The sequence below is a fragment of the Heteronotia binoei genome, chromosome 8, assembly GCF_032191835.1.
Source record: "Heteronotia binoei isolate CCM8104 ecotype False Entrance Well chromosome 8, APGP_CSIRO_Hbin_v1, whole genome shotgun sequence".
In the NCBI taxonomy this organism is placed as follows: Eukaryota; Metazoa; Chordata; class Lepidosauria; order Squamata; family Gekkonidae; genus Heteronotia; species Heteronotia binoei.
The window spans coordinates 32,014,455-32,158,633 of record NC_083230.1 but is presented as its reverse complement, the minus strand read 5'-3'; the positions used below and the strand labels follow the sequence as shown (position 1 = coordinate 32,158,633).

Below are 144,179 nucleotides of genomic sequence, written 5' to 3'. Positions count from 1 at the left end.
CCCAGAGAGACCTCAAGACCCCCCCTTACTCTGAAGCAGAGATGTGAATCACCTAGCCACAAAGTGCCCAGAGAGACCTCAAGACCCCCCCCCCCTTACTCTGAAGCCCAGCGCTCCCAAAACCAAGAAACCGGAGAGATGTCCGAAAGAATCAGCCAAAGGCAACAGAGCCACTGCGGCACCTCGGGACGAGGAGATTATCCTTGTGACTGAATCCAGAGAGGAGTCCTGGGAAGAGCAGCTGGTGGGAAATGAGGACAACCTGCACTGAGTGGCACCGAGCAGCAGGTCATGGAACTAACGGTGCCACTAAGGGTGAGAATAACTGGGACTTTGTTTTTCATCCCATTGACTTTAATGAACCCTACCCTAAAACAATTTATTCACGAAAGAGCATTACTGTACTCAGGTTGTACCAGAGACATAATTACCCCAAAGTTAGTAGATGCACTAGGGCTCCCTATAACTCCACTGCACCACCCCATCCAATTTGAACAAATGGATGGAACAATAGTGAAGGTGAAGCCTTGCATAGAAAAAACCCACGGGGTACCAGTCAGCATAGATGATCACTGGGATACTGAAATTTTTGTGATAGTCCCCTCCTCCTCTTTTGATTAAGCCTTAGGAGTAGGGTAGCTGGCTAAGCATAAATCTAACATTAGGTGGGGAGACCATATTATAGATTTTAAAGACCCGGTGTGTAATGCACACTTGTGGAAAAGGGGTTGAGACCCAGAACCCCCTTCCCTGAACAAAAACTATGTCCGACCATACCGAGATCTTAAGGCAGTCTTCAGCAAAGAAGAAGCAAATGAATTCCCCCACCCCACAACATAGAGACTGACTGTGCGATAGAATTGTTCCCGGGGCAGAGCCTACCCTAGGCGAAAATATACTCTATGGGCTGGGCAGAGAAAGCTGAACTGCGTACGTTTCTAGACAAGAACCTGGTGCATGGGTTCATCTGCCTGGCTATGCCCCCCCCCAATGCTGCCCCAGTATTATTTTGCAAGAAAAAAGATGGGGAGTTGAGACTTTGCACGGATTTTCGAGGGATTAATGCTATCTTGGTATCAAACGCCTACCCGATACCCCTTATAAAAGACTTGTTGAGCACGGTATCCCACGGGAAAATATTTACAAAATTGGATCTAAGGGACGCATGTTTTAGAGTCCACATCAAAGAAGGGGATGAATGGAAAACGAAATTCAACACTCCGATGGGGAAGTTTGAGTACCTAGTCATGCTGTTTGGACTACAAGGGGCCCCAGGGGTCTTCATGAACTTGATAAATGAAGTGCTCAGGAAATACCTATACCAGGGGGTGGTGGTGTACCTAGATGACAACATTATATACTCTAAGGACCTGCCTTCACACGTAAAATTGTTGAGGGAAGTATCAAAAACTCTGTATCCAAGGTTTGCTAAACTATCCAAGTGCAAATTCCACAAAGCGGAACTTGATTACCTGGGTTACCAAGTGTCAGGGAAGGGATTAGTGATGAACCCAGCAAAAATACAAGCGGTGCTATTATAGCATTGGAGAAAGTCCAGAAAAGGGCAACTAGAATGATTAAAGGGCTGAAACACTTTCCCTATGAAGAAAGGTTGAAACGCTTGGGGCTCTTTAGCTTGGAGAAATGTCGACTGCGGGGTGACATGATAGAGGTTTACAAGATAATGCATGGGATGGAGAAAGTAGAGAAAGAAGTACTTTTGGGTGAAGAAGTACTTCCTTTTATCCGTTGTAACCCAACTGCTATGCAATTTCATTGAGTGTCCATGAGTTTTCATATTGTGAGAAAAGTACTTCTTTCTCTACCTTCTCTATCCCATGAATAATCTCGTAGACATCTATCATGTCACCCCTCAGTTGAAGTTTCTCCAAACTAAAGAGCCCCGAGCATTTTAACCTTTCTTTATATGGAAAGTGTTCCAACCCTTTAATCATTCTAGTTGCCTTTTTCTGCACTTTTCCCAATGCTATATCTTTTTTGAGGTGTTGTGACTAGAACTGTACACAGTATTCCAAATGAGGCTGCACCATCGATTTATACATGGGCATTATGATACTGCTGATTTATCTTCAATTCCCTTCCTAATAATTCCCAGCATCGCATTGGCCTTTTTTATTGCAATCACACACTGTCTTGACATTTTCAGTAAGTTATCTACCATGACTCCAAGATCTCTCTTTTGGTCAGTGTCTGCCAGTTCACACCCCATCAACATGTATTTGTAGCTGGGATTCTTGGCCCCAATGTGCATTACTTTGCACTTCACCACACTGAACATCATCTGCCATGTTGACGCCCACTCACCCAGCCTCAACAGATCCCTTTGGAGTGCCTCAAAATCCTCTCTAGTTTTCACCACCCTGAACAATGTAGTGTCATCTGCAAACTTGGTCACTTCACTGCTTACTCCCAACTCCAAATCATTAATGAACAAGCTAAAGAGCATGGGACCCAGTACTGAGCCCTGTGGCACCCCACTGCTTACCATCTTCCACTGCGAAGATTGCCCATTTATAGTCACTCTCTGTTTCCTATTAATTAGTCAGTTTTTGATCCACAAGAGGACTTGTCCTTTTACTCAATGACTCTCGAGCTTACTAAGGAGCCTTTGATGAGGAACTTATCAAAAGCTTTCTGGAAGTCAAGGTAAACATAATCTATTGGGTCCCCTTTGTCCACATGTTTGTTCACCGCCCTCAAAGAACTCTAACAGGTTAGTGAGGCAAGATCTTCCCTTACAGAACCCATGCTGAGTCTTCCTCAATAGCTTGTGTTCATCGATATGCCTACTCATTCTGTCTTTGATAATGGTTTCCACCAACTTTCCCAGTATTGAAGTCAGACTGACTGGCCTGTAATTTCCCAGATCTCCTCTGGAACCCTTTTTAAAGATGGGGGTGACATTTTCTACCTTCCTGTCCTCAGGAACAGAGGCAGATTTCAATAAAAGATTACATATTTTTGTCAGGAGATCCACAAGTTCACCTTTGAGTTCTTTCAGAACTCTTGGATGTATGTCATCCGGACCTGGTGACTTATTAGTTTTTAATTTGTCTATCAGTTGTAGGACCTCCTCTCTTGTCACCTCAATCTGACTCAGGTCTTTCAACACCCCTTCCAAAATCAGTGGTTCTGGAGTGAGCAAACACTTCTCTTCCACATTGAAGATGGAGGCAAAAAATGCATTCAGCTTCTTCAGCCATCTCCCTATCCTCCTTCAGTAATCCTTTTACCCCTTGGTCATCCAAGGGCCCCACTGCCTCCCTGGCTGGTTTCCTGCTTCTAATATATTTGAAGATTTTTTTACTGTTGGTCTTTATGCTTTTTGCAATATGCTCCTCATAGTCCCTTTTTGTCTGCCTGATCACAGTCTTGCATTTGATTTGCCACAGCCTCTGTTCCCTTTTATTAATCTCACTTGGACTAGCTTTCCACAATTTAAAGTGGGTAAGTCCGGCTATACTGCAAGTGATTCATGATGGTTGTAGTATGCAAGCAACAGAAACGGACTCAGGACTCCAACTGCTGCAGAAATTAGGAATCCAAACTCCAATGGAAACAAGCAAAAAGAACACTAAGTGCAAACTTCATTATGGCACCTCACCTCCTAAAGGAAAGACTAGCAGAATCCCTGTTATTTCTTCACCAAAACCCACAGGATAAAAAGAACTATGCTTTTAATTACAAATGAAATATTATGATTCATTTAATGCTATGCTATATGTTGGTGTTGGAGGATATTATACATTGGCAAAACTTTAATTTTATTTTTACTCCCATTACTGTAGAATCCCAAGTTTGGAAGTAAAAAATTGTTTTACTCACTCATAATTGGTACAAGAGCCTCTGGGATTTTAAAGGAAGTTTTTTACTAAAGTAGTTAAGTTCACTTCATTTATTGTAATTAGCTATTGGCTGTTACAAATCTACAAAAATCTCAAGAAAAAGGAAAGTAAACTAGAAGTTAAAACATACAAAGTATCATGTAATGTATAACAAGGGTATAACAATGGATGCAATACAATGGCAATAACAATAAAGATGTAGACATGAATCTAAAAGTTATCCCTTCGCCTTGCCACCTTGGCATGTATTTTCTTTGCTGCAAGAGCAAAGACTGAAACTTTCTGGGAGATATAAGCATCAATATCAGAGAAAAGAAATACAATTTTTTCTTCAATTGAATAAGCACTTAGGCCTGACAGAATTCCATCTAAAAATGTAGCCCTTGGACTGGAATAGAGTGAATAGAAAAGTAAATAGTAAGGTAAATCCTCAATTGCATGAGACCAGCATATGCATAAACATTGGGCCACTGGAGTTTGGTTAAAACGACCTTCCATGACTGCTGTTGGTATTGACTGGAATCGTAAGGAAGTAAAGTTCGCTCTAAGAACATGATTAGAAATGTTAACTAAGTATGAAGATCTTGTGTGTTCCAGTTTAATTAATTTGTACCATGGTGCTGTTTTTGAATTTAATATTAAGGTATGATCTAGACAGGCATTAGAGTCAAATATCCATTTTCTAAGATGGGATTTATTAGTTGTGGGACCCAAGAGGTCATCAGGGATAAGGTATCTTGAGCGTATGCTATTAATAAACTCAATGCGCTGAGGATTCTTAGCTAACAGAAGATTGAAAGACTGATGACTAAGGGAATTAGATCTTGAGTTTTCAATGCTTTCCCAATATCTAATGATTATTAAGTGCACCCAAGCCATAAGGGAAGAAATACCAGTTTCAGATCTCATCAAAGCAGCAGGAGACCCCTTGAAAAGTGCTAACATATGCTGTAAAAATTGATTCCGAGCTACTTCAAGGCTAGCTAAATTGGTATTATTCCATCCCCACACTAAAGTAAGTGTGACTAGAAAATAGTTAAATAAATCTGCTATATATTTTTAAAGTAATCTGAGACGTTGTCCAAAATAAATAATAATAATAAATAAATGTTCAAAAATAATAATGTTATTGCATAGCTAAGGTATAATATTTTTGAAACAAGTATTTCTAGGAAATCTGTATCATACAATAAGTAAGATATATTGATTAGTAATTAGTTAGATAGTTGGTAAAATGAGTACCCGGCTTGCTGGGGGGAAAGTGTAAAAGACTGGGGAAGGCAATGTCAAACCACCCTGTAAAAAGTCTGCCATGAAAACGTTGTGAAAGCAACGTCAACCCAGAGTCGGAAACGACTGGTGCTTGCACAGGGGACCTTTCCTTTTTTTTAAAAAATTAGTTTTAGGATAAGTATAGTTTGTTCAGAGAGTAATTTTATTACATTGAATAATTTTTTATAATAAATATATACAATTAATTCAATAAATTTACTTAGGAGGTTAAGTATATTATAAGGTATTTTAGATAGACATTCATTAGTTATAAGTAGAAATTTTTATATCCATATAATTAATTAGATAACCTCTTTAGGAATATAAGTATTTGAAAATTTTGATATTGTGCATTAATAGTGTGTCAAATGAATTCATAGATATAAGGAAGAGATAGAGTTAAGAATATATTTACACTGCATTCTGTGAGCCTCTCTGAGACTCTTCGGAGTGGAGGGCGGGATATAAATCCAATATCTTCTTCTTCATCTTCTTCTAATGATATTAAGACTGTTGGTGTCTTTTTGAGGGCTGTAGAATGCAAAGCATGAAATAACTTGTGCGTGTTATCAATTAAGTCTCTCCCAGACATGAAGCCCACTTGGTCTGGGCTTGTATAATTAGTTACAAAGGTGTTAAGTCTTTTTGCTAAAATAGAAAAAAAAGATTTTAAAATCAACATTAAGAAGTGAGATGGGGCGATAAGCTTGCAGAGGGGTGATATCCTTGTTGGGTTTAGGAAGTATCACTATATGCACTTGCGTCCATGATGGGGGTAATTGCCCAGTTAATAATATTTGATTGCATGTTTTGAGTAGAGGGTCTGATAGTACTGGAGCAAAGGATTTATAGAATTCCACAGTGTAACCATCAGGTCCAGGGACCTTGTTTGCTTTAAAGTTTTTTATAGACTCAATAATCTCTTGCCTAGTAAATGGTTTTTTCCATCATATCCTTATGTTCTTCTTTAATTTTCATAACAGGGTATTTTTGAAAAAAGAAATCGATTAACTTATTTGCCTGAATATTTTTAGATGCATATAGATTTTTGTAGTACTCCAAAAAAATTGTGATAATGTCATGGTTTTTGGAGTGCAATTTCCCATGCCTGTCCTTATTAGAGCAATATATCTAGCTAGTTTTTTTTTGCTTTTGCCCTTTTTGCTAATATTTTTAGTATTTTTGTTGAACTGTTCCATGTTTCTTGTTTGAAAAACAATGCTTGCTTTTGAAAAGAAGCTATTTCAATAAGCTCTAATTTGTGTCTTTCTGCCAATAGTTTTTTATATTTTTTTCTGCATGTTAGTTTGTGTCTCTCTTCCAGATGTTGTATGGATTGTAGCAACATCTGTCTTTGGTATGATTTTTGTTTTTTCAAATATGAGGCTTTTGATATTAAGATTCCCCTTAGAGTGGGTTTCATAGCATCCCATATTATTTTAGGATCCATTCCTGGTGATGTGTTTTCCTTAAAGTAATTTATAATACTTTGTTCAATTTCTTATTTTATTTCATTAGTTATTAGCTCTCTATTAAAAGTCCAATTATAAGCTTGTTTGTTATGGTCAGTTTTTGTCAAAAGGCATTGGACCCAGTTGTGATCTTATCAAAGTTTATATCCTATTTTGGATGAGATTGCTCTTTCCACCATGTCTTTTGAGATCAGAATATAATCTATGTGAGTATGTACTGAGTGCCAAGAAGAGAAATAAGTAAAATCTCTCTCCAATTGATTTTGATGTCTCCATATATCTATAAGATTGTGTCTATTTAGAATATGATGTCTCCATATATCTATATCATATATCCTTCCTCCCGCACAACAGACACCTGTGAGGTGGGTGGGGCTGGAGAGGGCTCTCACAGCAGCTGCCCTTTCAAGGACAACCTCTGCTAGAGCTATGGCTGACCCAAGGCCATGCTAGCAGGTGCAAGTGGAGGAGTGGGGAATCAAACCCGGTTCTCCCAGATAAGAGTCCGCACACTTAACCATTACACCAAACTGGCTTTCTAAGGATAAGGTTGGCTGGCAGTTTTCCCTATTTGGATAGGTACTGTTTGGTAAGATTCCCAACATTTCACAGTGTCCTCTCCAAGTGGATGAGTGGGGAATCAAACCCGGTTCTTCCAGATAAGAGTCTGCACACTTAACCACTACACCAAACTGGCTCTCCATTAGACATTGAGAAGGTCTTTGATTCCATAGAAATACCCTACATGAAATCACTATTACAAAGTATGGGTTTCAGGGGAAGTTTTTTTTATCAGCAATTATGGCAATTTACAAAACACCACAAGCCTCATTAAAAATAAATGGGCAGATTTCCTCCCCTTTTACTTTGGCTAGAGGCATCAGGCAGGGGTGCCCTCTGTCACCACTGTTCTTTGTAATATCAATAGAACCACTAGCAAATATGATAAGAGCATCTGAAAGTATACATGGTATAACATTAAATGAACATGAGTATAAACTTACCTTGTTTGCTGATGACTTACTGCTTCTTCTTACACGCCCCTCAGAATCCCTGAGAAATATTCAAACGGTGCTACATCACTTTAGTGAGGTCTCAGGCCTACAAATAAACCACACAAAATCACAAATGTTAAAACTGTATTTAGATAAATAACAGCAGATTATATTGATTCTACATACAACTTCCAAAATGTGAAAGAATACTTATCATATTTAGGAATCAATATCCCAACTGATCTATCTAGAACTATAAAATGTAATCATGTAAAAATGTTTTATGATATAGAGAAAAATTTACAGCAGTGGAATTCCAAAACGTATTCTTGGAAGGAGAGATACTATTTGATTAAATCCTTTATTTTGCCCAAATTTATATTCCTTTTTCGTACTATTCCCATTAAGATTCCTGCTAAACAACTAATAACATGGCAAAAAAAAATACTGAATTTCTTCTGGATGTATAAACATCACAGAATACAGATATCCACTCTATACTGTACCCATACAACTGGAGATATAAATTTCCCACACATTATAGATTATTATAAGGCAATACATATCTCAAAAGTAATAATAATTTTAAGGGAATATCCAGACTGGGTCAAAATGCTTAATGAATATACATCACCTTATAATGCCAAAGAACATAAGAACACAAGAGAAGCCATGTTGGATCAGGTCAATGGCCCATCCAGTCCAACACTCTGTGTCACACAGTGGCCAAACCCCCCCCCCCCAAGTGCCATCAGGAGGTTCACAAGTGGGGCTAGAAGCCCTTCCACTTTGCCCCCCCCCCCCCCCAAGCACCAAGAATACAGATTATCACTGCCCCAGACAGTTCCAACAATATGCTGTGGCTTTGGATGAAGAAGTATTTCTTTGTATCCGTTCTAACCTGACTGCTCAGCAATTTCATTGAATGCACACAAGTTCTTGTATTGTGAGAAAGAGAAAAAAGTACTTCTTTCTCTACTTTCTCCATCCCATACATAATCTTGTAAACCTCTAAAATGTAACCCTGCAGTCGACGTTTCTCCAAGCTAAAGAGCCCCAAGCGTTTTAACCTTTCTTCATAGAGAAAGTGTTCCAAACCTTTAATCATTCTAGATGCCCTTTTCTGGACTTTCCCCAATGCTATAATATCCTTTTTAAGGTGCAGTGACCAGAATTGTACACAGTATTCCAAATGAGACCGCACCATCGATTTATACAGCGGCATTATGATACTGCCTGATTTATTTTCAATTCCCTTCCTAATAATTCCCAGCATGGCGTTGGCCTTTTTAATTGCAATCACACACTGTCTTGACATTTTCAGTGATTTATCTACCACAACCCCAAGAACTCTCTCTTGGTCAGTCTCTGCCAATTCACAACCCATCAACTTCTATTTGTAGCTGGGATTCTTGGTCCCAATGTGCATTACTTTGCACTTGGCCACATTGAACCTCATCTGCCACGTTGACGCCCACTCACCCAGCCTCAACAGATCCCTTTGGAGTGCCTCACAATCCTCTCTGGTTCTTACCACACTGAACAATTTAGTGTCATCTGCAAACTTGACCACTTCACTGCTTACGCCCAACTCCAAACCATTAATAAACAAGTTAAAGAGCATGGGACCCAGTACCGAGCCCTGAGGCACCCCACTGCTTACCGTCTTCCACTGCGAAGATTGCCCATTTATATTCACTGTTTCCTGTTAATTAGCCAGCATCACCAGTGGTCTGACCTAGCCTCAGATCGCAAAGCATGGAGGCACACCATCCACCAGGCTGTCTCTTCCTTTGAGAACGCACGCATAGCTGGTCTTGAGGACAAAAGGAGATTGAGGAAGAATCGCACTGCTACAGGACCAACCCTAAATCAGACTTTTCCCTGCAGCCGCTGTGGCCGGACCTGCCTGTCCCGCATTGGTCTTGTCAGCCACCAGCGAGCCTGCAGCAAACGTGGACTATTGCACCCTTCTTGGGTCTTCGTTCGCGAAGCCAAGCCGAGATCCACAAGAGGACTTGTCCTGTTACTCAATGATTCTCGAGCTTACTAAGGAGCCTTTGATGAGGAACTTATCAAAAGCTTTCTGGAAGTCAAGGTAAACAACATCTATTGGGTCCCCTTTGTCCACATGTTTGTTCACCCCCTCAAAGAACTCTAACAGGTTAGTGATGCAAGATCTTTCCTTACAGAACCCATGCTGAGTCTTCCTCAATAGCTTGTCTTCATCAATGTGCCTACTCATTCTGTCTTTGATAATGGTTTCTACCAACTTTGAAGTCAAATTGACTGGCCTGTAATTTCCCGGATCTCCTCTGGAACCCTTTTTAAAGATGGGGGTGACATTTGCTACCTTCCTGTCCTCAGGAACAGAGGCAGATTTCAATGAAAGATTACATATTTTTGTCAGGAGATCCACAAGTTCACCTTTGAGTTCTTTCAGAACTCTTGGATGTTTGTCATCCGAACCTGGTGACTTATTAGTTTTTAATTTGTCTATCAGTTGTAGGACCTCCTCTCTTGTCACCTCAATCTGACTCAGGTCTTTCAACACTCCTTCCAAAATTAGCGGTTCTGGAGTGAGCAAACACTTCCCATCTTCCACAGTGAAGATGAAGGCAAAAAATGCATTCAGCTTCTCAGCCATCTCCCTATTCTCCTTCAGTAATCCTTTTACCCCTTGGTCATCCAAGGGCCCCACTGCCTCCCTGGCTGGTTTCCTGCTTCTAATATATTTGAAGAAATTTTTATTGTTGGTCTTTATGTTTTTTGCAATGTGCTCCTCATAATCCCTTTTTGCCTGCCTGATCACAGTCTTGCATTTGATTTGCCACAGCCTGTGTTCCATATTATTAATCTCACTTGGACTAACTTTCCACCGCTTAAAGGAATCCATCTAACCTTTTACAGCTTCCATTACTTTGTTAACCGTGCAGGCTTTTTCTTATACCTGTTTGTGCCTTTCCTAACTTGTGATATATATTTTATTTGAACTTCTAGGATTTTAGTTTTAAATAGCCTCCTTTCAGTTTCCTCTTGACATGCCTCCTCATCTCAGAGAATTTATTCCTTTTAAAGTTAAAAGTGGTTGTGCTGGTCTTTTGCGGCAACTCCCTATTTATACAAATAGTGAAATCAATAACGTTATGGTCACTGCTCCCAAGCGGCGCAATCACTTTTACATCTCTCATCAAGACTTGGGCATTACTTAGGACCAAATCCAGGATCGCCCCACCCCTGGTATGTTCTGTGACCATCTGCTCCATAGCACAGTCATTGAGAGCATCTAGAAACTCAATCTCTTTCTCTCAACCTGAACACATATTGACCCAATCAATCTGTGGGTAGTTAAAATCACCTATTTCAACACAGTTTTTACGTTTAGCCGCTATCTTTAATCCTTCCATCATATTATAATCATCCTCTATCTTTTGATTTGGTGGGTGATAACAAATTCCCATAGTTAAATTTCCTTTTGGGCCCTCTATTTCGACCCAAAGCATTTCTAGAAGGGAATCTAATTCTTTGACCTCAGTCTTACTGGACCGTATACCCTCTCTGACATACAGAGCCACCCCACCTCCAACCCTTCCCTCCCTATCCTTCCGATATAACTTATATCCAGGAATCACCATGTCCCACTGATTCTCCTCATTCTACCAAGTTTCTGAAATTCCCACAATGTCTATGTTTTTCCCCAACACTACACATTCCAACTCACCAATTTTACTTCGAACACTTCTAGCATTTGTATACAAATATCTATAATTTCCCAGGCAAGTTAGGCCTGCAACCTTTCTCCTGCTGCCTTGAGACTTTGGCAGACACTCCATACTGTTTGTCATTATCTCAGTGGACAACTCTGTTCCATTACCCAGTAGAAAAGTAATAGCTAACCCTTCATCTCTTTGAGATGAGTCCTCCGGAACCAGAGACATTTCATCTCCTGTCGGCTTTCCCCCAAGATTTAGTTTAAAAACTGCTCTGCCACCTTTTTGATTTTAAGCGCCAGCAGCTTGGTTCCATCTGGGGACAAGTGGAGACTGTCTCTTTTTTACAGCTCCTGCTTGTTCCAGAAAGCATCCCAGTGCCTAACAAACTTAAACCCATCCTCCCTACACCATCGTCTCATCCATACATTGAGACTTCTAATTTGTGCCTGTCTCTCCAGGTAGCATGTGGAACAGGTAGCACTACTACACGCATAATGTCCGCTACCTTCACACCAGGCAGGCAAGTCACCATACGGTCAGTACACAGTTTTGCCACCCAGCTGTCTACTTGCCTAATTATGAATCACCAACTACCAAGACCCCCTCTCCCTCCCTGCCCAGGGATGGTATCTTGGTGTGAAAGGATACCTGCTCACCAACTGAAGAAGAGGTCCCTTCTGAGGGCGCATTCCCCTTATCCTCAGCACAGTGCCCTGTTCCCTCTCGACCCTCATGCTCCCTGGCAGCAATGGGGCTGCCATGTTCAGAGTGGGGCACATCTTTGGTTTCAAACAATTTTTTAGGTTTTGTATATTGTATTAGTGTAATATCCTTTGTTCCCCATGAGGATTTATTTTGATTCTTCTGATCTATACTCTGGAGGTTATCATTTCAGTTTCTCCAAAAGTTTTGTTCTACAGAAGTGATACTGTACTATTGTTTTATTATGGTTCTGATTACTTTTTATTACTTTTATTTATTATTATTATCATCAGTATCATTATTGTTAAAACTATCTTTATCAATTCTGTATTTATTTCTGATGTGTGTCAAGAATTTCAATAAAGATAATTGTTATCTCTTAAAAAAGCAAAAAACCTTGAGGGAAATTAGGGTGCTTTGCTGCACAGCAGCATTGGTAGCCCATGGTGATTTTCACCTGCTTTTGACCATGTTAGCTGTGCCATATGTAGCTTGATAAGAACTGGCTATAGTTAAATCTGGTTAGGAGACTGCTGTTTAAAAGAAAATGCAACCATTAGTTGGAAAGCATTTTCAAGTGAGGCAGGATGGTTCCAAAGGCAAACTCCCACGTATTTTGTTGTGAATCTTGATCTCTTTTCTTTGGCTTTGTCAAGGTAAGTCAATATCTTTTTAATTGTGTGTCCTTTTTGGACTTTCTAAAGTTTTAACATTAAGAAAATTCACCTCTTTCAGCATGAAGAATGGGTACAAAGTAACCTTTTCTTTCTCTTTAATAATAATATTGCTTCAAGAGGTATTCTGAAGATTCTGCATCATATTGTTATGTGTGTGTGTTTTTGTGGCATACGTAAACAGAGAAGAAGCTGGCTGCCCTGTGTATTAATGGAACAACTTGACTTACAACCCAATGGAACAACCTAATGTGCTGCTTCCCTAACAAGGCAAAACAAACTTCTAAATAGTATTGCGTGGCCATGGGGCAAATGTGGTCTGACGTGCTTTTGGAGATAACTATCCATAGCATTTTATTTCTTTATTATTTACTTATTACGTTAATTTCTATCCCGCCCTCTCCACAAGTGGACTCAGGGCGACTAACAATCAGTACTATAATACAATTTAAAAACGAATAAAATACAATTTAAAACATTTTGTGGTGCTATTCAACTTTAGTATGGCAGGATCTTTCTTTTTATGCTGTTAGTAATCCTATAATGTTTGTAAGTTCTCAGTGATGTGATGTGGCAGTTCTCTCCCGGTTAGGTGTTGAAGGCCTGTTTGAACAATTCGGTTTTGCAGGCCCTGAAGAACTGAGAAAGATCCTTCCGGGGTCTTATGGTCTCCGGGAGGGCATTCCACATTTCTGGAGCTGCCACCGAGAAGGCCCTAGCCTGTGTGGAACGCAGCCTGGCTTCCTTTGAGCTGGGGATGGACACTAGGTTTTGAGTCCCTGAATGCAGTGCTCTCTGGGGAACATGAGGAGAAAGGCAGCCCCATAGACAGGCAGACCCATGACCATAAAAGGCTTTAAAGGTCAAAACCAGCACCTTGAAATGGACTCAGAACACGATAGGCAGCCAGTGCATTTCTTTCAGCGCTGGCCAAATGTGCTACCATCTAGGGACCCCCATTAACAGCTGCACTGCAGTGTTCTGCACTAGCAGTAGTCTCCGAGTCAGGGCCAAGGGTAGCCTCATGTAGAGAGCATTAGAGTGATCTATTCTTGAGGTGACCATAGCATGGATCACTATAGCTAAGTCATCAGATTCCAGAAAAGGGGCCAACTGCCGTACCCACCAAAGATGGAAAAAGGCAGATTTGGTAGTGGCTGTTACCTGGACTTCCATTGTCAGAGAGGACTCCAGGAGCACTCCCAAGCTCTTGACCTTAGGGGCTGATATCAGTGACATCATCTCAAGAGCCAGCAAAGGGATTTCCCTTCCCGGGCCACCCCAGCTCAGATAGAGAACCTCCATCTTCGTTGAACTCAGATTCATACAAAGTTTTTTATCATCATTTTTTATGTTCTGATTGACAAGGTTTTTTTGTGAATATCTAGAATCTGAGCTTGTTTGTTTTAAAATGGACTGCCTGACAGAGCCTGCCAAGGAGCTGCTCCTGTGGGGAGAACTCTCCCTGCAGGCTCTGATGTGTCTCTCTTCAGCAGTTCAGTCCAACAGCCAAAAAAAAAATCCCAGCTGAGCCGGCAGAGACTGCAAAAGAAAGTCCACCAGCTCACATGGGGCTTTTTTGGGTTGTTGGACTGAAAATCCTGGTTTCAATACTTTAATCAGAATCCGTTTTTTTCCCCAAGACCCCCCTCCCTTTTTGGGGGGGTCCAATGGACTTGAACCAAAAAATACCAAGGAAAGAAAACTGTACACTCCTACTTGTACCTCAAGTTAAAAGGACCAGGCTGTGGTTTATGAGAAAGACCTCAACCTGAGACACTGGAGAGCCACTGCCAGTCTGAGTAGAGCTGGGGTAGGGGAGCTTGCAATGCCCAGCCCCTTCATATTTTCCCCTAGGGCCTAGACTCACAGCATTGGCAGTGGAAGGGGGTTGGGGAAAGGGTTTGCTTCCCCCTTCTGGGCAGCATGGTGACATCTGTCCTGTGCTGCACCTCTGACTTTCCAGCCTGCCCATGCAGGTTTTCCTCTGCACCTGGGGTGTTGCTATGACGACACACCAACTTTGTGCTTATCAGCTGCTGGAGGCTCCTGGCTCTCAATCTGGCTGGCCAATTTTGAATGACCTTGTGCCAGCTGGAAGGGAGTGGTGTGGGCTATTGGACCTGGTAGAGGGATGCTTCCCTCTGGTCTGCCACCTATGGTTGGGGATTTCTTCCTTCTGTTTCCCAGTGAACTCCCCCTTCCCTTCCAAGCAATTGGAAAGGGCAGCTTTCCTCAGAAGATAACACATCATGTGCAATTAAACTAAGGAGAAAGTACTATTATAGTTAAATTCAAAGAGCCTGGTTGCTATGACTTTGTATGAACCGTTTAAAAAAAAATCATCCTTTCTTTTGCAACATTGCCATTGCACGTGTGTGGTTTTAAAAGACATCGGCAATCATGACATTATTCAAGAAGTCTGTGAAACATAACAGAAAACAAACTTGCCTGATTTGTTCGCAGAAAATATCTGTTCCTAAAGAGTACAACATTTGGCAGCACTATGAAACTAATCATGCTGGGAAGTATGATAAATGCGTTGGAAAAGTATGAGAGGAAAAAGTTTCTAAATTGGAACAGTCATTGAAAAACAGCGATCGCTTTTCAAAAAGCCGCATCAAGTGTGTGAAGCTGCAGTTAAGGCAAGTTGTATGATCTTGCACAAACTAGCTGTGTCATCAAACCCGTTTTCGGGAGAGTTTGTTAAAGAGTGTATGGTCATGGCTGCAGAAGCGCTCTCTTCCAGATCAGCAGAAGGCTTTTGCAAATATAAGTCTCTCATGGTTGCAGAGAGAATTTGTGATTTTTCTGAGAATCCTATTAGGCAATTTACAGAAAAAGTGAAGCCCTTTATTACATTTTAAATTGCAATAGATGAAAACACACGTTACTGAATAGCACAGCTCGCAATCTTTGTGGTGTTGATTGAAAGATGCATGTTACAGAAAAATTTGTAGAAATCAATCCTATGAAATACACAACCACGGGTGATAACATCTATAAGAACTTGGTAGAAGTTCTGCTTAAAATTGGTGCCAACTGCACAAAAGTGGTTGTTGGGCAAAGATGGTGGGGGCGGGGAAGCTGCAGTTGCTACAAAATGCAAAGAAAAACTGGCAGCTAAAAACCCACAATATCAGTTTTTCACTATTTCTGCATGAAGCCTACTGGGTGACCTTGGGCCATTCCAACCTACCTCATAAGATGCCTGCTTCTTAGAAAGAGGAAGGGGATGTGATTGTAAACAGCAATGCTTATGAACCACATTTTTGCAGTTCAGTTCATGGTTTGTGGCTGAACCATGAACCAAGCTATCGACCTACATGAACCAAACCAGTTTGTATAGGTTTGTGAGCCATTCAAAGTTTAAACCCCTGCTTTCTGCTCCCCATAAGTAGCATGGAGCAGAAAGCAGGGGTTTAAATTGTTCCAACCTCCAGTTCTGCTGTCTGGCTTTGCTGTCCACTACTTCAAAATGGAAGGGGGGGGGGGCAAAATCAGAGGGTTAAATATGGGGGTGAAATGCCTACCAAGGGGGATTTCACTTCCTCCTTTCTTCTGGCTGCAGTTTCCCTAGCCAGTAGAAAGGAAGGGGTAAAGTGCCTCCCTGGGAGCACTTTACATGCTCCTGTCTTCTGGCTGCAGCTCTCCCTTGGGGAGAGCCATAGCCAGTGGAAGGAAAGGGGTGAAATGCCCCCTGGAAGACACGTCACCCCTTCCTTTCTGCTGGCTGAAGCTCTCTCCACTTAGGAGAAAGGGGAGAGAAATGCCCCCTGGGAGGAATTTCATCTCTTTCTTTCTGCTAGCTGTGACTCTCCCCGGCTAGCAGTGAGGAAGGGATGAAATGCTCCCTGAGAGGCACATCACCCCCCTTTCTGATTGCCACAGCTCTCCTCAGCCAGCAGAAAGGAGGAGGTGAAATGCCCCCTAGGAGGTGGGCTGGTGGAAAGGCTTCTCTCCATGAGCTTGTCTCCATTGGGCTCCCTTGCACAGCCCATTTAAATGGGGCAGCACAGGAGAGCTGAAGCTGGACTTCTTTCTGCAGGCTTAGCTCCAGGTCTTTTTTAATAGCAGGAATTCCTTTGCATATGAGGCCACGCACCCCTGATGTAGCCAATCCTCCTGGAGCTTACAGTAAGCCCTGTACTAGGAACCCTGTAAGCTCTTGGAGGATTGGCTACATCAAGGGTGTGTGGACTAATATGCAAAGAAGTTCCTGCTACAAAAAAAGCCCTACTAGCTCTATTGGGCTCACTTGTGCAACGCCATTGAATGGGGCTGAACAAGAGAGCCTGAAGCTCGGTTGGAATGGGGGGACATGTCTCTCCTTAGTTTCAGCTCAATTGGATCCATTGCACAGCCCTTTTAAATGGGGTTGTACGAGACAGCTCAAAGCTAGGCTAGTGGGGAGGCTTCTCTGCACAGGCTCAGCTCAGCTGGGCTCCTTTGCACAGCCTCTTTAAACAAGGCCACACAGGAGAGACAGAAGCTGGCTGATGGGGAGGCTTCTCCCTGCCTCTCAGCTCGTAGCTTAAATGGCTCAGAGCCATTTAGACCAGGGGTGGCCAACGGTAGCTCTCCAGATGTTTTTTACCTACCACTCCCATCAGCCCCAGCCAGCATAGCCAATGGCTGGGGCTGATGGGAGTTGTAGGCAAAAAAACATCTGGAGAGCTACCGTTGGCCACCCCTGATTTAGATCTTGCTTTCTGTTCTCTATGAAAAGCCACATAGAGCTAAAAGCCAGGTTTAAATGACTCTCAGCTGCTCTTCATGAACCACCACAAGCCACCACAAATTGTACTAAAATTCATGAAAGTTCATCATGATTCATCAGTTCATGAACTTTAGTTCAGGAGCCACAATAGCCCAAATCTGTGATGAACTTTAGTTCGTTAGCTGGTTTGTGCCCCTGAATTCGCGAACTGAAAACCAGTTTGAGGCTCCTTAAGTAGAGAAAAGTGGGGTAAAAAACCCTACTCTTCTTCTCTAACCTTTACTCTGTCGTTAATCGGATAAACTGAAATAAAATTGCATCCATCCTGTTGCTTTGTTAACCATACATAACAATTTATACATTAACACGTTTCAGTCAAGGTACTTCATTTCTATTCTGCTATCTCCTCGAGACTGAAAAAAGTTAGCATTTTCTGAGAAGTATCTTATCTAAACTTTCCTGAATGAAATCAGTATGAAGTTTCAGCAAATTGCTGCATCATAAAAGTATTTAGATATTTTGCAAAATTGAAAATACTCTTCTTTCTCTTTGTTTGTGAAATCTCCTTCTGGGTTGTTGATTCAAAGGCACTACCATGCATGTGCCTGGAATATTCTAATAATAAACAGCTTCTGCAATTATCAAATGCCTGAACTGTACTTCACCATTTAATCACCCTCAGACACCATAAATTGCCTCACATTTCTCCACCATAAACATTACCCTTTAATTAAATGGGATTAATAAGTTTTAGAGATATTACACATATATATACGAACGTGAGAATGATGAAGATGAAGCAGTGGCAATGTAAACAACTGTATGAGTTATTTATTTTAAAAGTGGCCTATCTTATCCTAAAAACAAAAAGCAACAACATTTGTAAAAAAATGTTTTTAAAATAATCAGTCTCTGAGTTGGATGACACCAGTTTTTCTAGAGTTGGAAAAGGGAGAAGAGGCTCCTCTTTGACTACCAAAATGGCTATGCTAGACAAGAAGAAATGAGGTCTCCCCCCCCCGCCTTGGAGGTTGAAATGAGTAAAACTTTCATCTTGTGTTTGAAAAAAGTTTTCTTTCTGGGCATGGAGAAGGAAGCCAGTCAATGGCTTTCCAGGCTCACCTCAACTACCTCTTAGGAAATGTTTATAGGTTTAGCTAGAAAAAAATAGAAGGGTACAGTCTCCCCTCCTTCTTCAAACAGGGAACAGAGATTTGGAGGCGTTAAATAGTAGAGAGACTGTCCGGGGTCTGGTGCTGTGCTAAAAGTATACTTGTGAACATTTTCTTTTTAATAAGTATTTCATAATGTTTGATTCTGGTAGTGCTTCTCCATGACACATAGACCTCCACTGTCATGGATATGCTATTTCAAAAGGAGCATTGGAAGGAAAAGGAAAGCAGTCAGTTGGCAAGTGGCTATTCCTCAAGGGGCATACAAGGCAGTAAATGGTCCTGTCAGGTTTAAAAGACCTTGAAGTTCATTTGTATGAATAAACACAGTTACTCAGCAAAATAAATCTGGACACAAGCTTTTTTTAAAAGACTGTCATGTTTAATTCAATAAAATCACTCAAATTTCAAGGAATGCATGCAAAGCAGAAAACATCACAAGCAAGGGCCAAAAAAAAATTACTTACCTGGCAACAACAAAAGGCCAGGAGACTTGTTGTTGTCGTTCAGCCGCACAGTTGAGTCCGGCCCCATGGACAATGTCATGCCAGGCCCTTCTGTCTTCCACCATCCTCCGAAGTCTGCTCAGATTTGTGTTTGTTACATCAGTAACGCGGTTCAGCCATCTCATCTTTTGCTGTCCCCTTCTTCTTTTGCCTTCTGTCTTTCCCAGCATCAGGATCTTCTCCAGGGAGTGCTCCCTTCTCATTTGGTGGCCAAAGTATTTGAGCTTCAGCTTCAGCATCTGACCTTCCAGGGAACAGTCAGGGTTGATTTCCCTTAGGACTGACTGATTTGATCTTCTTGCACTCCAAGGGACTCTCAAGATTCTTCTCCAGCACCATAGCTCGAAAGCATCTATTCTTCTGCGCTCGGCCTTCCTTATGGTCCAGCTCTCACAGCCATACATTACTACTGGGAACACCATCACTTTGACTATACGGACTTTTGTTGGCAGGGTGATGTCTCTACTTTTTATTACACTGCCCAGGTTCGCCATAGCTGTCCTCCCAAGGAGCAAATTTCATGGCTATAGTCACCGTCTGCAGTGATCTTGGATTCCAGAAATGTGAAGTCTGTCACTACTTCCATGTCTTCCCCTTCTATTTGCCACGGTGTGATGGGGCCGGATGTCATGATTTTATTGAATGCTAAGTTTATTCTGGTGTGCTGATTCATGCATATGAGGATTGGGTCCAATTGCAATAACATTCTTATTTGCTTTACAATTGTTAAGTGAGTTCAATTTTACCATATTTTAAATGCACTTGTTCTTCAATAAACTGTAAAAGAAAAAAGCTACTGGTGTCAGGTGGTACATCATATATTTTTTTAATTGTCAAAATGGTGAGTATAACTTTACATAACTTTGCTTCTCCTGCTTCATAACATCAGATAATGTTAAGTAAAATTATACTTTAAAATTACAATTTTTAGAACATTTAAACTAATATTTTAAAATGGTAGGAATAAAATATATTGAAAGTAGACAAGAAGAGAAATGAGAAAATTTGTACAATGTAATAACCATATCCACTAAACTATAATGGTAACAATTTCTTTTGTAAAGTGAGAATGCTATAAGTTCAATGATTTCTTCCTCTTCTATTATGGTTACATAGTGACTCCAGCAAAATGATGATTCTGTAGGGCAGGATTACCTCTCATTAGGTGCCTGAGTCTAGTTACTATATTATCATCTTCTAATGTTCCAGACAGTGAAGTGTATTTACTTACAGGTTTATAAACGTTTGATTCTGGAGGATTTTGGCATGTTGCCATTAATTACATGAGTTCATTTTAGAATGCATTTCATCTAGTGCCTCTGAAGTGATATCAAGATTATTAAATGCTTTCAGATGAAGTACTTTTCACTATTCACAAAGCACAATTCCTCCTTTTTTCCCTAGCTCGTTTCAGAGCTCAGAGTGGCTTTAGACATGATAGTGTCATGGTCTGAACAGGAAGAACAAGTGCCCAGACAAAAGTTTAATTTTGGATGTGATAATATTACAGAGGAACAGAAAGAACAAGGTACTTGAAGTCTTTGGGGGGGGGGGGGGGGTTGGTGATATTGTCATGTCCAAAACTGCTTGAGTCACGCCATGCTCCATTGAAACAGTTATTCCCAGTTTACGCATCTGGAATGTTACAATTTCTAACACTGGGAAAACAAATGCTGTCCTCATTCTCTGATTACCTGATAGATCCAGGTGGGCAGCCGTGTTGGTCTGAAGCAGTAGAACAAAACAGAAATCAAGTAGCACCTTTAAAACCAACAAACTTTTATTCAGAACTAGGAGTAAGGCCTGTTGTGAAAAAAAAAAATACAACGGGTTCTAGAAGAAGGCTCTGGGCAACCGCCTGCCACCCTTGCTGTCTTCCCACCCACCCAAGTGAAGGCATTAACTTCCCCCCACTTCAAGGGGAGCTTATCTCTGCTATCTACAGAGCAGTTGTAAATCTGAGTGGTCTCCAGCAGTTCCCTAGGAGGAAATGGCATTGTACCTCAAACCCCACTCTTAAATATCCAGGAATTTCCTAACCTGGAGTTCAGAACAAGGCCATGTATATTCCCTTCAGAATTCTTTCCCTCATTTTCTTAGGCAAGTGCACCACTGTAGGGCCCATTAGTACCCTCTTAAGCAGTCTGACCATTCTCTGTGACATTGCTAATAGTCTCATCAGGCTTCTAACTCCATTGGAATTATCCTTTGGAGCTGGCTTGCATCTCAGCACTGAACTGCCCAGATTAGGACCTTGGTATATGGGCTCTGATTTTACAGTAAGCTCTTACTGGGGGACCTCCCTTCAAATTGACCTCATCACTTAGTGTTAGAGTTGCCAGGACCCCCCAGTGCACGGGGATCCCCCAGTTTCCAGTGCACTCCTCTGGCACCAGCCAGCTGGCCAATGAGGAAGAATGACCACCCCAAATGTGATGTGCTCACCTCACCTGAAAGTGATGTAGGCACATTGGTGATGTCAGGGGATGATGCTGTGGTTTTGGGGTAAAATTCATTGGTAGAATAAGCATTAAACAATAGAGTTTTGCTAAAAACCCAGAGCATTACCCCAGACATCACTGACATGAATATAACACTTCTGGGTGAGGTGGGCATGTTGCATTTGGGGCAGTCGCTCTCCTGGAGCATCCCAGTAAGTCCCCCGTTGGCTTGTTCTTTGGGCTTGGCAACCCTACTTAGTGTTTGTTAAATCCATAGAAGATTGGTCTTTGCAGCCAGATTGTGTTTATCTGGGGTGGCCACTTTTCCTTTCTCTGAGTGCTTTTTGTGATACAGCCTTCTGATATAGAATGATTATGATTGCTGGAACATTTAGGCTTTGCTGAGAAATTCACACCAGACTCCTAGGCTGTTTTCCCACTTACCTTACCCCGGAGCGACGTCCCTCTTCACCGCGCTGCGTCTGCGCGGATTTTGCACAAACTGCTGCGCAGCACCAGGAAGAGCCGCATAGTCCTGGGGCTTTTGCGTCGCAAATGTAAACTGCTTTTTGGCGGTTTACATTTGTGACGCAAAAGCCCCGGGACTACGCGGCTCTTCCTGGTACTGCGCAGCAGTTTGTGCGAAATCCACGCAGACGCAGCGCGGTGAAGAGGGACGTCGCTCCGGGGTAAGGTAAGTGGGAAAACGGCCCTAGTCATTATTTGTCCTCTGCTTAAAAAACAACAACCTCAGTTTCATCTTGCAATCCATGGATTTCCACAACACGACCATGTGATCCTACTTGATCATAGTGTGTTTTCGTGGCTACTCATCCTTGGCCTTTGGCAATACAATACACTTAAATAAGAGGTTCAGAATGGCTCCTTCAACATTCAGCTACTGGTACAGAGACACAAGACATGTCCCTTATCTTTATTTTGTTTTCTAAAAGAAAAAACAGTATATATCAGATATCATTTGGGAAGCAAGCGATACATTTATGCCTAGCCAAGGGAAATGCCAAAAAAATTGGTTTTTCCATTTAAGTTGAATTATATCAGTTTGTTTTTCTTGGAGAGGGGACAGTATGTAAGCCACATGAACAAATTAAGTTGCCTTATTTGGAATCAATCCATTGGCCCATCAACATCAATATTATGTACTAAGACAGGCAGTGGCTCTTTAGGATTCCAAGTAGATACCTTTCACATCGCCTAATACCTGATCCTTTTAACTGGTGATGCCAGAGATTGTATCTGGGACCTTCTGCGTGTCAAACAGATGTTCTACCATTGAGTTTTGGCCTTTTAGACTGCAATGCCTGCTCCTCCAGCTTCAACAGGTACCATAGCTGACAGCCTGTACAAACCCTGAAGGATGGCAGTCTGTAATATACTACCCACTAGCTTTTTTCAAAGGATGAGTGAGGCAAGAATAAAAAGAAATGTAAACCACCTTGTGATAGCTTCTACATGCTCCCAAACATGATGCTGAATTATTCCTTTGTCTGGATTGTTCCCCTAGTCATTCATTATCTACCGTCACCTAAAGTGGGATACAGCTCTTGATTGTTTCTAACATTTCAGCACAACAAAGCACTGCCCTGGCAGAAATGAATGCATTCCTGCTGCTGAAATCCCATCCCAATGGAGAGGTCTCTGCAGCCAGCCAATAGCACTATCACCAATGTTATAGTATCCAATCTATTATTTGTTTGCTTCATTTATAATCTGCCTTTCTCTCTACTGGGGACAAAACCAGCTTCAAGCATTGTCCTTGCCTCTACTTTATCCTCATAATAACCCTGGAAGGTAGGCTGGACTGCCTACCTTTACCTTACAGATTGTTGTGTGACCATAGGGCCCACCCAATGGCACATTGACTTCTACTGAAATAGCACCCATGACAAGAGCCATAAAAAGTTGACAACAATGGACCACACTACTGGAATAGAATTCATAAAGTCAGAATTTTGGCTTCTCCTTCCTGCTACAATGGGCAGGTAAAAATAATTTCCATTTCTTCCTCACTTCCATGATTTCCCCACTTCTTTCCCTTATGGTACTGATGCCATTCTTCTAGATCCATAGTGATAATTCTTTTTCCTCACAAAACCAGGAGAAAACAAGTGACCAGAATGCCCACCCAAACCAACCCTGCATAATGTAAACAAGGGATGGTGGCTACCATTGGCTTTACAGGAAGCACTACAGCTAGTTCAAAAGGCTGAGCATTACTATCTTGAATTGGACATATCCTGCAACTCTTCTGCCTGGGACAAATCAGTTGGAAAATCTTCCAACTAAATTCCTAAGTTAATGTTATTTTGGAATCCAGCTTTGGAAACCATCCCTCAAAATATTGTACATTATCAAAGAATATATGAGTGAGGCAGATGATGCTTAAAAATACCTCGCAAAGAAAATAATGGCCCATTGAATTCTCAAAATGGGTGGCCTAGTTTTTACCTTTTGAATTGTTCAGGCAGTAGAAAACTGAAACCCACAAAATATATAAGGTGAAGCATGAGTGAACAGCTTCTGTATGTATATATTATAACCACCTTTTTGAAAGAAAAAGATTTTACTGTGGATTCAATATTATGGACTCATAATATGCAAATGCTTTCTGCTTTTAATACAAATTCACAGCATACATGTTAATAGTTCCAAAGGAGCTGTTACCAGATATGCTTTGAATATGTATTAGGAACTGTACACAATGTGTAACTAAGAACATTTTGTATTATGAATCCATAATGCAGAATGTGTAATACACTATAATAGCTTAAAAGGAACTATCATGATGTATGTTATGAATATCTAATAAAACAACATATACAAAAACCTTGACTAAATTTTATAGGTCCATTTATTTGATCTCCTAACCAATGTAACAGGATAATATTATTAATGATAAACATTAGAGAACTATTTTAGATACACTTTTTTACATTTTAGTGAGGGCTGGCTATTCTTTTGTATTGTCATCATATCTATAGAGGTTTGTCTAGCCCTTTTTATTGACAACTTATTTTGATGCTGTTGGGTGAATGCAGTATAATTTTATGAGTGCTTACAACACTGTACAAATACATGTAAAATATAGATTTCAGGTGACACTGGGCTGAAATGCTGCTTGTGCACCAAAATGAAAGAAATACCATAATCTGGAAAATTTCATTTCCCCCATTTCCAGTAGTATTTTACCTATTACATGTACAAATAACATCTAAAATTACTGTAATTGCAATACACTAGTGTGATAAAATTGTTTCCATTTATTCAGTTTGTTTATTCTGTGCATCTGATAGCACTTTTTGTACTGCTGATATTACTATTTGCTGATGGTGATTGGTACTTTCTCATACACTTCCTCCTCCATTAGCAATTTCATGCTGTTGCCATTCAATCTACTTTGCTGGAAAGCTGCTTATAAATAAAGGTTATTTAGAAAGTCTCAGAACATGTTTCTAAAGGCTTTAAAATTAGTATGCAATATTTGATGGCATTGTTTAGAGAGCTGAGCATTATTCATACTTAGAATTCATATTATAATTTTCTTTGAGATTTTTTATCATGCCTTGTAAAGTTTGGTTCCAAGAAGATATTGCGGTACAGTTAAATTTATTTAGCATCATTGCATTTTCAAATACATTGGCGAGAGTATAATGAGTTACTAGTTGATGTTTTGTTCTGATGACACATGCATTTGCTATTTCATCTCACAATCCTTTTATGAACCTAAACAAAAAAAGATGGGAACCTCCCACTGCATCAACTTAATGGGATTTACTTCCTTGTATGTTGCAGGGAAAAGGACAGAATTCCAGAGGATCTAGTTCCCCTACATTTAGCTTTTTAATTGATGGGCAGGGAAAAGGGAAGTATGCCATTGGACCAGTCAATATTTCTCATCTTAACATACCTCACAGAGTTGTTTTGAACAGAAAATGGAGGGGAAGCTCTGCTCATTGTCCTGCGCTCCTTGAGGGATATACATTTGAGGAATAAAATGGGGAAAGTATAATGCACATAGAAATCATTATTAGCCTGCTCATGCTAATACCAGGGCACATGATTCCCTCCCCCACCCCATGATAGTTGGTTGATTCTAGGTTGCCTGATAGAAGCCCCACAAGAAATCTTTACTTAGGGACCTATAGTGGTTCTCAGTAGATCCAGAAAATATTCTTTTATTCTTAAATTTTATGAGTGATGCAGAAGATGGAATTTAGGCAGCTTGCCACCTTTTCAAAGTGATTTTTTTTCTTTTTAGTGTCACTCTGCACAAAGAGTAAGTGATGTTTAAAATACTAGAAACAATTGTTTGAGTGATTCTTCTTCAGCCTCTTAAGTTCTGCAAAATATATATATATATATATCTGTCTGTTGCTTTTCTAGGTGATGGTTCTTAACCCAAAAATGTCAGGTTGGTCTGGATCTAGTCATATTCTCAGGCTGCTAGCTGACCATTCCTTTGTTTTGCAAATAGCCCAGAAAGTTTAATAAATTAGATGCAACAAGTGGTGGGCCCACAAGGACTTTTTTTTGGGGGGGGGGGTCTTATTTTCCCCTCCATCACTATTTCCTCTTTCCCTTCCCTGAAAGCCTCCGTTTTTTTGTCTCCTTTCCACCCACCAGCCAACCTAACTTTATATCTCCTACATCTTTATCTCTCCTACATCCTAGCTTTATCTCTCCTACATCTCCTACATCCTAGCTTTATCTCTCCTACATCCTGCCTTCCTGAACCCTTGCAAGGACCCCAACTCCTCCTGCAGCTGAGACCCTGGGGTCCCCCTCTTATTTTGGACTTAGTTGTTTTAATAGATACCCACTTTTAGAGCCTAAGTGCCAAGAGGATCTAAAACTTGAGGAGACTCATAAAGGCATGTGGGTTCAACCATGACATTGGGAAATCCCCAGAGAGGAAGGGTATGCTGGAATTGTGCAAAGTTCCTCAGCTCAGGGTTCTCAATAGCAATAAGACTTAACTTCATTTTCAGCAACAAAAGACTTTTCAACACTGGAATATCCTAGCATAGAGGTGTCTGTCAGGGGCGTAGACTTTCCAATTTCCTGGGAGGGGGCCTGTGGCTAGGCCAGAGGCATTGCTATGCTGGATCCTTAAAAGAACCGGAGGGCAGTGACACCACAGGGAGGAGCCAGTGACATCATAGGGAGGGACCTCCATTGTCCCTATCTATGGAGATTTAGGGAGGGGCTCCTCAGAAGTTTTGGAGGACCTGAGAACTCTTGGGAACCCCCATCCGCACCCCAGCAATGCCTGGGTCAAAACCCTGGACTGAGCCAAACCCAGGAAAAGTGGTTACAGTGGTATCTCAGCAGTCTCCTGCTGTTTCCTGTTTTTGAAATTCACTTTTGGAATAGTCACTTTAAGACCTGCATATATACATACTATGTGCATATGACAAACTAATGGTCACATATCTGACAGTAAGAAAGGTAAAACAGAAAAGCCTGTAGAGAAAAACTGTTACAGTTTTCCTGGACATTCATTTACAGGAATCTTGTTTCTACCTTATCTATCAGGGTAACTTTGTACTGAAATTTACTAAAATATGGCATCACAGATGCCTTCTGTCAGAGATCCAGCTCTAACACTATAGGTGCGGATAGAAAAAGATTTACACACAGGAAGACATCTGGAAAAGTTTCAAAAGGTGCACCGGGGGTTTGCGCAAGGAATCAGCAGAGACTAACTCCTCCTGCCGCCCCGGTTGCTTTTATTAACAACATGACCTCACAACATTCCACCTGTACCAGCCAATTAAGCGTCGTACTTATTCTATCTCTGCGCATGCTTACATCAATTACCCATCATGTTTTCTCTGATAACACTAACAAGTTTGCATGCAAAACACTTTGTGATGCAGTTTCATCTCTCTGCTCTTAAACTGAATCCCCACACCTTCGTTTGGTAAATGCATGGCTGGAGTCAATTTCTGAGCAATGTACAGAGCTCAGAGTAGAGCAATCTTCTCGTCCCTTCAAACTCATATTCTGTAAGTGAGTACAAGTACGTTTTGAAGCAATTCAGAACAGTCCCCATAGCCATGATCCCAAAGAAAACTCAGTTATGCCACCTAGGATTTTATATATCTTGCCTTCTTAGAACACTGCTTGTGCCATATTACAGGTCCCTCCAGCTGCTCCTAACTCTTTTCTCTGTCTAGAAATGGGTCAAGTGCGGACTGAGGCGAGGATTCTGTTGGCAACCACTTCCCAATGGCTTAAGATACATATTAATCCAAGAAAACTTCTTCCCCTCATAACACAAGATCCTTGCCAACCGAGCTGGCTCCACAGGGCTGAGGTTTGAAAGAATGGGCCTTTCACCTGGTGCCCTTTTGTCACAGACCACTGAGCATGCCAAATTCACAATTAGGCAAAGGATTTGCGACATGGAACGCCAGCAAGATTTAATGATGTCTCCTGGCTTCAGGGCTCCTGAGAAGGCCCAATATTTAAAACTCTAGATTTCCCCCCTTACAGAAAGGTTTTTACATTGGCCAGATGTGATGCCATGCTGCGCTCTAGCAGAGGTAGAAAATGGGACTTTTTCCCTGCTGCCCCCTTTATAAACAAATTTGAGATAATTCTTTCCCTTGTAGACAGGCCTGTGGTAGGGGCGGACCAGATAATCTTAGATAAATTATTAACAGATCAAATCTCAGCTATAGCTAAGCTCACTGCTAGATTCTGTGCTCAGGCAATCAAAGTGTGCAATAAATTTCAGCCCTGCCCTGTTGAGCCCTGATTCAGGTTCTTCAGGAGGTATAATATGTAGTTCCTTTCTTTTTTTTCCCTCCAGATTTCGAGGTTTAAATTTTAAAATAGTTATCAGCAGGTATTTTCTATAGACAAAGAGTTGCTAGAGCTCATTAGCGTAACTCATTTGCATATACCACACACCCCTGACATCACTGGAAGTGCATCAGAAGGCAACGACCACAACTCAGGTTCCATCCCAAAAATCTCCAGACCTCTCCGCACGGGATCAGCTGTTCTACAGGCTCTGCTGCACTGTCCAGTTAAAACTGGGCAACCCAGCAGACCCCCAGCTGAGCTCGAGGGGAGAGGTCTTCTTGATCTTTCTTTGCTTCCCCAGCCAGGGCTGTCCGGGAAAGGGAGGACAGATTGGGGAGATATCTCTCCATTCTGTCCTATGGGCCCATAGGATAGAATGGAAAGATTGGGTCATGGCTGATTCAGAGTTTCCAGAACGCTGCTCCAGTGAGCTCTGCTCCCCAACTGAGGCCTGGTTATATGTGCTGTTACTTATGTATTTTTTATGTTATTTTCTCTAGACAATTTTATGTAGTTTTCGATACATTTTATTGTTACATTTTAACTGGAACTCCTAACTGGTATACTTGTTATACCTCATAATGTTTTGTTTTATCAGTTGGATCAGCTCGTGGACTGTAATAAAACTGAATCTGAACACTACTTAGAAACTCTGCCTTAAGCGATTGCACCACTTAGGAACAGTGACCATAATGTTATTGATTTCACCATTTGTATAAATAGGGAGTTGCCCCAAAAGACCAACACAACCACTTTTAACTTTAAAAGGGGTAAATTCTCTGACATGAGGAGGCATGTGAAGAGGAAACTGAAAGGAAAGGTAAATAGAGTCAAAACGCTTGGGGAAACTTGGAGGCTATTTAAAACTACAATCCTACAGGCTCAGATAAAATATATACCACACGTTAGGAAAGGCACAAATAGGCAAGCCTCAGATTCAGTGGGAGCTCACAGGAGCACAGCTCCTGAACCTTCCTGAGAGTTCCACCTCCTCCTTCTGAAAGTTCCAGCTCCTTGTCCATTGAATAGTATATGCAGCTGCATAACAATCCCTAGATGAGCTCCCCAACATATTTTTCTACAAAAGGACCCCTGCAAATAGATATAAGAAAAAGCCTGCATGGTTAACAAACAAAGTAATGGAAGCTGCAAAAGGTAAGAAGGATTCCTTTAAGTGGTGGAAATCTAGTCCAAGTTAGGTTAATAAAAGGGAACACAGGCTGTGGCAAATCAAATGCAAGACTGTGATCAGGCAGGTAAAAAGGGACTATGAGGAGCATATTGCAAAAAACATAAAGACCAACAATAAAAATTTCTTCAAATGTATTAGAAGCAGAAAACCAGCCAGGGAGACAGAGGAGCCCTTGGATGACCAAGGGGTAAAGGGATTACTGAAGGAGGATAGGTTAAAACTGGGCAACCCTGAAAAGCTTAATGCATTTTTTGCCTCTGTCTTCACTGTGGAAGATGAGAAGTGTTTGCTCACTCCAGAACTGCTAATTTTGGAAGGGGTGTTGAAGGACCTGAGTCAGATTGAAGTGATGAGAGAGGAGGTCCTACAACTGATAGACAAATTAAAAACTAATAAATCACCAGGCATATGTCCAGATGGCATATATCCAAGAGTTCTGAAAGAACTCAAAGGTGAACTTGTGGATCTCCTGACAAAAATATGTAATCTTTCATTGAAATCTGCCTCCGTTCCTGAGGACTGGAAGGTAGCAAATGTCACCCCCATCTTTAGAAAGGGTTCCAGAGGAGATCCAGGAAATTATAGGCCAGTCAGTCTGACTTCAATACTGGGAAAGTTGGTGGGAACCATTATCAAACAGAGAATGAGTAGGCACATTGATGAACAGAAGTTATTGAGGAAGACTCAGCAAGGATCTCACTAACCTGTTAGAGTTCTTTGAGGGGGTGAACAAACATGTGGACAAAGGGGACACAATAGATGTTGTTTACCTTGGCTTCCAGAAAGCTTTTGATAAAGTTCCTCATCAAAGGCTCCTTAGTAAGCTCGAGAGTCATGGAGTAAAAGGACAAGTCCTCTTGTGGATCAAAAACTGGCTAATTAATAGGAAGCAGAGAGTGAATATAAATGGGCAATTTTCACAGTGGAAGATAGTAAGCAGTGGGGTGCCGCGGGGCTCAGTACTGGGTCTGATGCTTTTTAACTCCTTTATTAATGATTTGAAGTTGGGAGTAAGCAGTGACAGTGACTAATTGTTGAGGGTGGTGAAAACCAGAGAGGATTGTGAGGCACTCCAAAGGGATCTGTCGAGGCTGGGCGAGTGGGCGTCAATGTGGCAAATGAGGTTCAACATGGCCAAGTGCAAGGTAATGCACATTGGAGCTGAAAACCCTAACTATAAATACGAGTTGATGGGGTGTGAACTAGAGGAGACTGACCAAGAGAGAGATCTTGGAGTCATGGTAGATAACTCACTGAAAATGTCGAGACAGTGTGCAATTGCCATAAAAAAGGCCAACATCATGCTGGGAATTATTAGGAGGGTAATTGAAAACAAATCAGGTAGTATCATAATGCCCCTGTATAAATCGATGGTGTGGCCTCATTTGGAGTACTGTATACAATTCTCATCACCACACCTCAAAAATAATATTATAGCACTGGAAAAAGTGCAGAAAAGGGCAAGTAGAATGATTAAAGGTTTGGAACACTTTCTCTATGAAGAAAGGTTAAAATGCTTGGGGCTCTTTAGCTTGGAGAAATGTCGACTGCGGGGTGACATGATAGAAGTTTACAAGATGATGCATGGGATAGAAAAGGTAGAGAAAGAAGTACCGTAATTTTCTCCCTTTCTCACAATACAAGAACTCGTGGTGCTCCTATCCTTCATTATTTCTTATGGAAGGAAGGCATTTAAAAAGGTGTGCTGTCCCATCAAATGTGATGGCCAGAACTACCTTGGAGTTCAATAATGCTTGTCACACCCTTGCTTCTGGCTCTGCCCCAATGTCTCCTGGCTCCACCCCCAAAGTCTCCGGATATTTCTTGAATTGGACTTGGCAACCCTATCATATGGACATCCACCATCTTGGGCATGGTATTTCAAAAGGAGCAGTAGGAGGAAGAGGAGGGCAGTCAGTTGGCAAGTGGCTATTCTCCCAGGGCACACAAGGCAGTAAGCTGTCCCCATGGCCACCAAGTAACAGAAGACAAAGAGGCAAGGCCTCAGAACTTGGAAAGGAAGCTAGGAGTCCTGACCCTACCAGCGGACAATTCCTACAAAGGTCAGGTGGTGGCTGAACAGAGAAAGAGAAAAGCCTCTACTGGTGTTGGGAAAACTTTGGAGGACAGGGTGGAACAGGGTCTGCAGGTCAAAGTAGGACAACATAACACAAGTAACTGCGATAAATCTTATTTCTAATTTTTTGCATACGTTTTAAACATTTGGCCTCAACTTTAGTCACAGTGAAATGCATGCAAATCCTGTTGATAGCAGTGGGACATGTGTATAGTTTTAGGGCTGTGGCTACTGTTCCTTATGTTGGCCCTTCAGCTGTAGATGAGCAAACTCAGCCCATCCCATTGAAGGAGATAATCATAGTGCCATTACATTCATGAAGTGTGCCATTTGCAGATAAGACTTTTGAAGCTTGACTTCCTATACGGTACGAGCCTTTTGCAGTTCACATTATGCTTTTAACTGGTGTTCAATGTTAATCTGAGTCAAATGCTAGTCTTCTAACTTATGATGTGTTAGATGATGGGTTTAGGTAAAAGTTCCACATATTTTATTAAAGATTGTTTCAAATGCCAGATTTAAAACAGATTTCTTGCAGATTTAAAACAGTGAAGCAATAAATTAATTTAGCTATGCTCTACGTATGGGTACAGGGTAGGGTAGCATTTTTTTAATTTTTGGAAAGAAAAGTGATTGAATTCTTCCCAGCACATGCATGCACTAAAGACATTAGCATGATTGTGATGATGTCATATGGCAATCTATACTCAGGCTGGATGCTAATATTTACGTCCAAGCATACAAATTTTGTTAGCAAAACCTATGGTATATACAGATGTCACATTTACATTTTTTTTCATGGAGGCTATGGATTGGATATGACCTGATCAGGATAGCCCAATCTCATCAGATCTTGAAAGCTAAGTAGGGTTGGCCCTGGCTAGTATTTGGATAGGAGACCTCCAAGAAATACCAGGGTCATGACGAGGAGGTAGGTAATGGCAAACCACTTCTGAACATCTCTTGCCTTGGTGACCCTACGGGGTCACCATTAATCAGCTGTAACTTGACAGCCCTTTCCAACACCACCACAGAATAGATGGATCCCATGAAAGATGTACACATGTACAATCAACCTTGCGAAGGTGCTGATTGTTTGCATTTAGGCAAAGCGACTGTATCTTCATTATCTTTTCCATGTGCAAAAAAAAATAGCAAATTAAATAAAATCATGTGGACTTGTCTAATGTATTCCATCGTTCTTGATACAACTTGCTATTTCTTCAGAGTTTATATTTAAATGCTGCGTTGTTGCAACCCTTGCACAATCAAGTATGCTAAATGCATTTTCCTTTCCTCTTAAAGATACACCAGGCATCACTAGATCCAGCTCAGCAGATACTCAAACAACCCACCTATACCTACCCCCAGTACAATCGTAGATGGTACCCTAAACTCGTTAAAATCTACTGGAATTCCCTTTTTTTTAAGACTTGCACTGGCTATTATGTAGTCAAAGGGGGGGGGGTGGAGGCTGCATTTAGCAGTGGGGGCTTTTAGCTGCTCTGGCTGGCTTGACAGTTAGCAAAAGGGGCCCTGAAGACAGTCTCTACCAACGCTTCACTTGTGCCAGACTTTACTTGATTTTTTAGCCAGCGAGCCCCGTTGAAATCAAAACAGAAAGAAAAGCCCTTTCCCTCACATTTGTTCTTAGGGGACACAGGCCGTGCAAGGCAGGGTCACGTGCCCATGCAAAATTCGGTTTAAATTTATGATTATTTTTTTTTAGCTGTCTTTTTATGCTGCTTTTCCCTCCCGTTTCAAGAGGCTAACTAGGGCTCAGCCTCAAGAACCCCCGGTTTTCAGGATGCGGAAACGGTGAGGAGGAGGGAAGCGAAGCGAAGCGAGAGCGAGCAGAAGACCCAAATTCAGGGGAGGGCCGTGCGATGGAAGTTGAAGGGAGTTTCCCGCGCGGAAGGCTGGGTCTGGGCTAGGGCAAGAGGCTGCGGTGGTGCCGCTGCAGATAGCAGGAGGGGAAGAAGCGAGCAGCGGGACTGGAGTGCGGGTGATGCTGGGGAACCGGCTGGACTGCTAGGGGCCTCTCGGAAAGTTTTCTCCTCCGCGGAGAGGCGAGAATTTCCGAGCTGGAAGGAAATGCCAAGGTAGGGACGCCTAAGTTTTGCTTTCGGGAAGGAAGGCTGTAATGTCTCGTCTGCTCCTTCAGACCGGAGGCTTTGGGTTCCTTGGCTAGATATACGTGCTCGCTTTTTTCACCCTTGCCTGCGTGCGTGCTTGTTTTGCTTTTAAGGCACATTTTTTTTCACGGTGGGAGGAGAAAGCGGCGCTGGCTGCAGAGTTGCAACAGTTGGTGGCGCATCTCTTTTTTTTTTTTCCCCCAAGTCTCCTTTTTCTTGTACATTAAAAAAAACCCCAAAAAACCTTTTGAAAGCCTTTTTTCCCCTTCCCATTTATTTGCTCCTTCAGGATCGTGCGTTAAAGCTTGTCAAAATGGAGGGAGTCAGGGCTTTATTACTCAGAGGAGAGAGCTGGCAGATGTCCCAAGTGAGAGACCCTCTTCCTCCAGGGCCTGAAGGGCCAGCGCATGCAGCTCCGGTTGAAAACAGCTTTTTGATCTCACTTCCCCGAGGTAAGTTACCCGAAATCGTTTTGTTGACGCTGTGATTTAGCCTGGGCGGCCGCGGGGGAGGAAAAGGGGGAGATAGATGGCTCTTGAGCAAAAAACCCTGCAGGACTTTACTACTCCCCCCCCCCCCCCACTCCCGGTTTTCACTTCAGCATTTCACATGTTTTCAGAAAGAGATGGCTGCGGCTTGTTACTGCTTTCCTGGCCGTGTGCTTATTGTTCCTTTTCTAAAATGTGTTTGCTCAACGCCTCCCAGATTCCTAAGCAAGGCTGAGGCATGTAGAATCTCTCTATAGCTCCCCCTCGTTTCTTTTCGTAGGTCAGCTGTGGTGCTTAGAAGCTCTCAGAAGGGTTAGATATTCCAGACTTTTCTACTCCCACCAAAGTACATATATAAGACTCCTTCTAACATGTGCGATTTCTTTAACTTCTCCTACCGTGTTAACTACCAATGCGATCTGCCAGAAGTTTTGAAGGGTCGGTCACGTGATGAAGGTTGTGTTAATGTGAAAGGCTCTGTGTTCTCCAGACGCAGAAAAGTTGGGTTTCCGGTACCCTGTAATGTAAATACAATGAGGGGAGTTTAGACTCTTATGCATTTGAAGATAACATACAAGGACTCTGGTTGCTTCTTGATTTTATGCTTTGCATTGGGGGTTTAAAGGGTACTAAGTGGTATTTTTAGAGAAATCTACAGATGTGATAACATAGTTCCATTACTAGGCTTTGGAGTTGTTGCTGAACCATAAACTCCAAAAGCTGGAATTTGTTAAGCACTTCTGCATCACAGAAGATTGGTAAATTGATTACATTTTGTTGTGTTGTTCTGATTCCAGTTTTTTAAGAGCATGTGGGAAAAATAGCCAAGTTCTGACCGATTCCCCACTAGGCTTGTTCCTGTGTCAGAGCTCTCTCCCCCCCCCCCCCCCCAGCACTTCCGTCAGATTTTGCATAAGCTGCCGCAGGGCTGTGACTTGCCCCGCCTCTTACCCACAGCAAGCAAGATCTTTTGAAAACCAGTTTCTGCTTGCTGCAGGAAAAAGGCAAGGCAAGTCACAGGCCTGCAGCAGATTGTGCAAAATTGGATGGAAGCGCCAGAGGAAAAAGGGCTTCGACACCGGAACAAGCCTAGTGGAGAATCAGTCTCTGTGTTTGCTTCTTGAGATGGAAATCCCATAAAGTTCACTGAGGCTTAACAAAATCCTGTAAATGTTTATTTTGAAGTAAACCCCACTGTGTGTTCAGGAATATGTAAATGTGTATAGGATTGCAGCATACAATAGTAGTTACTACAGCTATTCTCGTGTGAATGATCTGCTTACATGAATATATGATGCGGGAGTAGGAAACTCACATTTTATTAATTTTTTTAAAATTACGTTATTTATAGTTTACATTTCTCACAAGGACTCAAGGCGGATTACACATAGTGAGCTGGTACAGTCACAAAAATGGGACATTCAGTAACCAATGCATTAGGATTTTAGAAGTCTGGAACCATCAGAAAAAAACTGAAGCACAGCATAAATATTCACATAACTCTGAAATTATATAAATAGTATCCTTTTTACAATAAGCAACACAGCATAGACCACAGTCCTTAATCATTTATCCAAGTTAGTTTGTAAAACCATTTTGTGCAGTACAGTCCTCTTACCTGCTCAGAAAAGCTGTCTTAAATAGTTCAGTTTTGCATAGTTGTCAGAAGATCAGGAGAGTGGAAGCTTTCCTAGCTTCCATGGATAGGCCATGTCACCTTTTCAGTAATGTGGGAAGAGCTGTGGTCTTCTGTGGGTCCGGCCTTCCACATAAGAACATAAGAGAAGCCATGTTGGATCAGGCCAGTGGCCCATCCAGTCCAACACTCTGTGTCACACAGTGGGCAAAATATATATATATACACATCTGCACTGCTCAGCTCTTGTGCTAGTTTGGTGTAGCGGTTAAGTGCAGCAGGCTCTAATCTGGATCCCCCACTTCTCCACATGAAGCCAGCTGGGTGACTTTGGGTCAGTCACAGTGCTCTCAGCTCCACCTACCTCACAGGGTGTCTGTCAAGAAGGATGCAAAGAATAAATGGACATAAATCTGACATTAGAAACCACAACATTCAGTCACTGATCGAAGAGTAGCAGTGCTTTTGCAAAGGAATTTCAAAGGGAGATTAGAAAGAGACTGCTAAATTGCAATTGATAATAAGGCTCAAGACCAGGGGTCATTTTGTAGAAAAATAGGTGGCAGAGCTCATTAGCATATGCTACCACCACCCCAGCCAAAAACAACCCAATGCAAGAAAGGTGAGCAAGGCCTGCTTGGGCTGGCTAGAGATCCAGCCAGCCCAAGCAAGCTTCACTCGCCTCAGGCTCTCCTGGGCTGCCCCTCTCCCGGTCAAAAGGCCAACAAGCCACCCGCTGCCCAAAATCACATAAGAAGTGGAGAAAGGGTGTTGTGGGCTTCTCCAGGGGTTAATGAGGGCTGCTGAGGGTGTAGCAAAGCCCCTGGTGGCTGTTCGCTTTCCTAATCCAGGGATTGTTATGCAGCTGCACCTACTATTCAATGGACAGTGGGGTGGAAGAGGGGGAACCATCAGAAAGGTTTAGGAGCTGCGCTCCTGTGAGCTCCTGCTGAATCTGAGGCCCACTCAAGACAATGCATCCTCCAGGATTGAATTGAGAGCTAGTTTTCCTGTCTCATTACTAATGTGTGCTATTATAATTTGACATCAGAAGTCACTTCACTCCCCAAAATATGAGGACTAATCCAAGTGTTCTGATTTTTAATCAGGGTCTTTTTGAAAAGGAATAAATACAGATAGGAACAGAGAAATCCATTTTTTAAAAGTTAGCCTTTTAGAATAAGCCAAAGTAAATTTCTCAGTGTACATTGTACTTGTCAGAAGAATACATCCTTTCACCCACCCACCCTGCCTCCCTCCAAAGAAGAAGTGTGTTTATACCTGGAATAAAACGTTGTTGGTCTAAAATCTGCCATGGGAGTGTGGCATTATTTTCTCTCTCTCTTTCCTCCCCTTTCGTCCCCAAAAGAGGAGAAGCTGAAGGGTGTGTGTGGGAGAGAGAGAGGCAGAGAGAGAGGAAGAAGAAAATATGAGATTGGATTTATACTCCACTCTTTACTACCTGAAGGAGTCTTAGAATGGTTTACAATCTTCTTTCCCCTCCCTACCTCAGATGCCCTGTAAGGTAGTGGAGCTGAGAGAGCTCTTACAGAGCTGCTCTTGGGCACAACAGCTCGGTGAGAACTTGTGACTGACTCAAGGTCACATCAGCAGGTGCATGTGGAGTAGTGGGGAATCAAATCTGGTTCTCCCAGATAAGAGTCTGCACACTTAACTACTGCACCAAACTGGCTGTCTTACTAAAAGGACATGGGGGGGGGGGGGCACAAAGGCAGGCTTGTCTTTGTATCTCTCCTGCACAAAGCATCCACAGAGTCCTTCATGTGCCTGTGTGAGTGAGGGTGGGGGAAGAGAGGCAAAAGGCAGGAAGTGAGGAGCCTCTGAGTGAGCTAGGAACAAAGCGAGGTAAAGCATGGCTGCAGTAGTAGTCCTGGAAAGAAAGCAGGCGAGGAGATTGCTTGGAGACTGAATTTGAGCCCTGCATGGACTGAATGTGGCCTGTGGGCCAGATGTTTGACACCCCTACTTTAGGGATTTTTGAAGCTAATATTACCTTTTAACAAAAATCTGCGTTGTCTAAGTTTACAGCAGTATTATGAACCCTTTCTTATGCAATTCCTCAGGGCCTGCAAGGCAGAGATACTCCACCAGGCTTTTGATTGAGAACAGCAATGGCTGGTACCTTTCTTTTCTTCTTTTTTGTCCACCCCCCTCTAGAAATTTTTCCTCCCCTCCCCGCTCTGATAGTCTGGAAGGAGAACTCAATTAGCAGGACACTATTGTTGTTGTTTTTTTTTTTTAAATTTGATTGTTTTAACTTGAATTGTTATGTCATTTTAACTTTTGTATTGTTTTATCTGATATACATTACCCAGAGCCTGGCCTAGGCTGGGATTGGGTGATTAAACAAATCAAATAAATAATAATAATAATTTAACTTGTTTACCCATATTTTTCTCATGCGATGCTGGTGGGTATAACCACAAGGGAGTGTATGGGGTAGGATTCACAGTGTACCAGGCTTAAGCCTGCTTGAGCATTGTTTGTCATTAAGGGGAGAAGAAGCAACAGTAAAGATTCAGTGCTGAAGAGGTTAAGAAACAGAGCATGTGGGAATGAGTTTGATTAGTCTTGGGATAGGAACCATCTCTAGGGCCATTTTTTTTGTTTTCCTTCAATCATCATTGAGAGTCAGTTGGTTGGAATTTGCCATATGCTGGCCATTATCATTCTGCTGTATGCTAATTTGCTATTCAGTGAACTATTACCTTCCATTTCAATGTATCTGAGGAAGCATATGTGCACAAAAGCTCATACCATGAATAAAACTTTGTTGGTCTTAAAGTTGCCACAGAACTCAAACTTTGTTCTACTGTTTCAGAATTACATGGCTACCCACCTGGTGTGTGAACTGTATGCTTCAGGCAGATAATGTTGAGTTGAATGCTTAACAACTTTGCCTTTCTCTTTAGCTGTGCTGTGGTAGTATTTCAATATTGATATCACTGAAACCTCAAGTTTTGCAATTCTGCTCATTTTCTCAGGACGCTTTACTGGCAATGATTTAATGTTATGAGTAATGGGTAAGTTTTTTTTTCAGCTGTTGAGTAAGTTGCTAATGTTTCTTGGTCTTATTAATACTACAGTTGAGTAATGAGTATTATTTTGTCATTTGGTTGTCTCTTGTTTGTCTTATGTTATATGGTTCACTTGATTATAATGTAGTCCTGATTTTAACAAAATGCAGTGTTTTCGACAGAGCTTTGGCATTCGATTTCACAGTGGCATACTTCAGCATTCAGTTTCATGTGTGTAATTTCAGTTAAGATGATTACATACAAGTGATATACATACAAACCTTCTCAAGAAAAATCTAAACCATCTTGGAATTTACGTTTATATCTGGTCATCTTGAAGGGTCACTTAGTTGAAGCTTCTGATCTTAGATTATTTTTTCAACCAGAATTCACAACTGACTGGAGTAAGTGGGAGCAGAGCTATGGTTCCTTTGATGTTCCTGCTTCAGTCATTCAGTGCTGAAAAGGCAAACCGTTTCCCATTCCAAAAATACAGCTTGCCTCTTAAAATAATTTGACTGTTTGCAGAAGAACTGTCAAATTTCTGACTGAACTCACCTTTCTTGTTTGCACTCACTTGGTGGCAGTGAGTTGCAGCCAAAATTTAAAAACAAACTGTTCAAATTTGAGAAATATCTTGATATACAATCAAAGTCTGATGTTTATGCAAATAATGCTTTTTGGACTTGTTAACTGTAGATCTTGACACTTAGGATTTGTAGTTTTTTAAAAATAGCCCTTAAAAAGTTGAAAGTTAACTTGTAAAGTTACCTGTCATTTTAAACTAAATGCCATGATACTTTTGAAACTATATTGCATATAGTTATGGGAATGTAATGATACATATGAATGTAATATATTATGTATTTACTTGGTAAAACACTCACTGATTTGAGTTAGAATGTTTTGAGTATCAGATTGATGAACTGATTATGATCTATTTAGGAGCTCAAAATGACATTTGTCCCTGGGATGTGCCAATAATGTTGATTTGGGGCCTGTGGTATGCTGCATGTGTTCCCTAGAAGCATGTTTGTGTAAATATGTCACTTTTGAATTTCAGTCCAAATTTACTCTAAAACTTCCCCAAGTATGAGTAAGAAATCTTCCTTCCCCTGCCTTTCAAATTGTTCCTGTGGAGCTGCTGGTTTAGATTCTACATCTGACCGGAAATCTCCACAGTGATTCACACACTAGTAATAATCTGTATGACTAAGTTAATGATGTGCCATCCCAAGTTTTGAAGGAGAACTGAGTCTGAAGTAGAGTGAAATAAAGAAAGATGGGTAGTGGACTGGGAAATTAGCAGGTTTCAAGCAATCAAAATAATACATTCATTGTTAATATCAAATAATGAAAGCTCCCAGAAAACCAGTTGCTCCAGGCACTGACGTAGGGATGCCAGTCCCCAGATGCTGGTAAGGGCTCTCCCAGTTTTTAGGGCTCCTCCCCTGATGCCAGCCCCACCCTCAACAGTAATCTGAGGCCCTAGTTGAAAAGAGCGAGTGCCGCCGACTCTTGCAAGGTGGGAGCTGGTGGCACCCACTTGGAAAGAGTGGGTGCCGTGTGCTGCTGCCCTGCAAGAAGCATAATTGCCTCTTGTAAGGTGGGAGTGTGCGGTGCTTGCTCTTTCCAAACAAGTGCCACCAGGTCCCACCTTGCAAGAGGCAATTTTGCCTCTTGCAGTGTGGGAGGTAGCAGCCCCCGCTCCCCCCCCCGCCAGTTAAAGAAAAATTTCCCTTTAAAAGGTTGGAGAAAAGTGTGTGTGGGGGGGTAGAGTGAGAGCTGTGTCTGGGATGCAATAACATCACTCTGCATGATGTCATCATGTCAATGATGGCCATGCATCTCCTGGAATGCCCCCCAAATCACCCCCTGTGGGGACAAAATTAAACCTGGCAACCCTACACACTGAAGTGGTATACAAGTTACACCTCTCAAGCCAGAAGGTAATAGGGCAGTGAAAAGGATGAGGGCAAGAGAATTAACTGACAAGGAACACTGTAGCTACTGAAAATTTGTTCAGGAATTTGATCCAATGTGGGTTTTAAGCATCTAGACATAGATTTTTCTAGGGAAACATGCCAAAACAGAGTTCCAGAACCTCTTCATGGAAACAAAATTCTAATAAAATGTCTAAAAGTTCATGAGGGGCAGCAGGGGAGCATGACAGTGTATGATCCAACAAAGTATGTTAAAACACAGTTGCTTCAAGGGCATCATTCAGCACCAAAAGCAAGACACAAAAAAGAACTGAGGAAATTGGTGGCATCTCTGAAGTTTGGAAACTGCTTTAAAGTAGAGGTAATGCATGAAAATAATATTGTTTCAAAGAATGCTGTGTGTTTTTCCTTCATTTCCCTGATGATGATTTCTTGGCACATTTTTTTCTAGCCACTAAATGTTACCAAAAGGGAAAAGAACAGGTACTTAATGTAACCCAGGAGTTGGAAATACGGGCAAGTTCAAGGCCTCCTTTCTTAAAGCCCCCTTACGTAGGCTTAAGCAAAGTAAACTGTTTATTACAACAGAGAAAATACAGTTTTGCACTCAGGGTATGGGACTCCCCACCCTCAAACTACTTTCCCTGACCAAACCAAATGTCCAGTAGTCAGTGTCCCAGAAGTGCTGTTTTCTTGTTGAAGCTGGTCTAGCCACAGTCCCTCAGAAGCAGGCCTCTAGTGGAGAGGAAAGTCCTCACGGCTTCTCTCCTCACCAGCCAAGAGAAGAAATCAGCTTCAGTTCAAAGACAGATGGTCTTGGGGTTAACCTCCTCCAGAAGAAGGGATTTCTATAACAGGAGGGCCCATACTCAGCACTCCAGACCTTAGAGAAACAAATGACTAGGCCTCTTGCTCCATAACCTACTTCCTCTTCTTTTTCCTCCAGTCATTCCTATACATACTCCTCCCAATATGCAAATTCATTCGTTTCATTGCTCCACCCAACAGCATGCATCCCAAAGCCATACACGTATTCTTTGTCTATAGGTGTTCTGCAGCTGCATAAATACGAATTTGGAGGTAGCTGGAAGTGCACACTTCAGAGCAGGTTCCGAGCCAATTATAGAGACTCAAAAAGGGAGAGCAGAGAGGCCAGGAATTATAAGTGGATGCTGATCAGTCAAAGGGGAAGGAGGGGGTATCCTGGGAATAATTCCACATAAGATAAACGAGGGGGCAATTCCAGGAGAGGAGAGGGCAAGTTATGGAGGAGATTCCATTTGAATTGCCTGTATTTTTCTTTAGAAGAGCCATGGTGCCTTTTAAAATAAATATATTATTTTCATCTTTGTTTTTCTTACCAGTAATTTCGCATTCATTGTTCATTTATATATTCTTTTTGTGCATCCAGAAGCAAATAATCGTACCCAGATTGTAGCAACCATACCAACTCTCCCTCACACTTGCATTCAAGTGCTGTCTCCAGCCTTACAGCTTATTTTATTGCCTATAGTAGCCAACCTCATGTGGTAGCATGTCCTGCTTCCTGTGATTCCTGCCTTTCAGTTAAACCACCGAAGAAGACTGTCATCACTATTTCCATAATCAAAGACTTATCTGAAAACTTATGTTCTTCTGTTTCTTGATTTATCTGTTACAAAGCTGTTTCCCTTTAAGGGATCAAGTAGTCTTAATTTCCTTAATACAGCAAAACGATAGGTGAATTGTTCATCCAGCCAAGCAGTAAACTTGCTGTGGGATTGCTGTATTGGTCAACAGTTTGATTTATGTACTTAAAGGTTTGTTTTTCCTTCTCCTAGGTATGCGTGGGGGAAGAAAAATCTTTCTGCAAAAGTCTTTCAAATAGGAAGGCAGAGCTCACAATTCATTTTAAATATATGATGCCTTCTTTGATGATTATACCTCCCCTCCCCCCCCCCCCCCAAAAAAGGCTTCATAAAATACCTCAGTGAATCTATAAACCATTGCTATATGTAGACTGGGGTAGTGTTAAACTTGGTTAATTTGTACAACAGTGAAAATCTTTCATTCCTGTCAACAAAAGATTCCAAGTATAATCCCAGTATTTATCTCTATAATAATAAAAATGTAGTGGTGTTGGCTAAATGGAGCTCTCCCGTTGGTTATGGGTGAGCTCCATCAACCTTTGGCCCATCAGACCCTCAGTCAACTGCTCTTGCATGGCATTGGCTGACCCCACTCTCCCCCGTTCACAGTTAGCCTGGCCATGTTCGAACCAACAGCCAAAACACCTGTCTCACCTCACTGAGGGGACAACATGGCATTACGTGTGGGACTGCGGCGAGCCTGCCAGCTGTTTGACACAGCCCAGCTGTCCACAACACCTGCTGGAGGGTGCTCCCCCTGATACCTCCGACAACCTCTAAAAGAGCCTGGGTGCTGCCAGCACTGCTGCTCTCCTGCTACCTCCCAAGCCTGCTGAAATAGCCTACCTGCTGCCACCCCCCACTTTCTCAAGGCCTCCAAGTGGCCCTGGGAGCTGCTGCTGTCCCAGGGTCTCTGCTGCACCCTCCCAAGTGCTCCCCAAGGCCCTGGGAGCTGCTTGCATCCCTGCACCCTCCCTGGGTACTGCAGGCAACTCAGAAGGCTGCAGGATATGACCAGTGGCAGCGGTGCTTCACACTCCCTTGTGGAGGCCTTGAGAGCCTGTAGAAAGGACCCAGTGGTAGTGGTGGCTCCCAGATAAGCAGCAGTATGTGGGGGGAGCATTCCAAGCGATGGACAATAAGTAGGGGGAAAGCAAGGCTGATAAACTTCATGCAAAGTGCCGGGAGTAAGTGGGAGGAGACCGAGGTTTGGGGGGGGGGAATCCATGCCAATGGGTGGGTGGAAAGATGGCAAGGTGTGGGGGGTTAAATGCCAATAGTAGGGGGGTTGAAAAACAGCAACAGAAGGGGGGTGACTAATTGCAGAGGTTGAGATGGGTGGGTGGGAAGACAGCAAGGGGTGGGGGGCTAATGCTAATTGTTGGTGGGAGAAGATAGCAAGGAAGGGGGGAATGAATGCCTATTGTTTGGGGGGGGGGCGGGAAACCAGTAATGGAGGGTTAATGTCAAGGCTTCGAGGGACTGGGAAGACAGTGATGTTAGTGAGGGAAAACCAAATGCCAAGGCTGGGAGGGGTGGGAATACGGCGAGGGTCGGAGGGTTAATGACAACTTATGGAAGGTGGGGTGGGAAGACAGCCAGGAATGGGGGGGGGCAATGCAAAGGGTTGGGGGTGGCAAATCAGAAAGGATGGGGGAATACATGACAAGGGTTGGGGGGGGCAGAAATGGAGGTGAATGCCAAGGCTTGGGGGGTAAAGACACCAAGTGGGGGGAAACAAAATGCCAAGGCTGGGAGGCGACTGGGAAGATGGACACTCACACCCATGCTCTTTCTAGCTCCCATTGTATTTTTTGGGCACAACAGACCTTCCTCCTAATAGATCCATAAGTCTGTTTTCAATTGTAGGGAAGGGTTGGACTACTATACAGGCCTCAGATTCAGTGGGAGCTCACAGGAGCTCAGCTCCTGAACCTTTCTGAGAGTTCCACCTCCTCCTTCTGAGAGTGCCACCTCCTTGTCCGTTGAATAGTATGTGCAGCTGCTTAACAATCCCCGGATGAGCTCCACCACCTATTTTTCCTACAAAACAACCCCTGTTACTATATGTTGTCATTCCCATGGCAAGTCTGTGAGGACTATTCTTGCCTTACAGCAACTTCCATTAAGATTTGGATGGATCTTCTGAATTATGTGGAAAGCTCTACACAGTAACATGGCTCCAGGAACATCCAGTGCTGATAAGGAAACTTTCCATCTTCTTCTGTCTAACTGGCAAGCTTCACTAGATTTTGGGATGAGAGATGAGGAATGTTGCCGTATGGAAGCCATTTGTTGTGGGGACAAAACAATATTGTCTTGTTGCTTTCAGTATCATTTGCTTTGAATGCAGAAGTACTCAGAGTCAAACCTTGAGAGGTCTCTTTTTGTGGCTGGACATCCCTGTTCATGTATGGGTTAATACACAAAGGAGGACAAACTATTTTTTAAAATTGTAAATTAATCTTTTAAAAAACCAAATGTGATTAATTTGCTATGGTGGTATCTTAGGTGTCCTTAAGGTGCCCATTCAAACCATTTAACCACAAACAAATCTATATGAGAATCCTGTGGGAAATCCCCATTGATAAAGTAGCTTGTAAAGGAAGAGTGAAGTATTTGAATCAGTGGGTATAGTTTTATCCTTTGTTCTTGTTTAGAAAAATCTGGAAACAGAATGGCTGTGGGGGAGAGAGAGATGCCAGAGCCTTCAAGTAATCAGTGCATACAAACAAATACACAAGGCCAGTCGATCTGGGGAAATAATGCTGGCGATGACCTTGTCAGAAGTAAGTATTACCAGAACAAATTGCTGCTCTTTAGACTTTCTATAGTGCAATCTGTGTACTGACCATGTCAGTTAAATCTGTCAATTACAGTTAGTGTAAACTGCAATATGTGTTTGTGGAATTTCTGTGCAGGGATGATTTCTGTATCTGGAAGAGTAGAAACTAAGATATAAATATGCTGTTTCCTTATTTGTGTGCTATACCGTAACAGGAGGGCCATTTTAATGTATATTTTAAATTAGCACACTGTTCCATAGATTCAGCATTGAGCCTATCTTAATAAATGTCAACCTCATTTTCTGTATTCCTGTTTCTCTCACAAATACAGTATGTCATAGAAGTGAGTACACCCCCTTACATTTTGTAAATATTTAAGTATATCTTTTCATGTGACAACACTGAAGAAATGACACTTGGCTACAATGTAAAGTAGTGAGTCTACAGCTTGTATAACAGTGTAAATGTGCTGTCCCCTCAAAATTACGCAACACGCAGCCATTAATGTCTAAACTGCTGGCAACAAAAGCGAGTACACCCCTAAGTGATAATGTCCAAATGGGGCCCAAAATGTCAATATTTTGTGTGGTCGCCCTTATTTTCCAGCACTGCCTTAACCCTCTTGGGTCACTCAGGTAAACCATTGCTTTTTGTCTCACTGAAGTCTGTTGCAAAGTTAATGATCAGTTTCCTTAATAACTCTCTTGCTTACTTCCCTTCTGAATCCTCCCACTCCCTTCCCCCATTCAGAGCACGAGTGCTGTGTAGTTCTCTACTACTCCTGTTCTAGGCTGGTTTAGAACTGGTTAGGAGCTGAGCGCAAATATTGCAATATTTTGGTGGAAGTTCTCAGATGTATTGATTCATATAGTGTATGCTTTTAATGGATTATCCGTAATAATTCATTAAACTGCATTGAAATACTCTAATAGACACAAATACTATGGAATAGAAAGATGAATTAGTTGAATGTAAATGGGTTTGGTTTGGTGCATATCGAGCAGTTTTTCTTTGAAAAAAGCCTTTATATAAGTAATTCATTAAGGAGTCTGATAGTGTTAAATGTAACAAAATAAGAACTGATTTAATTACTCAAAATTTCTTTTGTTCCAGTTTGCCCCCAACTACATGTTTTTAGTTTTGCTCCTTTTGTTAACACTTTTTATCTTTCATTTATAAATGTTTTCAGATGTTTGTTTTTCACTTTTAAGCATTCAAGAAACATACTTAGGTTCATTTTATTGGTGACCTTTCTTTCAACAATTTAGTATTAAAAATGTTTTTGCTATATTTACCTTTGCTTTCAGGCATCAGATATCACAATCACATAGTCATTTTGCTGTGAATGTGTTGCAGTGAGAATAAAGTTGGGTCTCAATCTTAGTAACTGTTAGTGGTAATACTGGCATACAAAATGTGAGCAGCTTGAGCGAGATAACAGCATTGCAGATAGTTAGGGTTTCTGACAGGCTGGGGAGAAATGTTTTGTCTCTTTAACAGAAGTTTAATGGGGTATTATTTAGCAGGAAGCGTTATTTACCTTCATGCCATTAAAAGCTTCAGCTTCCCATTTCCACATATTAAGTCTCTATTAAACATTCAGAACATTTTTCTCCAGGACTGCTGGCAGCCATACAGATAGTTTTATTGAAGTCACTAGCCTGAAAACATATTTATTAGCCTATCCTTTTCTGATAGCCAGGCTAACACAATCTTGTGAGGTCTAAGAAGCTAAACCGCTCAGGGCGGCTTACAAGACATGATACATATACCATGATATAACAATAAAATACAATTAATACAATAAAATACAGTTAAATACAAATTTGTAAGTTTAAGTTAAATAAATAATTTAAAACCGATATAAATTAATGGTGCTACAGTTTCAGTACATATATAAAGATGGCTGGATATCATTGCCAAAATTCCACCTTAGAAGGCAAGTTGGAAGAGGACGGTTTTACAAGCCCTACGGAACTGATTAAGATCCTGCAGGGCCCGCACCTCCTCTGGCAGCTGGTTCCACCATTGGGGAGCCATTATCGAAAAGGCCTGCTCCCTTGTTGTTTTTAGCTTGGCCTCCCTTGGCCCAGGGATTTTCAGAAGATTTTGCGAACCAGATCTCAGTGCTCTCTGGGGAACATATGGAGAGAGATGGTCCCTTAGGTAGGCAGGTCCTTGGCCATATAGGGCTTTAAAGGTAATAACCAGCACCTTATAACGAACTCGGTACACAATTGGTAGCCAGTGCAGTTCCCGCAGCCTAGGCCGCACATGTTCCGACTAGCAGTCTGGCTGCTGCATTCTGCACTAACTGCAGTTTCCGAGTTCTGTACAGGGGCAGCCCCATGTAGAGGGCATTGCAGTAATCCAACCTTGAGGTGACCATTGCATGGATCACTGTTGCCAGGTCGCCACACTCCAGGAAGGGGGCCAACTGCCTCGCCCTCCTAAGATGGAAAAAGGCGGATTTAGCAGTGGCTTCTGTCTGGGCCTCCATTGTCAAGGAAGGCTCCAGTAGCACTCTCAGGCTCTTGACCCTACGTACTGGTATCAGTGATGCACCGTTAAAGGCTGGTAGGGGGATCCCCTCTCCCAGTCCGCCGCGACCTAAGCAAAAGACCTCTGTCTTCGCTGGATTCAGCTTCAGCCCACTCAACTTAAGCCAACCTGCCACGGCTTGCAACGCCCGGTCCAGATTTATAGGGACATCGTCAGTCCGGCCGTCCATCAATAGATAGAGCTGGGTGTCATCTGCGTACTGGTGGCAACCCAGCGCATACCTCCGGGCAATTTGGGCAAGGGGGCGCATGTAGATGTTAAACAACATCGGGGAGAGAACTGCCCCCTGAGGCACCCCACAATTAAGTAGGTGTCTCTGGGACAGCTCTCCCCCAATCGCCACCCTTTGTCCCCGACCCTCAAGGAAGGAGGAAAGCCACTGTAAGGCTAGCCCCCGAATTTCTGCGTCGGCTTAGCCTTCTGACATATTCATTGTTGAATTTGGGCACTTGAAGGATTTTATGATGAAGAGAGCTTGTTCTTAGCATGTGAACCTTTCTGCTTCTGTTGTCATTGCTCGCATATGAACATTTACTCTTGTCACATTTTTTTTTTGCCATGTTTTAGTAATATATTTGTTTTTGTGGTTCAGTTATGCTTTTATCAGTGAAGCAACATCTACAAAATGAATTTTATTAGAACTTGATTCTGCACAACTTGTTGGATATAAAAGTTCCAGGAACAGTGGGTATAGGAAATTCTAATGTCTTTAGACTTGTTCAGATTTAATCTTCCTGTTGCTCAAACAGGACTTCAGCGTTGTGATATTTAAGAAAACAAGAAGCATCTCCCATATATTCAAACTGTCATGAATAATTGATTAATAATAATCCAGTCCTCAAGATTAAATAGCCTATTATATGCTGAAGTTTTACAGATAGAAAGGTCACTGCCATCCATCATTTGAGCTTCAAATTTATCCTCTTCTTCACTAAACATCCCCCTGGTAATTTCTAGAAAGGGATATTTTCATCCAGATGGAGAAGATAAACTTGTGTTGGATGTGCTGTACTGCCTTATAAACCTTTGGCAAAAATAGGAATTTCTTTATTGTGAAAGGTTTAAAATGGCTATACATTTTAAGATTATATGTAGTGTGCTAGTAAAAATTCCTCCATATTGCTTGAGTGACTACAGAGTCTATATTTGTAATATTGCGATTTATGCATATTAGAAAACAGTGGTTTGGCAATTTATTGTTCAAGGAGATTAAGATTAGTTCTCTGCTGCTCAGTGATTGCAAATACAATGCTTGGTTGCTTGTATGAAATCCCTATTGGGCATTAGCCCTTGATAATATTCTGTATCAGGATAGATTTCATCTGCTGAAAGTCAGAAAAGTAACTATCACTTATACCAAAGCTATTTACATGATCATATAGAAATTATCAAATGGGACATTCACTAATTGATCACTACTACGATGCTTTCAGGACAATACTGGTTCTTGGGTTCTGCTTCTCAAATGGAGATTCTCGCTGTTGAACTAGCTTTAATGGCAATTCTTGCAAATAAGGGCACTGAACCGTATCTTACTGATGTGCTTTGTATCATTGGTTGATCTAGTTAAAGAAGTGCCTGTACACAGTAATCTTAAATCTGAGAATGACTGTCGCTCTCCTACTATAATATAGTGGGTTCTTAGGCATTGAAGAGGCGAGGTGGTAGTGATAACAAGTTCTTTATTGAGTACAGCATGGTGGTGGCTGCACTAACTGAACTGAGAAACGGGGCCTGCTGGGCCAACTATATACAACACTGGGTTCCCGTACTAGCACGCTGTTGGGTCATTCAAACCTGCAGGGGGCCTAATAACTAAGTTGTATAACCATATGATATCAATAAATGGTTAAAACACGAAACCTGCAGGGGGCCTGTGATTGGAGCAGGGCAGTTGAGATTTGGATCCTACTACCCATTGTTCTGAAGTCCCCAAGCTCAGTCCTTCAGGCTCCAATGAGCCAGGCAGGAACACCATTTGGTACACCTAGATTCATATACATAACACCTACAAAAGTATTAGTCCCATTCACATGAGTGATTCTGAAGTAGATTGGACTTGCAGGCGGTATAAGTATGGATGAAAGTGCTCAGTCTACTGTTGAGAAAGGATAATTTTGCTTTCTTGGTTAAGATTATTATTTTCAGTTTTTTTCTTTTTGTTGAGTGTATTAATCAATTTTAAAACTTTTGGAATAATGACATTCTCCCCTTTCAAACTCTTAGCATGATAAAGTCCCAGTTGTGTAACAGCCCTCCTTTTGTTTTTGTTCTCTGAATATGTATAGAAGATTATTTAGAAATGATCAAGTCTCTGAATTTTTGATGCTTTCCAAATAAAGTACAGAATGCCATAATTAAGTGTAAACCAAATGCTTAGTAGATCAGTCTTATTTTCCAGTTGTAATGCCTCCTGATAGCAATAATGCAGCAAATTATGCTGTTTTCTGTGGTAGTTTGTTAATTCAGAGTACTTTTACCTGGTTTAGTAATGCACAGAATACAAGAATTAAGAGCCTAATCACGATTTTCCTGTTATAATATTGTGGATCAAGATAACTAGATGTGGTAATCTACCATTTTCTACTGTAGTGTTACTAGAAGTGTTTCTACTGTAGTGTTACTAGAAGAGACTGTTAAAGCCATCAAGCAACTGAAAAGTGGCAAGGCAGCAGGAGTTGATGGAATTCCACCAGAGATCTGGAAGCATGGGGGCACAGTACTACATAGCTCACTTCACAAAGTACTTGTCACCTGCTGGGAACAAGGCAAATTACCACAGGACTTTCGCGATGCAATCATCATCACCCTATACAAGAACAAAGGGGAAAAGTCAGGCAGCTCCAAGAGAAATGCAGGGAACAAAACAAGGCTCTGTATGTGACTTTTGTCGACCTTACCAAAGCTTTCGATACCGTTAGCAGGAAAGGCCTGTGGCAAATCTTGGAACGTTTAGGATGTCCCCCAAGGTTCCTCAGCATGATCATCCAGCTACACGAAGACCAACGAGGCCAAGTCAGACACTGCAACGACCTCTCGGAGACTTTCCCAATAGGCACAGGTGTAAAGCAAGGCTGCGTTCTCGCACCAACTCTCTTTACGATCTTCTTTAGCATGATGCTTCAAAGAGCCGCAGTAGATCTAGATGATGACGATGGTGTCTACATCCGCTATCGCACCGATGGCAGCCTGTTCAACCTGAGGCGACTAAAGGCCCACTCCAAGACAATGGAAAAACTCATCCGAGAGCTACTGTTTGCTGATGCTGCTGCACTCGTCTCCCACTCGGTATCAGCTCTGCAGCATATGACGTCCTGCTTTGCAGAGGCTGCCAAGCTATTCGGCCTAGAAGTTAGTCTGAAGAAGACAGAAGTTCTCCACCAGCCTGCACCCCAGGAAGATTATCACCCTCCCTGCATCACTGTGGGTGAATCAGTTCTGAAGACAGTCCAGCAGTTCAGCTACCTGGGGTGCATCATCTCCTCAGATGCTAAGATCGACAAGGAGATCGACAACAGGCTGGCAAAGGCAAACCGTGCCTTTGGCCGACTGCACAAAAGAGTGTGGAGCAACAAGCATCTGAAAAAAGGCACAAAGATCAATGTTTACAAAGCGGTTGTGATGACAACCCTCATCTACGGCTCCGAATCGTGGATTTTATACCGTCATCACCTGCGACTCCTCGAGCGCTTTCATCAGCGCTGCCTTCGCACCATCCTCAACATCCACTGGAGTGACTTTGTGACCAACACTGAAGTTCTCAAGCGGGCGGAGGTTACCAGCATCGAGGCACTGCTGTTGAAGACGCAGCTGCGCTGGGCAGGGCATATTTCTAGGATGGAAAACCACCGCCTTCCCAAGATTGCCCTGTATGGCGAACTCTCCACCGGCCATCGAAATAGAGGGGCACCAAAGAAGAGGTACAAGGACTCCTTGAAGAAATCCCTTGGCACCTGTCGCATCAACCATCACCAATGGTCTGACCTAGCCTCAGATCGCAAAGCATGGAGGCACACCATCCACCAGGCTGTCTCTTCTTTTGAGAACGCACGCATAGCTGGTCTTGAGGACAAAAGGAGATTGAGGAAGAATCGCACTGCTACAGCACCAACCCTAAATCAGACTTTTCCCTGCAGCCACTGTGGCCAGACCTGCCTGTCCCGCATTGGTCTTGTCAGCCACCAGCGAGCCTGCAGCAGATGTGGACTATTGCACCCTTCTTAAATCTTCGTTCGCGAAGCCAAGCCGAGAGAGAGAGAACTGTAGTGATATATTCAATTAACCATATTTAGCATTTGAAACAACAAATTATATACTTTCCCAAAACTGCTAGTCATAGTATGTATCCTTACTACTTTTTGGCTAAGAAGTCCTAAATTTTAACTATCTCCAAAATAATTAGTACTTCAAGAAAACAAACTGTTTAAAATAAATATGTGGTAATTTGGTTGCATGTGCACAACTCCGTTTACTATTCTTTCCATCCAGGTACATGTGTGGCATGTTATCTGTATGAAATAAATGCAGTAGAAATTTGTATCTGAGTATTTCTGTAAAATGTGTTCTGTATTTTACAGCAGGTTGAGAAAATGCACCAGTTCACTTTTCTATGTATGTTTGTGTTTCCATGTCCATTTAAATTGGCAGTGCAGCAAACTGCTTGCCTCAAACCAGTTGTTGCATGGCTGACTTAAATCTATCTTTGGATCTAAAGCAGAAGTGGAAGCTAGCATGACAAGGAGAGATGAACTCTACAGGTAAAAGATGAACTCTACAGGTATAGGTGTCCCCCACCTATATGCCCTGTTTATACACATGTTTTGTAGAGGGCAAAGCCAGGCTGCACTGCAGCATGAGTACTCCTCAGTAATACTTGGTACCTATGACTCTATGATACTCTGGATATCCTGTGTCAGACTTGGCACACAAAAAGGAGTTCGGCAGCACTTTGGACAACCTGTCCCAGCTCCAAACATGCTGTGACCCCAAGGCTCAGCACATAACAAGCCTTAAGCAATGCAGATAAGTATGCCTCCATCTCTTTGTCTCTGGCTAAGGTGTGGTCTCCGGGCTCAGGAGCAAGCAGACACCTAGCTAATCTCATCCTCCAGGAAATGCATAGGCTAAAAAAAGTCTCTCCACTTGAATTTTTGTCCTCTCATCAAACCTTTTGCCTCTGTCAGTATCACTTCCCGTTGTGTCAATAACCTACTAATATTTCCTATCGAAATCTCAATTTCTGATTCCCTATGCCTTCATCCCAGAAACTTCCTGCCTCCACCCAGCTAATCTAATCATCCTGCCCATCCTCCATTCTTCTCCATTACCTTTCTGGAAACAGGTTATGAGTACCTAGTAGTCACACCCAAACCCATCACCCTGGCTTCCTGAGACCCTTTGTTTCAGTAACACCCGTCTGCTCATCTTTGCACATTCATTGTCCCATCACTCCATAATCCAATCTTACATTGTTCCAAGGAACATCCTGACCACCTATGCGCAGGATATGTTTTTGCCCATTTAAGGAGGCATTCTGGACATGCTCAGTGTGTGTTCCTGGATCCAGCTACACATCCAAGATGCTGGTCATTTTGCCCTTCTCCATGGACGTCAGCTCTCAGGACAGGTAGCTATTAAAGACTTCCCCACAAACCTCATCCTTTATCTGCTCCACTAGTTCCAGATTTCTGGTGTTCTTATTTGTGTGTGTTAGCTTAATTCTGTATGTGTGAATTTTTTATTATATTATTCTTTCAATTTAAAAAATTCTCTTTTCAAAATTAAATTGGTTTGGTCAGGGCTCTTTTTCTATCCTCTGCATATTAGGCCATGCCCACCTGCTATAGCCCATCCTGGAGCTTACAGTAGGCCCTGTACTAGGAGCCCTGTAAGCTCTTGGAGGATTGGCTACATCAGGGGGGCGTGGCCTAATATGCAGAGGAGCTCCTGCTAGAAAAAGAACCCTGGGTTTGGTCATTTAAAATTATTACTAACTCTCTCTCAAGTTATTACTGGTATACACTTGATAGAGATTCCGCTCCATAAGAGCTCTACATCTGCCTCTTCTAAATTCCTTCATAAAAAGAGGAGACCCCCAGCATTTCTGGTAACATTGGAACCACGTTGAGCAGACTTGTTGCACAAGAATGCAATCTGGATGCTTTTACCCAAAAAGCCAGTTTGGTGTAGTAGTTAAGTGTGCAGACTCTTATCTGGGAGAACTGGGTTTGAGTCCCCACTTCTTCACTTGCAGTTGCTGGAATGGCCTTGGGTCAGCCCTAGCTCTTGCAGAAGTTGTACTTGAAAGGGCAGCTTCTGTGAGAACTTTCTCAGCCCTGTCTATCTCACAGGGTGTCTGTTGTGTGTGTGTGTGTGTGTGTGGGTGGAAGGTAAAGGAGATTGTGGCCGCTCTGAGACTCTGAGATTCAGAGTATAGGGTGGGATATAAATTCAGTGTCGTCTTCTTCTTCTTCTATAAAAGGACATCTAGTGAAGTCCATTGGGGGAGGAAGAAAAGAAAATTTATTGAGCAATAAAGACAGTGTGCGGAAGTAAGCTGCAGCTTGCATATCAAGCTGCTTCGCCCTCTGAAAGAGATCAGAGTCTTTTGTACCCTGGATGATACTGTGGCACATGTTGGCATAAGGACAGGATAATTGGTTACATAGTTCATAATAATGACAGTCACAAGAAGCATCTGTATGACGTAAATTTCTGTTGGCTAAGGCACACTGGCAGTATATCATTGGATGAAAGCTGTGGTGCAACATAACATTCGGGGGTGTCCAGTGCACCTGTGAAAACTTATGACCAGTCAGAACTGGCTGGTGGGGGAATGGAAAGTCTTCTCTTCTCACACCAAGCTACTATCTCTCACTGATAAGGCTGGAATGCATCTCACCATCCCATCCCAGGTGCCTTTGTCACTAGATGGGCTGTCTAATATCATCAGTCAGACATCCTTCCCAGACTGGCTAAAAAGCAAACCATTAGGCCTGTGTCTCACATACTGGATACTTGATGAAATCTGGCAGAGGTCAGACATGGATTCAGAGATGTCAGAAACATTGTAGGCTTATGGTCTTTAAACTTTCCTGACATGAGACACATCTTTAACTCCCTGGGAGCAGTGTGGGACCCATTAAGTAGCAGGCGTGTGATAGGAAACTTTGGAACATCTTCATTGTCCCTGTGGCCATCTGAGGTTAGATGAGTGGCAACCTGAATAGGTTTTGATGTCATTGTGGCACCTAAAATTTGGAATTACCTACCCAAGGAAATTTATCTGTCTCTATATATAGTTGTTTTCCACACTAACAGGTGAAGACCTTTTTGTTTCGTTTACTGTTTCCTTATTAACTTGTATGGTCCTCCTCCCGGTTTGTATGATTATATTTTAAAAAAATTATTTCATCTAAATCTTGTAAATGCAGTATTAATGTTTGAATTGTTCACTGCCTTGGGAAGCCTGTTGGGTGAAAAGGTGACATAGAAACATTTTAAATAAAATAAATATAATTTTTTAAAATAAGAGGAAGTGTCAGCGTTTTGACCTTGTCATTGCCATGGCCAGGTTTGTGAGCAGCAGGTGAAGATAGCAGTGGATAAGAAACATCAGCTGAACTCTAGGAGATATTTTGTAGTGGGAAAAAGTGAGCAAGTTCAACAATACCCTTCCTGAAAGCTGTCTCTTCCCTTTGCCCACCCCTTGCCCTCCTTGTACAGTGCTCCTTGCTGGGTTATTGCAGTATGGAGCCTCCCCTACCCATGAAAGGTTAGGGGGGGGTTTCTGGCACCCTTTCTCACTCTCCCCCCCCCCCCAAGAGCAGGAGCAAATTTTAAGAGTTATTGAATAGAATCAGGCAGAGAAGACTTATGCTTTAAATTAAAACTAAAAAAATTAGACATGTTATATTGTTATTGTGGCTTTTTAAGAGGAGGAGGAGGACAGCAGTTACTTCCTGTTTTGTTGTGAGATTTTTTTATTCAAAGCATAAGAGTTTTGTTCAAAGCATAAGAGTAGGAATGGTTTCAGCTTGTACTAGGAAATTTGGGAATAAATTATATATTCTGTGTGACTTGAAGCCTCACTTATTTACTGTTGGCTAGAGTGTCCAAATGTAAAACAATTCTGGACCTCAGTTCTTAAATTAACATGTTGATATTTTGACAATCCCAGATAATCTTTTCTTAAATGGTTGGTCATAAATATTGCTTCTGTAACTATTGAAAGAGTTATTGTTTCTTATTGTTGCGATCAGCTGTGAAAACATGCATTGCTAGGAACTGGAAAAATACAGCTCCCGCTTCTCTTTCACAATGGCACCAAAATTTGGGAGTTTTACATGATGGCAAAATTGACAGATAACCTTAAATCTGTTGATGGCTGTGACACTACTTCCAATTTTGTTACCATATGGTTTCCTATATTAGAATATCTAACTGATCAACAAGAAATTCCCAAACTCATAAATAATTTAAACCTATGGTAGACTGTTGGTAATGCTAGCTTGTCTGTATTGACATACCTTCTTTACATGTGCACTATATTTTTACTGATATTTATGAATTGTAGATCTTTATGTCTTTAATGTGTACTGATTGATGACTTAAAGCTAATAACTGTTAATTTATTTTTTAAAAAGAAGAGGAAATATTTTGTTAGTGGTTTCTAACTTATTCTGAGTAAATGGTACAAAGGGCACTCTGCTTGTAAACAGTTACATCTTGACTTGAAGTTCTGTCTTGTGCTCTACATATGCTACAGTTTTGGTCAGAAAGCCCTGAAAACAAAAGATCAAATATTACCCTGTGCATGAATGCTTTGTTTTCCACCTCCTTGTCACTCCTCAGTGCTTATTTGTAGGTGGCTATATTTGCAAGTTCAGTTTGCATATGGAAGGGGGTGATTGAATGAAGGAGGGAAAGCAGATGGGAGTATGAAGGGCATTTTTTGTAGCAGGAACTCCTTTGCCTATTAGGCCACACACCCCTGATGTAGCCAATCCTCCTGGAGCTTACAGGGCTCTTAGTACAGAGGGCCTACTGTAAGCTCCAGGAGATAGGCTGCATCAGGGTGTGTGGCCTAATATACAAAGAAGTTCTTGCTACAAAAAAACCCCTGGGAGTATAGAAGGCATTCATATGCTTCTTGTACCTATAATGGCCTGGTATGGTGCCTAGGAACATTCTGTGTTTGTGTGTTGAGAATCAGGATTGTTTTAAGTACGTTTGTGAACCATATCTCCTTTCCTTATTTCTCTGCAGGGTACAAATTGAGTCCATTGATTTTTTCAAATAATTGAAAATTTGATGACTTAATTGTTCATCAATCTTCTGTACAGTCCCACATAGGACTGTACATGAGCAGGCTTGCCGTGGAGAGGTTTTATTGCCTCTGGGGGCACTGAGTGCCAGAGCCAGAATAGATTTTTTTGTGCTCAAATGGTCATGTGCTCTGGTGGTCCAGCCCACCCACCTTTTCACCACCAAAGGAGAAGGTTCTAGCTTTAGTTCTTCCAGTTCTTGTGAGAGTGTGTTGGGCCCTTTGGTATCTTGCTGTATTTCCCCTTTCTCTGGTGGCGGGTGACTGTCTTCCTCCTTTGCTGGTCATGGCGCAGAGGAGTTTATTTAAGAAATGCTCCTGTTGTGGTAACAATATGATAAAGATGGATGAGTGCAATCTCTGTTTGTTCTGCTTGAGTGAAGGGATAGTGTTTCCAGTTGCAAGGCCTGTCAGCATTTCATGCCTAAGGCCAAAGTGGATTGAGTTTCAGTGATGAAGGTGACCTTTCAGGAGGAGGCCTTCAAAACTACTGATCCTCCATCAAATTTGTCTTCTGCTCTGGAGAAGCTTCCCAAGCCTTCCTCTTCTGTTTCTGCCATGTCAGTGGATCCATTTGAGAACAAGGTCCACTGACTCAGAGATATAAATGGTTGAAAGAGTCCAATCTAAAATTCTTAGGAAAATTTTAGGGCTTCCAGCTTGCATACCTTATGTGGCAATATGCTTTGAGACAAACCAGAGACGTTTAGCCACAAAAGCGTGGATCTCAACTTTCTAATTTTGGTTGCGCCTCCATTTCAGAAGTGGGCCTAATAGTCTCACTGCACATATGCTGCATGGATCTTATTGATCCGATTGGCTGACCCATATTGAAGAGAAAATCACATCAGTGGGGCTTAGCATCAATGATCTGACACTTTTTTCCAGAGAAGCACACTTTTGTCATGATTTGTTGTTCAGTTGCACAGTCGAGTCTAACTGTGTGCAAGACCCCATGGACCAAGTCACGCCAGGCCCTCCTGTCTTCCAGCATCCTCCGAAGTCTGCTCAAATTTGTGTTAGTTACATCAGTAACGCTGTCCAGCCATCTCATCTTTTGCCATCCCCTTCTTTTGCCTTCTGTCTTTCCTAGCATCTGGACCTTCTCCAGGGAGTGCTCCCTTCTCATTTGGTGGCCAAAGTATTTGAGCTTCAGCTTCAGCATCTGACCTTCCAGGGAACAGTCTGGGTTGATTTCCCTTAGGACTGACTGACTTGATCTTCTTGCAGTCCAAGGGATTCTCAAGATTCTTCTCCAGCACCACAACTCGAAAGCATCTATTCATCTGCGCTCAGCCTCCCTTATGGTCCAGCTCTCACAGTCATACATTACTACTGGGAATACCATAGCTTTGACTATATGGACTTTTGTTGGCAGGGTGATGTCTCTACTTTTTATTATACTGCCTAAGTTCGCCATAGCTGTCCTCCCAAAGAGCAAACGTCTTTTAATTGCATGGCTACAGTCACCATCTGCAGTTATATTGGATCCCGGAATTGTGAAGTTTGTCACTACTTCCATGTCTTCCCCTTTTATTTTCCAAGGTGTGATGGGACCGGATGCCATGATAGTTTTTTTGATGTTGAGTTTCAAGCTTACTTTTGTGCTCTCCTCTTTCACCCTCAACAAGAGGTTCTTTAGGTCCTCCTCACTTTCTGCCATTAGAGTGGTGTCATCTGCATATCTGAGATTGTTGATGTTTTCCCCTGCAATCTTAATTCTGGCTTGTGCTTCTTCCAGGCCAGCATTCTGCATGATGCCCTCTACATATACATTAAATAAGCAGGGTGACAATATACATTGTCATGATTCTCTCTCTCGGCTTGGCTTCGCGAACGAAGATTTAAGAAGGGTGCAATAGTCCACGTTTGCTGCAGGCTCGCTGGTGGCTGACAAGACCAATGTGGGACAGGCAGGTCCGGCCACAGCGGCTGCAGGGAAAAGTCTGATTTAGGGTTGGTCCTGTAGCAGTGCGATTCTTCCTCAATCTCCTTTTGTCCTCAAGACCAGCTATGCGTGTGTTCTCAAAGGAAGAGACAGCCTGGTGGATGGTGTGCCTCCATGCTTTGCGATCTGAGGCTAGGTCAGACCACTGGTGATGGTTGATGTGACAGGTGCTAAGGGATTTCTTCAAGGAGTCCTTGTACCTCTTCTTTGGTGCCCCTCTATTTCGATGGCCGGTGGAGAGTTCGCCATACAGGGCAATCTTGGGAAGGCGGTGGTTTTCCATCCTAGAAATATGCCCTGCCCAGCGCAGCTGCGTCTTCAACAGCAGTGCCTCGATGCTGGTAACCTCTGCCCGCTTGAGGACTTCAGTGTTGGTCACAAAGTCACTCCAGTGGATGTTGAGGATGGTGCGAAGGCAGCGCTGATGAAAGCGCTCAAGGAGTCGCAGGTGATGACGGTATAAAACCCACGATTCGGAGCCATAGATGAGGGTTGTCATCACAACTGCTTTGTAAACATTGATCTTTGTGCCTTTTTTCAGATGCTTGTTGCTCCACACTCTTTTGTGCAGTCGGCCAAATGCACGGTTTGCCTTTGCCAGCCTGTTGTCAATCTCCTTGTCGATCTTGGCATCTGAGGAGATGATGCACCCCAGGTAGCTGAACTGCTGGACTGTCTTCAGAACTGATTCACCCACAGTGATACATATACATTAAATAAGCAGGGTGACAATATACATTGTCATGATTAAACAGAGATTAATTGACATGGAAATTCAAGACCTTAGAAGTCTTGCTTCTGGACATTACTCTCCCATTCAATGGGGGATTCCTTTTAGTGGTTCGCTTGCAGAGTATTTTTCTTGTTTGATAGATCCCCATATTCTAAGTGTGGTTATGTTGGTCCACTTTAATGTGCTTCCTTCTACCGTGGGAGAGTGAAAAAAAAACCACTCTTGGATAGGCTGAAACCATCAAATAAGGCAGAAACATCGAAGTGGTGGCAAACTTCCTTTACTGTGCTTACAAGAGGAAAAGTCTGTTTACAGTGTTTAATTAACCAACTTTACCCCTTGCTTTCTTGATTTGATACTGTTGTTGTAATGCCAATAAAGGTTCTGTGACTAACTGTATGACTCAGAGATATCCCTTGAAACCCCCAGGCAAGAGTATAAAGAGGGGTGCAGATCAGAGTCTGCACATTGCATTTCAACTTGAGTCTCAAATTTGATGCCTGATCTACTAGAGGTCTTGCCAGCTCCTAAAACACTGTTTCCCAGACCCAGATTGCACCTAGCATCTATCTCTGATGGGAAGATTGAAGCGGAACAGATAACCCTTATCAGTTCTTAATGTGCCTGAATCCCAGTCCAACTGGTTCCATGGTCCCATCCTCCAGCTTCTGTGCCCTGGCCTTGCCTGATGCCACCAGCGTATTTAGTCAAGTGGAGTGATGATTATGTGCCCAGATCCAAGACAGCGTCGGTTCCAACGCTCCCAATATAGAGTGTTTTTATATCTCCATTAGCTACTATTTCCAGGAGACCTCTCTTTCCCATTTTGGTTTTGGATACTGAGGAGGGCAAGGACAGAGCACTTGGATCTAATGTTGGTTCCAGTACACCTTCAGACTTTTGTCTGGAAGAACAGGTTGAGATACTGCTCGTAAATTGCCCACAGAGGACCTTCATATATACAGTGAGTAGATGCTTAAGAGTGGCCCAGTCCCTTGAAATTTGGGTGGTTATCTCTGACCACGAACTCAAGGACAAGTTCCTAGGACAAGATCTCTATGCCGAATCATCTGGCATCATCACTTCCCCCTTGTTGGAAGGTCTGGTTTATTTGACAGAAGAGTTACTACAGAAGCCAGCATTGTTACCCAAAATAGTCTAACAGTTAATTGATTGGGGAAATCAGCTTAGTGAGAGGCAGGTAACTCAGGATCATCACCTTTGTATACCAGAATCCTTCTAGAGTACTCTCAGACAGGCTGATATGGAATTTTTATTGAAAAAAAAGAAAGTCAAATATTTAGGAATTAATATAACATCAAAATGCAGCTCCTTGATGAAAGATAATTAACTTAAAGTATTACAAGACATTAAAAAAAGGACTTTGAGAAATCGAAAAATTTTGCATTTATCCCTAATGGGAAGAATAGCGACTTTGAAAATGAATATCGTACCATGCATGATATTTTTATTTCAGATGATACCGATATGCATCAAACAAAGCTTTTTTGATGAAATGAATAAGATGACAGAAATTTATATGGCGGGGGGAAAAACAAGAATTAGACTGAAGGCATTACAAGATGTAAAAGACATTGCACATTTTGGAGTGCCGGATTGGAGAAATAACCATAGAGCAGCAAGTTTGGTTTGGTTATGAGAATGGATACTTCTTCAAGTACAAGACCTTTAATGGCATAATAAAATAATAACTAAAAATACAAACAGGAACTAAAATGAAAGACGCAATTAAAACAATGTCACTGAGAAAAAATACTAAAAACAGAATTAATCAAATTCTCATGTTCCAAGATGTTCCAAAGTAAATACTGGGTAATTCTTTCTGGAGGGCCAGAGGGGTTAGAAATAACAGGATCAAGAATTTGCTGGCAAATGTTACAGAACATGGGGCAATGGAGAAGAATATGGGTAATTGAATCTGGTTCCAGTAGACAATATTTACATAATCTGTACTCGAAAGGAATATATATTATGGTATCTGCCAGAAAGAACAGATGATAGAAAAATATTCAATCTGGCAAACAAAAAGGCCCGACGGTGTTGGGGATTAGTAAGATTTTGCATGTAAGCAACTCCTTGCCCGGCAGAGGGCAACAAACCAAAAAAACCATGGAGAACAAATCAGGTTAATTCCTGCTTCAATAGTCTGGCTCTCAATATCCCAAATTCTTTGACAAATAATGTAAAATAGTTGAATCTCTTTACAATTTACTAGGGACTCTAAATCAATATCAGTCAAGACAATTTTTGATCTGATATGTAGGTACCATTATAAGAGTCACTCAGTAAATCATATAACAGAATATTAGGACCAATCTGGAAATGGAGTCTCAACCAGTATTCAATGGTAACCGTCCAGGCTATAGTTTAAGGAAGATGAAAGTTGAAGGCCAAATTCATTACAAATAGTAGTAAGTCTGATCATATTTGGAAGGTCCAGAATGTGACGTAAAAAAGTAGCTGCAATACGATCTACTTCAGAATTTGCTGCCAGGATCCAGATTGGAATTCCATATAGAAGTTGATTTATAATCTTCATCTGGAAGATCTGTAAAGCAACTGGGACATACTTGTTCCCGCTCTAGAAATGGAATCGAGAGATTGCAGACAGTTGGTTTCTTATAGCTGTAGAAGCCATTTTCCGATGAAAGGCCCAGTTAAATTGATAGTGGAAAAGAAAGCCCAAATATCTGAAGGATTTAACCTGTTCAACAAGTTTCCCATCTACCCTCCATAGGCAGGGTTTCCAAACTTTGGTAAATATCAGAATCTTGGTTTTCTTATAATTGATAAACAAGTCATTTTGAGAGCAAAAATCAGAGAAGGTTGAGAGCAGGCATAATAAACCAATCTTGGAGATAGAAGGACAGTGTTATCTGCATACAACAGTAAAGGAACTGGAAGCAAATTCATCTTGGGTACATGATCTTCAAATCTAGTTAAATATACTGGCAGAACAGACATAAATAAGTTAAAAAGAGCAGGAGCAAGAAGACATCCCTGCTTTACTCCTTTTGTAACAGGGATCTGTGCAGTCAAGTGATCTAAGCACATCTGGCAGCTATTGGGAGAATGGAGTTTACAAATCAGAAATAACAATCATGGGTCTATTCCCATGTTGGCTAGTTTGTTCCATTGGAGGAATCTATTGATAGAATCCAAGTCTATAAAAGCTGCATATAGTTTACCTTTTAGATGCAAGAAATATTTCTCAGCCAAAAAAGCAAGTGTAAGCATGTGGTCAAGAGTAGAATGTCCTGAACAGAAACCCACTTATTCTTAGCCCGGGAGATTATGACTAGATAGCCAATCAGAAAAGCGATTCAGGAGGTGCTTAGAATACAATTTCCCTATGACTGAGAGTAGACTTATAGAGCGATAATTTCTTGGAATTTTTGGGTCACCTTCTTTGAAGACAGGAACAATAATGGAAGTAAGCCAGGAATTCGGTAGTATCCCAAATTTGTCAACTAAAGTGAACAAAGGAGCTAATGTTTCTGATCACCAATCTGGAAAGTTTTTTATGAGGTCACCAGGATGCCATTGGGACCTTGGGCCTTACCCGATTTCATAGAAGCAATAAGTTCAAGGATCTCTTCTTTGGGAACTGGGGACCAAACTGGCATATCAGATGGAATTAGAAGATCATCAGGAAGGTCAGACAGTACTGGATTTGCTAGCAAGTTGGAATAATGAACGATTCAGTCGGATGCAGAAATTGGAGAGGTACTAGATGACGAACTTGCTCGTAATACCAACATCCAGAAATCTTTTGAGTTCTTTGTATGGGAAGCATGCAGTAATCTGGTCCAGTTCTTCAAAGCATGGGCTTGTCTTTTTTCTTCCAGAAAAAGTAAACATATTTTTTTTGCCTCAGAATAAAGGGCAGGTAGTTCAGGAGAGAAATGAATGCGTAACAGAGAAAATAGATGGCGGAGATTACTTTTCATAGCCCAACATTCGGAATCAAACCAAGAAGAGGCTCTTTTAGCATTCCTTGGTAGAGATAAAGACTTAGTGATGCTGTGGTATGCTGCAATGGCATTTGGAAGAGACTTAGTTTGAAGGATGGTTTGCTTTAGACGTACGGCATCAGTAGAGATGGTCCATTGATCAACCAGATCCCTAAGACTGTTGGACCATGTTAATCTCAGATGAATTAAAGAGGACAATTCCAGTGAGGGCTCAGACAGTGATGGCGACTCCAACAGTAAAAACATCAGAGTAGGACAGTGGTCACTTTCAGAATGGATGTCAATCTTAAAATCAATGACTCTTGGAAACAAGTTAGAGGATACAAAAATATAATCCATGATGCTTGAGCCTCTGGATGAAACAAAAGTAAAATCTCCAAAACTGTCACTAGGAGTAGAACCATTAAGGATCCTGAGATTGTGCCCAAGGTGAGATGCTGCTTGGTTAATCACTAGATCTTTGGAAGTCCTGCAGATTAAAAATGAAGGAGGAATCAGTTCATCACTATCCCACTGGAGGTGGGCCGTAAGAGTGTCATTACTGGGGCCCAGTTTGGCATTCATATCACCCACTATAACAAGCGAAGAGAGTGGGTAGCTGGTAATTAGGGAATCTAAATAATTTCTCAAAGTAGACCAAGTAGAAATTAAACAATTAGACAAGGGAGATGGAGGAATGTTCATATTTACCATAAGTAGTTGCCCAACACTATGTTTGAGCAAAAAAGTTTGAAGATATGGGGATTTCATCCGGCAGTTGTATAACTGCTGAGCTGAAAGTCAATTTCACTGAACAGCAAAGGCCTGCCTTAGGACGTCCTTTAATATTAGTTTTAAAGGCAGGGAGGGGATGAGAGACAAATCCTGGGATGGAAAAAGTTCTCATAGTCCAGGTTTCTTGGAGAAAGATGATATCAAAAGTACTCAAATAATGAATAAGGTCCTGATCATATTTTTTCCTCTCCCAGCCAGCAATGTTCCATGATACAAACTTTAAATTTTATTTCCGCAAATAAATTGGTACAAGAATTACACGATATTAAATGGGAAGGTGGCAGTCAGTCTTCTGGAATAATTGTATTGATGTCAGTATAGGATTCTGGGCAAACGCAGCTGTTTGTAAGAGATCTGGATGGTAAAGAAGTTAAAGGGGCCACATTCGCTTCTGTAAGACTTGAGGATACAGGGAGCAATTCAGTTGATCCAGACAGTAACAAAGCATGGAGTGGCACTGATGAGGAGCCAAATCCAACAGTATTCGAAATTTCAGGAGCTTGTTGGGGCTGAGTTGGAGATGACTTACTTGAGGGTGCAGGGCCTCAGTGCAGCAGAAGTGTGAGTCGAATGGCATAGTCGCAGAGGTTTGCTCAGGTCTGCATTTGCCAAGAATTTGGCAAATTCAGTAATACTGACATCAATACTATTATGCCAGAAGGCTGACTGCCACCTTCCCATTTAATAACGTGTAATTCTTGTACTGCATCGTCGCAGAGGAGGAATAGCTCCTTAAGACCTCTAATTTTTCCTGAAGTGGCTCTGTCCTTATAGAAGCAGGTGACGAAGTCTCTTCGTGGCCCAACACTGGTGGCGTGTCTGTCGGGAAGCTGGGGATGGTCTCAGTAGCAATGTTTGGTTTACTGAGCATTGTTTTGCCAGAAAGTTTATAAGCTTTGGCTCTTACAAAGTGGCCACCTGGGAATAAGGGTTTTATTATGGGATCGCAGAATATCTTCATAGAGAAAATTTTAAAATGGCTGAGATAGAATTTATGACTCCATAGAGCCTTTGGAACAGAGTCATTTTTAAAGGTTAACAAAAGTCTCTCAGCTAGATTGCTTCTGGGCAAAGGAAGAACCGATATAAGATCGATAGACAAATATCTAAGCTTGGTTAATGCTGCCAAGGAAGATAAGATAGTACTGCAAGAGGACCATTTGCATCTGTTCCTCAGGTCAGGAGAAATTATTAGAGCAATCTGGCATCTATTCAATTGTTGGGCATGTACAGAATTAATACCAGAAGGGGTCTGTCTCACCAATTCCTGGTTGATAGGAGGGTCAGTTTGTAAATTGTTTTTTAAGCAGTCCAAATTCTTTCCCAGCTCTTGCAGGGAGCGAAGAACTATCTGAATAGAGTCTCCCATTAATACACTAAAATCAATTAGAGGATTCCAAATATCATTTAAAGTAGGTCTAGTCAAAGAGAGAGGTTGTTGGGGCTTCTCTTGTGGAAGAGTAAAGGGAGAAGTAAAATGGTTCAAATTCTCTTGCTCACTTAAGAGGACCGTGCCAGGAAATCTCATGGATATTTCACCTGCTAAAAGTTCTGAGTGGCCATCTGACACTTTAGATAGCCCATCCCTTCTCTTAGAAGCCTCCTGTGAGACAGTATACATAAGATTTCTGGCATTAGTATCCAAAGATGGAGGAGTAGCATTTTAAAAAAAATCCTCAATACGTGGGTGGTTTGCTAAATTATTTGGAGGACTCAAGTCCCTTGAAGGTTTCTTCTTCTTTCCCATCAGAGAGAGGTTTTTCAGAGGAAATCAATTAGCAAATAAACATGGCTCTTGTTATCTCCTTAGCTGTGGGGAGTTTCCAGTCAGCCGGGATTACTTCAAAACAAAACCTCACCGCAGGAACATCAAAATAAGTGCACTCACAGTTCATCAGGCACCAAGGCAACAGCAAAGGACCAGAGGAGTCAAACAGGAGGCAAAGAAAATCAGCAGGCGAGATTCCAAGAGAATTAAGATAAAGGAACTGTGGCTGCCTGATGCCATCTTGACTGAACCTTCTTGAAAACCGAAGGTTGTTGGCTTTTGAAGAACATGATTTAAAATTGGGTCGGCATGCCTTTTTATGGTATGGGAAAACTTCTGGACATAAATACTTTAAAAACCATTTGATGAGAAGATCTCTATTAACAACATGGGAGAAGATATATCCGCTGATATATACTAAGATACCAAGATGGGTGTCTCCAATTGAAGCCTTTTTCCAACCCCAAGTTTGATACCAGATAAAGTAATTATTAGATATGCAGATTTGTTAGCTAATGAAAACAACTTAAAATCGCAAGAGCTAAGTGATATTCAGTTAGATTGGTGGACAAGGGTACAAGTTGAATCTAGATATAGCAAAGATACACAGATGGTTTTTATCTGAAACAGTGTGCTTTTGAAAAACTTTTATGTATATCTAATGAGAAACTTATAAAGAACATGTATTAATTATTAATACAATTAAAATGCAGGATGAAATAGTTAAAGAATGTATGGGTAGATGGATGCAAAATGTGGGTCACAATATTGACTTGGACCAGTGAAGAAGATTATGGAAAGTTAATATTAAAATGACTAAATCTGTTGCCTTTAAAGAGAATTTATACAAAATGTTTTATAGATGGCATTTGACTCCAGATAAATTAGCTAAAATGTACAGAAATATGAGTAACATATGTTGGAAATGTAATAATCATGTGGGGCCATATTATAATATGTGGTGGACTTGTAAGAAGGTACATAAATTTTGGATTGAGATTCAAACCCTTTTGCATTCAGTTTTGAATATTACTATACCATTTAAACCTGAAATGTTTTTGTTGAATTATATATCTGATGAAACGGATGGAGACCATAAACATTTTATATTACATGTTATAACAGCTGCTAGAAATGTTTACGCAATACATACAAGACTTCCAAAATTCCAACGATGCAGGACTTGACAGTGAAAATTATGGACTGTGCTGAAATGGACAAATTGATGAATATACTGAAGAGTAAAATGTAAGAAGAATGTTTGGGACTGTGGGAGGTGTTTTATGATTGGTTAAAACTCAAATATATAGATGTGAACAATGTGAGATAAATAATAAGAACTATAGATTAAAAGGACTTTAATAATGACCTGAGTATTTATTTATTTATTTTGATTTATATCCTGCCCTCCCCGCCAAAGCAGACTCAGGGCGGCTGTAGATGTGCATGCAGAATAACAAATTAAATTTTACTGTATAATTTCTGTTTTTCCCATCCTCCTTCCCCTATCCCTTCCTGTATACTGAATAAAAACATATATATAATAAAATAAAAATAGATGACAGGATGGTGTCCTACCATGGGCTATTCTCATTTCTGCATGTTTAATGTAACTCAGCTGCCCAGTTGCAATGCCTGTGTGTGTGTGGGGGGGGCGAAAAGTGGTGCTCTTTCATTTTGTAGTTTAGGGGCTCTTTTGCTTTATGGTTTAGATCCGGTGTCTGTAACTCATAGTTTATCTAGTTGTCATGGAAACGGGGATCTGGAGCTTGGAATGATGATTCCTTCTCCGCTTAGGGTATGCGAATGGTCATGGAAGGTGCAAAAGAAAAGGAGGACTGTATTGTTTCCAACTGATATACAACTTGGTGTGAAAAGGTATATGTGTGTGTGTGTGGGGGGGGAAAGAACTATATATGCCTACATGATTTGACTATTATCACTGTCTGTAAGCATTAGCTTCATTCCTGGCAACCCTCTGGCTAGAGGATTGACTCCTGTTCTGACACCAGCTCTACCTGTTTTAATAAGAGAGAGTAGAAAGTATACACACAAAGCATACTCTTAGAATACACAAACAAGATCTAACAAAGAAATCAAAGGAAGTATAGTTTAGGATGGTCTATATTTAACAGTCTTGAAGATCCAGGTCAGCAGAGAGAAAGAGAAGCAACTCGTGCTTCACGGAGTGTGAAGTTGGCACCAAGAAGAGAGTGTGAATACTGGAGATGGGTCCATATATTTATAGGAAAAATGTACCTTAGGGCAATATGACAGATTTGCCCCGAAAACTATAGCATTGATGTGTTTACTGGAAGGTTCTCAAAGACTTGGACAGATGTCTCCAGGAAGGAGATGAAAGATCTGAATGGAACTTGATGGCTTCCTCGAGACTGATAATTTGGTTGATGCCCCTCAGAAATTCAGGAGGGGAAGATAATTCTAGGTGTTATGAATGTGCTAACAGGGTGAATGTGTCAAGGGGGAAGCAGCTCTTGGAATGAAAGAGGTTAATGTAAAGTAAGGTGCTGTCTGATCCGAGAAATCCATTGTTATAAAGTATGTATTACATTTGGGATGGGAGAGGAAATGCTTTGCAAATCAGCCTTTTGAATCACTTACCAAATATTTTCCTAGGCTGTTTTCCTGGTTGGCGTTTAGGATCACCTTTGGGTCAAGCAGTGTCTTATATGACATACCGTATTTTTCGGACCATAAGATGCACTTTCCCCCCAAAAAAAAGTGTGGGGGGGGAAGTGTGTGCGTCTTATGGTCTGAAGGTACGTACCTTCGGGGGGGCGATCCGCAGCCTCTGCCTCCGATCTGGCGCTTCCCCCGCGCCTGCCTGCCTGGCTCCATCTTCTTCAGGCAAGCGTTGGGATTGCTCCACGTGGCCCCACCACAAACCCAGCGCTTCACAAGCGCCGGCTGCGGAGGGGGCAGCGTGCTTTCTCCTTGCCTGTGTGCCTAGCTTCAGCTGTGATGCTTAAAGCAAGCGCTGGGATCGGAGGGCAGAGGGAGCGATCCCAGCGCTTGCTTTAAGCATCAGAGGTGGAGCCAGGCAGACAGACAAGGAGGAAGCACGCTGCCCCCTCCGCAGCCGGCGCTTGCGAAGCGCTGGGTTTGTGGTGGAGCCACGTGGAGTGATCCCAGCGCTTGCCTGAAGAAGATGGAGCCAGGCAGGCAGGCGCGGGGGAAGTGCCGGATCGGAGGCAGAGGCAGTGGATCGCCCCCCAGGAGGAAGGTGCATCCTATCCTCCGGAGCGCCTTATGGTGCGAAAAATATGGTAATACTTGGATCGATTTTATCTGTATTAAGGAAGTATGATCTTATATGTCTGTGAATTCCAACTGCCCATCTGTAAGATGGTAGCTGACTGCTAACAGTATCCTTCCAGGCCACATCCTGGAGAATTAAGAATTTTTATAGGGTAAAGAATAGGGTAAAGTCAATTATTTTAAGTATTCCTCCATCTCCTTCCACACTGGTTATTGAAGAGATGCAGCCCGGAGGATGCCACTCATATTATGCTGCACCAACAGGGAAGGCAGGAAGTGTCAAAGGACATAAGATTTTCTCTTCATTTGTGCTGGAACTCAGAATTGCCAGCCACCTATTATGGTAGGATATCAGCTTTTCCTCTGGGAAAGGATCCTCTCTTGGAGCTGTTACCAGAGGACAAAAGACACCTTGCTAAACTGCTCCAAACCGAAGTGGTGATGTTGTCCAAACAACAGATTAATGCCGGTCATCATGCTGCTGACTCCTCTGCTAGAGCAATGGCCAGCTCGATTGTCTTTCAATGCCATGTTTGGCTAAGGTCTATGGCCTTACCTTTGGAAACAAGGCTCAAGGTGGAGGACCTGCCTTTTGAAGGCACTGCCTTGTTCTCCAGGTAAACTGATGAGACTCTTATACAAATTAAAAAGCATAAACAGACAGCCAGATTCCTTGGGGTTTGCACTCAAACACTGCTCAACTGAGACAGTGACTTTTCTTTCGTCAGCCTTGGCAACGTTACCAAAACAACTATCGTTATGCTAGTATCCTGTAGCTAAAACCTTTGCCACTTGCCACTCAGCAAGGTTATGTTAAGTGAAAGGGCAACCCTAGACCTAGGCAGGGCAATCAGTTCCAGATAGCTAGGGAGACCTCTCAGGCTCAGAAGGCTTCATTCTGATCAGATGCTACTCAGGTGCCCATCAGATTTGGGGATAGGTTGTTACCTCAGTGAGTGTGAAAACATCACACCTGACAGTTTGGTCCTTTTTATAGTTAGACATGGTTATAGATTAGAACTTCAGTAAAGGAGACCACAAAGGCCAAACAAGTGTGACTATCAGACTCTTCCATGTCTTAGAACCTTTTCCTGTAGAGCAGGGTTTCCCAAACTTTCCCCCCCAGTGGCCTGGTTATTTTTACACTTCTCCTTTATGGCCCACTAAAATTCACTTTCAGAAAAATCTCTCTGATGGAAAGTGGGCAGTCTGCAACTTTTTCATACATTCCCAGGGTCCTCTCCACCCCCATACCTGCTTGCATCTATCTGTTTGTGTGTTCTCCAGCTCGCAAGCACTCCTAATGCCCATGTTCAATTGCCTGCATCACTACACACCCCTTCCTCAACAGCACTGGCCAGTGTATGCAGTTGGGAGTGCTGTTGCCATCGCCATCAGGAATGCCAGCGCTGTGTACCACCCACACTGGCAGCTGCTCTACCTCAAAATATGCAGACACATTTGGTAAGCCCTTCTTTCAGCTGCTGCTACTATTGGAACCCTGCCTCAAGCTACAATCAAGCTTGAGAAGAAGATATTTTGACAGTTCTTTTTCAAACTTTTCCTTGGCTGAAACACTTGGAAATTGCTGTGAAAGGTAGCAGAGATTTGTACTACAATTAATAAATTAATTTAAGTTATAGGAAGTTCATAGAAGCTTTTCTGCAGTTATCCCAAAAAGGATATTTCTGAGGGGCTTGGAGCTTTTTACTGGCTGTGTTTCCCATGCCTTTAAAAGCAACCTATTGTGCAGATATTTAGCCAGTGAATGTCTTCCATCCTTTTTAATATCTATAGGAGGAGTTTAATTTTGGTGTCAAACAGCTGTTAAAAGCAGGACCAGTAAAACAGTGTCAAGTTCATAGTACCTTTACTTCCAATGCTGTTGAGATATACAGCAGTAATCTCCAATAATCTCTTTCTGTCCCACACCTCTCAATCTCAATCACTCAAACAGAAATCTCATAGAAAGGCCAGCTGGGGTTGCCAGCTTTTTATTGGCAGAGCTCCTATGTGCAACAGCAGCATGATGAATAGAAAAGTTTCATCCGGTAAAAATGGAAGGAAAGAAAGGAAAAAGAGAAAGGAAAAGAAAAGAAAAGAAAAAAAAGGGAAAGAATGAAATGGAAGGAAAGGAAAGGAAAATAAAGACATGGAAAGAAAGAACATAACAGAAGCCATGTTGGATCAGACCAGTGGACCATCCAGTCCAAAATTCTCTCCCCAAAAGCACCAGAATGTCCACCAGTGGGGCCAGGCCCCCAGAAGTCCTCCCAGAAGTCCTTCCCCCCCAGACAGAGCATCACTAGCAGGGAAAGAAAGAATGAAGGGGGGACAAAGAAAAAAAAAAAGCCTTACTCACCATCAGCTGACCCCAGCCAGCAACAATTCTGCTCAGGGATCGTTTGGTAAAAAAAAAAAAAGCTACTGGAATGCCCACTCCCCGTCCCTCCCGGCTGAAAAAAACATCCCCCCTTTCTTTGCCACCCAGGCCTCCCAGGGAAATCTCCCCAAAAGAACATACTGCAAAGCACATGAAAACTCTTACCTTGAAGAACACTTCATGGGTCTAAAGTGCCAATAGACTCCAGCTTTTCTCTCAAACACTGGGTGGGGGGGGGGGGAGAAAGAAGGAGAGGCAACCCAGCTCTTCTCTATACAACACAGAGACATTGGGGGATGGAAGCAAAACGGGGCTCAGGCTTTGCAGCCTGTGCCAGTCTTCAAGCCTAGCTTTTCTCTGCACAACAGAGAGACGGGGAAGGAAGGAAGCAGAGCAGAGCTTATGCTTTGCTGGGGGCGGGGCTAGCTTTGGCTTTTCTTGTGAACCCGGTATTGAGGCTTCCATTACCTGGTACCGGGTCGTGACCCTGCAAATGGGGAACACTGCTATAGAGGAACAGGGTCAAGGGGTTTATTCCATACTTTTCACTGTTCCCAAGAAGAACGAGAATTGGCGAGCCATCTTGGACCTCAAATTCCTCAACGAATTTATCAAGCTTAGTCATTTCTGTATGAAGACACTGAAATCAATAACAGAGTCCATTCAACCGGATGACTTCTTGACATTAGTCGATTTAACAGAGGCTTATCTTCACATTCCAATCTACCTGGCCCACAGACGATATCTTTACTTTGCAGTCCAAGCTTATCACTTCCAATACAGGGTCATGCCCTTCAACCTGTCTGCAGCCCCCAGGGTTTTTCTGAAGATTCTCATAAATCCTGTAGCTCATTTATGGAAGCAAGGCATCTAAGTCCATCTGTTTCTAGATGATCTACTCAATTCATTCCAGTTTACTGTCCAAGCCACTCCTAGACACGGAAAGAGTCCTTTGTTCCCTGCAGGAACACGGATTCTTAGTCAATCTTTCCAAGAGTCTTCTTCTTCCTACTTAGAGGATAGATCATCTAGGAGCAATCATTGATACAACCTGGAATTCCTTATTTCTTCCTCAGAAAAAGATCAGGAGCATCAGGGAGAATGCTTCTCTGGTTATCCGGAACAGGTCATTTTCTCTAACAACTCTAGCCAGATTAAGGAGACTTCTGATCTCATGTCTCGACACGGTCCAGTGGGTGTGTCTGCATTCCAAAGGGTTACAACGTTTCCTTCATCCATACCAGAATGCCATCATGGAGAAAAGACCCAGGGACCTAATGGTGCCAGCAACAGTCACACAGCCCTCTGTGGTGGACATGGGCAATCAGTCTCCAGCAGCGCAAAGTTCTCTGGAGAGCCAGTTTGGTGGGTGGTTAAGTGCGCAGACTCTTATCTGGGAGAACCGAGTTTGATTCCCCACTCCTCCACTTGCACCTGCTGGAATGGCCTTGGGTCAGCCATAGCTCTGGCAGAGGTTGTCCTTGAAAGGGCAGCTGCTGTGAGAGCCCTCTCCAGCCCCACCCACCTTACAGGGTGTCTGTTGTGGGGGAGGAAGGTAAAAGAGATTGTGAGCCGCTCTGAGACTCTTCGGAGTGGAGGGCAGGATATAAATCCAATATCTTCTTCATCTTCTTCTATTCCCCCAATCACTGGGAGCTGTTCAGTTATGGCAGTCTCCAGGGTTGGGGAGCCATGCTCAGTCAGATTCCAGCACAGGGTCTGTGGTTGGTCAAGGAAAGATCTCTTCCTATCAATTTCCTGGAACTCAGGGACATCCGCCTAGCCCTGAAACATTTCCAGCCTCTCCTGTCGCTTCAACACATATTGATATGGATGGACAATATATCAGCGAAAGCATACATCAACAAGCAGGGGGGCTCAAAGTCTCCTCTACTGCATTGGGAAGCCATGAGGATTCTCAGTTGGGCAGAGGAAAATCTCTGGTCCATCTCAGCCGAACACATCAAGGGAGTACTCAACATCCAGGCAGATTGGTTGATCAGACAAACTGTCAATGAAGGAGAGTGGTCTCTGAATTCAGGGGTGTTCATGTTCATCTGTCATCATATGGGGTGTCCCATGGTGGACCTCTTTGCATCCCCAGAAAACCACCAGCTACCAAGATACTTCACAAGATATTTCCATCTCAGGTCTGAAGCAACGGATGCTCTGATGTCTCCCTGGCCGTCGGAAATGCTCTTTGCCTTTCCTCTGATCCTGCTCAATGCCAAAACTATTCAGTTGATCAGGGAGCAGAGGGCAGAAGTAACTTTGGTGACTCTCTTTTGGACCCATCGTCCGTGGTTCTCAGTCTGTCAAGAATTAGTGGTCTGACCTCCACTGCCTCTCCCCGTGTCTCCAAACATACTTCTCCGAGGACCCCTATGACATTCGCATCCAGATTGGCTATGCTTGACCGCATGGAAATTGAATGGGAACATCTGCCACTCCTAGGTTACTCCATGCAGGTGCAGGATACCATTTTATCTTCCAGATGACAGTCCACCATCTGCATTTACAATGCCACCTGGAAGGCTTTCATTTAGTGGTCTAGAAGAAAGGGTGGATCCACTGCAACCTTCTGTATCATTGGTATTGTTCTTCCTTCAAGATGATTTGGAGTCCAGCCTAAAGGCATCCACATTACGAAGACAAACAGTAGCTTTATCCACTGTCATTCCATCTGTAGGAGTATACAAATTAACTAGATATCCTCATGTTCTTCTCTTCGTACAAGGAGCAACTCTCAAGGCTCCTCCACAGGTTCACCGTTTTCCTACATGGCGTCTAAACTCTGTCCTGACAGCTTTTATGAAATCTCCATTTGAACCCCTCAGACAGGTTGATCTCAAATGGGTCTGCATGAAAGTCCTTTTCCTGGTGGCTATTACATCAGCCCACAGAGTATCAGTGCTTCATGCTCTTTCCATTAAGTCTAGCCTATGCATATTTCACAAGGACAAGGTGGTGTTGAGGACAGATCCCACTTTTGTTCCTAAGGGTGCATCTTTATTTCATTGATCCTAGGAAATAATCTTACCAAATTTTTGTCCTAATCCCAAACATGACAAGGCACACCTTGGATGTCAGGTGAGCACTCAAGATCTACATATCCAGAATGGAAGGGATCCAAGAAACAGATTCTATGTTCATAAATATTTCTCCCCGAAGATTGGGCACTCTGATGTCAAAAACTTCCATTAGTTCCATGCTCAAGATGTGTATTGTGGAGACTTATAAATCCTCTGGTCTTCAGGTGCCCACAGGAATTACAGCTCATTCTCTTCGCAGCACATCCATAGATGCAGCTTTCCTGAATCATGCATTGGTGGAACAAGTTTACAGAACTGCCACTTGGTCGTCTGTGTCCTTTACCCGACACTACAAACTACATACTCTGATGTCTGCTGAAACAGCATTTGGAAGGAAGGTTCTGCAACATGTCATGACCTCATGAAGACCCACCCATTTGAAGGGACACTGCTCTGGGAGGTCCTCCAAACAGATGTCCTCCAACTCAGAGGGACCATTGTGTGTGTGTGTGTGTGTATATATATATATATATATATATATATATATATATATATATATATATATATATATATATATATATATATATATATATATATTTGGCCGCTGTGTGACACAGAATGTTGGACTGGATGGGCCATTGGCCTGATCTAACATGGCTTCTCTTATGTTCTTATTGGACTTACCATGAGGGGTGCTTCTCCTCTGAGTCCAGGAGGACATCTGGGCCCTCCCTTTCATCTTCTCATTCTTCCTACCTCTGTGTTGCTAATTTCCTTCTTTCCTTCCTGCTTCTACTCCTTTACTGTTAGAAGTTCAGGTTTGTGATTTTTTGCTAATGTTGTTATGCAGTTTATTCTTCTGTCTAGTTACTAGTTGCAGTTTTCAGTTATGGCTTTCAGAGTCCCAGAACTGAGGAATGGGTACTCCAAAGCACGTGGAAAAAAATGTTTCCAGCATCACGAAAGGAATGATGGGAATACCCAAGCAGATGTCCTCCTGGACTCAGAGAAGGACCCTTCATGGTACGTCCAATGGTCCATTTTCCCCTGGGTGCTAAAGTTTAGTGCATTGACCATGAGAGTGAGCTGGGGAAAGGATTTGCTCCGCACTCCAGGTAGCATAGGGTCATCAGCTCTGTGCTGCACTGCTGCCTCTCCAGTCTGCCTATGCAAGTGCAGTGAAACTCCCTTCCAAGCAATTGAAAGGGGTAACCTTCTCCAAATGACTAGGAAAAATATCTTTAGTTGTATTTGTGTCCATAAAGTTTATAGCTCTGCTGCCTGGCATTACATTTTATGACGCACATGGCCCAGCCCTCATAACAAATGAGTTCAACACCCCTCCTCTAGAAAGGAGCTCTTGACATATAACAGTATGGCATCAGCGACTTGTGAGCACCTAGGCCTTGGGGGCTGGGGAAGGTATTTGTGAAGTTCCTGCATTCTGCAGGGGGGTTGAACTGAATGACCGTGGAGGTCCCTTCCAATTCTATGTGATTAATTGGGAAAAATCTTAGATGATCCTTTCTCAGAATGTACAATTCACTGGAGCCATTCTGGACTCTGTAGCTGATAGAGCCCAGACCGTCACTAATTTGGTGAGGCAATTCATCACTAACTGTTGCCAACAGCAAGCAACATACTCCACCTCCTGGGGCTAATGGCTTCTACTACAGCTGCTTTATCCTTTACAATTTATTTATTCTTGTTTTATTTACTTCTACTACAGCTGTTTCACCCTTTACAAGGCTTTTAATGCAAAATTTACAACTTTGGTATTTGTTACACTTTCGGTTTCTGGTCCATACTCATTGGCATTGATTCTCCATTCTGAGGCATATAATTCAGTCCCTAATGTGGTGATCCTTTCTGGAAAGTTTATTTTGGGGTGTTCCCTTTGTATTCCGCAATGTGAAGTTATTTTGATGACAGATGCCTTACTTTTGAATGGGGGGGCTCACCTTTCAGTCCACGGCACTCAGTCTCCACAAGAAAGTCTGTTGCACATTAATATTTTAGAATTACGTGCAGTGCCTTATACCCTTAGCAGCTTTGCAGATATTCTTTGAAATTGTACCATCTTAGTCCAAATGGACAACATTGAACAAACTTTATCAAATAAAGGGGTGCAAGGTCTAGGAGTTTGTGCCTGGCAGTTTGGTCATGTGTAATAGTGCTTCTATCCATGCTGTTCATATTTTTCAGACCATCAACAAGGAAGCTGAAGAAGAAGAAGATATTGGATTTATATCCCGCCCTCCACTCCGAAGAGTCTCAGAGCGGCTCACAATCTCCTTTACCTTCCTCCCCCACAACAGACACCCTGTGAGGTGGGTGGGGCTGGAGAGGGCTCTCACAGCAGCTGCCCTTTCAAGGACAACTTCTGCCAGAGCTATGGCTGACCCAAGGCCATTCCAGCAGGTGCAAGTGGAGGAGTGGGGAATCAAACTCGGTTCTCCCAGATAAGAGTCCGCACACTTAACCTCTACACCAAACTGGCAGATATATTGAGCAGGACTGTATCTTGCTTGCACGAGTTGTCCACTGGGACATCTACCTGGAGCCGGTATTTACCCATTGAGGTTTCCTGGATGTGGACCTCTTTTCCACAAGAGAGAATTCCACAGCCCCAGGTTTGTTCCAGGGCTGGTTGAGAATGGGGTTATATAGGGGACACTTTTCAGATCCAGTGGCAAGGGGCCCTGTATTATGCATCCCCACAATTTTTTGTACTCATCAGAGTTATAGAGAGGGTCAGGAGAGAGAAAGCACTAATATGCTATTGGTAGCCCTTTTCTGGCCTCGTCAAATTTGGTATTCAGCCTTAACGGATGTGGCTTATGGTCAGTTTTTCCAGTTCCTGAGCAAACCAGACCTAGTGAGCATTGGTTAGGTATTACACCATGACATCAGTCGCCTCAGTGTGAAGGCATGGAGACGTCAGATTGAGATTTGATTTTTTTTTGCAGGTGGTTAATGAGATCCTCCTACATTAATGCAAATCATCAATCAGAAAAGCTTACCATCTTAATGGAAACGTTTTTCTAAATTGTATAGAGATAAGGATTTCCCTCCTGCTCAGGGACCTTTGTAGGCAATGGTGTTATGATTAGGCCAAATTCCCTTTTCCCTTTGGAGTGCTGGCCCATTCCATCAGAGCTATGACTTCCATGGCTGCCGTTTTGGATGGAATTTGTTTGCTAGAGATTTGCTGAGTTGCATTGTGGTCTTCAGCTGACATGTTTGTTTGTCTCTATGCCCTGTATTTGCATGCGAGAAGAGAGGAACAAGTGGGCAAGGAGGTACTTATTCAGGTGATGAGAGTATTTCCCATCACCTGGTGAGTACCTTGTTAGAATTCCCGTGTGAGACTGCCCAAAAGATTGATGATGAAAACAGTGTTGTGCTTGACTCAATGCACAGCAGCCAAGAAGGTCAGAGCGCCTGCTCCGGCTGCAACTGCCACTGAGGATGTTCTCCGCAGCTGAGAACGAAACGTCTGGAAGGAAAACTTTCTCCAGTAGAACACGGCACTTGAGCCCAAAAGATTCTACAAACCCTAATAGTGTTGTGCTTACCTGTAACTGTTGTTCATCAAGGATCTTCTTCCCTTTGGCCTCACCTGCATGCCTGGGCGGTGGTGCTGCTGGAGCGCCAGAGTGCATGACTGTTTGGGCAGGAAAAATCTTTTCCGGCTCTGGTGCACAGTGCCCCCTGGAGGCTATAAAACCTCTTCGCCTGCTCATGAACAGTCTCTTGTTTGCCTGCAGAGGATATCGAACAGTAGTTAAGTGCAGCAGCACTGTTTATTCTGATGTATGAAGGAGAACGCAAAGTTATTTAAGAAAAAATGGAAGATGTCCTGTGTTTTAAAGAACTGTTTTTTAATGACTTCCATTTATAGAATTTTAGGAAAAAATAAATCCCAAGAGTCTTGAAGACCATTCAAAATAGTTAAGAAATATTTGTTAAATACCAGATACATTAAATAATGTAATAAGGCAGTCTTAAGTTTTACAAAATTTAAAAAGGGAGCTTCAACTTTTAATTGAAATAAACTGTCGTCTCGTTTTATTGCTGCGTGCATTTTATTGTGGCATAACCATACTGCAGTGTTTTCGAATTTTGGAGATACTGTCCTGCTGATATTCAGTGCCCACTCAGTTAATTCCACAAGATAAGGACTTCTGAGTACCCCTGGCCTCTCTATATTGAAACTATGCAAGCATAATGATTTCATAGAGATTTATATCTTCCTCTGTAAACTGAGAGGAGGATCAGAATTTTAACTTGCTTGGGAAAAAATATAGCATGGATAATTTCATCCCATTATGGCAGTCTTGCCATCTCCTACAGTGAATATTCTGTTACAAATTTACAATAGCAAGATGATTTCCCCCCTGTTCTCAGTTTTGAGATCTTGCAAATGACACAATACCATTTTCCAATAGAATGTTGTAGCCATTGGGGAAGTTTAAAACCCAGCATTGTCTCTTAATTGTTTGGCACTGGTGTCATCCAGCTTCCTTTTTGGAAAGGGAGCATACCAGTTTTTTAGGAAACTCTGTCTTTGCAATCCATGGCCAATAATTATTGCTTCTTCACTGTAGTAGTATATTTATATGATAGGGTGGAACTACTGTAGCGATGTAGATAAAAATACATTGCTGTGTCATGAAAAGTGTGTGCTGGTCTCTTTGTTATTAAATAAAACTTATTAAACCTAAATATGAGGAATTTAAACATAAGAACATAAGAGAAGCCATGTTGGATCAGGCCAATGGCCCATCCAGTCCAACACTCTGTGTCACACAGTGGCCAAAAACAAAAAAACCCCAAACAAACCCAAGTGGCATCAGGAGGTCCAGCAGTGGGGCTAGAAACCCTTCCACTGTCCCCCCCTCCCCAAGCACCAAGAATACAGAGCATCACTGCCCCAGACAGAGAGTTCCAGCAATACGCTGTGGCTAATAGCCACTGATGGACCTCTGCTCCATATGTTTATCCAATCCTCTCTTGAAGCTGGCTATGCTTGTAGCCACTGCCACCTTCTATGGCAGTGAATTCCACATGTTAATCACCCTTTGTGTGAAGAAGCACTTCCTTTTATCCGTTCTAACCCGACTGCTCAGCAATTTCATTGAATGCCCATGAGTTCTTGTATTGTGAGAAAGGGAGAAAAGTACTTCTTTCTCTACTTCCTCCATCCCATGCATAATCTTGTAAACCTCTATCATGTCACCCCGCAGTTGACATTTCTCAAACAACCTCAGAAAGGTAGATCAAAGTTTTTCTATTGTATCTATAGATAAATAGTGCATATTTATTACAAACTACCAAATGTAATTTTTACTTTTTGTTGAATAGTTTCAGTATCATAAGATACCATAGCTACCATTTTATATCTTCAAATTAAATTTAGAGTGAGAAAGCTTATGTCTGCAGAAATGGTTTGAGCATTTCAGCATCTGTGTGGACTGATTCAGGTAGCCTACTGTACAAGTTCATTATAGTCAGACCAGATCAGCATTAGCCTTAGTCCCGGTCTTGTTCTCAGCTCTTGAGTTTGCATGCGGCAGGGAGCAAGTAGGGAACATGCAGCCTCATTCCAAAGATGCCAGTTCAGAACAACTTTTCACTCTGCTTCCTCCCCTCGCCCCTTCCTGCCCCGCTTGCCTCTTCCCTGCCCCGTACCTTGCAGATATGAGCGGGCTCTGCTACTTCCTCCCCTCTCCCCTCCCCCCCACCTCTTTCCCTCCCCTGTCTGAGAGAAAGAGAGAGAGGGACTAAGTTTTGAGTCCACCAGCACTAAAGCAGACACTTACTTGCAAATATGAGCTGACTCTGCTTCCTCCTCCTGTTCCCCACCCCCTTTCCCTCCCAGACTTGTGTTTGTGTGTGTATATGTGTGAAAGAGATAGAGGGGGGAACTAAGTTTTGAGTCCACCAACACTAAAGCAGACGCTTACTTGCAGATATGAGCTGGCTCTGCTTCCTCCTCTTGTGACCCACCCCCTTTCCCTCCTGGGCTTGTGTTTGTGTGTGTATATGTGTGAAAGAGAGAGAGAGGAAGCTAAGTTTTGAGTCCACCAGCACTAAAGAAGACGCTTACTTGCAGGTATGAGCTGGCTCTGGTTCCTACTCCCCTCTCCCCCCCACCCCTGCCTGCCTCTTCCCTTCCCAGGTATCTCTGTGTGTGTTTTCAGTCCATTACACTGGCACCTAAGTTTTGAGTTCACTGGCACCTAAAAAACATTTCTTTTAAGGTGTGGGCTGTGTTTTGTTCCTCTCTGTGTCTTTCTTGGGCTTGTTATGCTGCAGTTCCGAGTGCCTCCCCCTCCCCCTAGCCTTGCTACTGAGTCTCTCTCTCTCTCTCTTTCTCTCTCTGTGAAGCAAGTCATAGAGGTGGATTAGGCTGAGAGTGTCTGTCCAAACCAAGTTTACCCAGCACATTTCCATTTGTACACTGGGTATTTTGAACCTAAGCCCCCCAAATAATAATCTGACTACTATATACACTGTTGCCTATTAAAGCCCTGCCTCATAGGGGTTCTAGTTATTTTTCTGAGGAAGACTCTGGTTTTGTAGACAAACACTCCAGTTTAGTTACGTAGATTCCACAGTTTAGTCTGCATGAGGGTACCAGCAACGAAATACTGCTGTTGAATGTTGAATGTTACTGCTGTTGAATGTTGAATGTTTCAAGCAAATTTGTGTTTAAAATAAAAAAGCAGGAGTCGTGGGTGTGAGGGGAGGTATTTGTGAATTTCCTGCATTGTGCATGGAGTTGGACTAGATGACCCTGGAGGCCCCTTCCAACTCTATCATTCTGTGGTTCTATAATATATGTATTTGTGTTTGTGTCTTTTATAAACTTTATATCTCTGCTATCTGGGATTCCATTGTACGATACCCATGGCCCGACCCGACAAGGTCTCATTTATGTCAGACCCGGCCCTCATAAAAAATGAGTTCGACACCCCTGCATTAAACTTTTGTATAGAATTGACTAGAACCACTGGCAGGGAAATGTGAAAAGTTTTTGAGTTAACTTGTATCACTCTGATGTTTATATGAATCTTTGTGTGTGTCTGTGTTGTTTGGCAATCATCAGTACAGAAGAGTTCTTTCATTAGAAAACTATTTTTTAGAAAAAGTGGTTTGGCTTCGACAAGTATCTATCGAGATTGAGTGACAGGCATTTGCCAATAAAATTTAAAAATCAAGTTACACAAACATCAAAGGAAAACTTGTGATCAAAGTTCCGAGTTGAACTAAAATTTGGATTTCTTAATGTTTGTCTGTTGTCTCATAACAGGTTTTAATCATTCTCTGGTATATTCACTTCAGTCCTATACAAATATTAATAGACCATTTCTCTTTTCTGATCTTATTTTTAATGCCCCTCACCTACTAAAATGTCTTTTTCCCCCTCCCAGGTTCCTTCTCTTACATTGTTAATTGGAACAGGTAACAGGAAGCAGGCGCTAGTGAAGATACTTCCAAGACTCTGTTGAGATGCTGTTAATGAGCTACAAAGGCCCAATATTTGAATTTGTGCAAGACAACATTATGCATTCATATGTAAGACATTGGGTGTTCATTCTTTCCCACTCCTCCCTTAGGCTATCCAAGCTGTCACTTGAGGCTTGCATAAAGAGGGGTCGATTGTGGCCATCTACTTTTATGGTCTCTCAAAGGAAGTGGGAGCTCAAGTGATGTAGAAGGTGGCCACATGTTGACACCTTGGCAACACAAATAAATATTAAAGAGTTAATGATACAGTCTTCTCCAAATATTAATATGCCCTATGCTACTTTTAGTACTTCAATTCAGTGCTCTAGTAGGTATAGTATTTTGCCCTTGTAAACCAAGCTACTGTAATGACACAAATCAGCTGAAAAAATAAAAATAAAAGAACACGTCTAAAGAGGACATGCAACACCCTCCTGCCTTCGAGAAATAGCCAACTGCCTTGTCCTGAGACCTCATAAATTTTTATGTGACAGAAAACAAAACACCCTTGATAATGTGATTAATTAAGGTGTAAGATGCTGATCAAGAATACTAATGTATAAAATGTTAGGGAGACTATAACAGTGTTATAAAATGTTGATCGCTGTTGTAATTGGTCATATAATTAGTAGCTTCAGTTAAGTACAGTGAACATGCATAAAGTTCTAATACAGTGATTTTGCCTACCTTTCTGTCTTGGTAAAGTAACTTCAGTACTGGGATTTCATAATTTGACTACCTTATGGTGAGTGGCCAGAATTCTTTGAATCTACGTGAGACTAATCTCAGTGATTACTATTAATATGTTCTAGAACTGGACCAGAAAGTTAATATCTTTCTTGCAAAATGGGTGGGTGTTGAGGATTCTTATTTCACTCAGTTGTGGCCAAATGATCTGGAGTACAATATATCTCAATCTAGTGCCTGGAGTACCTCAATCTAGTGTTTGTTGTGAATGTCTTTGCCCCCTGGAGAGTATTGTAGGCCAGAACCAGCAGAAAAGGAAAAATGAGGGACATTTTTGCTAATTTCTTTTCCTCCTTCTGTAAATTCCTGATCTGCTGCCTCCCCCTGCCCACACACACCTGTACTCTTTCTGGAGGTCTCCTCTTATCCAGAAGTGGTGGTTTAGGCTGCAGTAGGAGACAAGGAAGTCCCACTGCACAGATATAAATTCTTTCTTGTTAGTGGGGATTTCCCGCAAAATCCAGCCCTATGTGCAGATTTTTTTTCCACTTATGAAAAATGCAAGTTTTCAGGTAGGCATGATCTTTCATCTTCGTTTGCCGTTGATCCCTGGTTTGGGTATCTTTTGATTAGAGCACATGGAGAAAGCATGTAAATATCTTTAATGCATGTTCATGTAGTTTATCTGCCCAGTTTTGATATGTTTTTAAAATTAAAGCACAAACCAGAAATTAGTTGTTTAATATGGCAGCAATTTCTTGCTTTGCTGTTCCATAAAATTCAAGAAATGGTGGAAATGTTGGGGCAGGAATATCCAAAGCACCCTTTATTGTATGCCTTAATAAAGGTTTACTTACTTTCCTCTAACTAGAACTAAAAGAATTTTCAAACTTCAGTGTTTGAACAAATACTTGAATTCTGGTTTGTACAAAGAAACATGTCCATTTATCTGCTTCTAGTCTAAATGACTATTTGGCCCTGTCCATAGTGGATGGCTGGAATTCTTTCAACAAAAATTGCAGCATGAATTCATGCAGAGCCTTGGAGAAATGGTTAATGCTGTACTGATACAGATTTATCCCACACTGTTATTTCTTTGATGGTTTCTTCCTCCTTTGTAATTAGTGGTGATATAAAATGTATGCCTTTCCTCTCCTACAGAATTTTTTGTTGTCTTCTAAGATTGTGTTCAGATCCATCTGAACAAACCATTCTCAGTATGAGCCATCTTGAAAAACTTCTTCCTGCAGTTTTGCTGAAATATTTCTTCACAAAGGAGATATTTCTTCACAAACATTTCTTCATAAAGGAAATCCTGGATTTCTTGTAAAACATCAGGATTTCCAAAGAACTAGTGGATGGTCTTGGTTGGTACTTTGTCTTCCATGTAAAGTCAGCATTGTATTAAAAAATTCAGAAAGAAAAATTGATTTTAAAAAGATGGATTGTACTTTGATGATCTCTTGTTGTTTAGATAATGTATGTTTTTGGCAATGCAAAAAGGCGCAGTAAATGCTATTTATTTTCTGGAAAATATTTTAAAAATTATTGTTGACCAAAAACCGCTTTACAGGTTGACTCAGAGATATCTTGTAATGTGAATGTTAGTAGTCTGGATGGGTGCATAGTAGTACTTACTGATGTAGTCTGAAGATTTGAATGACAGTCAGGTTTTTAAAAAAAGCTTTACATTACTGTTGACATTATATATTCATGAAATATATAGACAATTTTGAAAGAAGTAGGGAATGTCATGCACAAAAATGGATGACACATTTTCAAGATGAGTTCATACTATTTAATTTTTAGAAAACTGGCAACAGTAGTAGTAAATTTAAATAGTGGAGCTCCACCCTCAAAGTAGTTGGATACTATAGGTTTGACAGCGGTTTTTATACAAAGAATATATTTCATATGGTAAAGACCTTACATTACCAGGGCTTGAGGATTTGAATATACTGCACAGGAAAGAAAGCGAAGGCTCCACATTAAAGCATACTTGTTTTTCTTTTGCCACAGAAGAATATGTGTGTAAAACCCAGTGTGGCACAGTATTTCTTATGTATTTCTCTGCATTTGCTCCTCAGTGAAAAATATTTAGTCTGATTTAAATTTTTAAATAATAAATAAAAGGTGAAATACAGAATAGTCAGGACATCTAGCACTGTCTCTTTGTGCTGTCTAATTGCATTTCCCATCTCCCTAACCATGTTTGTGCAAGGGGAACTCCTTGTATCTTTATACTGTAAAAACTTATCAAACTGAACGCATGCACAAAATAAAATTTGTGCAGTCACCTTACAGTCATTTTAAAAAGTGTAAGTAAAAACAATAGTAACTTAATTTCATTTTTAATATTGCTTGGGAGTAGTCCTACACTTTTAAAAAAGGTAAAGGTAGCCCCCTGTGGAAGCACCTGTAGTTTCCAACTCATACTGTTTCACAACTTCCCTGGAATCTGCTGAAAGCACAAGATAGATCTGAGTGTCACTGCATATTGGTGGCAACTCAGCCCAGATCTTTGGATGACCTCTCCCAGCAGCTTCATTTTTAAAAACAAAATATGGGGGGCAAGATGTAGACTGGTGGGACCCTTTAGGCCAGAGTGCAAGGGGTCAAGCAGGAGGCCCTCAGCACAACACTCTGAAACCTACCTTCCAAGTAGGACTGAAATCACCACAGAATGGTGCCACCCTATATCAGCCTGAAAAGGTGTTCCAGAAGGTTTATTTATTTATTTATTTATTTAAGATCCCGCCCTTCCCACAAGTGGCTCAAGGTTGCCATGAATAGTAATATGGAGAAGTTCAGCGTTAATGGAACATGTTTTTGTGGTCTTCTGTATTACCACAATTTTTTTAAAAAAAGTTACATCCAAAAGTACTATGTAAATATTTCTTAATACACAATATGAGCCCTCTCCACACAATCTCTCCTCTTGTAGATGAGCAGCAGGCATAACTGCAGTGGCCTTGCCTCCACAGAATTGCTAACTTGTGGTTGAGGATGCTGCTTTCCAAATGTTGCTGATCATATGGAGGGTGTGTACAAGTGAGGCTTTCCCTTTGCATAGGTGCTGTACTCACAAACCAGTAAAATTGTACAGAGGTTAGTCTAGCATGCTCATGTCTGTTCTCACTTTCATCATGTTCAATCAACTCACAGAGAGGTCATCTATACAGAGCTATAGTGTTCACTAGTTAAGTACTCTACAGATAGTCAAAAGATATACCAGCTGTCAACATCCTACAGTATTCTATCAAGAGTTAGCTCTAAGCCTTGAAGTACACAGTCCAAAGTTTCAGCCACAACGTAATAGACAGGCTTAGGTAAATTACTTTCTCTCCACTGACTCTTTTTGCAGTGTTGGCCCTTTTCAAACTGCCTTTGTATTCTATTTTAGTAACTATTTGTGAATGTATTTTTTCTGTCATTTCAGACAGACCAACTTTAGTCTAGCAGAATTTGTTTACCTGTTCATACAAGCCTTCTTGCATTGTGTTAGCAAAAAGCATGTTTGGACTGCTTTTGAAGGAAACTGCTTTCCCCCCCATTTTCAACCCCTTTCAACCCCTTCTGAATTGCTGTGATGTGCTATTTAAAATATCCGTAGCGCTTTTTACAGTGCCTTTTTGCTACACTTTTTTGCTGTGAAGTCTTCCTTGGACATTTTAAAAAAAACATTCTAATGTGAGTGCTGTAGTATTTTATTTTTATTTATTTATTCTATGATTTGTATCCCGCCCTTCCCACAGATGGCTCAGGGCGGCTCACAGCAGACGATAAAACAGAATTTAAATTAACATTTACATATATAAGCAGTTAAAAAAGTCAGAACATTTAAAACCTTAAAAACCTTAAAACCTTAACATCAAATCTTATACAATATAATTAACAGGAGTCTAGTAAGCTACATTTGCTTCCCAGTTAGGTGTAGGCTAGCCGGAACTTTATAGTGCTTTATAGTGCACTAAACTTTATAGTGCTAAACTATACGCCATTGAGATGCATTGAATGAATGGAGTCAATGTATTTCAATAGTGCTGTTATAGCACTGATGTGCTATAGTTATTTAGTGTTATAGCACTCACATTAGAATGTTAAAAAAAAAAAACAGAGGAAGATCATGTGGCAAAAAAGGGCAGGAAAAAAAGCCGCACTATTTGAAATGACCATAGCACTTCATAGACGGCTCATTAGTGGAAGGAAATTCACTGTATGAAACCCTCATCCCTCTATCGCTTTACTCAAAATTGGGCCAACAATGAATAACATCTAGTTTAAAATGGTAATGTGGAAAGGGCCATAATGTCTCCAGGACTTGATAAACTGTAGTTTGTATATATAGCAACTGGTGTAATTAGCCATCTTGGGTTTTATTGTTAATCATTTTAAGAGCACCTAAAACATATGTGCTAATTGTACATATTCATATTAATTTTTCTTAAACATTACAGATCTCCAGACTTCATCTGTTAAACTCAGAATAATCCATTTAAATTAAATATCATTCTAGAGACCACAAATATTGGTAATAATATTCAGTGCAATTTAAATCTTAACCTGCTACCTAGAATTGAAAATGGAATATAGGGCAACATTTTTTTATGTTATTCATTACATGGTCTTCTTTGGAACTTATTCACAAGGTTAAAATGTACTCATATTTTACAGTCTGTTTTTTTTTAAAAATAAAATACGTACATAGGAAATGAAAATAAATTTATCCACATACAGTTGCATCTACAATCTGTATTCAAGGAAGGCTTTTTTACCACTTGGAAATGGCAGAGAGTTTGAAATCTGAATGGGAGATATGCATAATTACTTTGTTTCAAGTCTTCAAAATCCCGGTGATAAATACATGTTAAAATACTTCAGTATTTTATGCTATCTACTAATCTCACAAGTAAATTACTGTGTGAAGTTGGTTAAGTAACACAAAAGTTATTACATTAAGGTGTGCTTCATGAAGAGACCAATGACAGGGCTGCAATGAAACATGCTAATAGATTATATGCTGTGGCAATATATTGCCCTTTTATTGCTTTTCCACAGGCAGCAGATTCATGTATAGTTATTACTTGCTACATTATCTGCTAGTTTTCTATCAAAAGTGATTCATTGTATTGAATCATTAATCCAATACTTATTCTTGGTGAAAATTCACTAGTATTAACACTATATAAAGCACTGACTTAAATCTGCCGTTTCTTCTTCTTTACATCAAGAACATTTTAACAATGGGAACATGGAATTTCTAAAGATTAATTGTCAATTTTTTTAACATGGTCACATTTCTAGGTTTATGGTTGTTTTTAAAAATATACATTGTGAACAAAACCCTCTTGGATTTAAGATGCTGAATGTTCATAAATCTAGTGTTAGAAATATTGATGTGTATTGCATTAGTTACTGAATAACAGGAATAAAATTTTGCTCATACATAGTGTAAAATGGGGTCTTTTGTAGTAGCACACGGCCTGTTTAGGATGATATAACAGACACTGAATGTTCACATATCAAACAAAATGCCATCTTTCTGTAGAAGAGAGGTGTCAAAAAGTTTCTTTGTACCTTTAACGCTTGTGATTATGTAGTACAAAATGCAGAGTTTGTAAAATTTCTTGAATATACAGGCAAGAAATGAATAATTCAAAACAACTCATAAGTTCCACATTCTATTGTATCTTTTATAACACAGGCAGTAGATAGCATTATGTTCCCAGTAGAGCTGAATTTGCACAAGTTACACCTCTGAAAATGCCAGATGGTCTATGGTCTACTTTTGAGAGCTGTCACATATGTAAAGATTGGGGGGCGGGGAGGAGAAAAAGGCAGCTGAATGAGAGCAGTGGATCATTAAAGGGAGAGTGAGAGTCCCTGGGTATCTCTGTGTTTTAAGAAAGCATTGTGTCATTTCCCACATTACTCTTCCTTTTTTATTTTTTTTATAAAAAGATATATACAACCTTTAAAAATATGACAAAAACATTTCTGTTTTAAACTAAATGGTTGTGGCTTAATCATAAAACTGTCATTTTTTTTATTCTTTATACTACGATGCAGTCATACGATTCCTAATTGGTTTCAAGTGTGTTTTAACCATAAGATTCAAGTCTCCCTTGTGAGAAATTATCAATAAAGTTAAAATAAATTTAAATTGGTACAGCTAATACATTTGGGGGTTTTATTCACTTTTGATTTGACCTACATATCATATGTGAATACTCTAAAGCCAGTCAGCTAAAAAGTTGTATGTTAATGTTAAAAGACTGAAATAAGAGTACTTTGGGAACAAAATTCATCTTTTGATCTCAGTAAAGATAATAAAATGAAACTACAATAAATAATTATGGATTGCTTAGTTTCTCCAGGACATTAGTCATTAATTGACAGATTAAATTTAATCATGTGCCATGGCTATAATATTGAAAGGTTTAAACAATCCCCCCCAATCCCATTTGCTAGCTTCTAAAGGTCATAACTGTGAATTCCAGTAATTTAGTTGTCTAGATTAGGGATGTGCACGAACTGCATTTTCATGGTTCATGGCTGAACCATGAACCAAACCACATATCCATACGAATGGTGATGTTAGTTCATAAAGCACCCTGGTTCATATTGGTTCATGATCCATTGAAAGTTTTAAGCACTTGCTTTCTGCTCCCCATGAAAAACAGAGGTGCGCAGAAAACGGGGTGAAATGGTTCTGAGTCATTTAAACCCTTGCTTTCCGCTTCCACATCTTTTTGCAGGTGCAGAAAGCACTGGTTTAAATGGTTTCCCTGCTTTCTGCTCTTCATGAACTGCTACGAACTGCATCAAAATTCATGAAAGTTCATGGTGGTTGTTCAGTTGGCAAACATGCTTCATGAACCTCGAACTGGCCAGAATTATTGATGAACTTTAGTTCATCAGCCAGTTCATGCTCATCTCTACTAGATTAACAGAATTCTTTGTAACAAAGTTAGAGTCCAGTGACACCTTTTAACCCAATAAAGTTTTTATTCAAGGTATGAGCTTTCATGTGCCTTAAAGGTACTAGTGAACTGTAACTTTGTTCTGTTGCTTCAGACCAACATGGCTACCCACCTGGATCATTATAAAAAGTAATTATGGCTGTTGATCCTGTAAAACCTTTGGTTTATTTTTAAGAAGTATCCACTTGCTGGAGAAGAATCTTGAGAGTCCTTTGGACTGCAAGAAGATCAAATCAGTCAGTCCTAAGGGAAATCAACCCAGACTGTTTCCTGAAAGGCCAGATGCTGAAATACTTTGGCCACCAAATGAGAAGGGAGCACTCGCTTGAGAAGATCCTGATACTAGGAAAGATATAAGGCAAAAGAATAAGGGAACAACAAAAGATGAGATGGCTGGACAGCATTACTGATGTAACTAACACAAATTTGAGCAGACTTTGGAGGATGGTGGAGGACAAGAGGGTCTGGCATGACTTTGTCCATGGAGTCGCAAAGAGTTGGACTTGACTGTGTGACTGAACAACAAGTACCACCTTGCCATCATATTGATGTTAAAAATTACTATATAAAAAGTTTCGTACAAGAATACATCATTTAAAAAGTTCAAAGATGCAGTAGTATTAAAAGAAATAAGGACCAGAAGATGAAATTAAACAACTAAAGTGCACTAAAGATCTTCATTCAGTTTTTACTAGGCGCCTAAGGGATATAAAGTTACCATCAAGTGAATATGTTTGGAGAGGGGCATTCAAGAGGCCCTCTCCTACAAAGAGCCTTTGGTTGGCTCCCACAGAAAATTTCTCTGTAGGTTGGGGGCAACACTGAAGCTGGTGACTGTTGCATGATAAAGTTGAATCAAAAGGGTAAATTTAATGTAGATTAGATGAACATAGAGCTAATTACTGTACACAAAGTTTTGCTTTTGTTAAGAATTCAGCTATGTGCTCACTGACTATAAACAAATAATTTGGTTCTGCATAAACTTTTTCAACTTTTAACTATTCTTCCCTCTCTTTAAAGCCCAGCCTGAACGTTTGCCCCAGCCAAATGCTTTGGCATTTGAAAAGCACAAGGAAGAAACTGGCAGAATACAAAATGGTCATGCAGGTCTGAGTAATGGAAGTGGAATTCACAATGGAGTCAAACTTGCAGCAAAAGATAGTAGAAAATTCTCAGCACCGGTTTCCCAAAAAATGCACAAAAAAATTCAATCTAGCTTGTCTGTCAGCAGTGAAAGCAGCAAAAAAAGCTCAGCAAATTCTCATAAGCCAAGTTCTTCACCTGAAGGTAAGTTTGAAATCTTAGCAGAAAACTCAATGCAGAATAACTAAAACCCATTCTCGCCAATTATTACACAATCACCTAAAAATAATTGAAGACAATGAGTCTTATTCCAGAAAGTAAATAGAGATCATTACAATAAACCACTTGTTACTTCCTCAAAGGAAAATATTAAATATTTGAAGGAAGTTGAAATGAGAAGTTTCCTGTTTTCAAACAGTTACACCTTATTTCTCCACCTTATGTTTGGGTGGAGTCATTATAAATCGCTAATTGTTAGGTAATATCATTGTAGATATAGCATTATGTGTAAAAGCCTCAGAGGAGGGTTGGTAAATATTTCAGCACTGGGAATGTCAAGCTCTTTGGAAATTTTGTCACTGAAAATGGCATAGTGTTTTCTGCCAGCCTGTATATTTTGACCAGACGGTATTCAGAGCCTAGGCTTCTTCTTTAATTACTGCCCTGAATGATTCTGTGCTCAGGTCAATAAATAATTTGTTTGCTCAAATGCTGCTCCTGTCTTGTCCCTCCCCATGTTCCCGCTAAGCTCCACAGTATTGTGAGAAGAAATCCACTTTGTGAACATAAAAGCTAGTAGCATTAAAGTTGTGAGCGAGTCTACAGTTGACTAATGTATAAATTAGTTTTTTAGAAGATAATTTCCATAACCTTGTTAAAATCTCAAAATGAATTATTTTAAACTATATTCAAACTGCATTTTAGGAATAAACATTATAATTGAAAACAGAATCAAGTTAGATTTCATTACAGAAAATGTTGGCCTCTACAGGAGTAGAACAGGCCTCTGGAGAGCAGGTCTACTTGCCCCTTTCCACTATATTGATAGACCTGGCCTCCGGAGAACAAGTCTCCCCTTCCCTTTCCACTCTCTGGAGAACAGGTGTACCCACCCCTTCCCACTTTATTGGTAGACTTAGCCTCCAGAAGTCAAAAGATGTAAAGAGTTGTCTCTGGTTTTGTAGCCCTTATTAAAAACTAAAACTACTACCATTTCCCATTCAAAATGCATATGCACTTAATTTTGTGTTAAAAATGTTTGCATGTGTCTTATCAATTGAGCTAATTCTGATGCATTAATTATTCCTGATGCATTTGTGCAGTGTTAGTGTCTGAACACAAAGTGCTCTTGCTTTGTTAGGAGGCATTCTCTTTCCTCACTCTCAGCTGAAGCTAAAATTTGTATGTGAAAAGGCAAATACTTCTTTTTCACCATCACAATTTTATTAGATTTGACTTAACTGCCCAATCCTGCTGTAGGCCAAGCTCTGAGCGATTTACATGATAAATAATAAAACAATACATACACTAAAAGTAACACAATATATAAACATCAACATTTCTCAGAACAAATGGCATCCTGAATATGGATTACCAGACTAAATTACCTGGATTTCATAATGGGTGGGGGGGAAAGCTTACAAAGCATCTGGGGTCAGAGAAAGATTGAAAGGTGCCAGCCAAGATAAACTGTAGCTGCCCTTAACCAAAGGCTTGGAGGAACATCTCTGCCATACAGGCCCTGCAGAATTGCATAAGGTCCCACAGGGCCCTGATGTCATTTGGCAGAGAGTTTCACCATGTTGGGGCCAGGACTGAAAAGGCCCTAGCTCTGGTCAAGGACAGCTGAACCTCCCTAGGGCCAGGGATCACCAGCAAGTATGGTCTGGTTGTTAAATAAACTATATAACCTGTTCCCAAGGACTGCCCCATCAGCATGTGAATTGTTAGAATTGTGTATAATGACTCTTTCTCAGCATGTCACAAGGCAAGATGTTATTCCAGTACTGAAAGGGCATTACCTCAGATTTGCACAGTACATATTTATGATCAAGACATGGTAACCAGAACTGCACACATTATTTCAATTGAGGCAGCACCGTATTTCTATGCAGCGGCATTACAATATTTGTTGTTATATTTTCAATCCCTGTCCTAAGAACTCCGGCAAAGAATTTGCCCTTTTCATTGCTGCTGCATACTGAGTCAATGACGGTTTTCGCACACAGCTTACCTCGCAGTCACAATCCTGTTCCCTCCACAGCATCTGGTCGGATTTCCACCATCTGCACTGAAGTTACAGGAAGTTCCACAGCTTTTGCATAGCAAACATAAACCGCTAAAACCCAGTTTACGTTTGCTACGCGAAAGCCGCGGCACTTCCTGTAACTCCGGTGCAGATGGTGGGAAATCCGACAGACGCTGCGGAGGGAACAGGATTGTGACTGCGAGGTAAGCTGTGTGCGAAAACGGTAAATGTTTTTAGTTAGCTACTGGTCATGTTCAGGGTGTCTAGAGGCTCACAGCCTGATTCCTTCTTGGCCCAGATTTGCAAAGCCCACATTCACAAACCCCACCCTGATTTGTAGCACCATCTCTTGAAACCAAAATGTGGATCTGGAAGAAGTTACAAACTTTGCTAGGGAAAATAGGGCAGGTGGGAGAAAAGGGAGCAAGATGAAACCATCCTGTCCAAACAGTGCGTACAACACCGAAACCCCCTTTGGCACACAAAATCCCAAGTGACAGCAGCCAGATGACCTCTCCCCCCAATTTTGAACCAAAGGATACATCATAGATTTTACCTGCCAGGATTGCTTTGCCCAAATGAGTCAGTTTCACTTTGCCAGCTGGAGCAGCAGTGACTAAGCAGCAAAGTTTGGGGAAATGGTGAAGGAAAGAAAGATGGAGAGGTTGAATTTAGAGTTGCAATGGAAAAGCCATGCAAAAAGAGGGACAGGACTGCTTTGACCCAGCAGCAAAGAACCAGTTTGGTATAGTGGTTAAGCGTGCAGACTCTTATCTGGAGAACCGTGTTTGATTCCCCACTCTACTCCTCCACTTGCAGCTGCTGGAATGGCCTTGGGTCAGCCTTAGCTCTTGTAGGAATTGTCCTTGAAAGGTCAGCTGCTGTTAGAGCTCCCTCAGCCCCACCTACCTCACAGGATTTCTGTCGTTGTGGGGGGAGGTAAAGGAGATTGTGACCGCTCTGAGATTCAGAGTATAGGGCGGGATATAAATCCAGTATCTTCTTCTTCACTTCGTGTAAATGACCAACGTACGTCCTCCACCACCTACTCCAGAGAGTAGAGGAAGAAATGGGGATCCAGCTCCCTGCCCCACCTCAACCAGAGCCCATGTTTCAGTGAGTGTCTAGCACAGTTTGTGCAATGAGCTCTATCTCTCTAGGCGACTGGGTTCTCTTGCATCTGTTTAAAACACACACACACAATCAGTGGTGCCCACCTGCAGGCACCAGCTGAGCAGTATGGTGGGGCACCCCTGAGAAAACACCTACCCATTCAGGATGAAATGTTGTGTGTCCAGGGGAGGAAATAGGTGTACATTTACACACATACTCATGTTAGAGGGAGTTCCAGAGTTGGAGCCTTCTAAGACCATTGAAGCCAGCGGACTTAGAAAAGTTTAACTCTCTTTAGGACTACACTGCAGCTACGGTGGGGAGGGGGCAGGATGGGAGGGGTTAGGCCTCTCCATTAAACTTCCCCTTCTACCTGTATGGCCCCTCCACTGGAGAGGCTCCAGAGCAGCAGCAGCAGGAGGCAGCCGACTGCAGGGAGCGCATGGAGTTCAGAGCTGGAAGCAGCAGCAGCAAAGGAAACATGGTCGGGCTGAGCCGTCAGGGGCGGGGCAAGCTCATATCCTTAAAAGAGGATCCTTCATTTCAGCCCACATTTTCGTCCTGCCTCTGCCTCTCTGGGGAAGCTCCTCCGCACCATTTGACCAGGCGTAGGGAGGGCATGGAGATCAGAGCTGGAAGCAGCAGCAGAGGAAAACACAGCCGGGCTGTATTCTAACTGAGTTAAATGAGATCTGTGTACTTCCTTATCTTCCAGCTTCTTTGTCTTAAATGTTCACGTTACAGAATATTATAAATGTAACAAAATGTTGTATATTACAAGTTAATGCTGTTTAACCATCCATTACTGACATGCTTAGGTATGAAATTAATGTAATCTGTAGCTGAAGTCTGATTTAGTAAGGTTGTCCATGCTATAGTAACTGTTCTTTAGGCGTCTTTGTAGGACCTAGTTTAGTCAAAATTATAATTCTCTTAATACTGCTTCATAAATAATTTATTTTCAGAAATGTAATCTGGTCCAGTCTTTCATAGACTGTACCGTTTCAGATGACATGTGGAGGATCTCCTATTTCTTGCTGCCTCATATACCCCTGCCCCAATTATGGGGGCGGGGGGAGGTGAAATTATCAACAAGGATTCTAACCTAGACATATGTTAGCTGTGCTAGGTGATTCTTAACTTCAGGGAGATTTGATTTATGGGACCCCTTTCTTTCTCCTCATCAATTTTGAAGCATTGTAGTCTCCTGAGAACTATGTATATGTGTTATTTCTAAATGGACTGACTCCAAGTATTACATGTTGGATGGTGCAAGATACAGAACCATACAGCCTACAGTTTAAAGCTCTTTCTGCTAATCTGTTATTTTAGAGGTAAGAAAATACTATTTGACTCTGATCAGCATGCAGTTGTACTGATGTTAACTTCACAGAGCTTTGGAAGTTAAAAAGTTTCACCATGGAGAATGTCCTTTTATTCTGAAGAATCATAGATATAATAAAAGCCCAACATTATTGACACATCCCTCAATTTTTATTGGAAGATGTGGCAACCAGAAGAATGCCTCTACACTCTGTTGTCACTCCCCCTTGTCATTGGGTAGCTTCTCTGTGACCTGCCTACTGCCGGCCCTGTCAGACTAGAACCACACCAGTCAGCCTCTGACCTCTGAGGAAGACAGTTTGCTATTGAGAGGTTCTCCTGGAACCTTACTGATCATTACTGCCTCTCCTCAGTCCATTCCCCACCCCCCACCCCCCAACAATGCTGCCATCGTTTTGCCACTTCCAACTAACACTCCCCACCAAAGTTGTACTCGCCCAGTACACCTCACCCCCTACTGTTATGGAGGTTACACACACATTCTATTTATAAATATGCCAGAAAATCCTTATTATGGGGCAATATTCTACCTCTTCATATACAGCACAGTCTGTAGTTCAATCCAGTGTGAACTAATATGTGGCACACATACTTAAGTAACATTGAACATTGTTTATTAACTATACACACTGAAGCAAATTCTGAAAGAAAACAGTTAAATCTCTTCAACTGAGAGCAAAGGAATGTTCCATCACAGTGGAGGGAGGGGGAAGTTCAGCAGCAGAGAAACAGACTCTATACTGACTCTGTATCACCTTTCCACCTGCAAATAGTCTCCACTATTTCTATTCAAATTAGGCTACAGTGAACTGCTTGCTTGTAGAGGTAGGAAGCCATTTGAAGGCTCCCTTTTGCTCCCCTACCTGCAAGTGGGAGGAGGTGAAAGGCAGGCTTCTAATGGCTGCCTGCCTTCCTGCCTGCTTGCCTACCTTCCTGTCCTTCCTTCCTTCCTTCCCCTTTATTTTATTCCTTTCTCTCAAACTTTTACATAACCTTGACTTAATTCATTCCTCTAATTCTCTCTGTCTTTGTCTTTTTCTTTCATTCTGTCTATCTTCCTTCTTGTTTTTCTTTCTCTCACTCCTTCCCCCTTTTTTCTTCCTTCTTTCTATCATTCTTTCTCTTTCTGTCTTTTTATTTCCTCTTGGCTGTTATCACGCACACTAAATAATGCACTTTCAATTTAGGGTTGCCAGCTCCCAATTCAAGAAATATCTGATGACCCTGAAGCAGGGGAAGGGCCTGAAAACTGGGGGACTCCCTGCTCCCATCTGGAGATTGCAACCAAATAAAACAAACCATTCTGAAAAATACTATTACAAAATATAATTCATACAAGGAAAAAAGTGCATTTCAGCAACCTCATATTTTACATGCCGCATGTGCATAATTATGCACATATAAACTGTGCAAATAGTCAAAATCATGAATAAGTCCAAAAAGAGCTCCAACGGACCACTAGCAGAGTAAAGTCTGTTTCGGACAGCCAGGTCCTTCCTCCAGGGAGCGTCTTGCAAAACGTGCAGTATATGTGTAGAAAATATTCACAATGTTCTGAAAGGTATATCCATTTTTTTTGGACTTATTCATGATTTGGACTATTTGCACACTGTTGTATATGTGCATAATTATGCACATGCGTTATGTAAAACATGAGGTTGCTGAAATGCACTTGTTTCCTTGTATGAATTATATTTTGTAATAGTATTTTTAGAACATGAGAACATAAAAGGAGCCATGTTGGATCTGGCCGATGGCCCATCCAGTCCAACACTCTGTGTCACACAGTGGCAAAAAAAAGTGCCACCTAGAAGTCCACCAGTGGGGCTAGAAGGCCTTCCACTGTGCCCCTTCTAAGCACTAGAATACAGAGCCTTACTGCCCCAGACAGAGAGTTCCAACAATAAGCTGTGGCTAATAGCCACTGATGAACCTCTGCTCCATATGCTTATCCATTCCCCTCTTGAAGCTGTCTATGCTTGTAGCTGCCACAACCTTCTGTGGCAGTGAATTCCACATGTTAATCACCTTTTGGGTGAAGAAGTACTTCTTTTTATCAGTTCTAACCCGACTGCTCAGCAATTTCATTGAATGCCAACAAGTTCTTATATTATGAGAGAGAAAAGTACTTCTTTCTCTACCCTCTCTATCCCATACATAATCTTGTAAACCTCTGTCATGTCACCCTGCAGTTGACGTTTCTCCAAGCTAAAGAGCCCCAAGCATTTTACCTTTCTCATAAGTAAGGTGTTCCAACCTTTTAATCATTCTAGTTGCCTTTTTCTGCACTTTTTCCCATGCTATAATATCTTTTTTGAGGTGCGGTGACCAGAATTATACACAATATTCCAGATGAGACCGCACCATCGATTTATACAGGAGCATTATGATGCTGGCTGATTTGTTTTCAATTCCCTTCCTAATAATTCCCAGCATGGTGTTGGTCTTTTTTATTGCAATCACACACTGTCTTGACATTTTCAATGAGTTATCTACCATGACCCCAAGATCATGGTAAGTCTCTTCCAGTTGACATCCCATCAACTTGTAATTTTTCACAGAGTGGTTTGTTTTATTTGGTTGCAACTTCATTCCTATGCATAGCCTATTGTGTATCCCCACCTGGGGATTGGCAACTCTACTTTCAATCCACTTCCAATGCAGTTTTCAACTGTATTTTACTGTGTGAACTGGCAAAATCCAGTTGGAAAGTGTTTTGAAACTGGATTGAAGCTGCATTATTTAATGTGTGTGATTGCAGCCTGTTTACCTTCCTTCCTTCAATTTCTCTTTCTCTCACTCTTTTATCCCCGTTTTATTCCTCCTCTTCTCTCTCACTCTTTATTCTTTCATTCTATTTGTCTATCTTCCTTTCTTCCTGACACCTATACATTCATCACCCTCCTCCCGAATATTTTTCTAGGGTCCATTGTATTTCTTCCTACAACAGGCTTTACTGCTAGTATTTTCCATAATGCAAGTCTCTGGAATCTTAAAAAATGGGTCTTCCTTTTCTTTTTTTCTTGGATCTATCCTTAATGCCTTCTTATATTGGGCAAAATGGGCCTTAGTAATTGAAAGCGTATGCCAGGATCAGTCTTCAGATCTAACCAGCTCCATTACAGTGCCTATAAGACTGGGCACTAATACATGATTTAAACATGATACTGGTGAGAGGCTTTGCACAGGCCCATTTAATTTGAATTGATCTGTTTAGCAACACTGGTAGATGTACTGACAGGCTTGCCACTTTCTGGAAAGTCAGGGAAATGGAAATTGGTCAGGGAAAGTCAGGGAAATTGGTCTGAAGTCAGGGAAATTGTGGTTAAAATATATTCAAGCAGTGGATTTTTGACCTGCTACTGCAAGAGCATGATCTGTTCTTGTGGCAACTGGAATAGAGAAGTAGCAAAATTCAAGTAAAACTTAATGAGGCCCTTTCCCAGCTGCACCTTTTTTTCTCAGCTCCACCCCTGCATGATTTCCAAAGTCTGCCTGTAGCATTTGCAAAGCAAGGCTAGTTTAAACGTTTAGCAGTATACAAATTTAAACATCTAACTGTTTTCATCCGTACCTGCTAGTTTAACTGGCATTTAACTTACATATAAAAATAAGCATGTTTTTTGGTCATGCCTGTGTTTGGAATGGATGTTTTGTCTCCTGCTTAAACCCAGCACAGAGTTGCAAATGAGTTTTGCCTCTTCTGGATTTCACAAACAGCTAGCACTTTCTACTCTTGCACCATGCAAAATAAATTTTGCAAATGTGATTGCTTGTTCCTACTGGAGTTTACAGAGTACCAGTTTTCTCCACCCTCTTTCTTGACTTCTCCCATGCATAAAGGTTGCAAATGAGGGTTGTCTGCTTCTCTAGACTACAGGAATTCCACCTCCTTTCTTGCTGCTGATCTGCTCATTACACTTTCTGAAATCAGAAAGTGCAAGTGAAACTTTCCCAGCTTTGGAAAGTTTCTGCTTGTTAGCATTCAGAGTTTACTTGAATTGAGGTTTGTATCTTGGTGTAATTTTTGGTGCAATTGCAAAACAGATGTTGCTGCAGTTAATGTTGAAAGAAGCTGATATTAAATCTCTTATTTTGACAAAAAATTTTGCAGTTGAGACTTGTGTAGTTTTAGTGCGTAACATTTAATTAAGCCTGGCATTAATGCAACACGACCTATTCCTTTTTAAACTTGTGGTTATATTTGAATGGTGGTCATGGAAATTGACAAATGTTGGTAAGGGAAAGTCAGGGAAATGAAAAATAAAATTTTAGTGGCAACCCTGACTGAGTTAGCACACTAGTAATCTGTGCAAAGCATGCATAGGTGCTTTTGAATGGGCAACAGCCCAGTTGAGCCTGCACAAATTTACATGTGTGTGTGTGTGTAAGTTGCCATCAAGTCGCTCCTGAGTTATGGTGACCCTATGAATTAATGAGCTCCAAAACCTCCTATCCTTAACAGTCTTGCTCAGGTCTTGCAGACTGAAGGCCATGGCTTCCTTGATTTAGTCAATCCATCTCTGCTGGGTCTTCCTCTTTTCCTTCTGCCTTCAAGTTTTCTGTGTTTATTGTCTTCTCTAGTGACCCTTGTCTTCTCATAATGTGACCAAACTATAACCTCAGTTTGATCATTTTAGCTTCAAGGGAGAATTCAGGCTTGATTTGATCTAAAGCCCACATATTTGTGTTTTGGCCATACAAATGCAAAATAAGATTAAAATCTGTTCTTTACATGGCAAACTCTTCTGTTTAGATCATGTTTATCTGGCAAACAGGTTCTATTTATAGTCTGTAGGTGTCTTCAGCTGGTTATTTAGCAACCAGTTAAACACAGAGGTCCCCAACCTTGTTGAACCTGCAGGCACCTTTGGAATTCTGACACAGGATGGTAGACACAACTACAAAATGGCTGCCACCAGGATGCTTTATTCTTCCATCTTTTAAAATAGATCTTGGGTCCCTGTCAGCAGGTGCTTCTATCATGTTGGCTCGTAATTTTAGATGTCAGTGACTTAATGCTGAGATATGGTTTAAAATGAAACTTCCAACTTTGCACCATATTCTGAAAACTTCTACACCATGCTATATGTAGTTATTTGTAGCAAAGAAATCAGAATTGGAAATCGGATTTTAATATGCCAAATATATTGATATTTAAGTAGATAATGTAGAAGTACAGTGCATTGAAAAGGATGGGGCTAGAACATTGTTTAAGGGCAGCTCTGTGCCTGTGGTGGTCATTTGTTTATAAATGAGTTGTACTTGATAGAAGCAAATTCAAGTCTGTGGTCTAACCCAGTTAATGACAAATGTGGTCTAACCTTGTTAATGACAAAGATCCAGGGTAAAAAACAAAGCAGGTATATGAAGAGGAACATGGAACACTTTCCTTATTTTCTTCCCCCAGTGTACTCCTCCCCCCCCCCCTCCAAACGAGATCACTTTTAATGAAAAGATTGCAGGAGACAGAATGCAGGCTGGTAAGAGATCAGCCATCAGCAAGGGGGAAAGAACTGAAAACCAGATTCTTCTATACCATGTGGATATGTCGCTATTGTTATATATGAGTCTTGCCTTCTGTTTAAAGATCTCCCAGACTGGGTCATTTCAATTCATCCAGAACAGGCAAGCTTATTTTAGCGTAACTGAGGGCCAGGCTACACGTTACATCTACCACTTGATTGCCATGCGGTCTTGTGGCATGATTTGCCCAGTTCGGATTGGGACCGGAGCATTGCAGGAGGGTGGGGGTGGAGCTTCTGCCTTTCTTATGCCATTTCTCTGAGATTGGCCTGTGGTGGTGTTGTTTGCCCCATCTTGGTGCCTGCACATTCAAGACTGAGTGTAATGCAGCCCTGACAGACAAATAACACCCCACGGTCCATTTTGAGTTGGGGAAAGTGTCTCAGAGCCCTCCTCCTCCTGTGCTGTGATCTCAGTTGCAGTTCAGCTCCTGTGGCACTCCCAGATGTTTTACTTGAAGTTGGCATGATGATCATATGGTAGATGCAACATGTAGTTTGGACCCTAGTAGCTGTAGGCTAAGTTACATTTTGCTGAATTCTGTGTTCCACTTCTTTCCACCTTTAAATGAAGAATTGTGTCTGAAGTATGAATATCACTTCAGTCCTGTTTTTAATGGGGGTTGAACATATCTTTACTGTTTAACTAGGGATATGCAAAACATAACAATTGTTTTTAAAGGTTATATATTTAAATATGGCTAAGTAAAGCAGGTACTTCAGTCCACTCTGATTATTGTGTAATAGGTCGGTTTATGCTAGAAAAGAGCCCTGTAGTGCAGAGTGTCAAAGCTGCAGTACTACAGTCCTAAGCTCTGCACATGACCTGAGTTCAATCCCTGGTGGAAGCTGGGTTTTCAGGTAGCCGGCTCGAGGTTGACTCAGCCTTCCATCCTTCTGAGGTCGGTAAAATGAGTACACAACTTGCTGGGGGGGAAGTGTAGATGACTTGGGAAGGCAGTGGCAAACCACCCCGTAAAAAGTCTGCTGTGAAAATGTTGTGAAAGCAGTGTCACCCCAGAGTCGGAAACGACTGGCGCTTGCACAGGGGACCTTTCCTTTCCTTATACTAGAAGCTGCTCTCTGCTTATTTTGTTAAGAGTTGGGGTGGGGGGGTGGGTTTAGGCTTGACTTTATTTAACGGAAATTCATAGTTTAGTCTTCACTTGCTTGGCTATATTTTTATCTCCTATACAAATCTTGTAACCCCTGCTGAGACTTCTGCTCCTGTCTCTGCATGGGCCTTGAGTAAAACCTTGGTGAGGTCTTCAGCTGCCACTTTGATAGAGGTTTTGACTGTTTGATTCTTGCTGTGAGAGAACATGGTGCTTAAGAGGTTCTTTTTGAATTTCTTGATCTCTGTGATGATTGCTATCTAAAATTTGACCAAGTTCAGCATTTCTGTAACTTGAGCGAATTTGCCATAAAACATGTATAAGAAAATATTGATTAAATATGTGCTTCAAAGGTGAAATTTGATCTTTTAAAGAAAAATATGCAGATTCACAAATATGGATTGGAATGTTAACTAATATTACACTAATTCTAAAATGAGCAGCTGGGAAATTGCAGGCATCCTAATCTAGCATCTGTCCTAGGTAAATTGTTAGAAAAAAATGTTAGAATTAGCTAGAATTGCTAAGCATGTAAGAAAAACAGAGTTTGCTCAGAGAATCTTCATAGCTCCAACATAGGGAAAACCTTTTTCACCAATTTCTTAGAATTCTTTGATAGTAAGAGTAATAGTAAGAGAGAGAGAGAGAGTAGTTGCACTTACTAGAAGGTTTTGAGAAAGAAATCAGGAGTAGTGTCTTCCAGTGATCTTTAGATAGCTGCTGTAAATAGCCCCTTTCCAGACAACTTTTAGGGCCAGAATGAAACATTGTTCCCGGGTTTGCCCCAGGGATGCAACTCCATTTCTCGGTGCTGTTCTTCTGTCCCAAAACAGCACAAAAGGGTATAATTTTCTGACACCCCCTAAGTGCTATTTCAAATTTTTAAAAAATTGCTTGTGGGGAACCCCTGTTTCCCATGCCAGAGTGGTCCTAACCACAATCAGGACTCAACAGTGCTCTTTACAAAAAAATTGACTCTACAATATCAATAGTTTTAAAGGAATCTGCTGTTGAATTAATAATAATAATAAAATAAAATAATAAAAACTTATTGTTATTATTAATTGTGGAGCTTTTGTTCCATGATGTTGGATTTTGTTTTTAAATCAGTTAGTTTAAATTCATTGTGAGTTGGGGACTAAAGGTAGAGCAGAAGTTATTTTGGTATACTTCTCACCATGCTGTCTGATGGTCTCCCTTCCCAAGCTGATACAAAAGTCTCACATTTAGCGGTGGTGGCCCTGGGGCTTGTTGTCATTAGGTGCTTCATTGCTTATTTATTTATGTATTTATTTACTGTCGTTTTATCCCGCTGTCCCCTGTACTGCAGGGCTCAGGGCAGGTTACAGCATGAAGACAACATGTACATGAGGCTACAACATGTTCATGAGGTGGCCATTGTGATAGGAACAGTTCAGGACCTCATGGTTGCTATGACAGAATGGGCTGTCTCAGAACAGAAATGCCATAGTTGGTTCAGTTTAATCTCAGGATGCCACTGAAGCAGAGTCCGGTCCTTGTTGGTTTGTTTGTTGATTTATTTCATTGGCTTTATGAACTGCCCTTTCCCTGCAAGCAGAGCTCAGGGTGGTTTACAACAGAACATTATCATATATAATAAAACCCTAATAGAATTGGTCATATCCACCTTTCCCTTTGGCTGTAGTGAGTGACTGACCCGTCAAACATCAGTCGAGTCCATTTGCATGGCATTGACTGACTCCGCTCTCCCCTGCTCACTGCCACCCAGCCATATTCACACAAATGGTTAAAATTCCTGCCTTACTTCACAAAGACGGTGTGCAAGAAGTCTGGCCATCCACAGCGCTTGTGCCTGGTGGAGGGTGCTCTCCTAATGGCTCCCATGTCCTCCAAAAGGTCCATGGAGCTGCTGCTACTTCTGCTCTCCTGCACCCTCCCAAGGTTGCCGAAAGGGCCCAGGAGTAACTGCAGCTGCTCTCCCGTGGCCTCTGAAGGCCACCAAAATAGACAGGGAGCCACCACCGCTCTCTCACAGCCTCAGAAAGGGCCCAGGAGACACTGTCAACACTACCCATCTCTCGCAGCCTTCAGAGGCTTTTGCAAGCCCCTGGGAATTACTGCAGTCCGAGGGACCCTCCCATGGCCTCCACAAAGCTCCCAGGCCTCCACAAAGCCTGGGAATCTGCCACTGCCCTGAGATCTCTGCAAGGCCCTGGGAAGCCAGTGGTGCCTCTGCAGCCCTCCCGCAACCTCCATGGGCATTTTGAAGGACTAGGGAGGCCATGGGTTAGCACCAGTGCCAGCAGCTACTGGGCCTCTACAAAAACCTAGGCAGGCTGCAGCAAGGGTGTGTGGAGGGGAGTGGGAAGGGCTGGGTAGGGGAAAGTGAGGGTGGAATAGTTACTGCCAAGTGATGAGAGTGGGTGGGAGGAAAGTGAGGTGGGGGAATGCATGCCAAGGTATGGATGGAAAGATGGCAAGGTGGGAGGGTTGAATGCCAAGGGTGGTGGGGGGGAAGACAGCAAGGATAAGGGAGACAATGCTTGCCAAGTCTGGGAGGGGGTGGGAATACAGCAAGCAGTGGGGAGGCTACTATCAATAGTTGGGGGTGGGAAGACAGCTAGGAGGGGGGAATGAATACCAAGGCTTGGGGAGGAAACAACCGTTGGGGATTAATGCTAAGGCGTGGGCAGGTAGGGAGAAAGCAAGGCTGGGGGAGCCGAATGTCAAGGCTGAAAGGAGAGTGGGAAGATGGTGAGGATGGGAGAGTTAATGCCAAGTGATGGAAGCAGGTGGGAGGAAAGCCAGGGTTTTTTTGGCGGGGGAATACTTGCCAATGGATGGGTGGGAAGATGGCAAGGTGGGACATGTTGAATCTCAAGAATAGGGGGAGTGGAAAACTGACAAGAGTATGGGGAGGTTACTGATAGCCAAGGCTAGAAGGGGTTGTGGGAAGACAGGGTGTGTGTGTTGATGCCAAGGCTGGGAGGAGGGGGTGCATGGAGAACAGCCCTATATCTTTCTCTCCCTTCCCTTGCCCTCCCCAGCCCCCCCCCCCCCCACACCAGGGCACTTGAGCAGAGCCTCTCTCTACATCACATTGTAGTTCTCACTTACTGGGAAAAACTTGGGGGGGAGGGATGGGAATTCCTCGCACTTTCTAGAGGCCATTGTATTCTTTGCACAACAGCCCTTATTCTTAGTATATATATATATATCTATAATGAGCCCCGTGGCACAGTGGTAAAGCTGCAGTACTGCAGTTGGAGCTCTCTGCTCACGACCTGAACCCAACTTCTTCCTAGTAGAAGTTGGGTTTAGGTAGCTGGCTCAAGGTTGACTCAGCCTTCCATCCTTTCGAGGTCGGTAAAATACCCACCTTGCTGGGGGGGAAAGTGTAGATGACTGTGAAAATGGCAAAACACCACATAAAAATTCTGCTATGAAAACGTGATGCGACGTCACCCCAGTTGGAAATGACTGGTGCTTGCATAGGGGACTACCTTTACCTTTATATCTGTAATATAATAAAAGCCATTTCATCTTGGCAAAACAAAGCCAACTGGTTGGGACTGTGGTTCATCAACCTTTGGTTTGTCAAACATTCAATCAACTGCTCTTGCATTGCACTGGCTGACTCTGTTGTCCCCCACCCTCTGCTAGCTCCAGGACAGACGAGATTGCCCCCCTGAGGAAACTGCGAAACAGTGGCTGCTGCTAGGTGACTAACCTTTTTTTTCTCAGTAAAAAGCAACCAAGCTTGGTTCTCTCAGTAAAAGACAGTGGGTAAAGCTCTTTCAAGTCCTATTTTGGACTTTGAGGGAGAACTCATTGATTGACTCCACTCCTCTCTCCCACCAAAGTGGCTGTTGCTAGCCTGCCAAGCTGCTTCTGTCAGTCAAAAGCAACCAACCTTGGTTCTGGCAGTTTATGGCTCTCCCTACTCTCCCATTGGCTAAACTGCTTGTCACGCTGCTTTGCAGAAGAGAGAAAGAAAGCCCTTGACTGTCTGAGGGATGGAGGAGGAGGAGGGAAAGAGCCATAGATAAAGCCTTCTCCTGATTGATTGAGGGAGGGAGGAGGAGGGAAAGCTTTTTCTTGATTGGCTGAGGACTTCCTTGATTGGCTGAGGAATCCTCCCTATCCTCCTCTGGAAGGGAAACAGGCAGAGACAGGGGGAGAAATGGTGTCCTGTAGAACCAGGCCAGATAGAGAGAAAAAGATAGGGAGGGAAAGTGAGAATGCTTAAGACCAACAACCAGGCCTTGAATTCAGCAGGAGCTCCCAGAAGCACAACTCCTAAACCTTTCTGACGGTTCCCCCTCCTCCTCTCCACCTTGTCCATTGAATAGTAGGTGCAGCTGCATAACAATCCCTGGATGAGCTCCACCACCTATTTTTCTACAAAATGACCCCTGCCAACAATGTTATCAGAGAGACAGAGAGAGCATTGGTCTGAAAGGTATCACTAAGGCCTCTGAAGAAAAACTCATTGGAGCCAGTCCTGAGTAGGGATGCTAGTTCCAGGTTGGGAGGGAAATTCCTGCCGATATTGTGGTGGAGTTTGAGGAGGGCATAGGAGTTAGGGCTTCAGAGCTGGGTCTTCCAGACCCAGTTTCTTGCTGTGGAAGCTGGCTGGGTGATTTTGGACCACTCACAGACTTTCAACCTAACGTGTCTCACAGGTTTGACAGACAGGCAGTACCTTTGTTGGCATAGTAAAAAGAAAGAAAAAACTTGAAATAATATTTAAGATCGATAAATACGACTAAGATCATATACAAAAATTAAATATGATTAAAATAAGAACATTAATTTTATAACAGAGCATCATTGGATTTAATTTTCAGAATATCCTCTAAAAATGTTGCAACTTCTCTAGTGATTTCCACTACCAAATCATTCAATAGGAACTGACAATTGATTACCTTGTTTCTTAGACCAGTTACATGGAATAGATTTTCAAACAAAATCCCACATAGGCTTTCATAAAGCTGACAATCAAAAATTATATGCTGGATTGATTCAGGAAGATTCACTCCGCAGGGACAAAGTCTCTCATGAAAAGGAACGTGTTGGTATCTCCCGCAAAGAACATTAGAAGGAAATGCGTTCATTCTAGCCAGCATAAGAACCCTACGTTGAGAAGGACTCTCAAGGTCATATAAATAATGGGACATCTTTCTGGATTGAGTGTCGAGATCTAATGAAGCAGGAGAACATGTATGGGACTGGACAGGGCAAAATTTGTGGTGTTCTAAATCTAAAAGTCTCTGTTTAATAAGTCTAAAGCAATGTAATTCGTCTGACAGAAATAAATCATCTACTGCAATCCCTAAGTTCAGACACAATTCCAGTTGACCATGCTGCATTATAGGGATCATTCTTTAAATAAGTAAGTAGGCTACCAGGCTCGGCTCCAAAGTAGATTTTGAGCAAGAATTTGAAAGTTGTAATCCTCGCCTTCATTTTGATCAAGGATTGACCCATTTCTGAACAAAATGTGAAATATGAGACACACTTAGGCCTTCCCAAAATTTGTCTAAAGAATAATGCTTGAATTACCTCCACTTTCCAGTTAAGCTCATTAATCCATATGAGAACATCATAAAAAATATGTGATGACATTTTAGCATTGAATACTGTAATTACAGCAAAAACACATTGGTTGTCCCTCCTAAAATAGAATTGTTTAATTTGAGATGAAGAACATTTGGCCAGGTTAATTGTCCTGTCGTGATGCATTATCCAACTGAAATTACAATTGAAAGTAATTCCTAAATATTTAAAGAATTTGGTTTGCTCAGTTTCCAAGTTACCAATTGGCCATTTCTTCAGATGCCAACTTTTCTCACAGGGTTGTTGTTTAGCTCAAAGGGGGGCGAGGAGAATGATGTAAGCTGCTTTAGTTCTCCCCACTGTGGAAAAAGACTGTCGTTTCCCAGGTGCAGGCTGCAGGGAGGGGGGGAGGCAGCAGAGAGTTGAAGTCAGAGAGGCAGATAAAGGGAAGGAGATACAGTTGCCAACTCCAGGTTAAGAAATTCCTGGAGATTTAAGGGATGGAGCCTGGAGAGGGTGGGGTTTGAGGAGGGGTGAGACCTCAGACAGGTACAATACCATACATTGTACCCCCCAAGCAAGCCATTTCCTCCTGGGGAACAATCGTTGCCAATCTCCAGGTGAACTGGAGAGTAAGTGTGATGCTCCATGTCAAAAAAAAGCCTCTTCCTCACACCCAATGTCAGTTTCTTATAATAAAGATCAAAGAATCACTCACATTGCCTCAGTCTTTTTTTCTGTTTTATATGCACAAAAGTGCATACAAACAGCAGCAGGCCAAACATTAAAGTGTAGGTGAGCACTGTGAAAATTTTGTGAAGAAGAAAGAACAGAGAACATTTTTGGGAAATTGGAGAAAAGTTGTATGTAGAGAAGGAGCGGAAGCTTACAAAAAGCTGTTCAGCAAAACAGGGTATTAGACTGGTTTGGTCTGTTGCTGTTTGTATGCATTGTGATTATTGAGAAATATTGGCTGCAAAAGTGAAGAATATTAATGCAAGCTGCTTTGTTGGGGGAAGGTAACCAAGTCTTGTGAAGTCTGTGTAAGTCTTGGACTTTTGGTCACTTTCAGCTATTTTTGTACCTGTGCACATTTTTGTGCATATAAAATAGAAAAAAAGACTGGTCTGAGTGATTCTTTGATTTTTATTATAAGAAATAAACATTGGGTGTGAGGAAAAGACTTTTTTGACATAGAGCATCACGCTTACTCTCCAGTTTTCCTTTCCATGGGGCTCTTTTTGTTGCACAATCTCCAGGTGAGAGCTGGAGAATACTCAGAATTACAATGGGTCTGCAGATAGCAGATATCAGCTTCCCTTGAGGTTGGAAGGAAGTTAATGTCTTCACTTCGGTGGGAAAACAGCAAGGGGGGCACATGCCCAGAGCCTCTTTCTAGAACCCACTGTATTTTTCTCTTCAATGGACCTTATTCCTTGTGTGTATATGTGTGTGTGTGTTTGTGTGTATACACACACACACCAATTCCAGGTCAAAAGTCTCCAGTACAGAATGGTGAGAAAATTGTAATTTCTGAGTCTCCCAGGGGTTCTTCAGGTAGTGGGGGAGAATGTGAGAGTGCCAGACTGTCCCATCGCTGTTCTCAACGAAATGCCTGGCAGAATCTCTGCCTTACATGCTCTGTGGAAAGATAGTAAATCCTGCAGGGCATAGCTGTTCTCCAGCAGAGAGTTCCACCAGGTGGGGGCCAGGGCTGAAAAAGCTGAGGACAGCCAGATCTCTCTCAGGCCAGGGACCACAAGTAAATTCTTGTTCCCTGAGCACAGTGCTCTTCCAGGGCATACTGGGAGAGGCGGTCCCAAAGATATCATAGAATCATAGAGTTGGAAGGGACCTCTAGGGTCATCTAGTCCAACCCCTGCACAATGGAGAAAACTCACAAACACCTCCCCCTAAATTCACAGGATGTTCATTGCTGTCTGATGGCCATCTAGCCTCTGTTTAAAAACCTCCAAGGAAGGAGAGCCCACCACTTCCCGAGGAAGCCTGTTCCACTGAGGAATCACTCTAACGGTCAGGAAGTTCTTCCTAATGTTGAGCTGGAAACTCTTCTGATTTCATTTCAACCCATTGGTTCTGGTCCTACCTTCCGAGGCCACAGAAAACAATTCCACACCATCCTCTATATGACAGCCCTTCAAGTACTTGAAGATGGTGATCATATCACCTCTGTGTAGGTCCCTGACTGCTAAGGGCTTTAAAGGTCAGGACTAAGACCTTGAACTTGATCCAGTGCTCCAATGGAATCCAGTGCAGTTCACACAGCACAGGTCTAATGAATGACTCTCCGTTATTGAGGCCTGATGACTGACAGGTTGCTTAGGTGTGCAGCCCACCATTTCTAGGCCCACTCCTTGCTCTTTGTAGCTGATAGCAGGGCTTTTTTATAGCAGGAACCCCTTTGCATATTAGGCCACACCCCTCTTATGTAGCCAATCCTCCAAGAGCTTACATTTCTCTTATTACAGGGCCAACTGTAAGCTCTTGGAGGATTGGCTGCATCAGGGGGGTATGGCCTAAAATGCAAAGGTGTTCCTGCTACAAAAAAAGCCCTGGCTGATAGTATCATTATGGGTTAGGTTGGTTGAGTGGCTTCAAGATGTAATATTGGTGTAAAGTTTACATTGTGGTTTTTCCTCTATTATATGTTCTGCTTTGATGTAGCTGTAAGTTGAGTGTAAAGGTCTTTTTTTTTCCCGCTTGGCAAAGGTGTCCCTGAACCTGAATGGCCTAACTAATTGCCAGTCAGTGGCCAGCATTAAATTCCTGGGCTTTGATGATGTTGGCCATGGTATCCTTCTGGAAAGGTTGGCAGGAATGGGGCACACTGTGCTTTGTTGACTTCACCGCTATTTGACTGGCTTGTTCTAGATGGGGTGCTTGGGAATTGCTGCATGGCTTCATGGCATTTATGCTGTGGGATCATGCAGGGGTACATCTTGGCCAGCATGCTGTAGCATCTAGAGATAGCAGGGTTTTGAAGTGAGGTTCCACCAATACGATGTGACACCTAGCTGTACTTTTTGATATCAACTAAAACAGGTGAGTCTGCAGAGGTTCTGAATAGATTCTTGAAAGGATGGATGAAGACCAATAAACTGAAGCTTAGCCAGACAAGGCTGAAGTGTTGTTACTCATTAACAAAACTGTTCCAAGATTAAGGGCTCAGCTTGTTTTCCTCTGAAAGCTAAAAAGTGCTGTTGGATCCTGACCTATGATTGGAAGCTTAGTAATCTTCTGTGACTTAATCTTTTTTTTTATTAGCTTTATCTTATAACACCAACTATGGCTTCAAAAACATCATCAGGCTGTGGTGATCCATGCTGTGATCACAACCAAGCTAAATTACTTCAGTGCCCTGTATATGGGGCTGTAGAACTGTCTGGAAACCTCCAGGTAGTCCAGAATGTGTCAGCCAGATCTGTTGTCACAGGTTGTCCAGGACTGTTTTATCTCTGTAGTGAAAGATCTGCACTAGTTGCCCACTTGTTTCCAGGCTCAATTTGAAGTTCTAGTTTTTTAATGTCCTAAACTACTTAAGGCTGTGGTACTTGAAGGACCACCTTGTCCTAGTTAAGATCTGCCTCCCACGTTCTGGTCCCTGCCTGCAGATGTGGGGTGGGTAGCAAATAGAGATAGGGCTTCTTTGATGATGGCAGCTCACCTTTGAAATGCCCTCTCCCTTGAGTGTTACCTACAATTGTCTCTTATGTGCTTGACTAAAACATTTCTTTTTACCTAGGCTTTTAATAGGTTTTATTATTTGGCTTGTCTTAATGGCATTTTTTTTTTTTTTACAGTTGGATGATAGTGTTTTTAGTTGAGAGTAACTTCAAACATGTCTCTGGATTATTTCTAAGTAAATAAGCTTGGCATTTGGTGCAAAATCTGTGTTTCAAACTGGCATGCCATAAGATGTAGGTGGAAGCCATTTTGGAAGTCTGAGTTTTCAGTACCCATTTGGGCCTTATACTCCCAAATTAAATTCTTATGTGTTGCCTGTTACAGTCTGAAACTGAAACTGATGGAGGTAAAAAGTTTCAGCAAAGCCTGAAACGGAACAGCAAGAACATAATCCTTGGAGCTGTCCAACCTTAGTGAATGAAATATGTCTAAAAAGACTTTTAAAAGACAGCACACTAATGCAGTACCCATGAGCAGAATTATTAGTGTACCATTTCATTGTGTAATCAGCCATTGCTAATTAACCAGGAACAACATATCTTTATTTAGACCAATCCATTCTGTCTTTACATAAAATGGCTATTTCAGAAGTAAATCAACATGGGCTATGTTCTAAGATTCATTTTTAAAGATGACCCCTGTCAACAAACTACCTTTATTTTGGGACAAAGAGCAGGGAATGCAACTCTGCCTTTTTCTAACTGGAAATTGTTATGGGAGGCAGAACCAAGAATACATCTCTGTTTTAGCTACAGCCTGTACACCTGTATGCCTTCATTTATCTCAAAATCATTGGATCGCATAACAAGCTTTGAAGAAAGATAGAAAAAAATTAAAATAAGCTTATTCGCTGAATATATTTTTTGTTCTCTGTCCCTCCTTTACATTAAAAAAAAACAGAGGAAATTGTATTAGATTTATTCAAGTACAATCTCCATGACAACAAGCTAATTAATCCCCATCAATCTGGCTTTGGTTCTCTTCATTGAACTTGTACTCCCCAGCTTCGCTTCACATGTCAAATCTGGTGAGTTCTGGATGAAGGTCACTTATAGGTACATCTATTCTTTATATAAAGAACTCCTTTTAATGCACGCAAATGGTCTTCTTTTAATCTAACATTCATATTTCTCTTCTCCAGTTGCCATTTTTATTATTGCTATTTATTCCAGATTAAATTCCGAAAGTTTTATTTGTGTATTTTTCTCTCTTGTGACTGAACTAAGAGAAAAACTGAGTCATGATATATTCTTATATACAGGTGACCATCAGTTTGTAAGGGTTGATTTTTCCTAAAATCTTCCTGCCAACAATTTTTACACCAATTGGAGTAATTAAAGTTATGTATTTCATCGTTCTAGAGGAAAAGGACATGTTTCAGTCCTTGCTTCCTGAATAAAAATAAAACATTTAAAGTAATGAGATGTAACGCAGAGCATTTAAGCTTTAAAAATGGATATAGTTAAAAGACAAACAAAACTTCTAACTGGAGCAAACCCTCAAAATTTTCTTATAGAATAAGAAGCCTTGCCAAGTTTTCTAAGAAAAAGCATAGATTGTTTCTCATGTCCACCAGTTTCATTAGAGTTGGGACCACAATAGAAAAATTCCTACAGCATTCCTTACACTACTTATTTCTTGAACAGAGACAACTGTAAAGGCTTTCACACAAACCCAATAAGGGTAAGTTGTTCCCAGAGGTCTGTTTCAGACATTCAGAAGAAAGTGACAATGAATTTTAGAAGAACTTAGTGTCTTACATATGACAACAGAAAAAGTATGTGGCATGCATGGCTTCCTGCTGCTTCCTTTACTTAAAAGCATGCTCGGAGGAAGAAAATAAGGTTTTCTCTGTCGAGGGTGTGCACTTCTTTCTTTGCACTGTCCTGGAGGCAGCATTTAAGAGGAATGTGAAGTCATCCTTGCTAAGCCTGAGAATGATGAAATTTTTTTCTCTAACAAAACTTAATTAAGCAAAAAAAAACCCCTTGAAATATAAATGCTGTGTTCTGTTTATATAGATCTTAAAGCAGAAACACGATTTCTCCTTCAGTGAGGGAAGGCTTCCAGAATTGTTAGGTCATACCTCCAGTTGCTTCAGACAGGGCTATGCAGATTTTTGCAAGGACCCTTTTGGAGAAATCAAAGTCTGATCCTCCAGTTTGAATAATCCTGCTGCTCCAACGGGAAGATACTTAGAGCTTGGCAACCAACCTTCAAAAAAAAAAAAAAGGATTAAATTTACCTCTTAAAATAATGGAGAAGGATAGTGCTTCTCCACCTTTAGGCACCAAAAAGGTGATGGTCTCAGCAACCAAGAAGAAAAAGGATCCAAGAGAGAGGCCTTCCCTATCTGAAGCTTTGGGCAATTGGATGGAGCTATGATTTGCCTCCCACTCAGTGTTCCTTTTGGGGGCAGGGAGAAAGCTTAATCTTCAGGCTGCATCTCCCCCCTGAAGCAGATGAGGACAGAGACAGCCACAGCAGGAAAAGCAACACTAACAAGAGAGTAGTCTGCCATGTCAATAACCTTCATGTCAGAGGCTTGCTAACGGCAGAAGGCAGGCTTGAAGATTCTCTCATTTAAAGTGTTCACACACACACACACAAACACACCAGGCAGGAATGGAGACCAAGTTAGCTAGCCGGTGCCCAAACAGTCTGCAAATCACTGGGGAAGCAGTGGAGTGATCCCTCTGTGGATTCCGTTATAATGCCTTCCCTTTCCTCAGTTGGGATTGCAGCCAGCTTTCAACATGGCAGCCAAGCCAGTTTTTCCTGCCCTTTTCAGCTAATTCATGGAATGAATGCTGCAGGCCCCATGATTCTCTGGCTCATACTACCAATTGGGGGGCTATCCCTTTGAAACCAAATGACCTCTTCAGCTCAGAGCTACGTACTTCTTTTTTCCATAGGCCGAACCTGAACAGCCCCAGAAGGCAATGGAAAAAGAGTGGAGTAGACAGATCATAAAGGTTAGTTGTGCTAGAAGATCTCCCTTCCTAGCAGGGTCATCTGCTTCTTCCTCAGAAGAGACATCCCAGTCAACTTGAGAACAATTGAGACCCATAACAAGGTCCAGACACACATCGGTCTATTCTTCCTAAGCTTTGGCAGCTGAGGCCTGGCCTTACAGCTATCTGAAGGCACTAGAGGTTCTGGAGCAGACCACCATATGTGGGCTCCCCAACATATGTCCTCACCCAGTTCAGAATTTGGCAACACCTCTTCAAACCTTTCTCAATTCTGAGAAAGAAGAGGGTGAATGATCAGGGGAAGGTGTTGGTATCCAATAAAACTCTTCCAGACTATTCCAGGCAACATATTTCCAGTGATTGTTGAATAAGGCAAAATAAGGCAAGTTGGATGTCCATGAAAAACCAAGGTTCTCAGCTTCTGACAACTTAGGTAGCAGGGGTTTTAAGAGACTTATCAGTGTCCAGACAGTCTCACCATTCCTCACTTTCTTTGACAGTGTTCTCAAAGCAGAGTGGGCATTACCAGTTAATGGCAACTCTTTGATACCCATAGCTAGAAAATTCTATGCTCTACCAGAGGAAACTATGGAAGTCCTCAAGGTTCCTTTGGTGAGCACACTGGTAGTTGCTCTTCATTCAGAAGCTGTTTTGTCAAAGGATGGTGAGAATGCCCTCCAAGATTCCATTGATAGGATGAATGGGATAGCTGTAAAAAAATCACACAAGGGTTCTTCTCTGACTCTTAGTGTGTCAGCCTTGTCCAATTTCACTTGAACAATTGTCACCTGAGCAATTGTCATCTGGGCAGACAATCTGCTACAGAACCTGAAGGCAGAACCACTGGACATAAAGAGATCTTTGATAAAAATATAGAGTGGACAAGTTTGCTTTAGGGGAGGGATGGTGGCTCAGTGGAAGAGCATCTGCTTGGGAAGCAGAAGGTCCCAGGTTCAATCCCCGGCATCTCCAAAAAAAGGTCCAGGCAAAGAGGTGTGAAAAACCTCAGCTTGAGACCCTGGAAAGCCGCTGCCAGTCTGAGAAGACAATACTGACTTTGATGGACCAAAGGTCTGATTCAGTATAAGGCAGCTTCATATGTTCATATATGCTTCTAATGCCTCACAAAACACCATTCAGTTCTGCACCAGAGTGCAAGCAGCCAACATCATTATCAGAAGAAACATTTGGTTAAAACATTGGAAAACTAATCCTTGATAGAAAAGTAATCTATCATCAGAGAAGCTTTCTGGAAGTCCTCTTTATGGAGACTCTACCCTAGACAAGGTGTTAGTAGAAATTAAAGAGAAAAAGAAGGCCATGCTCTCAACATCAGCAGTAAGAGACGAGGATAACAGATTAAATCATGGTTCTTTTCTGAAGAAGAGACTCCAAGGATTTCAGAGGTTTCAGATACTTTTAATACAGACCCAGACCTCACCAGAGACCTTTTCCAGCCTTTAGACAGGAAAAGAGAGCAGTAGCCCCCCCCCCAAAAAAAGCACCACCTGACTATCTCATAGGAGGCAGTCTCCAGTTTTTTGCAGAGGCTTGGTGAACTTTAACACAGGACAACTGGGTCCTTTCTATAATAGAAGGCTACAAAACAGAGTTTCTGTCTCCCCCATCACCATTTTGTTCCTTCTCCAATTCCCAGTTTTCAGAAAATATGTTGTTCACTGCAATAGGCAATTGTTCATCTGGTGCAGACAGGGGTGGTAGAAGAAGACTATTCTGACTTCCCCAAGGGATTAGTTATGGATGGTTCAACATGTGACCTGAAGCTTTCTGATTCACCAGCCTAGGAAGATAGGGCAGACAACCATTCAGTGGATCTGTCAGGAGATGATGCTAAAAACAACCTATTGTCTTGGATCCAACAATTGGTCAAAAGAGAGATTCAGGCTGCTTCCACTGTGCCTACACAATCAGCCCCCTCATCCAAGAGAACCTCCAAGCAGAAGCACATGGAGCAAGACAGGGAAGAGGAGGACTCCCCTCCCAGGTCCGCTAAATGAAGGAGAACAGGACAAACATCCTCTCTGTCCCATAGCCTCTCCATATCAGATCAAAAGAAGTCAGACCTCTCTGACTCCTCGCTGCCTAAAGTAATTGGGGACCTGTTAGAGGAGGAGGAAGAAGTAATGGCTACCACTCACTTCAAACTTACCCCCCCCCAAGACATTTACTCATGCTTGCTTCCCAAGGTGCATGGATTGCTACTATACACAGAAAAAGCAGATTTCACCCATGAGAGACATCATACATCTGGCAGCCAGGATCCATACTCATTCAGCTGAAGTCTTTCTGCCTTTAAGAAAATATCAATGCTTGTAAAAGAGATCTGGAAATGCCAGTTCATGGACATCATGCAGCTGTCATCAGTCCTGGGTGTAATGTCAACCATCGGGGGGGGGGGGGGGGCACCAGATCAAAGTTGCTGTTCAGCAAAGCCAGACTCCTAAACTGGGCAGAAAAGAACCTTGCCAGTTTAAGAGTGGAACATCAAAAGGCCTGATTAACCTGGAAGCAGATTGGCTAAGCAGGAAAGATCTGGACCTGGGAGAGATCTTCTAGAAAATCAGTTACAGGGATCCAGACATTGATCTGGCATCTGCAAGCAACTCAAAAGTGGACAGGCTCCTCTCAGGATTCTGCAACCCAAAGGCAGAAGGCAAGGACACACTAACACATCCATAGCACAGAGGTATGCTATACGCTTTCCCTCCTTTTCTGCTCATCAGCAGAGTACTGAAAAGGGTAAAGAGGAACAGGCAGAGGTAATGTTCATAGCAACATGCTGGCCCAGATAGCCTTGATTCTTGGAGCTGATACAGATGTCAATGACAACTCTGTGGAAGCTACCAGAAGTTCAAGACCTGATTCAATTGCCAGTTGCTCACCCAGATCCAATGTAGTGCCATCTGATGTCATGGAAAGGCACAAGGCTTCCCTGCAGACATAGTGAACATTATGTTGAAGTCCAGAAGACCTGTCACCAGCAAATCTACAATCGCACTTTGCTAACTTTTTTAAAATGGGCAGAAATAAAGAGTTGAATTACATTAGCTCCAGACAATGCAATAATATTACAATAATTAGTGTAGGACTAAGTTGTGCTATTAGTCAATATAGGACTAATTAATGTCAGTAACTCAAGGCAGAGATGTACTTAAGAGTCCTAATTTGAAATCACCTTCTGCTCTAGTCAGGCACACAAGTCTTGAGTGGCGATTCAGTTGTGTACTTTCCTATTCTGGTACAAAGAAAATCAATTCTAAGTGCAGTCTGAATCCAAAGTTACTATACACTACAACGTTACAAGGCCTCTAAGTTTTAGTATCTATCTTTGACCCCTGAAGAAGGTCATAAGGCTGGAACACGTTTGGTCAGGGGTTCATAAGGTCTTTGTTTCAAATGTTTGTATGATTTTAACCAGAACTGAGGCTATATTTGGGGCTAAAGTTCTTTTAAAACTATTTTGTAACAAATGCATGTATTTTTGTATACTGATATATATTTATGTCCTATTTTCAGCAATTTCAGTACTGGGCCCTTTAATTTGGATTCATTTAACCTTCTAGGCTCTTAATTCATTCTTTTGAGTTAACTTTTTTTTTCTCCCCCCTCCCCCTCTTTTTCTTTTTCATAGAAGTATTCTTATGTGAATAGCCCTGTTACAGTGTCTAGGCTATGCTTACTCAAAATAAGTAGTTAAAATTAGCTATAATTGTTGATTATGTAACCATTGCAACTTGTCATGCAGAATCCTTGTCATGCAGAATCCCTTTACAGCACAATAATGGAACACAAGGAATGTGAGCTATGTAGCAGGGGTTAATAAGAGGTTGGTTGGGGGCATTCTGTGTATGTTTTAACAAAAAAAAAGTTTTGGGGTGAAATGTAATCGACTGTGCAACTGAATAACAACAACAAATTTTAATTTTGTCTCCTTTTCTCTTTCTGTCCCACTCAATATGCCATAACGCTGACGTTTCTCAAGATTGCTGTGTTCACTGTATCTTGGCCTGCCTATTCTGCGAATTCATCACTCTCTGCAGCCTTGTCTTGGGACAAGCATCATGTGGAGTTTGCCCGGAGGTCTGCTGTTGTTGCTGTGGGGAGGAAATGGGAGATGACTGTAACTGCCCATGTGACATGGACTGTGGCATAATGGACGCTTGTTGTGAATCATCGGACTGCCTGGAAATCTGCATGGAATGTTGTGGGATTTGTTTTCCATCATGAAACACTTCATGGCATAGTTTTAAAAAATAAAATATTGTTCAGAAACTGGAGAGGGGTTTTTTTTGTTTCTTGAAGAAACCCATAGGAAGGACACTGTTAGAATCTCTCAACCTAGTTCTATGCACTGTTAATTACTTTTTTGAAGAATTGTGAAAAGCAGACCCATAAGAAGTAATAGGGTAGAGATTTCATGTGAATTTTTCTTGCCTTGATGTTGCCTATGTAAAGAGCTTTGCCATTTGGCCATGCAGGTGAAAATACCATTTTGTATCTGTGTCTAGATAAAGTTAGGAATGTCTGAGCTATTTAAAATTTCCTGAAAACGGGAAGAGCTGATCACTTCTTTTTAAATGATTTTAGAAAAGATGGAAAACAGCAGTTGGAGTAAAGTAATTTTTTAAAAAATTCAGACTTCCACTTTAGTGCCTTTCATCTATGTTAAATAGTAATAGGGTTGCCAGGTCTGTGTTGGAAAATACTTGGAGACTTTGGGGGTGGGTCCAAGAGAAAATGGGGTTTGGAGAGGGGAGGGGCCTCAGCATGGTACAATGCAATAGTCTATCTTTCTAAGTAGCTGTTTTCTCCTGGGGAGCTGATCTCTGCAATCTGAAGATCACTTGTAAAAGCAGGAAATCTCTAGGCCCCTCCTGGAGGCTGTCAATCCTAAATACTAATACTGCTGTTTTAAAACAAGTACTGTTATGTGACTTAATTGTAGTCTAATAGCAATGTGAAGACTTGGTGCTTTTGGAGCTTTGTGAAATATTTTCCCCATCTAATCGTCAAATAATTTAAGTCTTATCTGAAGTGTCTCAGAATCTAATTCATATTTTAGAAATACAGTTCAGCTCCTTACCAGCATTTTTGCACTATATATAATATTTTAAAGCTGTACATTCTGAGCTTGAGGATGGCTGTGGCCATTGTCTTCTCCACCACTACCCAAAATGCCTTATTTATAAGCAGCCGCCAACTGATGCTCCCATTCAAGCCCAAGAACCTCAAGATCTTGACATTGACTGCAGTGTGAAAAAATCAGATCACAGAAGACTTGAATTGTCTGAAAGAAATTGCAGCTTGACTGTATAGGAGATGCTTCCCAAAGCAAAGAATGAATTAATTCAGTTGTATTTTTAAAAGTGTTATAGCTGCTGTTATTATTTTTGTGAAGGCTTGATGTACTATTAGACTTTGTTGATCTGATTCTTCAAAGAAGAAATATTGTCCTATGCTTTAATAGATGGCTCTGTATTGAATGATTTGGATGAAGCAACAACATTTAATTATACCTCTGAAATAAAAATCTGACTCAGTGTACCAGTTGATCTCAAAAATTTTTCATGATGGTGCTAAATTTATCTTAAAGTTTGTAAGTAATTATTGTAACATTTGCTTGGCAAAAATAAACAGCTTGGTTATCCAGATCTTCCTTGTTTCTCCAACATTTGCTCTAAAATTTACAATGGGCAGATCTTCTTCGTGGTCTCTGTGCATCACACTGATGGGATATAGGTGCCTGCGCCGATCACGATCGGTATTCTTGAAAGCTGCAGATTTCCGTGCCCCAGGCCCGGTGCGCATGCGCAGAAGCCCCACCGCGCATGCCCACTGGGACCGGAGCGGACATCCCGCCAGTTCTCTTCTGACTGCCGCTTGGATCAGTTGATCATTCGCTACGGTCGGTAGTTGCGATTGAGATCGAAAGACTCTATTCTATTTTTGTTCTATTTTGGGGCGAGAGGGAAGGTGGAAAGGCTCGTCTAAATATATTTTTCTCCAATAGTTTTTTCCCTTTCCCACGTTTTTCCCCTCTCCCCCCCCCTCCATTTTTCTTTTCCCCCTTGCATGGAAAGGCTTTGGGGATTTTTCAAGAGGTGTGCAAAGTGCGGGAGCAAAATCGCCCCTCCGGACGGACACGCGCTTTGCCTCCTCTGCTTGGGCGAGTCCCATAGAACGGACACGTGCACACATTGTGCAAAGTTTTCGCGGCAGACCAAAAAGAACCGGGCAGCCCGCCTAGCAGCTGCGCTAATGGAGTGTGCGTTGTCGCCCAAGAAAACGCCGACAGCGAGTCACAAGCTGCCGACGACGGAGTCGGTCGATACTGACAGAACTTCCACCGACACCGATCGCCCCACGAAATCGGGCTCGGCATCTAAGTCGGCAAAAAGGCCAAGGGAGGAGAAGGGAGCACAACCGGAAGCGAAGAGGAAGAAGAAGGCAGACAAGTCCAAACATCGGCCTGGGGTCTCTGCCTCCCCCGCCTCGCCATCGGAATCGACAGCGACGGTACCACCGCTAAAGCTTTTTGCTTCGCCTCGCCGCCGACTAAGCCCTTCGATATTGACTTCCATGTCGACCCAGATCGCCATATCATCAGACTCAGATCGGGATCTGGAGCTGACACAGCGGTCGGGAACGGAAGATAGTCCACCCGACATTCACACTGTAGAGGAAACCCTTCGATCCCGGACCCCTGTTCGAGATTGATCGGTCACCCCTCGCCAAGACCGCTCCCGCAGCCCGTCCAGGGGACACTCGCCCACACCTCAGCATCGATCCAGAAGCCTCAGGCGCGATCGCTCTAGGAGTGTACACGGAGATCCATCAAAGAGCCCTCGCCGTCGACACCGATCACGAGAGTCGGACGAGGAGAGGTCCCAGCGCAAAGATCGATCTCCTAACCGGAGACAGCCACCGCTACCGATACCCTGGGATCAGCGTCAGTGGCAGTATCTGTACAGATCGTACTCGATGCCCTCCATGTTTCCCTGGTTTCCACCAAGACAACCGGAATGGGACCAGCATTCAGAAGCTTCATGCAGGTCGAGAACATCTTATCGACCCCCCAAGCATAGTGCGTCGGCATTGGTATCGAAACTGCCGGATACCGTAACCCCACGTGAGCAGAAGATCTCCCCTCGCTCCCGAGGCGCAGAACCGGCTATTCCAGAGCCCTTGAAGACCCCAGAAACCCCGAAACTCATGTCGGAACACTCCGAATCGGTGGAAGGTTCCCCTAGATCGGAGGTAGGCTCAACCCAGGAAGAGCAGGAGATTTCCTCATCTCCGGAAGACCCATTGCCTTCCCACAAGGTAGTCGAGGACCAGCCCATCTTCCCATCTGAGGACCTCAAGTCCTACAGGGATCTTGTAAAACGGATGGCCCATACCTTGTCGTTACCGACAGTACAACCTCAACCTGTGGTTACAGACAACGTCTTCGATATTGCCCGAATGGACACCTCCACTGCCATCGCACTGCCATTGACAATGGTCATGCTGCATACAGCCAAAGCATCCTGGGACAAACCAGCGTCAACCCCCATATCCTCGCGAAGACTGGACCATATGTACCACGTCCAGGAATCTACGGCTGAATTTTTGTTTAACCACCCCAAACCGAATTCAGTTGTAGTAGCCTCATCATCTAAGGCAAGGAAAACACATGCTTCTCCCCCAGATAAAGAGGGAAAGAAGCTGGACATTTTGGGCAGACGCTTCTATTCAGCGGGCTCCCTAGGAGTCAAGGTAGCAAACTACGCAGCCTGTATGGGGAGGTATCAGTACTCCCTATGGGACCAGCTCTCAACTATCTTGCCAGGCCTTCCTGACCAGGCTAAGAACGCCATCAAAAAGATCCAAAAGGAAGGCATGACTCTTGCAAAACAACAACTCAACTCAGCCAAGCACTCAGGCGACATAGGGGCCAAAACAATCACCTCGGCCATCACACTGAGACGTCACTCCTGGTTAAGATCGACCGCTCTGCAACCAGATACACAGTCATACGTTGAAGACCTTCCCTTTGATGGTAATGGCTTGTTTAGTTGCAACACGGACTCGGTGTTACAGGAAATGAATAAAAGTATCCGAACATCTCGAAATTTAGGAGTACCCGTCTCCTCCAGATCCCAGAGCAGGAGGCCCTGGAACAAACCTTGGAATAAGAAGCCGTTTACCAAACAAACCGCAGAACAGCAATGGAAGCCAAGGAGTACAACATCATTCTCCAAGCCTCCATATAACTCCAAGTCAAAATACTCCCCTGCCTCTTCCCAATCTTCCAGACAGAAGGGAAACAGGCAACCTAAGCAGGGACTTTGACTGCTTTTTTTCCTGCTCCCCCCCCCTTCTTCTTTTTCGGACCACACCAGGCTTTTTCACCATTTCCAGGCATGGGCCAAAATCACCACGGACAAATGGGTTCTATCAATAATCCGCCTGGGTTATCAAATAGAGTTCCAACAAAGCCCTACGGTTCCCACAGTCGTCCACACTGCAACATCTCCCACACTCCAAGAGGAGGTGCACTCATTCCTAAAAAAAAATGCAATAGAACCAGTCCCAACAAACCGGGAGGGACAAGGATTCTACTCCTGTTATTTCACAATTCCCAAGAGAGACGGAGGTCTCCGTCCCATCATGGACCTACGGGGCCTAAACCTCTTCATTCCACACCAAAAGTTCAGGATGACCTCCCTTCTGAACATCCTCCCCCTCCTCAACCGAGGGGACTGGATGGCCACTTTGGACCTGCAGGACGCCTATTTTCATATTACCATACACCCTGCACACAGGAAGTTCCTCAGGTTCACCATCAGAAGATCTCACTACCAGTACAGAGCACTGCCATTTGGCCTCTCCACGGCTCCAAGAGTCTTTACAAAGACCATGGTAGTGGTAGCAGCTCATCTACGTCTTCAGGGAATCACAGTGTTCCCATATATAGATTGGCTTCTGGTAGCAGAATCGAGACCTCTCCTATTACAGCATATAGACACCACCCTGGCCCTGCTAGGGGATGTGGGACTACAAGTCAACGAAAAGAAATCCTCGCTCCAACCCTCACAGAGGGTACAGTTCATAGGAGCCATCCTGGACTCAAGAGCCTGCAAGGCTTTCCTACCAGCCCAGAGAGCAGAGGACATTATTTCCCTAGTGCAAACCTTCCTACACGTTCAGACAGTCACAGCGCTACAGATCCAGCGTCTTTTGGGCTTGATGGCATCCACCACAGTGGTCTTACCGTTCGCCAGATTCCACATGAGGTTACTGCAGCTGTGGTTTCTCAAAACATTCAGATGCCAATCGGACCTTCCGTCTCGCAGGCTAACCGTGCCACAACCGGTCCTGTCCTCCCTGAACTGGTGGCAAGAGAAAGAGAATCTCCTCATAGGAGCCCCGTTCCACAGACAAACCCTGACCCTGTCCATCACGTCGGACGCGTCCCTGTGGGGCTGGGGAGCGCATCTCGAAGGCCTGTGTGTGGGAGGTCGGTGGCCTCAATGCCACCTGCAGTACCACATAAACTTTCTGGAGTTATTGGCGATCCATCACGCCATATTTTCCTTCTGTCCATTGATTGCGGAAGGACAGTAGCGATCCTGACGGACAACACCACTGCACTAGCCTACATAAACAGACAGGGGGGCACGGTGTCAAGAAAGTTATGTCTGTTAGCACTGAGAGTGTGGGAAATTTGCCAGGAAACGGACACAACTCTAATAGCCACCCACCTCCCAGGCACCCTGAATGCCTGCGCGGACTATCTGAGCCGAGGGGGTGCTTCGCTCCACGAGTGGGAGCTCAATTGGGAGTTTCTCCAACCGGTGTTCCAGAAGTGGGGCGCACCAGAGATGGATGTCTTCGCCACCCGCAGCAATTCGAAATGCAGGGAATTCTGTTGCAGAGGAGGGGTAGATCCCCTGTCATTGGGGGACGGGTTGCTACTGCCATGGTCACACAGACACGTGTACCTGTTCCCACCGATTCCACTGATCATCAGAGTGGTCCACAAGATTTACAAGGAACGCCCCAGAGGGATCCTCATCACCCCCTGGTGGCCCAGATAGCAATGGTTCTCCCCAGTTCTAAGACTGTCACATGAGACCTTCCATCAGTTCCCAATGGCTCCAGACCTTCTACTGTCACATCAAGGGCAGGTGATCCATCACAACGTGCCTCACTTGAAACTAACGGCATGGAGGCTGGTGTGAGAGTCCTATCGGCAAGAGCGTTACATGTTATCCTTAACAGTAGAAAACCACTAGGAAGTCATACGAATATAAATGGTCGAGGTTCGCCCAATTTGCCTCGGAGGCCGCGATGGAACCCAAGACAGCGGGCCTCCCAATAATTTTGGACTTCCTGCTTTCCCTACTGGATAAGGGTTTAGCGGTATCGTCAATAAGGGTATACTTAGCAGCCATCTCAGCTAACCATGAACAACTTGACGGTTGCTCAGTTTTCACACACCCTAACACTAAAAGTTTTCTAAGAGACCTCATGAGGCTTTATCCGTCAACACGACACCCGGCTCCCACGTGGGATTTACCGGTTGTTCTGCAAGCCTTAGCGGGTAAGCCCTTTGAACCCATGGCGACCTGCTCCCTTCAGTTACTATCATGGAAGACAGCCTTCCTGGTCGCCATCACCTCAGCTCGGAGAGTAGGGGAATTGGCAGCGCTACGCTGTGATGACCCATACCTGAGATTTAGCTCCAAGGGAGTTTGGCTCCGTCCAGATGTCACTTTCCTCCCAAAGGTCATCTCCTTGTTCCATCTGAACTCGGAAATATACTTACCGGTGTTTTTCCCCAATCCTAGTACAGAAATTGAACGAAAGCTTCACGCCCTGGATGTAAAGAGAGCACTCTTGTTCTACCTACATCGGGTAGGACCAGGTCGCAAGGACCCCAGACTTTTTGTTTCATATGCTCCGGCTTCACAGGGCGTTAGAGTCTCCCCTCAGCGACTCTCTAAATGGATTACAGAGACTATAAAACTGTGTTATCTACTAAACAAGAGGCCCTTGCCGAGGCCCATTAGAGCCCACTCAACTAGAGCCATGGCTACCTCTGCGGCCTTCATGAAGGGCGTGCCACTAAGAGGCATTTGTGAAGCTGCCACTTGGTCCTCGCCACATACCTTTGTGAGACATTATGCGCTGGACCTTAGGTGGCGCAGACGTTCGTCAGTGGGTCGTGCTGTTCTTCAGGAGCTTCCCTGATGATGGACCGTCGCACCCTCCTCCGGGTATGAATTGGGCTTGCTAGTCTCCCATCAGTGTGATGCACAGAGACCACGAAGAAGATAAACAGGTTTCCTACCTGTAACTGATGATCTTCGAGTGGTCATCTGTGCAGTCACACTACCCGCCCTCCTTCCCCTCCGCTGCCGGTCCATCTGGAAGGGCTTACGCAGTGGTCAGAAGGAACTGGCGGGATGTCCGCTCCGGTCCCAGTGGGCTTGCGCGGTGGGGCTTCTGCGCATGTGCACTGGGCCTGGGGCGCGGAAATCTGCAGCTTTCAAGAATACTGATCGTGATCGGCGCAGGCGCCTGTATCCCATCAGTGTGACTGCACAGATGACCACTCGAAGATCATCAGTTACAGGTAGGAAACCTGTTTTTCACTTTTCTTATTTCCCGGCCTTAATTAGGAATTCTATTTAATTGGACTCTTAAGTGGGGGAAGCATGAGGATGAAAAGTTAAGACTGAACTTTCAAACATTGACTTAGCAGTGTTTATTACTGGGTGTTCTTACTGCAAAAGAGAACTGAGGTACTATCAAAGGAGGCTTGCCACATCTAAACGTGGAGGGAATAGCTTTTCCTCCTATATTGAGCTATTCTTATTTGTTAATGTTCCCAACAATAAGTCTTGACTCTTATCTCTTATTCATTGCTCTCCAGAGCAAATTCTTCAATAAGAATTGTAATCCTACACTGCTGTGATCTCATTATAGAAATATTTGGGTATTTTAATAACTGCAACTTTTATAAGAAAGTGAATTTGATCAAAAACTGAGCTAGTGTCAAGAATGCGATCAGTTATGATACCTGGAAATTGTAGAAGTACACAGAAAAGAGTGGTGGATTATAGGGAAACTAGAGATCACTTTGTCAGCATAAGAGACTTGCAGCACCCTTGGGAATAGGGTAAATCTCTATCAAAAAACTAGCAGATGTTTGAGGACATCTTCAGCTATGTTGTCCATGTTTAAATGGTGTGACACAAGGGGAACTAGGTTGCGTCATCCTTCCATATGGATTTTCAGTGTTGCCAAGAAAATTTAAGAGTGGGACTGGTGAAATGGAGAACAGCTTCTTTGGTTATTTTTGTCTAGTACATGGCTTTGTCTTTTCTGGAGACTATCAAGATGGAATCTGAGAATATTTATGGAGAATTCAGAGTTATTTTTGGAAATGAATTACTGCCTGTTGAAACTACGAATATAATCATTATCTAGATTATGTGTTCATTTTCTTTGGATAGTGGTGTTTACTTCTCCTTGTATAGACTTTCCTCACCAAAGCTCATTGTATATCAAAAATGTATCCTTCCGTTAAAAAATGATTCTGGTATTAAATATGAAGAGTGGTAACTGTTTGCTTCTGTGTTCTGTTAATGTCCGTAGTAAAATTTCTAGCTAATCTTAAAAGAATATTTCCTTTATGTGCTTTAGAAGTGCAAGATAATCTCAGTGGAAGTTCTGTCTAAGAATATATAATGCTTTCAAATGGCCTGGAGTTTATTAACAGGTTTTATTCCAAAAATAAAATTGTGACTTTGATTTGACAGGCTAAATATATCCTGCTACTATGTGTCATAGAAATATTAGTAGTTTGTGATATTTATCTCTGCAGGAAGCGTGTTAGTGAATAGCTTAAGAAACTTTCCAGTGTTATTTCTTAAAATTCTCCATTTTGTATTTTGTCTTTTCTTGAGCCCTCTTTATGGGAACCATATTAACTAAAAGCAATCAAATAGTTAATCAGTGCACAAGTACAGATGAAATAATAACCTGTAGCTGTTTAGTCAGTCCAATGAAAAAAAAATGAAAACAGAGATCTTCAGTTATACAGATTTGGAAGTTCTTACTGTTTTTTTTTAAATTGTTACTTGCTCTCTAATTTTCTGTTAACTGGATCGGTTGTTACAGAACACTATTTTGAAATAAAGAAATTTTATTTTGAATTATTAACCTGGTATGTTGAATGTATTTTGTGTTCTTTACAATGCCTTTTAGTGACTGTTGTGTCACTGGTAGTAGTCTTGGGTGTTACAATTGGAATAACTTACCCCTAAAAATGGAACTTGAATTAATAAATAATTTTGGTCACAGCTGTTTTATTCTAATTAATAATAATTAAATGTGTAATAACTGTTCAAACTAATATATCTCCAGTGGTCTCAGGGCCAAGCAAAACTGAAAGTTAAGGGGAATAGCACCCCCTCCTGGAAGGAACGTGCTTTGCTGGCCCTGCCTACGGAGAGGAGGAGCTATTTTCTATGGGAATATAGCTCCTCCTCTCCGTAGGCAGGGCCAGCAAAGCAAGTTCCTTCCAGGAGGGGGTGCTATTCCCCTTAACTTTCAGTTTTGCTTGGTCCTGCCTCCTGAGCAGGACTTGCCAGCTGAGCTTCGGCTCAACTTTGAAAATAAATAAATAACAATAATGATACCGCAAAAGCGACGAGGAAAGAGATGGGGCAGCTTACTCTCCCCCTTCCCTCGGCACCTGAATCTTCCTGGAGTCCGGCAGAAGCCGGGAGACCCAGGAACGTGGCTGCAGTTTTCCCCCACGCCTCCCTGAACACGATGGTGAGCAGCGGAGACTGCAGACAACTGGGGCAGAGACAGCAGCACATGTGTCGGTGGCCCCGCGGACATCCCGAGCCTCTGTCTGGACCCGGCAGTGCTCACAGGGCGGACAGGACAGCGACGAACTCCTCCTCCCTCAGGAACAGGTGGGGTCCCAGAGGCCCATGGAATGGGGGTTTTGGTGGAGGAGGAAGTTCAGGAATGGGGGAAAGTAGGTTGCCCCCCCTTGAGGCCCCCCCCTTGAGGCTCAGTTATGCCCCCTCAACCCTTCCTCTCGCCGGCATAACAGCCTCAAGGTCCCCTAGTGCCAGGGTTTTTCCAGAAGGCACAACAGCACTAGTCCAGAGGCTGATTACTTCCATAAAGGAAGACCAGGCAGAGAGGAGGTCCAGAGAATGAAAGGGAGTCCCACAGCCCAGTAGCAAGGCATGAACAGGGCCTACAGGGTGTGGAAGGGGAAGGAAAATTTAGACAGGAAAAGCTGTGTCTTCTCTTTTTATAGTAGTCTGGGCACTGGCTACCCCATCTGAATTCCCCAAGGCCAAGGACACAGCTATATGTGATTTGGACTTGTCTGACTCCCCCTCTCAAGAGGACCAGACAGAAAGCCCAGTAGTGGATTTATCTGGAACAGAGGCCAAGACAAATCTCTTTGCCTGGATCCAACAGTCTAGCAAAGAGGATCCTAGTCACACCCCCAAGCTGAAATCTAAAAAATGCACAAAAAAGACTTAAGCATCTGGTAGAGGTGCACTGAGATGGCTAATGGCAGGCCCTGCAGCCTAGCTGAGTGAGCTGCAGCACTGATAGAAGAGGCTCGCCTCCCTCCCTTGGCTGGCCAGCTGGTGCACACCTGGTAGCTGGGGGCTGAGGCCATCTAAGCAATGTTGTCCCCTAACAGGTTTGAGGGCTTGATGAGCATGGTGGAACTGCTGCATCCCCATCCTGTGCTGGCCTTTAGAAGTAAGCAGATTAACTAGTCTCCTGCTGGGACAGCTGCAGAAGCGCAGTGAAGTCATGGTGTCCCTTGTTTTGTACCATTTCTCAGGTGTGCCTCCCCCCTTGTTAGGCTGTCCCACTGAAATGAGGGATGGAATTAAAGGTGGCAGTCCAGATTCCCATTTAGTTTTATAACTCTTGTAGGAACTGTATTTACTAACTTTGGTGTCTAGGCAAAGATAGATTCATAATGATGTAAATGTGGTCAGTAATTTATATGGTACATGTGTCTGTCTCCCACTTTTGCCAAAAAATAATTCCCTAACCTTCTCCTATATTGTCTTATGGGAACTGTTATTCCCAGGTTGTTGTTTTTTTGGTCTCCTAACATGGTCATGTTGTTGTTGTTATATTCCACCTATTCCCCCATGGGGGCTCAGGGCGGAGTACATCAATATAGATAATAATAAAATCACAATAAATTACAATAAAATCAATTATAATAACTAGTTAGTAGTACAGGATGGTGCAGTAGTGTGGTACCTCAGTGTGGTACTGCAGGGTGGTACCGCAGGGGAGGCCAACCGATCTAACAAGTAGATGTCCGCCGCCTCATCCAAAAGCCTGGTGGAACAGCTCCGTTTTACAGGCCCTACAAAAGGCTAACAAGCCAGGTAGGGCCCGGATCTCCATAGGGAGCTGATTCCACCAGGTCGGGGCCAGGACCGAGAAGGTCCTGACCCTGGTAGAGGCAAGACAGGCATCTCTTGGGCTGGGGATGGTCATCAGATCTTGGGAGGCTGAATGAAGTGACCTCCGGGGCAATATGGGGTGAGACGGTCTTGCAGGTATGCTGGTCCCAGGCCGCACAAGGCTTTAAAAGTCAAGACTAGCCTTGAAATGGACCCAGTATTCTTTGAGCAGCCAGTGCAGGCTGCAGAGTGCCAGCCATATGTTCACCCATACAGGTGATGCAGTCAGCACCCACTGCAATTTCCAGATCAGCTTCAAGGGCAAGCCAGCGTAGAGCGAGTTACAGTAGTCCAACCTGGAAGTTACCATTGCATGGATCACTGTAGCCAGGTCTTGGGGGGATAGATATGGTGCGAGTTGCCTGATCTGCCATAGATGGCAGAAGGCAGAGCCAGCAGCCGCCATGACCTGGGCCTCCATGGAAAGAAAGGCATCCAGAATCACTCCCAAACTCTTCACCTGTTGGGCTGGCACTATAACAGCACTGTCCAAGGCTGGGAGCTGGATGCACGGACCCATCCACCCCCTCGACTGGCACAGGACCTCCATCTTAGTAGGATTTAACTTCAATAGGCTCCGCTATAGCCATCTAGTCATGGCTCCAAACTCCTCGAACAGATGGCCAGGAGCAGAGTTTGGTCTACCACCCATCAACAGATGGAGCTGCGTGTCATCAGCATACTGGTGACAACCCATTCCAAAACCTCAGGCGATCTGGGCAAGGGGGCGCATATGGATGTTAAATAATATTGGCGAGAGGATGGCCCTCTGCGGCACTCCACATATGAGTGGGTTCAGCACGGAAGTCTGCTTGCCAAGCACCACCCTATGTCCCTGTCCTCGGAGAAAGGAGGAGAGCCATTGCAAGTCTACCCCTCGTACTCCGATGACGGCGAGGCAGTGGGTCAAAAAATCACAGTCGACTGGACTGGAATGGGTCCAGGGCGGATGTTTCATCCAGGAAAACCTGCAACTGCTCCACCACCACTTTCTCAACTACCTTTTCCAGGAACGGTAAATTCAAAACTGGGCGGTAGTTCGCTAATACCCCAGGGTCTAGCCATGTTTTTTTCAAAAGCGGCCGAATCACTGCCTTCTTTAATTTCTCTGGGAATGACCCTGTTTCCAGGGACAAGTTGACAGTATCACCCAGAGAGTCCCTGACATCATTCTGGCAGGCCTTCATAAGCCAGGATGGGCAGGGATCCAGGGGGCAAGTGGTAGGCTTCACTGCAGTCAATGAATATATTTTATCTTTCTGTGCAAGGAAAGTATTAAGAGTTTTAATTTTAAAAAAAATTGTTCAATATTTGTTCATGTCTTGCGACTCTCAAACATCTGACGTTTATTCTATGTGGCTCTTATGTTAAGCAAGTTTGGCCACCCCTGGCTTAGAAGCAAGCAAAGCATTCTTCCTTTGTAAAGCAGTCCAAGGGTAAGGCAGCTATATATGAATTTGTGTAACTCAAAATTGTGTAACTCTTTGCATTAAAACAAGTATTTTTGGGGGCCACACATCGAATTAGTGCTTCTTGTTGTTTATACAACTTCTCTGACAATAGGTCTGCTTGGAACGTCCTTAGTGTTTGAAAATGTCTAGTATGGAATTGGTTATAGTTAGTAGAAATCCAGTCAATATTTATTAAAACTATATTTTAAAACAATTCTGTGGTCAAGTATTCACATTCCATTTGCTGCCTAAGTTGCATACTTTTACAAACACTCTCAAACTGCTATTTTTACGTAGATGTTTTATTTATGTTTTAGGCATTACAGGCTTGCATTTCAGGATTGGTGCAGTGGCTTTGTATGCCTAGCAGCAATTAGAAATGAGGTAGCTAACTCCACTAATGTTTATCTTTTCCTTCTCTCATGCTACATACTACCCCAGAGTGGGCTTGAGATAATGAATAGAATTCTTATTTTGACCAGGAAATCAGCATGGCTGCTTCATTGAATGTTGTAGTGCAGTAATTTTAATTTTCAAATGTATCATTTATAAGGTTAAAATTTTGTACTTTGTTAAAAATAGTCAGGAAGTCTGGGTCTCTGTTAATTTTAGGTTGTCATAAGAGAAGCTTTGTATGCCACATTTAGGTACATAGTATGACATTCTAGTTAGAACTTGTATGTCATACTGTGTGTAGTTTTTCTTACAATGGTATAGCAAGGTTACAAATTAGGCATTAAAATACAAAGATGATGATAAATGATTGCGTACCAAAGTAACAGCAAGGAAGTCTTCCTGAGCCTGCCTTGGTGGGGAGTAAAAGGCAAAGGTAGTCCCCTGTGCAAGCATCAGTCATTTCTGACTCTGGGGTGACATCGTATCACAATGTTTTCATGGCAGACTTTTTATGGGGTGGTTTGCCATTGCCTTCCCCAGTCATCTACACTTTACCCCCGGCAAGCTGGGTACTCATTTTACCAGCCTGAGAAGGATGGAAGGCTGAGTCAACCTTGAGCCAGCTACCTGAACCCAGCTTCCGCCGGGATCAAACTCAGCTCGTGAGCAGAGCTTGGACTGCGGTATTGCAGCTTACACACGCTGTGGCATGGGGCTCCTTTGGTGAGGAGAGCAGGACACAAATCTAACAAAATGAAATAAGTCTCATATCTTCAATGGAAGAAATAATTACTTTTTATCTATATTAGTCCAAGAGAGTAGTTTTATATAGATGCTTACCTGTCCTACTAAAGAAATGAAAAGTAATACTGGTAATAATAATATATTGTGGTGTAAATGCCTTGGCTAAAAACCATCAATTATATGAATATGGGGGGATATGGTGGAGGCCATTGGATAGAACAGTCACATGGAATGTCTCTCTAAGGGTTTTCCACAAATTTCAAGCAAAAGATACTCCAAGGTGAAGACCTTTGAAGCATAAAGGTGTTCTGTGTAATGAAGCAAATTACAGAATCTCCTTACCTGAATGTTTTCAAAGTGAAGTTTTGGTGAGTATCTGTTGGTGGTGAGAGTTTGCCTGGTATGGAATTGTTTCTGTGTAAATGTATTTGAAAAACCAGATCACTGTATTGGAATGCCAGTTTTCGGTATGGTTGTGATTTAAAATGCATTACAAGAAAATGATATGTAATAATTCATGGCCAAATTTTCCAGTTGGGCCAGTTGAAATCAGCTGAGGTAATGTCATATTAAAGTCCCCATCATCTGTACTTAAGTCCTTCTAAATGTTCCCAAGTATTTTGTTTCTGTAATTAACAATATTTAAACATGTAATGATCATGTTTTGTTGGTATAGCACTTAATTTTTGCATGAAATGACAGAAACAGGATTATATAATTTGTGTGTCCTTTCCATGTATAGATTTTCACTGATCTTCAATTGATGGTAAAGCTAAAAAAATTTCAATTTTGAGGCAAGCTATATACAATCTTGTAAGTTGACAATCTTGTTCCTAGAAGATCAGTACATTTTTCTTTATGCTGGGCAATCATGTAGTCTGTTACATCCATCGAAGTGTATTAGGAAGAAACCCACAAAGTGATGCTCCAATCCTTAAAGCCCATGGATGACTCATGGCCCATTAATTTTCTTTAGGATTATATTGGCACTGCATTTTGAGGACTGGTCTTTTAATGTACAGTGAATTATGATTAAACAATATGGTTTCGCTGGTGTACCTATAAAATATAACTCTCAATATGTCTGTTCTGTGATGTGAAGGCAAGACTCCTTGATTACATAATAGGCTTCAAGTGATGGCTCATAATCTACAATAACCTTCAAGGTCATGAGCGCTGTCTGTAGCAGAAGCAATCAAATAGTTGGTAACTGAGATCTCTGATTTTTTGAGGGCGAGGGACCTGACCAGGCTTTTGATTATAAGGCAACAATATATACCTGTGGTTGAGTATTTATATTACATTTTGTTACATGTGAGAAGATTAATTAACTGTATTTACACAATTACATTTTGGTAAGCTATTTTGCCGGTTTAACTGTAACATTCTTGTTAATATATATATATTAAAGAGCAATCCAGAAGCAATTTAGCTGCTGAAAAGCATTATTTTGTGTGTAATTATTCACAAATTAATGAAGAAAATTAAATTCCAATCACCGGGAAAAGAATGAAGCAGAGGTGAGAATCAGAAGTACAGATTACTTAAAGCAAAGCTGTGAAATGCATAATAGAATTAAAACATTCTTTTATTCAAATTCAGTGTTTAAAAAAGAACAAGTCCATCATCTTGAAATTTGACTTGTAGCTTGACATTAAAAATAATATGAGTAGAATTTTCAGTGGAGTAAGCACAAAACTAGTTCAAGTAGTGTCACTCTCAATTAATGTACTCAGGTGGTGTGCCCATTAAAATTCCCACTTGTGGGTTCAGTTCTTTATGCAAATGGGGTCATTACCTGGAGAATTTAATTGGGTGTGACATTGGGAGTAGAAATTTTCCTTTTAAAATAAACCTGCTTGCACACATTTTCACTAGGAAATTTGATTGTTACACATCTTTCTATTGTTTTGGGCTCTATAAATATTTGCCAAAAAAATCTGGATTGTCTGCACTTATTTATTTATTTTTAACAGGTGATTCATAATGCATCAAAATGACTTACATGGATCTGTGTCTTGCATATGCAAGACCTGATAGGGGCTTTTGATTCTGAGTGTGTATATGCTTTGTTTTACAGAATACTGTCAGTTTTTTGTCTTATTTTGCTTCATCCCAAAATATATTAATATGAAAATTCCCAGAATGATATTTCAAGGGCTTCAGAATAGAAGACACATACAAACATATTACACTTATTTAGATTTCTAATTTTCTTTACATTTGCTATGAGCATTGATTGATTGTGAGGCTGTTATTTGTGAAGAACCCTTTTAAAATAACTTAACAATGAATTCTCTTTCATATGGAGAAGTGTGTACATTACACCAAACATATAGATAATCAGACTTTTATCACCAAGCAGGCTGTTGTTTTTTCAATAAACATGTGTTAAGCCTGTAAAGATGCACTTAAGGTTGGATTTTCAAACGAATAGTCCCCTTTCCCCTAGTAGCAGAATTTATGGGGATAATTCAGGCTACTGCAGGAAAGGGAGAAGCAGGAAAATTGGGTTCCATGGGCCTTGCTTCAGTAAAATCCTTAGGGTTAGATCCAAGCCTGAATTTCAAAAATTGTGAGTTTCAGAATCGATTGATCCTGTATTATAAGCTTATTCTCAGTTGCTATGAGACTCATATGTTTCTTACATATGTTGTTTAGGTTAGACGTTGGATTACTGATCCATCTTGATTTTCTTCATTTATTTTTAATTTTGTACCCAGGTTTTTAGACATCGGGGAACTCTTCTGGTCAATGGTCAAAGACACTTTGTTGGCTTATCAGTACTTGAAATCAATGGTACAGTTTTTATTTGCTGTAAAACTTATTTCCTGGCATTCTGTTTGAAGGTACCCTAAAGCAGGGGTCCCCAACCCCCTGTCCGTGGACCAGTACCAGTCCATGGCCTCTTAGCTACCGGGCCGCACAGCAAAACAGAGGGCAGCAGCAGCAGTGAGGCACGTGATGCATATCAGGATTTTTTTTCTCCTTCGGATGGCTGCCTTTGCTCCAGCTCACCTCCTGCCTTCCCTGAGAAGAAAGGGAGGGGCAGGACCAGGCTGGTTGGCTTGCCTCTGCCCCTTTTCAGCTGCACTCCCTCGCTCACCTCCTCGATGCGCCAACTGGGTGGTGAAGCTGGAGGTGGTGGGTGACTTTTAATCCTCATTGGTGTCAAAAACAAATTCTGACATGGAGAACTGGTCCAGCATGGTGGGGAGGGAGGAAAGGAAGCAGGGAGGGAAGGGATGAGAGAGTTGTTGTGGGGTGGCTCCAGCAGATGAAAAGAGAATGGGGGGATGGGTGGGTGGAAAGGCAGCCTTGAAAAACAAGACAAACGGAGGAAAGCCTTCCCCACCTCAAATTGCTCAGCAACTAGCAGCCACTGCAGCATGCTCTCCTTGCACGACCCAGCAAGTGCCAGACAGGGGGGCAGTTATGATGTGATAAATGTTAGCATGAAATGTTCTAATTTTGTGAGGAGGAGAGCGGGAAACCAAGAGAGCCCTAGACACGCAACCCGTCTCCCCTCTCCTGTGCTCAGAGGACAGGCCAGAAGCACACTCCTCCCACTTGGCAACACACTGAGGAAGACTCCAAGCAAAGTCCATGCATGAATTCAGTTATGAGGCATCAAATGGGCTCTTTGTGTGTGTGAATCAGACCTAGAAAAAAATGTGAATGTACTCCATTGAAAAGCAGTATTTGCAATGAGAAGCAATGCTACAGTTATACCTGTGAAATTGCCCATTCATATGCTCAGCTCCCTACTTTGTTTTGCAATAAGCAAGTGATGAACATGCATGTATGAGAAAGCAATTCCACTCACACAGAAACAGATTGGCAGAAAAACCCTCAGGGATTGGGAGACAGATGATCTAAACTCCTGCTTGTTTACTCATGCTGAGAAACACATATTTTCAAGAGAGGCACATTGCGATGGCAGTCCAGCCGCCCACTCCCACAAAGCCTCTGCCCGCCTCTCTTTCCCCACCCTGCCTCTGGTGACTGGAGGTGACACCACATTGTGAGGGTGCTGCACATGCAAGGAGGACACCTGGGGGGTGGGGGCAGTGTGCACTGGTGCCCTCACCCCTAAGGCGCATACAGCATGGCAGCAGCGACTGAGGTGTGAGCACATGTTGCTGCAGCTGCCGTCACCTTTGTCTCTCAGCTGTCAGCCTGGGAATTGGATCACCATGCCACTTCCCTTCTCCCGGGATAGTCCTCCTGACTATGAGCCCATGGGTGCCACTCCCAGCTCTTATTGATGCCACCACCAGACCGGTAAGCATGGCCACATAAGTCCAACAAGCAAGTGAACTAGATGGTGATGCGTGAGGAGCATCGATGATGAAGCTCCTGCGACTTTTACCACCCTACAATCCCTACTTAGAAAATTCGATTTGGACGTACCATCGCTTTCAGTGCTGGGTTAGTACAGTCTTTTATCAACTGCAGAGGGATATATTTACCCTCAGTAGCGCACCAGGGCCTCAAAAAAATCAACAGAATATTCTGCTCTATTGGCCTAGCTGTGCTTCGGAAGATCGGAGCAGCCGCAGTGCCACGTTGAAATTTAGCTGGGCGGTGACCGGAGACCACTGGCGCCGGCGGCTATTGAGTGCTGGTGGACGTCGGGGAAGACTCGGAGGTGGAGCTGGAGGCGCCTGGACATTGCAGCAGCATGGACTGTTTCACCCCGATAATGAGATCTGCTGGATGACCCAACACCACCCAACAACCCAGCACCCACCTGGGACAGCCCAGCACCAACCGTGGATGCTGCTAGAGAAGCAAACGGACTGCTATTTGGTCTACTATCATCACTGCACCCCGACGTCACAACTGAGGGACTCGGGGATTGCTACCCCCCCCTCCCCGATTTGCCAGAGCTAGCCGAAGGCAACTGATGGCTGCTGGAAGCGAGAGCCTTGCCTGATATTTTGAAAGACTCAATGCACAGCAGCCAAGAAGGTCAGAGCGCCTGCTCCGGCTGCAACGCCACTGAGGATGTTCTCCGCAGCTGAGAATGAAATGTCTGGAAGGAAAACTTTCTCCAGTAGAATACGACACTTGAGCCCAAAAGATTCTACAAACCCTAAAGACTAAGTTATTTACTTCAAAAAGGTTCAAGAAGAAAGAAAAATGCTGCTGCAAGAGGGTCAAATGGAAAATCACCCTGCACTATATTTATACTTTAAACATCTTAGCACCTAGCACTTTAACATCTTAGCATTTAGCACTTTCACTCTGCATTGGAAAATTTTTAGTTAATTGGTTTTAATTGGTTTAATATTGCCGAGCCACTGACATTGTTCCCACTAATTAATTTTAGCCAATTTGGTAAGGTGGTTTAAATTTATAGGAGGGGGGGGGATTTAATTATTTAGTGAGATTTCATTAATTAGTGAGATTTAATATTGTTAGTAAATTGAAACCTTATAATTGCTACTTAAAATTGATTATTTTGTTTAGCTAATTAATTGGGTTGATTGATTTGGGGAATTGATTTTGCTTAGGAAATTGGGGATTTCTAATCTTTTATTAATTGGCTATACTAAGGGCTGAAACTAGTAGTTGAAATTTAATTTCAAGAAATTAGACTGGGTAATTAATGGGCTGGCAATTAGAGTAATATTCTGTAGAGTGATTTATTGTGGTGGTCATTAGACTGGTGTAGATTAATATTTTGTAGAGTGATTTATTGTGGTGTAGATTAGTATATGGGAGACCTACTGTAGACTTTACCAGCAGATGCTAGTAGGGCCTCCTTGGGTCAAATAGCGCTGCATGGGGGAGGCCATGCTAGGGTCGGGGATCCTGGTCATAACTGGGCAGGGAAGGTATGATGGTGGGCATAGGTTACAAAGATGGAGGGAGTCAGAGATATGGAAATGCTCGGACTCCTTCCAACCTATGTCCCATCCCAAGGCTTGTTGATTGTGGGGCTAGGATGAATTACCCATCTCCTTCACTGGGATTGATTAATGCCAGGTTCATTAATAATGACCGCTCTGCTGTGGGATTCCATGGCGGAGCAGCAAGTGGACCTGGCATGTATGATGGAGACCTGGGTACGGGAAGGTGAAACTGTCACCTTGAACCAGCTTACCTTGCCTGGGTTTGCTGTCCTCCACCACTCTTGGACAAGTAGGCGGGGGGGGGGGAGGAGTTGCTGTGCTCATTCGAGACTTTTTCTTTCAGGGTACTCCCTGACCCGAGCATTGCTGGCATAGAGTGCACTGGCCTGGTGTGGAAAGCCGAGGAGAATGTGACAATCTGGGTGGTGTACTGACTGCCTAATGCACCGCCAGAGAGCCTACCTGCCCTGCTGGATGCGGCTTCTGCTGGGCATTGGACTTCCCCAGACTTTTCGTTCTGGTGGATTTCAATGTCCACGTTGATGATGCAGCATCCTTGCAGGCTCAGGACCTGGTGTCGTTTAAGGAGACACTGGGACTCAGGCAATTTGTATTGGCCCCCACACACGAGGCTGGACACACGCTGGATTTGATCTGCGGGGTAGGGATATTGGTGGATCTGGTAACAGCAAACGTTGTTCCATGGTCAGACCACTATGCCTTGAAAGTCTGACTGGACCTGCAACTCCAGCCCTGTTTAGGCGGCGAGCGGATTTATGCTCACCCGCGGTGCCAAATGGACCCAGAGCAGTTTCAGGAGGCCCTGCAGGACCCGATGCCCCCTGGTGGGTGGTTAGATGAGCTTGTGGAGGACTGGTATTCCTGGCTCTCCACTGCCATCAACAACATTGCCTCCCGGTGCCCTCTTCGCTGCTGTACCAAGGCAGTTCCCTGGTATTTATTGGACCTGCTAAGGATGAAACGACAGCTAAGACAATTAGAGTGAGTGTGGTGGTGTGTTTCTAATGAAGAGTCCAGAACGTCTTATAGAACGCTTAAGAAAGTCTGAAAAAGCTGTGAAGTCCGCTAAGAAGAAGTTGTATGCGGCCTCCTTAGAGTCTGCAAAGTCGCACCCAACTAATTATTTGGAGTGATTTGGTCTCTAACAACTCTGCCATCGAGCAATCAAAAAGATAAAGAATTGGACATTGGTTCTCAGGTCTTTGCGACATATTTTGCAGATAAAATCTTGACTCTCCACCAGGACCTCCCCGCCACAGTTATTGCAGTACATGAACTGAAAGCCCCTTGGCAGTCGACCGGTCCAATAATTGACCGCTTCAGTCGACTCACATTGGAGGATGTAGACAGGGTCCTGGCTACAGTGAAGCCTACTACCTGCTCCCTGGAGCCCTGCCCATCCTGGCTTTGGAAGGCCTGCCAGGATGATATCAGGGTCTCTCTGGGTGATATTGTTAAGGTCCCTGACAAGCGGGACATTCCCAGAGAAATTGATGGAGGTGGTAATTTGGCCACTTTTGAAGAAACCCTCACTGAACCCTACTGTTCTAGCTAACTACCACTTCCCAGTTTCGAACTTATCATTCTTGGGAAAGGTAGTTGAGAAAGTGGTGGTGAAGCAGCTACAGGTTTTCCTGGATAAAACATCCACCCTGGACCCATTCCAATCCAGTTTCTGCCTGGGCCATGGGCCAGAGACAGCACTAGTTGCCCTCACAAATGATTTAAGGAGACATCTGGACCAAGGCAGGTCAGCGCTGCTGATTCTTCTTGACCTGTCAGCAGCATATGACACGGTCGACTATGATCTATTGACCCACCTCCTTGCCGTTGCAGGAATACAGGGGGTAGCCTTACACTGGTTTTCCTCCTTTCTCCGGGGACGGGGACAAAGGGTGAGGCTGGGTGAGCAGACCTCCATGCAACTCCCACTTATATGCGGAGTGCCGCAAGGAACTATTCTCTCGCCCATATTATTTAACATCTATATGCGCCCCCTTGCCAAGATTACCTGAGGTTTTGGTTTGAGTTGTCACCACTATGCTGATGACACCCAATTCTATCTGTTGATGGATGGCAGACCATCTTCTGCCCCTGAACAGCTGTCCAAGGTATTAGGAGCGCTAGTGGGATGGCTACAGCAGAGCCAGCAAGTTAAATCCAACTATGACGGAGGTCCTGTGGCTGAATCGAGGGGGGGGGGGTTGTATACCCAGCTCCCACCCTTGGATGGTGAGGGTCTAGTGCTGACCCAATAGGTGAAGAGTTTGGGAGTGATCCTGGGCGCCTCACTTTCTATGGAGGCCCAGGTCATGGCAGCTGCCAGGTCTGGTATCTACCATCTACAGCAGATCAGGCAGCTAGCACCATATCTATCCCCCCAAGATCTGGCCACAATGACCCATGCAACGGTCACTTTCAGACTAGATTACTGTAACTTGCTCTACACTGGCTTGCCCTTGAAGCTGATCTGAAAACTACAGTGGGTGCAGAACGCGGCAGTTTGCCTGCTGACTGCATTGGCTATACAGGCGAGCATGCAGCCGGTGCTCTGTGGCCTGCACTGGCTGCCTATAGAGTACCGGATCAGTTTCAAGGTGTTAGTTCTGACTTTTAAAGACTTACACGGCCTGGGACCAACATACCTGCAGGACCGTCTCTTCCCATATATGCCCCGGAGGTCGCTTCGTTCAGCTTCCCAAGATAAACTAACTGTCCCTGGCCCAAGAGATGCCTGTCTTGCTTCTATCAGGGCCAGGTCCTTTTGGGTCCTGGCCCCAACCTGGTGGAATCAGCTCTCTATAGAGATCCGGGCCCTGCCTGGCTTGCTAGCCCTTCGTAGGGCCTGTAAAATGGAGCTGTTCTGTCAGGTCTTCGGGTGAGGCAGCGAGCATCTATCCATTAGATCTGTTGGCCTCCCCTACTGTACTATCCTACTGCACTGATTTGCTGCACTGTCCTGCTACACCATCCTATCATTGTTCTGCCGGACTATTCTGTTGTATTGAATATTGTAATTGGTTTTTTATTATTATGCTGCTGTGATTTTATTGCGATTTTATCATTTATGTTGTGATCCGCCTTGAGCCCCTATGGGGGAATGGGCGGAATATAAAGAAACAAATAATAACAACAACAACAATAATAGTAGTAGAAACTGGATCTGTTCAGCCTGCTGGCTGGGGCCCAGGCACTGAGTGAGCTGCAATGAAGGAGTGGCAGGAAAAGGGAGAGTTGTTAGCTGGGAGGGCCTAGCTAGTGCGATGGATGGGGCTCTTCTTAGAGGTGTGATTTCATTCCATGGAGGGAGGGAGGCATGGCAGTGGCAGGGTGGAGGCAAATCCGTTTTACAGGCCCTACGAAAGGCCAGGAGAGAAAGGTGTAGTGAGCCTAAGGTGGGGTTTTGCCCTATGCAGTTGTGAAATCTTGCAAACTCCTTGTAGACTCCTTGCAGCCAGTTTAGGAAGTGCTGCCTGCCACTCTGTTCCCTCTTTCCAGGGACTTCCTTTGGGTACAGTCACTTTGCATTATATTCTTAGTCTGTCTTGGACTCCAGGTGGGTTATGCAGAGTGAGTTCTGAGACATCACACCTAAAATCACACTGCAAAATGGACACCCCCCCCAGCAGACTCCCAGTTGTATAATTATTTCATTATGTATTACAATGTAATAGTAGAAATAAAGTGCACAATTGTATCACCTTGAAACCATCGCTGCCCCCCCCCCCCCGGTCCTTGGAATAATGGTCTTCCACAAAACTAGTCCCTGATGCCAAAAAGGTTGGGGACCACTGCCCTAAAGCATGCTGTGGCCCTACCTCTGCTGATTTTATTCAGTTTGTGGAATGAAATCTTTGCTTCGTGACTTGGACAAGTATTTTGTTAGGTCCAACTTGGACACCACCTGGACAGTGGTTTGTATTGTAGGAAGAGAAAGTGAGAATGAATTCTGAGGTGCCAGAATGGTCCATGCCATTCAGACTGGGAAATCCATAATATTTTTGTGAACTTATCTTTATTATTCTCACTTGTATAATTTTGTAAAATGTCCTGAAGTAGTTTAGAAATTCTGCCTTGACAGGTACTATTATCAGAGGGTGAAAATTTAATTTAAAATATTTATATTCCCACTTTTCTATCAGGCTTACCAGAATACAGAGCAGACAATAACAATGTAAAAAGAATATTTAAAAAAATCAATAAAACATTTTAAACAGCGCATTAAAAATTAAAACAACTTATGCCTCAACTAGCATGGATGATTTTTATTTCACATTTTCCTTTGATTTCCCTTGACTGATTAAGGATTTTTAACTTAGACTTCCCCAATAGTAGACTGATACTGACCACTATACGTGGCTGTTTCTATTCTTGCACTACCTCATAAAAGTTTTGGTAATTTCTCTGGGGAAGACTATAGTTTTGTAGACAAGCACACAGCCCGTAGTCTGTGTCATGGTGCCGTCACATGTTCTCGACCAGCACATGAAGCAACTTATATACAAAAGCTCACAATGCCCAGCCATTTCACATTTTCCTCTGGGTGTTAGGATCAAAGCATTGACCATGAGATTTCTGTAATGAATGTCAGTAAATCAAAAGTAGGTTTCCAACTTACAGATACACACCTGAACAGCATACTTAAGATTGCTACAGCTCAGACATTGTCTCCAGTTTTTGATGCAATAATTCAAAGCAAGAGGTATCAGTTATCAGAGACTGTTAAACAAAATATTGCAAGCATGCTAATGTTTTAAACATGTTTTATTTTAAGTAAAAAAATAATTAATTGTGTTTTTCTGTGCCCTTTATAAATTTTATATTTGTGCTACCTGGCATTACACTTGATGACAAATATGGCCCAGCCTGACAAGGTCTCATTTATGTCAAATCCAACCCTCATAACAAATGAATTTGAAACCCCTGCACTAGATCTTCACATTCAGACACTGGACCAGGCAGAGAGAGTAATATTAGTCTGTGGTTTATGCAGACCAATATATAGCTGTGTGTTGGTGTATTCCAGAACTGCACAGGATTTTGTTAAGAAACTTTACATACATATTAAACAAAACTGTAGATAATGCAGAGCCTTGTGGCACCCTGCCCACCCCCTCCTCATGCATGCTCCCAAGGGGATGATTCATTGTCTCCCACTGCAATCTTTTGTGAGTGATTTCATAGAAAAGACCAGAACCATCTCAGCACTTGTCTGCCCACATCAACCTCATTTTCCAT

General features: G+C 42.4%; 1 protein-coding gene across 1 annotated transcript; it reads left to right on the top strand.

Moving 5' to 3' along the window:
- The first annotated feature begins 33,595 nt into the window (after positions 1-33,595).
- Positions 33,596-119,176, top strand: MDFIC (MyoD family inhibitor domain containing). The gene is made up of 5 exons (XM_060244550.1): positions 33,596-33,738; positions 34,061-34,223; positions 45,165-45,293; positions 91,295-91,561; positions 118,927-119,176. Exons 2-5 carry the CDS (start codon positions 34,085-34,087, stop codon positions 119,169-119,171), a joined length of 780 nt encoding a protein of 259 aa, XP_060100533.1. The 5' UTR covers positions 33,596-33,738; positions 34,061-34,084; the 3' UTR covers positions 119,172-119,176.
- Positions 119,177-144,179: the final 25,003 nt, after the last annotated feature.

Bases quoted from the DNA above. Each gene is read 5' to 3' on its own strand.
- MDFIC (XM_060244550.1), top strand. From the start codon at position 34,085: ATGGAGGGAGTCAGGGCTTTATTACTCAGAGGAGAGAGCTGGCAGATG. The intron at 45,294-91,294 runs GTAAGTATTACC...CTCTCTTTAAAG, and splicing joins TGGCGATGACCTTGTCAGAA to CCCAGCCTGAACGTTTGCCC. The intron at 91,562-118,926 runs GTAAGTTTGAAA...ACGTTTCTCAAG, and splicing joins GCCAAGTTCTTCACCTGAAG to ATTGCTGTGTTCACTGTATC.